This window comes from Apostichopus japonicus, chromosome 14 (genome assembly GCF_037975245.1).
Source record: "Apostichopus japonicus isolate 1M-3 chromosome 14, ASM3797524v1, whole genome shotgun sequence".
In the NCBI taxonomy this organism is placed as follows: domain Eukaryota; kingdom Metazoa; phylum Echinodermata; class Holothuroidea; order Aspidochirotida; family Stichopodidae; genus Apostichopus; species Apostichopus japonicus.
The window spans coordinates 16,681,446-16,801,554 of record NC_092574.1 but is presented as its reverse complement, the minus strand read 5'-3'; the positions used below and the strand labels follow the sequence as shown (position 1 = coordinate 16,801,554).

Sequence of the window (120,109 nt, the reverse complement as noted above, 5' to 3'; positions counted from 1 at the left end):
GGTGGGCTTAAAAGCGTCTGCTCTGTTGAACTAATACGGGCCGATTAAAAAATGTAATCTGGAATGATTCGTTCTTCTTGACCGAAATTTTGAACTGGGTCGTTCAATTAGGTTGCATATTCATATTTGGTTTCCATTGTAGGCCTTTCTGGTTTTTTTTTAATATATTGATTATCGTATTTTCCGAAAAAATGGCTATGGCTAAAATGGTCCCATATCTCCTCTTAGTAAGGCGACAACCGAGGGGAAGTGTTATTGGGTAAATCTACCCCACCACCCCCCCCCCCTCCCACATGCCTCCTCTTCCGATGGTTACGACATTTGGTTTATGCAGCCAGCTAGGACGGGCTTAGGATGCTTGTGTAGAATTATATTACATGCATAAGTTTTGACTTTGGGAATAGAACCCGGCAGGCGGTTGTTTTACAATACTACTGTAGGCCTGTGATAGCCATTTGTAACATACAAATTAGGGGATGGTGGAATAGCACGAACTCTCTAGTTGGAGGTATTTGATTCGTTGTCTAATCCCTGCTGTCTTTCATGAAATATTTCATGGGTCTCTTTGCTATTTGTATACGATTCCGCAACCTGCGTTAATAGGACATTGAAAACCTCTTTGAACGCAGATAATTTGTCCACGCGCTGCATGGGGCTGGTACTGGCCCTAGCTGTGACTTATCGCGTTAAAACTATTTTCTACGTGATTTTGAACACATACTCTCTCAGTTAGATAGATGTCATGATTTCCAAATAGGTGTTTCATATTACACAGTATGTTCACACAGTAAGTTAAGGTGGTTGAAACTGTTAGCTTGACTTGACAACTTGGAAAAAAAAAATCTTTCATAGTTACGAACCAAATTGTATATAGTAATCGGGATCAATTGACGGGACGAAGGGACTTAGTTAGGGTTTTTGATTGGGGTGGGAGTGTGGGGGGGGGGGGCGGTAGAATAATAATATTCGAAGTAAAATGATGGGTGGATTCGTAAGGACTAAGGAGAGGTGCCGTACCGCAAGTTCGAAATTTACAGCAGCATAAAACATGACAAAGGGTTGTTAATTCTTTGTACTTTAAATATGCCGGATACTCAGTAATATGCTAAGGTGCTAAAAAGAACGCCAATTGGACGTATTCAGACACTTTTAAGTTCGTGGAAGTTTCAACTTTATTATGGGTTGTACATGGAGTTAGAAACAAAACATCGGTTAATTGTTAGTTCGAATTACGTCAAATCATGTAACGATGTAAGCCTAACAATAGAAATGTTAGAATTAGCCTAATATTGGCTCATAAATCAGAATTATCCTGTCAAGAGTGCAATCATCTTTAATAATTTCAAGAAATGGTGCATACATAATTAACATTTTTTTTTTAAATTCCGAATGTTCAGTTATTAGGGTTTCAAGCCAAGTATTGGGGGCGGGAGGGGGCGAGACACCCGGTAGCTTACGTCCCAGAAGGTCTGGTTATCATCTGCAGTCATAGATTGTAGTTTGTCAACTTCCGCGGGACTAGACAAGACCCAGAGCCGAATATGGAGATAAATATACGGCTCCTACGTGACCGATATGACAGCGCCCTCTATTACTTTGGGTGTGCCCGGAGAGCTCATTTGAATGGCTTATACTATTTTATCTATACTGAGTCACTGACTGATGTCAGATAAAAGAAAAACTCAATAAAATATAAATGAAAGAAAAAGAAATAGTTTTTCGATTGTTTATTTCACATTTTAATCCTAGGATCTTTCATCTCATACACAACACATGTTTAATCAGTCATCTTTAATAAAAAAAAGTAATTATCATAAATACTATACGAAGTGATCAACATGTTTAATTTTAAAATGTTTTTGACGCAAAAGAAAATAACGAGAACAAAATGAAAAAAGGTGAAAATTTCGGTTACCTAGATTTCAGTTACCATCAAGGATATGAATATTCATAAATTATACCTTCAGGCAGGGTATCATGATTTCAAAGATGTTTCTTAAGAAAATGAGAACCATATCTCTGAATGAATATTGAGATAAAATTGGGTGATTCTTTGTAACCTGGTACAACTGTTTTACGAAACGGCCAGACCAGCTGTCTTAGATTAAAGCAAATTAAGACAAAGAGAAAAAGGAAAGGAACAAAGGAAAAAATGATCATCATTAATGGAATATAAAAGGTTATGTCAGATCTACCATAAAACATTAAAATTATGTGGTTAATTAACTTGAGAGCATAACTAATTGGCAGAGGTATTATTTTTTTTTTCTTCTTTACTTGTCTAGCTAGATACTTGTCCAAAACCACAACACAAAAGACTCTTTATCCGAAATGGTTTGCATTAAAATATTGTAAGTTGACTACCTCTTCCGAACGAATTATGTCAAGGCAATGCCAAAGTCACCCAAAATATGGAATTATTATAATTTCTCATTTTAACATGACATTAAAAAATGTGACATTTTCATCACGAAAATTGCAAACTAATTTTCTGGAAAACCGTAGGAATTTTGTTGTCTTCTCATCTGCTTAATATGCAGCGGTTACAATGTGACGGTGAAATATTGCACAATAAGGCAATATGTAAACCACTTCAACATTTTAATAGGTATTTACGGGATGTAATTTTCCATGACACAACCTTGCTGAGCGTGAGAGAGTGTTGCTGGTGAGACACCTGTAACAATACTCTCCCAACACCCCTTTCCTCCCCCCTTCCCCAACCAATTTTTATTTTTTATCTACCAAGATACATGTTGGTTAACTTGATGTATTATCATAATGCAGATACAAAGTATAAATACTTTGTCATAGAATTTGAATACCAAAATGAAAAAAACTGAAACATGACTATTTATTTAAGAGAATAACTTGTAATTTGTACTTCATTGAAATATTTACATGCATAACATTCCATAGATGTAATAAAATCGGTACAAAAATGCAATCAAGGATAGCATCTATACTTATTTTTATCGGTTAAGAACATTTTTCAAATAGTAGAGATGGATGGCAACATCCATATATATCTGAAATAATTGGGTAGGATATGGTCAGATGTCCAGTCAGGTCAGCATAAAATAAAAACATAGCAGAAATATGAATAAAGTTACAACAAAAACAGAAATGGGAGTTGCTTTAATATACAAAATTGAATGTCAAAATAATAATAATAATACAAAAAATTTGCAAATGACTTAGTTCCATTTCCATTCAAAAGCACAAATTTTTACTCCATTTTTTAATACTTTTTTTGGCAGATACCTTTTATTTTTTTCATTCATTAAAATAGCCAAATATAGCAATGGAAAATTCAACATTTCCTATCAAGGTCCAGATCTCAGGATGTACTGAAATATTTAAATTATGTCTGAAGTTAGGCTATAGGTTTTAGGTTCTACTAGAATACTTAATTCTTACGTGAGACTCGTTAATCCTTCCTAAACCAAAGGACCTGAAATGATACTGCTTATCATGGTTAAGCTTTTCTACTTTTAACTGAGGAGAAAAGGGTTACCAAACCTAAATTGTTTCTTATCAAGGTAAGGTTTAGGTTCTACTGGGTTTAATACTAAGTTGTTTATTTCCAAATGAAGCCTGAACATATCATAATAGTTACACCTTGGCTTCATATCTAGGCCAGGTCTTCCTGAAAGTGCTAAGTTATATGTACTTGAGTTATCGGTTCATAATTCTGGTCAAACGAAGACCTGAACTAACATTATTTATGAAGAACAGGTTTAGGTTCGGAATGTCTGACGACTTAATGAACGAAATGTTATCGAACCTAAAATGCATTCACTTATCAAGGTAAGGTTTAGGTTTTACTGACTTACTAAGTTCTTACTAACAAATGGAAAAAGTAAATAAGCTTTCTATTCATCTAGGTCAGGTTTAAGGTTCTTCTGAAAATATTTAAAAGTACATATTTGTGTTGTACTTTATAGGTCCTAATCTTTCTTAGACTAAACTTATTATAAACCTGAATGACTTGGTATTTAGGATCAACTGAAATACATAGCTGTTATGTCTGACCACTACTGTAACTATTAAAGGTATCAAACCTAAAATGCTTTCACTTATCAAGGTAAGGTTTAGTTCCTACTTTTATAGCAAAATACTCGATGGACTCTTTATGAACCTGTCACACTAACAGTGTATTCAATTAGCAAGCCCAGGTTTAAGGTAATAAGGGAGTTGGAAGTACATCGAACCTAATCATCTTAGGAAGAAAACATTTCTACACAAAAGAGAGAGAGATGTAAAATCTATCACTCCCTGAAAACTTTACCCCAAATTTTTTGCATCCTCAAAATATCAAAAATATGGTACTGCTTGAAAATAATTCTAAACATAAACAAAGAGATATTATTTAAAGGAACAACTTCATAAGTTTTTTTTGTTATGGAAAAAAAATAACATATATACAGCAGGAATTTTATTCCAAAGGGCAAAACATGGTGCAAAACAATAACAAAAAAACAAAAAACATAGGTAATGAGCGTCTCAAATGGAAGGACATCTATCGACTACAGAAAAGGCTTTAAGCGAAAAAAGGTAACAAAACAAAAAATAAAGATGAAACGACCTAACTTACAGAGAGTGGTATGAAATTCCCCAAAATGAAGTTTATAACGTTTAATTAAGTACCGATTTTAACTTATCCACAAACTTTGCTAACCTAAATAATGATACTGTTCAATTTGACTAAAATTAAGAGGGTGAAAATTACAGCTGGAGTTTATGCATAAGAGCCTGGTGATGGTCACTTGGGAGGGAGGGAGGGATGGATGAGGACCATGAAGTTTTAGTATGGGGTTTTTTGGGGGGTGACCAACATTGTAGTTACTAAAAATTCCACAAACAGAAGTATCCAAACTTTTCAAAGATTGTAGCATAAGAATGATCTTATTTTGCCACCAATATGTCTATCATATTTAGCATCTTCCCTAGCCCAGAGTTCTAACAAGTAACTCCATGAATTAGCCAGATTGGTATACCGGATGATACCCCCACCCCCCCCCCCCCCCCCCACCCCGTGTACTTGAATACAACCAGCTTGCCATCTTTGCATTAAAACAAAAAAGGGTCATAAAGAAAAAAAGAAAAAGAAAACAATAAGTGCCAAGCTTGATATCTTTGGTATGGCCTTAATAAATACTATTTTGTTTTGTTATTGTAAAAAATACCTTTTAATAATATCATTCCAACAACATGACCTCCAAGGGTTAGCCATCCAGCCTTGGCATTCCTTTGGAAGGCCAAACCAGCAATGAAAAATAAACTTTAACTCACATGCATATTATTAAATAGGAAGCTGAATCTCTCTCTCTGTCTGATAAATTAGAAATAGTATGATTAAACTATATACACTTTACAACACATTCCTTCAGAGTGTGGCATTGTTCCCTTGAATATAATTGAGTACAAATTAGGAGAGTACTTAAAATAAGAGTACCGAGGACTTTCATTAACCTTGTGGTGAAAGTGAGTACCATCATGGGAGTACTATCGTTCTTGTATGTTTCAATTACAAGTAGGATAGCAAAGACATCTTGTACACTGAGGATTTTTCCTGCATATACTAAGATGGTCCCTTCGCTACCAAGTACAGACAGGGAACCTCTAAACTGAGTACAGTCATGTGGGTACTTCATACCATTGGGTAATGTTTGTGCAGTAAGAAAGAAAGAAGGCTACTTTCATGACAGCACATACTCCTTGGTACTCTGTTTGTAGTACAATACAGTGTATTAACAATCAATGTTCTATTAGACTAAAAAGAGTCATGAGGTTGCTTCATACTGCTTGGTACTCTGTAGTACAAGACAGTGTATTAACAATCAATGTTCTATTCAATCAAATAGAGTCATGACGTTGTTTCATACTCCTGGGTACTCTGTTTGTAGTACAATACAGTGTATTAACAATCAATGTTCTATTAGACCAAATAGAGTCATGAGGTTGTTTCATAATCCTTGGTACTCTCTTTGTAGTACAATACAGTGTATTAACAATCAATGTTCTATTAGACTAAATAGAGTCATGAGGTTGTTTTATACTCCTGGGTACTCTCCTTGTAGTACAATGTAGAGTGGTACACTACTTGAGTACTGAACACCACAGTGTACTGTAATAATAACAACAGCTATTTACTTGTTGTAAAGAAGAAGTACAATAAGGATATTCCTCGCATCAACAGTCAAAATTCCTTACATTAGAAAAATCATTATTATACTACGAGTTAGAAAATACCACGAGTCAGAAAATGGCATTCCATCCAGAACAAGTAGTAACTGTATGTCACAAAGTCTTATTTTTTTCTGCATTATAAAAAAAAATGGAGAATAAACTAGTAATGTCATGATTTGTGGTTGTGAGTCACCCCCTCACAAGTCTGTTTGGTGGCTGTTGTCTTGAATCTGATCATCCATACTTCATCCATACTCCATCATCCACGGCTACGAGAGTATGGATCATAGCCATTTAACCCCTCCTCACAAGTCTGTTTGATGGCTGAGGTCTTTAAGCTGATCATCCATACTCTCATACCCGTTTAACCCCTCATCGCTTTCCTGATCGCACATCCCGGAAACGTCGGAACACGACGCGTTCGTGTCCGTGTAGGCCGACATGGATAAATTGTCCAGATTGGTGGAGGTGCGATCGGGGTAGTCCCCATATTCGGCGCTGGTGGTCCTGTCGTAGGACCGCCTCCTGGGCTGTCGGGACCTCTGGATGGGGTGGGGCCCTGCTGCGGCCACTGCTGCTGCCCCATCGTCGTATCCCGGCGGTACGACAGAGTTCTGGCTGATTTTATGAGGGGGCATGTATTTATTTGGATGTTGCTGATAATCCATCCTGGGGATGGGACTTTCTTCGGAGTCGTCTCTTGCGGACGATACCGGTTCGGGGGAATAGTTCTGACGGAGCATCGCTTGAAACTCTTCGGTTGCCCTGGTGATGGAGAAGTCCTCTGGGTCATCCTCCTCGTCGTACTGGTAGTCCGTCTCTTCCCCGACGTATTCGTCATCCTCCTCCACATCGTATTCTCCTTGGGTGTAATGGGTGCTGGTAGGGGAGGAGGAACCCCCCTGTGGAATGTTGAGATTGTACACACTCTCTGGTTTAGGAGTACAGTCACTGTAATCCCACTGCATGCCTGATGAAATTGAGAGAGAAAGTTGAAAATTTAGTCTAAATCATCCACGCTGCTGGGATTTAAGGACGGTCAAATGAAACTAAGCGTTTGGTACCCAACCCAAAGTCGCACCGCAGAGTGCAGCATAATAATAGTAATTGTTCAAACCTTTGGCTTTTGATTTCACAAACTTGTTCTTTGGATTAGATGTGCAAGAACATAAATAAGTGCAAAGTGACAAATAAGTTCATGCAAATGTTAAAAAAAATTGCAACACAGCTGTAATTGATTAAACCAAAAAAAAAACTCATTAAATAAACACAGGAAGCAAAAAGCAAAGTATGGTCTCTGCAAATAACGAGATCAAATGATCTCGGCCATTATTAAAATTTAACTTCCAATATTGACAAAATATCCAGATATGACTGAAATGGATTCATTAAGGTAAAAAAAAAAATTCAAACAGTTTTGTAATGGTTGTCATATTATCCAAACAGAGCGACTATTAAAAAAAAAAAAATAAAAAAAAAATAAAAAAAATAAAAAAAAAATCTGCAAATATTCAGAATGTTGCCTTTGGCACCAACAATTACATTATTGCGTAAACTAAGCTACGACGAAGTTTATTTTAAATAGCAAGTTTTCGACTAAATATATTCTACAAAAAACAAAGTGAATATACTTGATACTAAATGTGTCAAGATATCATAACTCAATGTGGCTACCTTTAAACATGCATTATAAATAATAAACATAACAGCAAATATGCACTTCACAATATACAGCTTGTGTCAAAGCCAGTGAATTAAATACAATGTTATGCATTTAAAATAGCTTTTATAGGTTCTTCAACAACCTTACGAAACCTACTGAAAACTATTCAAAGTAAAACCACCACTGATTTTAAGCTAGGACAATAATATAAATATATATATTAATTAGTAAGTAGTTAATGATTTTATCCATGTGGTCTGAAACATTTCCTGACCACAAAATTTCTCCTACTATCAGTGTTAGATCCCATGCAAAGATGCAAATCGGATATTTCAAAATTTTGGACTATTTACTTCGTTATTTTGAAAAACAAAATACGCTGAACCATGTCACTGATTAATTAAGTAATCATGCCAATGATTATTAATTCAGTTAATTTTCAGTATCAAAAAGTTCCATAAAACTATCCAAATTAATTTCAAAAATGTTGCTTTGTATGTCAGTGTATATTCCTGTTTTATCTCTCCTTTAAACATAGTTCAGAATCACTCTCCTAGCAATGACTTCACTTGTTATCGTAGGTTTTTGGTCGGTGGGGGAGGGGGTTAAGTCTCTTTATCTCTGCTTCCCTTCCCTCTCTCCTTCCCTCTCTCCTTCCCTCTCTCCTTCCCTCTCTCCCTCCCTCCCCCACCCCACACATCAGTGCTTAAAGTTCTATATGAAATGCTCCCAATTCTGTTGATGAAAGTGTTTAATAACATGCAGAGTAATGCTCTCATCTACTTTCAAGCGTTACTCTGTAATAAGAAAAAACATGTCTTTGTGTCCCAGACTAACAAGTTTTGCTTAAAGTATAAAAGTTAACAACCTACTGACTAAGGGCCTTCTGTGAAAATATCAAATCTTATAATCCTGAAATTATCACTTGACATCTTGTTACTGCCAATTACCCTTTTCCTTTCAATTTTCTACTCTGAGCTTATATTTCCATCAGTTATGATCTTAAAAAATGTTTCAATTGTCAGCCCTTTAGAAAAACAGTTTTGTCTCTTTCTTGTGTGTGTGTCTATCATAGACAAATATCTGTGAGTCCTACTGTCACTCTCATTAATTGTGAACAATAATTTTGAAACAAATTTTCATCTGTAGAGGAAAAAAATAATCAGTAGAGTGATCAAATCTTCTATAATTTTCAGCCTTAATTAAATCATTCCTTGCCATTTTCCTTTCTCTTCTGATATTCTCTTCATAGTCTTGTTTTCCACTGGCAATTTACTCATTTAAAAAAAATTAACCCTTTTTTTTAATTACAATATCCAAAACTGTTCTTAAACATGACATTAGTAAATTCTTTTGGAAGACATGTCCTATCTGGGTTTTCATGGCTTTAAGGTCACACACAAACTTACACACAAACCATCAGCTAAATATCAGGTTGTTTATATTGGACACTAAAAAAATAAATTTACAAAATCATTTCGTAGAAGAAAAAGTATCATAATTGACATCAGTTTAAACTGACTTTTTCCAGCAACTTGGAATATAGCAAATACATTTGGCTACAATGGGATTCAAACCACTGACCTCTGGATTAATACAAGTTTGTCAAGTTTTTCACATTCAATATAAAACTGTCGATAACTTAACAACAGATTTATCCTGTACCTATTGGTAATGTTGGAAGAAGAACTGAGAAACTTCACATGTCCAAAATTCACAATTTGGAAGGAATTTCAGTAAAGGAAAATTTACTATCATTTCGTCCATTTATGTTCATAGTTATTTACAAAGACGTCGATGGTGGAATATATACTAACTTTCAAGTTCATATGATTCTTTCCTTCAAACGTTGTAAAATAAACAGCACCTGTAATACCATACTATCATTATAATTTTTTAACTATATTTTTACATAGGTCAAAGCATGCAAAAATAATATGCTGAACGAGTAGATGAAGGTAAACACAACATTCCGTGTAGCAGCCACAGTTTTGAAGGGAATTTTTTGTTTATATTTTGGTTTCCATTGGAAAATAAAAGCAAAATGTAGTAAATATGAAACGAGCAATGTACCTTTCTTCCGAGGGTCCTTGTGATTCCGAGCTGGGGGAAAATGACGCACACAAAGAGAAAAAATGACTCATCAAAAGTAACGTCAAAAGTTTGGGGTTTTTTGGGGGGCGAGGGTGGGGGGGAGAGTTTCGTTGTTTAAAGGTGGATTGGGGAAGGGAGGGGGTTGAAGCATTTGCTTTTTTACGTCAGAGGCTTTAGGAGAAGAGTTTGGCAAATGGAATGGCATTTAGGATTATATCTTGGTTGTGTTTGTGGAAGATGCATGCAGTGGTGAGTAATAAAATCAAAGAGGATTATAGGTTATTTTTTATTGCTTGGGTATAACAGAATACCAGACATTCCACAAGGAATACTTATCTCTGATTATGAAGAATACATACTGTGAGTAATAACCGCGAAGCCAGGGGGGATTTTAAAGCTTTGGTTATTGATTCTCTTTCCATGTTATTATTCTCTTCAGGACTCAACAAGATGCTTATATAATCTCATTCAAGCTGATTTGAATATACAATATTGATTAGTCATGCAAGAAGATGCTCAAATTTAAAAGTATTAAACTAAACTTTGCTATCAACTAAATCAGCTTAGTCGCTTCTGTGTTGACTAGTGTTACCTATGTGTGTACAAATAATGTCCAGTTGTGATAGCTTCCATCTTTGGATTCACTATATCTGTAGTCTGAAGTGTTGCTATTCAATTTCAAAGCTTTCATAATTTCTATGTTTTAATTGAGTAAAATTCTAGGGAGAACCAAAACCAAAATATTCTGTTATGGCTAAAACCTGCTCCTAATGTAAGAGTTAATTTTAGGATATGATTTACAGGTTTACAGATGCCCATAGATAGACATGTGTTACGAGAGATATATGTGTAAATATGTAGATAAGTTAATATATTCATGATTGATGGCTGTTGCAGTTATTGATAGTCAACAGAGAGGATATTTCTTTATAATTTAGAAGTAGTTACATGGTTGAGTTACAGTACACAAGGAGTAGAAATTTATGAGATTTATGAGGTACCACCATAAAGAGTATTTTGAGATATAAACAAAAATTTATGCTGTGACAGAATCTGGATGTAAAAGTTTGAGACTTTCAGATGTTTCTGCATATTCATGAGAAAGTTTAGAGAGTAACAGAGTTTATGAAGGGTAATACCCAGTGACATATATATACAGTTATACCAAGGAAAAGATAACATGATTACAGTGAGTACAAGGCAATGAAAAAGTTATGTACCACCAATATGGTTTTTTTTTAAAGGTAATGTGGTTAAGGTCTGAGAAAATCAATGTTATAAACTGTACCACCAATATGTCTTTTGTTAAGGTAATGTGGTTAAGGTCTGGGAAAGTAAGTGAAATGAGGATGATCTCACCAAATGGGATTTTTTGTTTCTTTTTCTTCTTTTTCTTTTATCAATGCTTTATAGAACCATATTCTATGTTTTCCAATATATTAGAATCACACAATTCTGGATTTAAATTCCAATTTACAATGACAGAGCACTGTCCCTGCTACCTATTGTCTGTAATCTAGTATAACAATAAAGCAACACTTATGTTTCACCATTCTACAAATTACACAAAATTAGAATTCCGAAAATAACAATTCTTTTTCAGTAGCCCGGCCAGCATTAACGCTAGTAACGTGACTTTCTTCAAGTTTTGAAACATTTTGTAAAACTTTCTTTCAATTTGAAGTACAGAATCTGTTTTCTGTGTGACAATCCTCTCTCTCATCTTTGTTTTGCTTCTTAATATGAGTCCCGATTACTGATACTTTTCCCCGATTCCTGCTTCTTTATGTTTCATGGATAGAAAACATGATTTAAAGAGTTATGACAGTTACCTGGGTGAAGGATATACAATATTTTATCACAAATACACTGTGATTATGAGTCAAGAATACAGATCAGGTTAATCATGTTACTTTAAAGAAAAAAAAAAGTATATATGGTTTGAATGCACCCTTATCATGCAAATATACAAGGGGTTACTTGAAATGCACAAACTGGTTGACATAGTTTGAATTTTACAATATTGAAGTTAGTTTGAAGTTTACAATAATGATTAATGAAGATATAGTTGAATTGACCAAAACAGTTTACAGTTAATAATTATGAGGACAAAATATGCTAGAAACTATATAACTGTTTCAAAGTGGGTTCTCGAAAATTTTAGTAACTAAAAGCAAGCTGTACTTTATAAGGAATAAAAATTACACAAAATATATATATTTTTTTGGAGGTGGGGAGTGGGGGGGGGGGGATTTTTAGTTGATAAGGCTCAGATTATATCAGCTTTTAGCGTTTGTTATCAGGGATACCTTGTGTTCTTCCTGTTCCAGCAGGAACAATGTCTCAAAGAGTTATCCTATCAGACTAAGTTTGCTCCTAGTTTGCCTGATACAAATACAAGTCCTTCCATGGCACTACCTTGTAAAATTGAACAGGGCATTATTCTGATTGTAAGCTTTAACAATTTTTGGCCTTCCAAAAATATTGCATTTTGACGTAATAATTTTCAGAAAATAACAATCAAATGACATTATTAGTTATATCACTGTTGCGAATGGTTAACAACAGTTTATTCATTGACAGAAAAAGTTATTTCTCGATAGGAATTGCCAAGAAATATTTACATTGCAAAGGAAACATTTTGCCCCTTTAGTTTTTTTGCTTTGCTTTTACATCAAGCAAGCCAACAGCCTGCCACCATGAAGCAGAGCTCAGTTTAGCATAGAAATCACCAGCATATAGTTTAGAGAGGCACAAGCAAGATATATCTCTCTTACAGTACAGGACAGTAGTCACAACAAGAATCAATGATCATACGGTAGCTGTATAAAATACGGTTAGTACGCAACCACCAGATTTCCGATTAAAATAATGTTAATAAGCAAAATGCTACCTTTCCATATATGTGTGTATATTGCCACTTTTTGACTTTTCACCATATTACACATGCTCGATGATTTACAACACAGAGTAAATGATGACGAAAATAAGAAGGTAATGACAAATGGAACGGATGCTCTCCGTTATTCGTTAGATGTTCCCCTAATATCCAGGGACGAGTAAGAAAGAATAATCGGATGCACTTCTGAAAACGAAAATGAACTTAACATGCCACAGCACACAACTGATTCAGTCAGGAACATATAACAAAAATTTAACAAATGATCCTGGCAGCATGATTCAAACTGACCAATAATACAATTTTTACAGAACAGAGACTTAATAACACAGGGTGGGTCCTCAAGAAACAGGGATGGTAATTTAAAGTTTTATGTAAGTTCGGTTCAGAATTGCTTTTGTAAGTGCCTACTGTCCGTAATTCACCAATATGAGTACGATAATGGTGTGAAGGCAGGTAAGGGACTAGTGGTACTTTTCAGGCATAGATCAACTAAACAATTGAATCAATTTTATCAGTCAGATAGGCTTCCACATTTTCTGAGAAGGTTCGATTCAGCCAAAAATCATGTTCCCTTGGGGGGGGGGGGAATAACACAAACCAAGCGTATATACAAGACAGATACATAAACACACAAACGATCACCATGACAACTATCAAAAGGTAAAATTATAACGCTAGAGAAACAAACAGGTTGGTTTTAACTGTTCAAAAAAAATAAAGACCTTTCATTCATTGACATAAAAGCCAGCAAATATTGTAAGTAACTTCAGCCAATTTTTTTCTGAATGATTTTTGTTAATACAGAAAACTTTTGAATGTCTAAAACAGAAACCTGAAAAAACATGCACAGAGAGGTCGGTCCAGAGAATGCACTTCGGAATCGGCATCGAAAAGACTTCGAAACCATGAGCAGACTATACAAAATAAGGTACAAAAACAAACTCTGGGCAAAGCCAGGGAGGAATAAAATATGAAGGAAGAGCTTTTCTCATCAGTATTGAGAGTATGGAGGCGAGATGATTACTGATGCATGAAGATATACACCATACACCATGCAATGAGGTCACACTGATGGCATGTATCAATCTCAACACAAGAGGCACTGGCATGCACGGACCCTACGACACGACACCAAAATCACCTGAAGCGTCCATGGGGTCTGATCTACTATCTGTTGGGTACGAGGGGAGTACGTACATAGAGAGAGGGGCTTCCTCCTCTGGCTGCGACTGCTTCAGGGGTGAAGGACATCCCTCTCCTTTCGGCTTGGACAAGAACGGTTTTCTACATTCTTCTTTGCCGTCATCTTTATCATCATCACCGCTGGTGAACTCGGAGAGGTCCCCGTCACCTACCAGGTCTTCATCCTCCGTCAGGGAGATATCGGACATCTCGCTCTCCAGGCCGTCTCCCGATTCTCTCTTCTCCAACAGGGCGCCCTCAGTCTGAAAACTGCTTTCCTGAATCTGGTCGTCCTCGTCTACTTCCGACTGGTTCGATTCCAGTTCCTGGCTCTCTGCATCCGTCTGAAACTGGTTTACCTCTGGGATCATGTTAAAGCGGACACTCTTGGGGGTACCCGGCGTCACCACTTTGTCTACCAACGGTTCTTTCTCAGCCAACTTCTCGTTCACGTCGTCCGCATCCTCGGCGAGCGGCTCTTTTTCCTCTTCCTTCTCCTGACCTAACTCTACCCTGAGTTCCGCTTTCTCATCTACTACGGAGACATTTTCGTCGTCACTGACCTCCGTGTCACTAATGTTCTCTAAGGCTTTGCTAACGCTTTCCGAGGAGCTGATTAGTTCGTCCTGGGATTTTGACTTGCTAGAGCCGGTGTTAGTAAGTGTTAAAGAATCGGATGGAATACCTCCATCTGACATGCTGTTATTGGTGTTAGCTGAATCATATCCACAGAGATGAGTTAAGGAAAGCATGAGTGATGAATGGAAAAAATTCATCAAAAGATGTTGTGATGAAAATCAGAATGAAATAATATTTTAGAAATTTTTGGAAGATAATATATTTTTGAAGATAAATACATGACTGGATGTGTGCCTCTGACAATTAAAAGTTCAAATATTAAGAAGTTTGGTAGAAACATCTATAAAAATAAACGTTTGTCAAATTATTTCAGAAAAGTATGCAATTGAGCAGAAAATTTGCATAAAGGCCACCAAGTGTGGAAATCATCATGAAAAGAATTTTTTCATGCAAAAATTATGTATCTAAGAAATTATGAGAATTATGTCTGGACTAAAAGGTGGGGGGGGGGGGAGTTTGCAAATTGCACAAATGTTTGGTTCCTTTATAGAAATATCTAGGATGCAAACATTTTATATTATGCTGCTGTACAGTTGCAAACAGTCATGTGCATAGCTCGGGAGTCGGCTATACCTGATCACCAAACACTTGTGCAAAAGACAAACTGTCACAAAGTAACCTAATTAACATTTTGAGAAAATTTCATATTCTATTTAATAGCACTAGGTAGTAATTTATACCTTATCGACAAACCTCCAAGAATATAGACATAGCTCCAAAATGGCCTCACAACTGATAACCAATGTTAGTGGTGATGGCCGCCCCACAACTGATTACCATTATTAGTGATCGCAATGGGTATCTGAGAACCCGACAAATGACAGGGTTCTTATATCTTCCATCACTACTTGAAAACTATAGCAACCATAATCCTGCCTTACAGGCTACTGACCAAGTTGTTTCACGATGATATACCCTTTGAAGGGTTTTAATTTTCTTTAACAAGAAAAATGGGACCTCTTGGAAGCAATATCAATAGTGATATGAATCTAGGGCGGTGTGCCCGGACTACACTCTTACTACAAGACCAATTAATCCCCCACCCCAACTTTGACATGACTGAACGTATACATTATATGGCAGTAAGTTGTATTAACAACCGGAAACGTAACCATTCTTTCGGGGAAGGATTATTTGTGTCATATTTTTCTTTTTGCGATATTAAAGCTTCTTTGAGGCTGCGATTCACACATACTTTTGTAAAGCAAAATTCATTTACGGAGATGATGCAAATCACTTGATGACACCATGAATATTAAGAAGAGGAAAAAAGTTAGCTTATTAGGTCTCACAAAAAAAAGAGGAAGGAAGGGAAAACGAAGAGGCGAGATTACTTACCTCTCAATGTGTCGGTATCATTCTCGGTGTTGGCAGTGTTAATGGATGACATTGATATCGTGTCAGCACCGGCAGGCCTATGGCGAGGTGCTGTGTATGCTGGAGGGTCATCCTTGGGTATGATATGTTGGTGGTGACCAATGGTCAAGATGGAAGGCTGAGAATGTTGCAGTTTGGTGGGTGCAATTGGGAGGTTTTTGTTGCTGCCACGCACTGTAAATCAAAGAAGCAAAGATAAACCGGGACTGTAAGTTCACTCGGTATAAACGATAAGTACATTTTACGACCATCAAGGCAAAAATTCAATAAACATCCAAGGGAAAATGAATCTCCATGGACAGAAGAATCAATATCCTCCTTCACACATACATAAAAAATTTCTTATGGATAATTAATCACTATGACACTAATAAGTGAAAACAGTTTGTTTGTGGTATGACAGACCCTCCTCCTTCATGTAACCGACAGTTAAGAGCAGTTCTTGACAGGAATTTCATCCTTTCTTAATAACGGAGTGCCATTCTTATACAAATGACACCACTAACACCCATTCCAGAAATGAAAGATTTAATAATGCTACATATTCTGTCGGCATATATACCATCATCACTTACCTTCTATGTAGCTCCCCTGGTTACTGGTCGTATCAAAATCCCAGGCTGGTTTCGTGATGGATTCGTTATCCGAGGCAGAATGGGAAGGCAACGGGGGAAGAGAGGGAGCGTGGCTGATCTGCTGCCCTCTATATTGATCCGAGATGTCTGAGCCGAGGTCGTTCATCGACGTGTTGGTGCTACGGGTGTATCCGGTGGGATATTCCGGTATTTCTGGTGCTGCTCTAGGGAACGGTGCTACATGAATCGGGAATTCCAGTTTGTTGCTAGGTTGGTAACCGTCTGGATCGTTGGCGAAAACACTCTGGTACCTGTCTCCGTCCCGGCGTCTCGTCTCCAGAGCCCTCTGGCGGCGCTTCCTGCGTCTCCGAATTCCTAGGAGGAGTATCAACACGACGATGAGAACCACCACGATGATTCCGCCAATTATTCCAATCTCCAAGAAGGTGATGCCAGTCGCAGATCCTGACATGTTGGGATCGCTGGAACCGACATTGTTGCAAGTTCTGTCCGTGGCATCAGGTCCACAGCAGACGTAACTCCCCTTGGCGTCCATTCTACAGTGCTCCTCCTCTGAGGGGCAGGGATTGGCAGCACAGCTGGTAGCAGGCTGCTGGCAGTAGATACCTTCAAATCCAGTCCCAGAGCAATTGCAAGACAGACCATCCACCGATGAATCGATGCAGTCACCCTTGTTCTGACAAGGTCGATCCGCACAGCTCTCTGCCAGGCAGAGCTTGCCGAAGAAGGGCGTCGGACAGCTGCACCAGAACTCGTTCTCAAAGGTGTGGCAGGTGCCTCCGTTGGCACACGGTTTGGAGGTGCAATGACCCAGATGGTGCTCACAGTGGTGTCCAGTGAAGCCGGGTGGGCAAACACACTGGTAGCGATACCCATGGTCCAAACAACTACCGCCGTTCTGACAGGGGTTGTCCTGGCACGCTTGACGGAACACGGATGGGCACTCCATCAGTTCTGGTCCGTCTGTACCATCGCCTTTCAGATTCAGTGGTTTACCGTTGAGGTTTACGTCTCCCATGCATCCACTGAAGCCATCCACGACCGTGGGCGCTCTGCGTTTTCTTTGTCCCCCGGCCGGGACGTTGCCACCAAATACCAGCGTATTCAGATTCAGTTCCCTGTTAAAGCCCGGAGCAGTGCCGCTGGACGAATACTGACCATCCAGGGTGATGGTGGCAGAGTTGCCATGTCTTTTAATGGCGACTTGATGCCAATCGCCATCATCTACCTTCTGCTGTGTAAGTCTGATGTGCGCCTCTCCACTTCCGCATTCAAAGTGGAAGTAGACGTAACCTTCTTCAATCTGTAAGATAAAACAAAACAAATCCAGATAATGAATGTTTCTCAAAGATTACAAAAGAGTTTTGCCAATGTAAAAGTACTACAAATTATAACTCCTGTATTAAGTACATTACTGTTCTTGTTGTCTCGACTGCTTCGTACAACAGATTAAAGGTAATAATTCTGCCAAAGCTTGAAAACTAGTTAATTAATGTCACTGCTCATATTACTACGACGAGGTCATGAGCAGGGGGAGGTGGACTGCATCCAGTGCTTCTGGAAAGGGTTCTCAATGATGAAATTAGCCACAGAAATCATATTTTACCAATCCCTAAAAATATGTTAAATGACGAAATCCTTTCCATTTAATACTTGCAAATTGAAAGTGTCCAAAAAAAGTGACCATAATACAAAATATTTTTATAGTAAGTTTTTAAGTAATTTTTTAGGTCACGGATCATTGACCACTATTACGAATCGTACTGAACCACCTAATTGGACAACGGAATCACCTATTCGACAAATGTAACATTTTTTGTTGTCACATTATTGCCTCACCTCCAAAATGCTGAAGTCAAATTCTCCATCACCATACATGATGACCCCATTGGATGCCGTGGTGTGGATGGCGACCGACAACTGTGTCGAGGTGGTGGATAGTACTGGATCTTTGATCGCCACGTAGCTGTCACCGGTGAAGAAGAGAGGGGTGTAGGATGCTCCTGTTGCAGAAAAAAAAGAATCATTTATAATAGTATTCATCATTGGTTCCATCAAACCTCGCAACAAATTGCATTCTTTAAATCGAGTAACAAGTTTGGTTGATATTTTGAAATGTTACACACAAAAGATAGCATCGACTTAGTCGATGACTTTGAGGCCTTTTACAAATGAAACTGAACTGACGCATGAAGAACATGGAAAATTTTGCTTTCCTAACGTATTTGACCAAAATCACATATATGCCAAAATAAAACAAACTTACTCTCCACGGACACGAAACGTTGAATTTTGTATGCTAGAATCACCACATTGAAAGTGGTGTGGTATTTTGCATAATACATTGCTATTGTTGGGAGACAGAAATATGTCATCCTTTGACAAGTTTGATAACATTCAATGAAGAGGAGATTCTTGGCAGACATTCTCTGCCTGCATGATTGTATGAGTCTACACCAGGGTTGTCCAACCTACGGCCCGCGGGCCACAACCCGGCCCGCCGCAGGGTTGCGTCCGGCCCGCCAGAGATGCTCTACGGTGCGAAATTTTAGTGAGCAGATTTATTGATAACAATTTGAAGCTATATAATCAATCTTTCGAACCTTCTGGGTCCAAAAAACTGCATACAGGTCAGTTTGTGTGACACTCTCAGCGGAGGGGGGGGGGGCGGCTGGACTTTATTCATCTGTTTTATCAGGAAGGAAAATAAATCAGTGCGCTCCGCGCGCAGTGCTCACATTTTGTTGCCTTGGGCTTCGGGCAAAAAATCGAGCGTAGGGTTCATGCGGCCCCCTCCTTCATCATAATCATTCCATGTGGCCCTCCTTTGCAAAAGGTTGGACAACCCTGGTCTACACCAAATAACTGCCTTCTTCAATTTAATAAGGTTGTTATTCAGTAGTGAAGGTTTGGTGTAGCAGTTGTAATGTACCCTTCCCCCTCCCCCCACAAGCATTAGGCCCCCCACAAGCATACCATTTCAAAACCCACAAGGAAGCACATTCTCTTGACCTATTCAAATCCTGCTGTCTAGTGTCTTGGAGGATTTGACGTTAATTTTTGCTTATTTTGGAAAACTTTGGAGTTTGGTTGTGTTCTGTCTACATTTTTGAATAAAAGCTTTGGTCACCATGGTTTCCCTGCAGTGATGATGAATGGGTGGCCATCCCTGGAACAGGAATGGGGGGTGTGGGTGACATATTACTCTGATGCCTTTAATTCTCTGAACACTCATCAAAACAAACACAAAAGGCTTGATTCAAGCTGTTGTTGATCTACAGTAAATCACATGAATAGGGTTTAAAATGAGCTTCTTGTAGCTAAAATGTTTGTCTTACTTTAAAAAAATGAATCCTTAATCTATAATATTACCTTCACATAGAGGATCGTTCTCTTCCAGACAGGTACAGGTGTATCCTCCTTTGGCCGTTGGGACACAGAGCTCGTTGTTCTTGCAAGGAGAGCTGTCGCAGGGGTTTAGTGGGGTCGCAGAAGTAGTGGTGTGAATAATACCACAAGTAGCTGGGAGAGAAACAAATAAAAAACAAACTTCAAGTTTGTCTTCAGTGTACCTGTGCTTGTGACTAATGTTATGAGTTTGGTGGCTAAATTTACCAAAACTTTCCTGAGAGGCACTAATCAAAATACGAGATGGCAATTGACAAAAGCGAACGGACATGAATTAACCAGTTACCAAGGATTAGGAAAATTGCAGAGATTTGGACTTTGTCTCATTGTTTGAAATGAAACATTGATTTGACCTCCATGTTTGGAGATTGATAGTGGACTGAACAAAATCAACTCTACAAGCCAAGTCTATTAACATACACATAGACTGCAGATTACTTCTAGATACTTTAAAGCAGCTGGTTGGCCCTTGTTTTTATTTGGATATACTCAGGAGGCACTACATTGCAAACTGGACCATCTGATGCTAGTATTCACGAATGGAGTAAAGGTGATGGCAAATAGCATGCTTACTTTACAACCAGGGTCTGATTAAACTCACCATCATCACTGCAGATACATTCATGTTGGCCACGGTGCCTTGCTGACACGAAGCTAACAGCCTCTGTTGCTATGGTTACCACTTCTGAGTAATCCAAGACGAACGACCCTTCACATCGAAAACCAGCTTGGCAGGCATCTGTCAGACAGGGCTCGCCGAATACCGACTTGACAGCGACCAGCATGCGCTCCTCCAGGTTGGACGTGCTCCCGTTTATCAGTTCGACTATAGTCTTGGATTTCAAGTAGCTGTGGTTGTGATCCGATTGGACGGCAAACAATACGTCCGTGTCGGCTGGGTTGACCTCCGACCTCTGAATACTGATAATGTGAATGTTCTCAGACTCTGAATCCTGTATGATGTTGGCCACGGTGTGTTTGAAGATCTCTGCGAATGTGATGAACCTTTCGGAGGCCAGTTCAGTAAATCGTATCACGGCTGAATTCTCCAGCATGTCTAGAGTGACCTCCTGTACCTCGACATCTACTCTGGCGTACGAGGTGAATTCTCCGTCACTCACGCTGACATTGAGGGGGTACGAACCAACGTCCAGGTCGGGATCCGCGATGATCTTACCACTCTCTCGTTCGATCTGGAAAGCTTGGCTTGTGTCCATGGCGACCGAGTATTCAAGGACGTCATATGGGTCGGAGTCACTGGCAGTAACTCTAGCGATGAATCCACCGGGGAAGGCATTCTGGTACGAAATGATGTTGACCACAAGGGGTGAAGACACGACGGGTGCATTCTTGGTCTCCACGACGATAATGGTAACGGACACCTCCGAAGATAAAGCTGGCTTTCCGCTATCGGTAGCCATGACTGTGAGGGAGTAAGTCTCTTTGACTTTGCGGTTGAAGGCGATGGTGTTTGTCAGGGCGCCATCGTAGGTGATGTGGAACCCTGACCTATCACCTGACACCATTGAGAAGGTAAAAGGTGGTCCATTTCCTGGACTATCTGCATCGGTGACGTTGAACTGTATCAGCAGAGTGTGAAGCGGTGTATCCTCCTGACATTAAAAGGAAAGGAAAATATTATATTTTTTCCCTTTTCCGACGAAATTCCTACAAATACATGGATCTAAAAGTTTCAGAATCAGTGAAGGATTTTGGGATTTTTACCCAGATGAAATTCAATTGACAGGATCAATAAATCATGAATAAAATATGTGCTTTTCATTAAGATCATGATAATGCTGAAACCTCAGGTCCTCGTTACCAGAAACTACACGATATGTGCATAATTAATTCCACAATCAGGCTCTACAACAGATGGAATTACTTCTCAACACTGTCTACTGATGAGAGCTTACCTTCCTGATGATGGTGTAATTGTGGCTGGAGAATCTCGGTGCATTGTCGTTGATATCTACAACAGATATCTTTACGGTGACTTCCTGAGAGCGGGCCACTTCCCCACTGTCGCTGGCTCTGACCACCAGGGAGTACGAGGAACTCTGTTCTCGGTCAAGCTCAGCAGCCAAGCTGATCAGCCCATTTTTCGAACCAATCGTGAAGAGATTGAACAGGTCGCCGCGAACGATGGTATAGGAAACATCACCGAGGGGACCACTGTCAATGTCTGAGGCCATCACCTAGAAAGCAGAGAAAGTGAGTGTTTGTTAATACCAAGTGATAAAGTCTAGTTTGTTTTGATCTTGGTGGTCTTGTCATGCCAAATAACACAAATGAAAGTTCCCAGATTAATCAAGGTACAACAAAATATAAAGAGTGCTTTTCCTTAAGTAATAAATGACTTCAGTTTTAGTTTCAATTCTGATGCATTCCCATTCCTCACACCAAACCCCCCCCCCCATCCCCTCACCATCTCTTGATACCCTCAAGGTATGAACCCACTACACACCTGAACAACACTATCTCCAACTCTGGCTGCCTCGATGACCTCACTGTTGTAGATGTCTTGGCTAAAGACTGGAGAGTTGTCGTTCACATCTGTTACTTGGATGTTCACCATCGTCGTGTCAGACAGAGGGCGCACTCCAGCATCCGAAGCCTTCACCGTCAGGTAGTAGGCGTGCTCCTTCTCAAAGTCAAGAGCATCTCGGACCCTTATTCCTCCTGGTTCAAGAACAAGATGTGAAGAAACCAAATATATTATATTGATACCTTCCAGCATTTTGCAAGTAGTTATGAACCATGTAGTTATGTCTTAAGATGCTTCACTTTGATGACTTTTAATTTCATTAACATTATACCAGGGCTGCACTTCAAAATTCCAAGCAGATGTCCAATTAATCCTTCACATTAGGGATAGACAGCAGGCAAAATGATAGTGATTCGACCCTTCACGCACAACATCTCCTGCAAGCCCTCCTCACTACCTCCACTCCCCCCCTCCCCCTCCTCCTGACTGGGACCTACCTACTTTACCCTTTTGATTTGGTACTCTAATGGAAGAGACCACAATGCATAATGATAGTGTTGTGTAGGTTTTTGAAATGAAAATTGGCTAGAAAGGCTATCACTATTTGACAAAAAAGACTAATCGATATAAACTGAACAGATCCTGAGGCCCTTACCTGTAGTACCATCGATTTCAAATTTGCCATGTTCATTTCCGCTATCAATTGCGTAAGTCACTAATGCGTTAAGGCCTTCATCGGCAGAGAGCGCCCTCACTGTCAAGATCACAGTTCCAACCTCCACATTCTCTGCGATGGTGGCGTTGTACAAGTCGTGTTCAAACATGGGTTCGTTGTCGTTCTCGTCGAGGACATCTATGATCAGGTTCCCGAGGGTGAAGTGACCGCCCGTCTGAGAGACGTCGCTGACCTTCACCGTCAAGTTGTACTCGCTGCGTATTTCCCGATCGAGGACTCCGTTTAGCGTGACGATGCCGGACTGGCGATCTATCAGGAAGCTGTCTTCCTCGGTGTCGACGAACGAAAACGTGAACTGTCTGTAGGCGCCTGTGACGAAAGAAAACCTGATGTTATAAAACTTAGAGAAAACAAGAAGATTGTAGTAGCGGGTTGTGTGTTTGCCACAAAAAATATAAACTTGACCACAACATGATATTGTTACTCGTTGCACAAGTGATCTTCAGAGCCTTCGAAGAGTATGTTACTTTGCAAACATGTCAACATTTAGAGACCCACAAAACTTTGGTACATTAATTTGCATATCAAGGTGGAAGGTGTTTTCATAAATTGAATAAAGGGAGTGAGTAAAATGAACGACAGACTGTGATACTCCACAATCTTTTAAGGTTCATGTAAGGTCCATGTAAGGTTCATGTAAGGTTTGTGTCGGCTTTCCATACCTGAATCTCTATCCACGGCTTGAAGTCTCGTCAACAGGGAACCGGTGGTGGTATTCTCACTGACACTGACATTGTAGGTGGACTGAGTGAACATGGGAGGGTTGTCGTTCTCGTCCATCACATTGATCGACAGCAGAGCTGCGTCTCTGAGACCACCTCCGTCACTCGCGATCACCTCGAAATGATAAAACCGTTGCAACTCGTAGTCAAGAGGGACAGAAGTTTGAAGCATTCCTGAAAGGGAGAAACAGTAATGTAGTTAGGACATTTTAGGTGACAAAAAGAGAGAGAGAGAGCGAGATAGCAGTGGATGAATGGGATGCCTTGAATATTAATTAGTTGATAATCAAGCATGTCATTTTATTAGCTTTCAAATATATGTCTGCTGACCAGTTTATCCATGTTTTTTTACTATGATGTATGTGCGCTGATCAAAAGAAGACGATCTTTTACGATCCGGTTCTTGGAATGGAAGAACTCGTTCGGAGATGTTCACGAAGACAGCATAACAATTAAATGTCAGTGTGAACACTGTTACCACCTACCCGACTGAGGGTCGATACGGAACATTTCCGACCCATCCCCCTGCAACGAATATGTGATGAGACCATTCTCGCCCACATCGATGTCAGTTGCTTCGACCTGCAGGATATCAAGACCCTCTTCCTGGTTCTCCATGACCTCATTCTTATAACTGACCTGCAGAAGTCCCCAAAAATATGAAGATCAAAGAGGTATGAATTTGAAGAAGATAATATAATCTATTTTAGTGACTTTTAGAATAACATGTTAAAAATTATGAAATGTTACAGATAAGCAAAACAATAAATTAGCTGTTTGCACATATGTCATATCTAAATGTTGGTAAGCCTAGACTTATGGTCATATCAGTAGTAGCAATGGGTCTACTGACTGAAGTAGCAACAGATCTTATGAGGATTAATACCAGCTTATGCACATCTCTGGATGATCAGCTGATCTTTGTAACAGGGGAGTGAGACAGAATTTACACAACGTATCATGCGGTTGAAGCTTGTATCACAGGGGAGTAAAAGTAAGAGAGTGCCTCCAGTTGCCCAGGCGGTATAGCATGACCCTTGACCATTTCTGGCAATGGGAGTACAGGGATTCATTGTTACCGGTAGAAGTAGTTGCTGTCTTACCTGGAGGAATGAGGGTGCGTGAGTGTTGACATCCTCCACCTCTATGATGACTTTGGTATTGTGAGTAAAGACACCGTCAGAGGCTGTGACATTCAACACAAATCTATCTCGACTCTCCCTGTCTAAGAACTTGGTGACTGCTATATCACCGGTCAGACTGTCCATGAGGAAGTGACCGCAGGGGTCTCCGCTGATGATGTAATAGGTCAGATTGGCATTATGGTCGACGTCACCGTCGTGGGCCTCCACCGTGGTGACTACGGTACCCGTCTCCGCATCCTCTCGGACGGCTGCATTGTATACCGCCCTCATAAAATGCGGAGGGGAGTCGTTGATGTCTACAATGCCGACCTCCACGTGGGTCACGGTGGTATGCCTAATGTCGTCCCCTACGGCACCGTCCGTGGCCCGTACTCGTATGGTGTAGCTGACAATGGTTTCCCTATCCAGCTGTCCAACGGTGGTAATCACTCCCGTGTTAGGATGAATCTGGAAGGCCTCCTTCACTCGTCCACCATCGTCATCCACAATCTCGTACATGATCGTCTCGTCCGTATCGGCGTCGGATGCCTGCACCTGGATGACCTGTGACCCGATCACGCAATTCTCCTCGATTTTGACCCGATAGTGCTGTTCCTCGAATACAGGGGGGTTGTCGTTGACGTCGGAGATGGTGACCGCTACCTGGTGGAAAGCGACCACAGGTGGGTCATCCCACATGGGTACCGCCTTGACAGTCAGACTGAGCCACGATGTGATTTCATGATCCAAGGAACTGGTCAAGGACAATTCCCCTTCCCGGCTGATGCTAAACTTGACCGGATTGTTTGTGTGAGCAGTATTACCTGGTACCAGGGTATACAAGAAACTAGTAGCGTTTCCATTGATGTGGAATCTGGTCAAAACAGTTCCGACCTCAGTGTCTTCGGAGATGGTCAGACTCTGCAAGTTTGTGGTCGAATCGAAAGACGGCACCGTCTGCTGCGAGTGAAGAATTGTGACCTCGACAGGGACAAACTCGTACATTTCGGGTGAGCCATGGTCAGTAGCTTTCAGGAAGAACTGGCCGAAGAAAGCTGCTGAGAGAAATATGCACAAAAAGTGAATTACAATGAAAATTTCAGGAGCTATTTGGCAGCAAGGATGAGGGGGCTGTCAACTAAACCTTGCAACTTTCCTGAATGAAGTTATTTCCATGTCTTGTCAAAAGGTCAGCGTTATCCCACGACTTAATATCTACAAGTAACTACGTTGTCCCGGCTCTGCATGATCAATATATATATATATATATATATATATATGTTGATACTAGATGAGACTAGTGGAACACTAGTAGTTGTAACTCGGAGTTTCACGCTTTGTAGCGATCTTCAGACAACAGAGTTGTCTGAAGATCGCTACAAAGCGTGAAACTCCGAGTTACAACTACTAGTGTTCCACTAGTCTCATCTAGTATCAACATATATTCCGCTCTGTCCAATGGACATAGAGCACTCTGCGCCAAGATAGACGCCAACCTACTCTATATATATATATATATATATGAATATTCATAGAAACATTCAAACACTTGAATGAACCAGCAAATATTATAAACTAGTTTAGTTGAAGCCAAACACTCATGCAAAAAATAGCCAATAACTTCTAGAACACATAGTGTAATGAACAACTTGGTGAAGGTTAGAGCACAAGTTGACAGTTTTGTGCAAATGTGTGTTAATGCCAGGGTGATCCACAAGAATCCTTTCATCCAAACACCACCCCCACCTCACACCTCCCCTCTCACCCTCACCTCCATCCCCCTCACTTCATCACAATCATTTATACAGGTAAATGATATACAGTACCAGAACAAAAATTCAACTACAAAGTCCTCAGGAAAATGAGGTATAACAAGGCATGGAAACAAGGTATGGACATTTTTAACCTACCTTGTTCAGTCAAGTCTCTTTTAGTGAACACCTCTCCTGTTTGACGGTTGATGTCAAATAATTCCTTTACTTCTGGACCGGTGCCTTCAGAGAAGGTGTAACTGACGAGGGCGTTTCTTCCGTAATCCTTGTCGATTGCATGCACCTGTAGGCGGCCACCAGCATCAAAACAGTACAAAAAATAGAAAAATAAGACAATTCACCAGCAAGAAGCTAAAACCTACCAAGTAAAAAAAAGTGTAGCTAATTCACCCACCCCCCTTCTCCCATCTCCCACACAAGGTGTAGTCAGTTCTCCTGACTTCCCCCCCCCTCCACCCATCTTTTTTTTCATTTGCCACACTCACTATTGAACAATAAAAGCAACTAGTTAAATTGTCATCAATCAAATAGTTACAAAGGCTTTGTGTTCCTCCCCACTGCACATTTATGTACCAACAAGTGCAAAAACAAAGAGTGCAACCATATGTAGAGCTCCCTCGTAACACATCATGCACTTGCCAGCCCTTCAGCCGTGCTTCGGCCCTGTCCATTTTGCAACCATGTACTATTTAATACCCATGTTACTAACCGTCAATATAGTGGTTCCAGCCAGGGCCCCGGTCTGGATGAATCCTTGGTATTTAGAGAGCTCAAACTGAGGTTTGTAGCTGTTCCTGTCCCTGAGGTTGAGGTTGACGTTGGTGTAACCGGTCCTTCCTCCTCCGTCTGTGGCCAGGATGGGTATCGTGAACGCCCTACTCCCAAGAACATCTTGGTCTATCACCAACCTACTTTTAATTTCACCTGAAGGTCAGAAATGAAGAGGAACGGAAATGAGAATGTCCCAAGAAGAAAGACCAACCAGATAAAAGTCACTTAAATGGTAAGGAAAGGGTTCATTACTCATCTCTTCTGAGGGAGATGAAATACTTCAAAGGGTTCATACTCAACACTGCACTAAACTCTTTTTGTCAGGAAAATTTGTACCGTTATTTTCAGCTTTTTGTTTGTATTAAACCTTAATAGAGCTGAGCTGAATCCTTAATGAAACAGTTGACCTATCTATACAAGTAAAACATATACCAGTACTCTTGACAAACACCATACCTGTATCGCTGACAATCTCAAACAAGCTACGAGCGAGATCGCTGCGAATCGAATAGTCGATCTCTCCAAAGATGCCCTCGTCCTCGTCGACAGCCTCCACTTGATAAACGCTCGATCCGTTTGTTTCGTTCTCGGCAAAGAAGATGTTGTAGTTTGGAAACATGAACGAAGGTGCGTGCTTGTTGATCGGGGTCACTCTCACAGTCACCATGGTTGAGCTGGTAAAGACTTGGTCTGTGGCTGCCACGGTGAGGTCATAGAAGCTGCTGAGTTCCGGTTCGCGAGTTGATGAAAGAGATATCACTCCTATACCAGAAGGGCAAAACAATCACACCAATGAATGTCGGAACGTGGTAAAATAAGTTTTCACATCACAACGAAAATATCATCAATGTTAGAGATCAGTGATTTCCAGATTAAAGTAAAGGAATATTCATGTTTTTGGGTTTTTCATGGACTCAATGCACTTTTTTATTTTTGTGTAAGGTATGTATTCCATGCAAAAACCTTGCAATCTAAAGAAAAGACTGTTCATACAATAAACTTGTTTTTCTTATCCAAGATATTCAGAACGAAGAGACATATCAATGACTTTGGGTTACTTGGATTCTTTTTACTGGATATAACTCACCTGAACCACTGTTTATAGAGAACGCCATGTCATCATTGCCAGAAACAATAGAATACACCAAGATGCCCTCATCGACCTTGTCGGGGTCCACTGCCGATACCTTGCCCACGAAGCTACCTCTCCTGGCGCCCTCACTAACGGTACATTGATAGACCGTTGGCAGGAAGGACGGCGGGTTGTCGTTCATGTCCGTCACTCTCAGGCTGACCAGGGTGACTCCCTTCAGGGGCGGCACGCCATTATCCGATGCTACCACGGTGAAGTTGAAGGAGTCTGCGGTCTCGTGATCTAACTGTTTGAGGGTAAAGAGGATCCCGCTGCTGGCATCCACTCTGAACAATGAGGAGACTTCGTCGGAATCAGTCTCCAAGCTGTAACGGATCTTGTTGAAGGCGTCCGAATCCTGATCCGTGGCGGAGAGTTGGAGGACGGTGGAGCTGACGGGGAACCCCTCCGAGAGAACCTTGTGGTAGACCTGCATGGGGAAGCGAGGTGCCATGTCGTTGACATCGTCGACGGCGATGTCCACCATGACGGACGAGGACACGCCCGTGAGGGTATCGCTGGCCTGGACTGTCAGGGTGTATCTGTTCTGTGTCTCATAGTCCAGCGACCCTGTGACCGTGATCACACCTGTAAAATCATGAAGAGTCAACAAAAATGAAGGTGTTTTCTACCGGCTATGTAAATCTCCGAAAATAACCATAACGAGTCAAAGTTTAATGTTTAAAGGTAATTCAAAGCAGTCAACAAATGGCATTTGAAGACACAATAAACAGTGAATGCACTTTATGACAGAGCTATGGACAGGCTGAAAGGTTTCTTCAATAGTTTGTATTGAACGTTTAAAGAAAATTCCACCAAATATTTTTAAAAACATGAAAATTAGTTAAACAAATCCAATAATTTGAAAAAATTAAATCCACCCCAATTAGTGACAATTGTATTTGTTTTCTCTTTCAACAAAGCTGACCCACGTATCAATGATATGGTGATTTTTCTGCATGATTGATATTTCACTTTGAAAATCATTTCGGTGAGAAAACAGCCAACTCCCTCGATTTTGGTAAGTCAACAAAAATGAACAGTACAGTAACACTGCAATATCTTGTCAGAATTTTTTATTTTTAAACTTTTTAAAATACAAAATTTAGTGGAAAATGTTATCAATCTCACCAGTAAGAGGAGTGATGTCAAAATGTTTGTACGGATTGCCGTTGCTGACACTGTAGATGAGTTTACGGCCGCTGGGACTGATGGCTTCGATCTGGACCACGGACGAAAAGAGCTGAATATCCTCTGGGATGGAGGCACTGTAGTACTGCTCCCTGAAGACAGGCATAGCTTTATTCCGGACGATGATCGGGACCTCCACGATTGAACTTCTTCTTTCTTTCCCTGAAGAGGCAAAATGAAACCCTAATTGTCAGAAATGTTTGGAATTATTTATACTCATCATACCCACACATACATATATATGTACATATGCATATATATATACATATGTAGACACACAGATATGTAATTGTGTAACTTTTGGCAAAGACAGCTTGTTTGCCATAAGGCAGAAACTGCAGCCCTACCGAGTTACCTTTTGACAAGATGAGCACCTCTCTTCCCCGACAGAAAAGCTTTTGTGTCTTTGGATAAAGACCTAGTGACTCACCTTTATCGCTGGCTTGGACCAAGAGTGTGAAGTTGCGATTTTCTACGTCAAGTCCCATCACATTTTGAACTGTTATATCTCCAGAGACAGGGTCTATATCAAAGTACCCCTCTGCTCCACCCATGAGGGTATACTCCACCTCACCGTTGCTACCATCATCTGCATCCAGAGCAAGAACCTTCAAAAGAGAAATAAATTAAATGATATCCCATGTGAACAGACATCGGTGAGTATTCAAAACTTATAGAGAAAGAGGAACTGTGTATGAAATACAATACAAGTATTGAAAATTACATAAATTGTAAACTTACGGCTAGCAGGGATGTTACAACTAACAGGTATGGGCAGAGATATGAGTGACTGTATTGTCTCCAGTTGGCAAAGTTTCTGAAAATGCTGGACAGAACGTTTTCTTCCTCCTATGTGTGAGGTTGGGAGATGGGAGAGGTTGGGCAGGTATAAGGGGTGGGACAGGGATTGTGAGCTTCACAATGAGCCATAGATATTTACAAGTGAGGGGAAGTAAAAAAAAATACACAATTTCAGTAAAATAATACAAAGAAATTTACTTGATAAGTGAAGGAAATAGATATAAAGGATAGCGCTTACAGTTCTAACAATTTCTCCAACTCGAGCATCGACTTGAACGATTGCGTTGTATTCGTGGTGCACAAAGACAGGACTGTTGTCATTGATGTCGGTGACCTCCACAAAGACCACGGTGCGGGCTATTCTCGGCGGCCGGCGGTCGTCTCGAGCTTCCACCACCAGCATGTACTGATCCTTCGTCTCTCGATCCAGGGGGATCCCGGTCGTTCTGAGAGAGCCCGACCGTGCATTGATACTAAAGCAGTCTGTTGGATTGAGAATGGTGTACGCCACCGGTTCATTCAATCCGGTGCCGACCACCGCAACCTGTGCAATGTAGGTGATTCCTGTGCTGTTCTCGACCACGGTGGCGTCCGTCTGATTGGAGCGGAACTGGAGGTCCGACGAGGCCGTCTGCTTGGTGATGATGCGAACTTGCGTCTGGCTGGTGTGAAGTCCATCGGACACTTCCACTTGTAGATGATACCGTCCTTCTATCCTCTGTGGCTCCGCAACGAGGATCTCTCCGGTAGTCGGCTTGATCTTGAAGTGACTCCCGGCATTGCCTGCCCGGATGGAGTAGTAGAGGTTTGAGAGACTGACCGAGTCGGGATCGGTGGCGACCATCTGACTGACCAAAACATCCTCGAAAGTCGGCAGCAGCAGGGAGGCCTCGTAATCCTCTTCGACAAAGACAGGAGGGGAGTCGTTGATATCTTGGACGGTCACTTTGACAAGGGCGGGGTTGCGAGCGCTGAGAATCTGGGATCCAGAATCGTGGACGGTCACATGGAATTCAAAAGTAGGGTGCGTCTCGTGGTCAAGGCTCATGAGGGACCTTATGGCGCCGGTGTTCTCATCGATGACAAAGTACTGCGCTGCGTCTTCCTCCACGATGGAATAGACCAGACGAGCGTTCTGGTCAAAGTCCAGATCTATCGCACCTACCACAAGATGATGATTGTCCTCATCCGACACGACCGTGTTCATGGGTGAGGACTCTGTTATGGTGCCCTCGTACACCTCCTGGATGAAAAGCGGGGCGTTGTCATTCACGTCCAGGACATGGATGATCAGGTGGGCAAAGGCGCTGCCCCCTACCATGTTGACTGCTTCGATGGTGAGGTTGTACACCTCGACCATCTCAAAATCCAAAGGCAACTTAGACAGTACCACCCCTGAGCTGCTGTCAATCTCGAAATGGTCCCGCTCGTTGCCGCCGGCGATATCGAAGAAAACCGAGGATTTGCTGATGACGTCCGGATGGAGAACAAACTGACCTGGAGACAGATTCTCCTCCAATTCGGTGATGAACTCGTCTTGGACGAATCTGGGTGGAGCAGAGTTTGAGAGCACCACCGTGATGTTCACTGTAGCGGTGTTACTCAGTGAAGGAGTACCGTGATCCATGACTTGTACCCTGAGCGAGTACTTTGCTTGATCCTCGATATTTAACTCTCTTGTGGTCATGATGTTTCCTAGCACAGGATCCATGTAGAAAGCATCCTCTTTATTACCTGTAAATGATAAAATATTGAGAAACGTTACGAAACGTTCGTTACTGACAAAATGTAAAGCACCATTTTGAAATGATTGATATAGCCATTGACTTTTTCCCCATTTGATTAATGAGATAGTTTGGCTAGCTTGGCAAGAGGCAATTTCCTCACAGATGTTAAAAAGGCATCATTTTAATTCATGATTGATGGAAGAATGATTTTCTTTGAAATTCAAAAGTGATGTGAAATCTCATCATCAGAAGCAATGTTGTTACTGTCAGCGTGAACTGAATTTGTATGAGCAAAACTGACCACACGTTTGTAACAGGTTAAAACTTCTCTTCTGACAAGTGATTTGTCAAATTCAGCCTCTGGAGTAGATCCTGCTAGGATCAAACCATCAGGCCCACTCACATTTATATTACTATTTGAGTATTGCACACATTGTTAAACCTAAACACCTCGTTACAACAGACAAATATTTCATCCACTTTTCCAAGAAAAAAAGATTACTACAAATGTTCACAGTCATAAATTCACAGCAGATGCTAAATACCTACAGCCACACTTCAAAACATTTATTTCAAACAGAATTTCTAAATCCCTTAGATTTCAACTGTTGGACCAACCAGAGGAAGAGGTGGTTAACTTTGACCAAAAAATACCATCTTCTGTAGATGAAAACAAGAAAATAAGGGAATCTACTAATTTCCCTTTGGGTTAAATAATAGTTACAAAGAACAACATTTATCCCACTTCTTGATTCAGCTTTGACCATAACTTACAACTATAAAGGATTGTTTATTTTTGGCAGGATAATTAAAAGAGTTAATGTTGTTTTGTTCATGCACATTAAATTTTTCCATTCCTCACAATCACATAGAAAAGCGTACTGACGGGAAAAAAAATAATCAAGGTTTTTAATTCGAAATAAAACATGACAAACGGTAAACAATGATTCTAATCATGTTTCTCGACTGAAAAGAGTTTTCTTTTCTTTTCTTGTTCAAGCTTGCTATTTTTTGCAAGATGTCTTCAAATTGCAGTATATATCCCAGAAAGCACAATGTTGACAACATTCTCTCGTGGGTTCACTTTAGCTGACGATTGTTAGTAATAAATATTCAAAGATAACAAACAAGCAAATTTTTATGACAAAAAGACAAATTGTGAGAAACAAGAAGCCACAATTTTGTTAGAAACTAACAGAGATTCTACTGTACGTAGCGGTTCATAGTCGCAATGGTCGAATCGTTCATTTTAAATACTATTTCTACGACCGAAAGGTCACAGACGGGAACACTTCCTCGAAACGAAAACAAAAGCAAATGAAAAGAACAAAGACAAACGTGGAGGACAGACTCTGTATCCTCATCTGAAGTTTTTCGCAGAGATGGTGATAATGATGCTGGACTGAAGTAAACAATAATTCAATAATTTACTCTAAATGTTTCTACTACAGAATAATTCTGTTTCTGGTGCACTGCAAAATTGTCAATCCTTTTCAAGAAGCAGTCAAATGTTTCTATTACAGAATAATTCTGTTTTCTGGTGCAATGCAAATTTGTCAATTCTTTGAAGAAGCATCCATGAGGTGCAATGATATTTCTCTGTTATAAACTAATATAACAACCTGCATGTATTGTATGTGTGGGATGAATGTGGCGGACTTCCTGAGATGAGTACCCTCTGTAATTTTCACATTCAAATACCAAATGCCAACATGAGATAAGACGTACAGCTGTTTACCTGCCAGTATGAAGGTCAAGGTCAGAAGCATTCGCTCTTTTTTTGTAAGGAACCCATCACATTTAAATTATGTCATTTTTGATAGCAAATGTTATACTGATGGATTTGAATCTATTCAAACTTGTGGTGGACCACTATCGCACACACCCACTGTCACCCCCACCACCCCCCCACCACAATCACCACTCCAACACACATATACACTTTTCCTTCCTCAATTCAGCCTGGAAATTTCTATCAACCGGGTAAGCCTTCAGCAGCAACCTAATACACCCAGAAAATGTCATATTATCTTTCAACTCTCTGAGCAGTGAGATAACGAGGTAAGCCTAAAATAGTTCCTCTAATCTTGTCCGAGGACGCTTCTTAATGTTTTCGGAGAAGGGGGAACAAAACACCAAGGTGAGTTCACGTAATGAGTTTGTTTTAGTGAGAAGCAAATGATGTATCTAATAGAAGCAAAAAAACACAAGGCCACACAAATGAAGAACAAACTGTCTGTCCCAAACCTGATAATCTGCCTGGAGATGACACTGTCAAAAGAAAGTTGGATTGAATATCATGGATAATGACTCCTTGCCATAAATATAAATTAAAAATCTTCATCTTCTGTGACCAAAAAGATTGTTATGCATATTGCCATATTGCATATTGGGAGGGGAGGAGGAATTCTCTCTCAGAACCCTGCAATGTACCTCCTCCTCCATTGGATAATAAACTCTAGTTATCACTTCAGACGGCCAGCGTCAACCACCAAAAGAAAGAGTATCTCATCTCACCTCATGGCCGAGAATCGATCATCGATTTAATAGCTACTCAGATTCTCTCCTTTGGCCTAACTTTTCTTTATATTATTTCTCCACACCCCCCCAATAGACTAATCAAATCCTCTGGTCGTGGCGATTAAAGGCAGATAAAAATCGGGTTAACTACATCATCATGTCTTCGAAAGGTATCAGGGAACTTAAATTACTTAAATGTACTTAAATCAATTACCTTCTCAGAGGAAAATTCACAGATCGAGGCCAATCGATAGGGGTTTCACTTATAAACAGCTCTTAAACTTGAACTGTTTACGCTTAAAAACTTTACACCCCGAAGTATGACCCCTGGTGTCATAATCATGCGTGGCGTTTCGATTCTCTTACCTGAAAGGATGGAATATTCCAACTCTGCATTCACGTCCTTGTCGTTGTCGTAGCCTTGAACGTGTACCACGACTGTCCCCGTCTCTGCGGTCTCGAACACCTGGCCCTCGTAATGGTCAGCTCCAAAGTACGGCATGTGATCGTTGAAATCCAGGACGGTCACCACCACTGTTGTGAAGCTGTGGAAACTAATGTGGCCCACGTCTCTGACCTTGACCGTCAAGATGTGTTGTCTGATGCCCTCGTGGTCCAGCGGGTTACGGACGTAAATTTCACCCGTGTCGGAGTTGATCTTGAACCTTGATTTACTGTCGGGGTGCGCGGTGGAACTGATGGAGTAGAAGAGTCGGCTGGTCACGTCCCTGTCTGTCACGTCTAACTGGAGGATTTTCTTGCCAGACGCGATGTTCTCTGGCACCGAGACTTCGTACTGATCGTGGCCAAAGACAGGAGCAAACTCGTTGGCATCCAGGACGTCTAGATGCAACTGAAGATTAAGATTTGAACAAAATGCCAAAAAAAAAACTGTAAAAAAACACTTTTATTGTTTTGAATGCGTTCCTCTATTTTCTTCCATCTTGTTAAGGGGGTAGGAAACGAAAACATCAACCGAATGTATTATTGAAGATCATTTGAACTTGAGTAAAAAATGTAAATGATTATCATGCTATAATGCAACTTGACCTTTGACCAGTATGTCCCAGATATTTTCAATGAATGCAAACATTGTACAAGTCATTATAATCATTCCCTATATCAATTATGAATACACATAAAATGAAACCAACATTCTACTAATGCAAACCCATTGCTGAGGAAGATAACCAATTGATGCTGTGTTGTTATTCAAAGAAGGTAGCCTTGAGGCGTGTAAAATATGAAAAATTATGCACCTGCTTCCATAAAATGACACTTTGATTGTGGTGTAATGAATTAAACATGGCTTCATTATTTCCCCTTTATGTTTTATGCTATGTGAAGAAGGACTCAAGAAAAATTTGAAAAAATAATCTGAAAATTGTCCAACAACAGTCCAAATAAATAACCCTGATTTAGAAGAGCAAACTGCAGAACAATGAACACAAATTGAATGTAAACAATTGTCTTCCTAAAAATAACAAGATTTTTGGCACTCTCATTGCAAAGCAGTGGCATAACCAAGATGAAGGAAGGGACCCAATTCACTGTGTAACCAGAAGACCCTCCCTGCTCCCCTCTCCCCCTCCGGCCATGTCCTCTTAGGTTATTTTACAATAACAGCTTCTGAGAATAAACCACATGGACTAGGTTTGATTTAGTATTCAAATGTAACTTCCAAATGTTACACAATGAAAATAATGTGCACAATGAAAATAATGTGCATTCATTCAATTAATTAATTCTGTAATTAATTAATTAATTCTATAAATTAATCCTATATAATCCGACCACATTCCTTGAGGAACCGCTCTCGGCGGGATACACTTACGATGGAAGTAGCGGTATTGAATCCATCTGACGCTGTGATTTCAAGGTCGTAAGACGTCCGGGTCTCAGCGTCTAACGGTTTGGCCACAAATATGGCTGACTGTTGGTTGGTGAAAGCAGCATCATGATTGCCACCTGAACACAAAAATAATGGAGGGAGAGAAGTATATTAAACTTGATTTAATATCAGCTAGAAATCTGTTTGGAATACGACAAATATTTTGTAGTTCACTGTACACTAAAAGAAAAAAGCACAAATCAGACAGAATTACATTACAAAATAGGAGATTTAAACATTTATACATTGAATAAAAAGAAAAATTATAACGTTATTTTTTTTTATACAAAGTTGTAAAAAGAAGTGTAAAACACAAAATGGGGGCACTTGGACAAATTTGCATCCTTTCTCTTCCACCCATGGTGGCCCCACCCTTCTTTTTGTGCTTACCCCTCCCTATCTGTACCAAAGCCTATCAGCATTCAACTGTCTTCTGTACTGATATACCTAATAAGCCACACTTCAGTGAATAGCTGCCCAATACACCATGACTACATATGCAGAGACTGAGACCCACAGATTATACAAAAGAGCTTCTCTCCGGAAAAGATATAGATAAAGGACTTGATTCCATTCTAATTTTACTCCTTCATCCTCTAACCCAATAAAGTCATTACAGAGCGCTTACTGGCAACTGTTCCCCCGACTCGTATTACCCACCTAGGGCTAAAAATTCAAATCTGATCTTTCCATTTTATGATAAAAACTGGGGTGCTTTTGGATGCTCAGAAATGCACGGCTTATATATTTTTCTGAGGAAGTATTTCTTGAGGGAAGTAATCTAATAAAGAGAGGAATGTGATTAGCTAGATAGTGATCAGATAACTTTGGAGAAGATATCTATCCCTTAGAAGGTTAAGTCCAGTCACTCTAAAGGTCTTTAATCTTCTCTGTATAATTAACTTAAACAGAGTATGTCAATAAGAAGATTCATATCAAAAGATCAGACTGTTCAAAATTTAAAAATGTTACCAGTGTGGGGGGGGGGGGATAGGTTGGGATGTGAACGATAAGCATCAAATTCAGTTACTGCCAGACTATTTTGATCAACTCTGCAGAGTATATATGTCAATGCTAATCCTATCAGGTGTCTGATACTCATACTTATCTTCTGGAGGTCATTTTTTTCCTTTACAAAGTTATCAACACCTAAAGGATTTCTACGAAAGAGGCATTACTTATGTTTCATACCAATACGCACTGTAAATACTTCCTATGTCATACTTATGTCACTATAACAACATTTGCTATAAAATGTCTTCCCAAAAGTGTTGCAAATCATTGTAATATTTGTTTATGTATATCATATAAATATGTTTTTTCCTGGAAACATGCAGCACTATTTAAGTTGAAATTGCCTCCCCAAACTTTCTCAAATCTGCACAATGCATTTTTCTCCCCATAATTTGTAGATTAAAGGGGCAACTATGAGGGTAAAGCTACCCCATTTTTTGAGAGTATTGAGTGTAATTAAAAAAATCCTTGTTTCCCATGCTTGTGCTGTACTTCCAGATTGACCAGGAACTTTAAAGCAGGAATCAGGGTACGACTCAGCTTCAAGAATCCGTTTAAGCTAAACAGACATACACAGCAAACACAGCATAAAATAGTCACATATTCTTCATCCCATTGCAACAATTTTTTTTAAAAATCAACAGTAAAAAAAAACAACTAGAATCAGTAGAACCGTACATTGCAACTGTTAATGTTTGTTGGCCACTGGCAATTCAAAACATCACATTAAAGTTCTGAAGTAAATTGAAGGACACCCCCACCCACTGATGTTTTGCTATATTAGATTTTTGGAGGAAAAAAAATGCAGAAAATAGCCATGTCATTGCAAATTGGCCATCAAACCCAGCTTTCTGCTTATGCATGTTTGTCTGTTAAATTTTTGCCCATCAAAAGGAGGAAAAATGAGAAAATGGCTACATTGAGGTCTTGGCTCTTACCTGTGATGGTGTAGATGACATCGTTCGAGTTACTGTCATAATCAGACGCAAAGACTGTGGTGACAAACGTCCCCGGGGCGACGTTCTCGTATAGCGGATCGGAGAAGAACTCATCAAATACTGGTGCCAGGCTGGATGGCTCGATCGGGTCGATCACAGTCAACAGGAGGGTTAGTCTGGATTTTTCTTGGATGGGGCCGTTGTCAAATGCATCAATCTGGGAGACGAGAGGAGAGCGGAAAAAAATATGGAAGGATTGTTACCAGAGAAATTGACAAAAGGAAACTAGCTGTGAGGATTGCAAAATCACATTTGAGAATAACTATGAATAGTAAATTCTTTCTGCATTGTAAGAGTTAAAGGACATGCATGTGGGAGAGGGGGGGGGGGTTGGAGGGGGAAGCATAGGTACCACTTGTTGTCATGACAATCAGCAAGTTGTACTGTAAACAGCTGTCTATGGATATCCTCACAGATTTCTTCAGGCTGGGGAATTTATATTGATGATTGGAAGAAACCAAGCTGTTTTAGTCAGTTTCTGACACTATGGATGGCCATTAGAACTAGGTCAACATTGTCAAACGAATGTCACATTGAATGATGCTAAGACCATGATTTACAAGGCCAAAAAGTACATGTTAATCTTGAGACAAGATTGCTTAAATCTAGGCAAAAGAATGGTCTATATTTGCATTTGCTGTTTTTGCTTTCATTCTTGACAGCGTTGGTAGATTACGACACAATACTAAAGAACAGTCCAAATGGTGAAAGGTATAACAGAATCCCTTATGAGATACAGTGCATAGCATCAAGTGTAATAAACACTGTTGGAATCAACACAAAGAAGTGGTAGTAACTCGTGCAGTATTCTCTCACAAGATAAAACAAATTTGTGAGTTTGATGTAACCAAAAGTGATCGCTTCACATCTTGATATGTAAAAGTGGCTGGGCAGTAGTAGCTGATGCAGTACATATGAAACAGTGAGAGGTTCCCCCATCTTCATCGTGCTGTAAGTAGGGTGGGTCAAACGAAAAATACAGGCCTATCCCTCCGATCGTAACAATAACTTTGAGGTAATCATTTTCACTTGTTTATGTTTTAGGTTAAACGTAGTGTTTGCTGTGAAAGGCGAGCAGGTGGGGGGGGGGGAACAAATCTGCACAAACAAAGTCATTAGGGTTGTTTTTCCGATCATTCGATACTTGTACACAGGAAGGGAAATCATTTGCAAATAAAGTTCTGGTTTTTTCTTGCTCTACAGCCACAAAAGTTTGGCATCCCACCGATAAGAATTGATCTGAAAGGTAATAAACACATACTAAACCAACCCTAACACCTGTCCGGCAGAAAATAAACATAAATTGTAGGTCAGTTTTATGCTACTTTTGGTGAATTTGGCATATAAACTATTCCAGAATTAAAATGAAGGTAACAAACAAAATACTTACAATTTCTACCACCGTTTGTAGCAATGCTCCCTGGCTTTAAATCTATCAAAACGACATTTATACAGGACACTATTTAAATTTAACGGGACAGTCTGATAAAACTACCGACAGAAGGGTGCTTCCATTTCTTTATCCGTAAAGAAGGTAGGTCAAAGTAAGAGTGGTCAGAAATGTTGGGGTATTTGGCTCTTTTGAGACAAAACCATGAATCAGAAGATCTCTAAAATCATTAAACAAAGGAAAGTACAAAATTTTGTAGAGCATTAGATAAACTAGAAGTGAAATGACATTAGGCTGTGAAGTCTAGCCAAATTAAATTAGTAAAAATTATCCCCCCCCCCCTTTTTGCACTCTCCATTTATCCCATACTTTCCCAAATCGATCCCTGTCTCAGTGGATGTAACCACCCCTGATTGCAATAGTACAAGGAAGACAGGTAAAAGAGACGGGATTATTAGAAGCAAATTAATTCCTTCTCCGTTTAACATCTTACCATTAGAGTGAAGGACTCCCCCTCCACCAGTGACCTGCTGCATTTCACTTCTCCAGTCTGGGCATCCACTCCGAACCTGGTCTGCCTGTCCTGTCCCGTAGGGATCACATAGCTGACGGTGGCATTCTCTCCCTCGTCATCGTCGTAGGCAAACACCCGGAGGATGGTGTGTTGCTCGTCTCCGACTAGTTCTACCGGACGCACCGGCACCTTCCCATAGTTCATCTGGTGGAAGACGGGAGCGTTGTCATTTACGTCCAGTATTTCGATGATGACGTTAGCGGTCGACGTGTGAGCAGGATCGCCATTGTCAGAGACATCCACCTGGATAAGAAGCGGCAAAAACGAAGCTTTTTTACGAGATGAAACATGAACATGATGACAATTCCACATGTTATTCCAGATCTGTACTGGTGCTGAACTTGTACACTTTTGCTGCGAGTTTCTCTGCTTTCGTCTCGTCAGACGATGAACAATGTTATATCTGTGTATAACTTAGAGGAGAGTTTTGTCTTCAGAAATGGTTTCCCAAACCAAATCTGACTCTCCCACTTAATTAAACAGAGGTTTTCAATCATAGCACATCACAAGATGACTTTTCCAAGGCAGATCCTACTATAACTGGTACAACTTTGTACCATAGTTACTCGACGCTATAAAGTTGTTGAATCTAGCCACAATTTATGGACGCTGAATCGTTTAATTCGTCCTTATGAAACTTGACAAGTGACTCATTTGTCTCATTATACCCTATAGAATTGACAATCAATGCTACCATAACTGCTGAAATTATCCCTCAAAATAAATCAATAGTAAAAACTGATAAAATGTATATAATTAATATTATGTATATATAAAGTTAATAAATAGTTAAAAACGTCATGCTATTTGTATCTGTTATATTTATCTCAGTATTAAACTAGATGTGCTATCAATTTTTTGAATTTCAATTAATGATATTTTTTTATCTTCACATCCTTAACCCATACATGTCTGTTGTATTTACACTTTTGTCACTAGTCCCTGTCGGCTACAATATTGTCATACCCTTTAACCTAATTTATCCCTGATAAACTACACAAACTACTACAAATTATAAGATCACCATTGATGATAGGTCAAATCCCTCCTTCTGGTGTCCTTTGGTCCATCCCTGTCCCACTCCACCCTCAGGCACCATTTTAGGTACCATCCCACAATGCAATAGCTTTCAACGCATTTAAACATGTTCCATTAAGAGAGTTCCTTTGGGCTACATCCATTGAGTAATATATTTGTATCAAACACCATGGTAACACTTGTGTTAGGGATTACATCTAAAAATTCAAAGATCCTGGAGATAACATTTTTAGGGAGAGGTTGGGGGGTGGGGTGGAGGATGGAACCAGAGGATGGATGTGTTACTCTATCAAACAATCACAGAAATCAGGATTTTTATGTACCTTTGTAAATTTACGAAAAAGAAAAACCTTGGAATATTATGTTATCTTGAGGAGTGGTTGCGGCAAATTATTATTAATTTCTTTTGTACATAGGACAGGGAGAAGGGAAAGAGCCCCCCACCCCCGTCTCCATTTTATTGTTATTGGGAAGAGGCTGTATGGCCTGCACAAAATATGCAAAAATTGCTTGAATTCTAGAACTTTAGCCTCTTTTTTGTATTTCACTTTCAAGACCTAGAACATTGTTACTGGATCTGAAGATGCTGCGACTTTATTTTGTTTCTTGTAGGGGGGAGGGGACTTTTCCTTTGGGGGGGAGGGGGGAAGCAGAGGGACAGAGGGTAAACCGCATTAAACATAAAAAGATTAAAGGTCTTCTAGACCCTATTATCAATCTCATTACACCTCAAAGACAGTCGGTGTCTACGATCAGTTCTTGCTTTTAATTCCCATACATATCCCTTAATACTGGATTAACCAGTTATGAATGAATCGGTACTTGCACTATCATCAAATCTTGTAACGGAAAAAGCCGGCCAGCAAGTACATAGGACCTTAAAATAATTTTTCATTGATGAAAGTCTAGCTGAATGTCTGAATTAGCGCATAAATAATACGGCTTGATATTTTCATCGACCCAGAGAAACCATTTCTGTATTTAAACTGTCAGTTTATGGTAGATTAAATCAATCTGGAATAAAAATAGGATTACATTCACTCAGCAAGCACAGACAATAATTAGCACTACCACAAAAGTATGAATCCTGATGCTGTACCACAGTATTAAGGAGTACAGCTACCACAAAATCATACCCAATCTCCTCTCTTAAATTTCTCAAGTATTAAACCACAAGCCTATTTATATATTTCCAATTCACATTGTCATCCCCCCCCCCCCCAACACTATTGTGGTTGGCCAGACAGATTTATCCTGACACCTTTCGGGCAAGTATTTGACTTTCTTATTTTCTGAGGGGGGGGGGGGTATATTCCTCTCTTTCCTCTACATTTCCTTCTTTTCCAGCGTGAAAAGGTTATATCAACATGATCAAGTTCTCCATCCCTTGAATGTCCTTTTCATCTGAATTTCTGAGGTCTACCTTTTTAATCTCTCCTTCTTTTGACATGTTTCAATAAGTGAGGTTAATCCTGCCACTTTAAAAAGACAGAGGGCAAACAGCTAGTCACTTGCTTTGAAAGAGCTGAGATTAGAAGCTAATGGCCTTCCAGGCACTCCCTACAGAAGAGGTAGACACAGCTAAGGGTCTCTGACCTCTTAGATTAAGTGTTGTTGGTCAACACCTGTTTTATCAGCACCTCACATCGATCGCAATTAATATCCCTGGTGTACCTAAAAATATCGCGCTGACATAGAGAGACAAAGAGAGCAGAGTTAAGATGCCAATTATGATTTCATATTGATCCTTTCATAACAGTTTTTGCTCCGTCTTTCTACAAAAATCAGTGATGAAAATTGGCATTATGATAATGACATTTTTGTGTTAATATTAAGTCTACATGGCCTTAGGGGCTAAACATTCCAGTGTCTTCTAATGGCCCAGACCTCTCATATCTCATCAAGCCGAGTTTGATAACCCAGCGAACTGACACTTCTTCTCCCTTATATAACATTCCATGTTGACCTAGTTCTCTGTATATTTGCCCTTATTGTAAGGGACGGTAAATTAAAATTTGTAACACAAGGTAACTGCACCGAGTCTCAATTCCTCAATTCATACTAAACCTAAAGTAAGCTAACCATTTACAAACTTTTACTTCATGTTATGAGTAACATTTTTGTTTTGCTGGAAACGTCACCCCAAGACAGACCACGTGCAGAGAAACCAAACCTTAATGTAAAAACAACCTGATCCACTGTGACCCTCTAACCCCCCCCCCCCCTTACCCAGCCCTTTCAATGGGACTGTTACAATGATGGTGGTGATTTACCTATTAATTAAGGCAGTATACTGTATCACAAATCTATTGAAAACGACAGATACATGGTTTGAGCCAAAAAGGCTGGTATATTCCATACCCACTCTCCTGGGTTAACTGGCACAAATAGTTTTAGTGTTTGTCAATGGCTTTCAAAAATTGGGCCAAGTATAACCATTTGACGAGGCTGTTATTGACTTACCCTCCTTACATATGGAACTTTGCTGGTACTTGACACATTGAACGGGGACATTCCTGTCTTTTTTTATATCTTTTTTGTTATATTTCTGGTTTCACTTTATACTTCTCGCAAGAAAAGAGAAAATCTTATGTGATATACTAACATCAAAAGAAATTTCTACAAAGTAGAATATATTTACAAGCAGTTTAGTGCTGTTTACTTTAGAAGAAAAAAAGAATAGAAGAAAAGAAAAGAAATAAGGAAATTCTTTCCGAGTTTAGATAAGGAATTGAAGGGAGTGGATTGTGTTTAATCAAAACCTTGATGTTAAAATGTTGAAACTGTGTTTTTTGCCTTCCACTCCTAATCGATGGTACAACCAACCCAAACCAGGAAGGAAAAATAAATTTCAGTGACAAAATCTTTGGGTCCATAAATGAGTAAAGATATCCGTAGTGTTTTGCATTAAGTTATTAGTGTACAACAATCTATGATGTTTCTGGAATATTTCCTCTGAATACAGAACTAACAATGTTCTTCACATCTTCCTGTTTTTAATAAAGTGACTGAAAACATAGACAAATACGGTCTATCAGTTTGTTTTGATACTCCAGATTATAACCATGGTATACAAACAGGCTGGCCAGACGTTTGGTTCTAGATGAGGTTATTATGCTGCTCCAATGTTTCCCTGCCTTCCAAAAACAACTCACCCAACCCGCCCCTCCTCTCAGATCATGTGTTTTAGGTACATATCTTTTGATGGTACCATCATTACATCTATATATGTATATTATTCTTCATATAATATACCTATACTCCTTTTAATGAAACATTTCTCAAGTTACGTGTACACATTTTGCTTGTAGTTTTATCTTTCTTTGGCTCCTTAGTATTGCCTCATTCTGCTATGCAGTCTGCGATATCAAATGCTGGGGATGCATGCTAAGAATGGCCGGTAGGAGATGTAGGAGATGTTCAACTTGCATCTCAGATGAAATCAATGTACAGAAATAGTCGGACAGGTGCACAAATTGAACGAGTCTACCTGATATCGTAGAGAGGCATTCAATTTATAGATTCCTCCCCTGTTAAGTTATTTGTGATCCTTCTCTGCCGCAATGTATGTATCAGATTAAAGCAATACAAAGATCTTTACAGCTAAAGACGGCTAATATTCACCTTTTCTGCCTTTCTGACCAGAGAGACGATTCAAAAGTTTTTCAAATTAGTGTTGGCAGGCAGGCAGTACAATACCACCACACAGCTCATGCCTAACTAAGCAGGCTCAAGTTTGTTATGTAAGATTTTAACTAGATTTGGATTATGAAAAGAACTCTGACATAATAGTTTGGTTACATAATCAAAACTGAGGTGCTTAAACTTTCTGGAAAACTTTTGAGAGCAAGTGGGAACAAAACCACTAAAAAAACCTCTGACATCACTTATCATCCACTAAATCCCAAATTAATGCCCTCCAGGAGAGAATGATGCAATACATTGTCCGGTCAATGCCCTCTTCATCCTCTGGAAAGCTGATGAAGACTTATTGGACAGTTTTTTTCGAGGGAGCTATAGTCTTTTAACAGCCAGACATCCCCCTCCCTAATGACATTCAGACTTAAAAACATGGAAGGAAAATAGGAAACTAGGGGTCATCTGTGAAAGCTCAGTCAATTCTACTTATAATTTTAAGCGATTTGATGCTAGGGGCTGCAGGGACTGAGTGAGAATTAAATAACAAAGAGAATAGAATGCATTATTACTGACAGATGGACTCACAGAATGACTGACAAACTGAATGACTAACCTAAGAGAGAGAGGGAAGTGCCAGTATGGAAAATAGCTGAAAGATTTTATCGCTCAAAGATAAGGCTATGGCTGACTGCATGACCTGAAATATGCTAGACATTATTAATGGTCATCAAGAGATTAACTCCAGTCTAAGTCTGTATGTTCCATTTTGTGTCCAATTATGCTTTTGGTCTTGTTGGAACTTAAGTATTTACTTGCACAGAATTTGTTTTTAGAACATTTGACACAGCACACTGAAGGTAAATGTCTGTAAACAGAATTAGAAGAACATAAACCCTATTAACATACACTAACATCTAACATTTAGTTTCAATAGTGATGAAAACTAGTTGTTTTGAGTCTGCTTTCATTGTTCTCAGGCAGAGAAAATGCAAATCACAACACACAGATTTACACAGTGACAAGTAAACTTAGACAGATAGTTGTTGATTTTGGTGGAAACTAATTGATTGAACTATTACCTGCCAGTCAGCCCTCTCCCTTTCCCCTTCTTACACTATCTATACACACCACCCCCCTCACATTCTTTCACTTCCCTACCAATCACAGATTTTAATGGGTGTTAAAGAAAAGAGCTGGTATTTTCTTCTTTGAACTCTGGAAAACTTGAGCACTCCGTTCATACAAATAGCCTTATACTGCATAATTTACAATACAGCACATAAAATTGGTTAGTCTACATAGAGACTGTATTCTTTGATCAAGAAACTGAATCACCGATCATGTTATACACTTTCATATCCTGCTACGAGTGATTTACGCGCCCCTCACGTCGCTTCCGTCGCCCCTTTTCTTATCAACAGACTGGACGGAAATCTTCACCTCTCTGGAACTGTTTCCATTTTATAACCCTTTCAATTTTTGACAAAATCTATCATTTTACTTCTCATCAAATCTATAATCAAAATAGGAAATAACCTACCAACACACTGTCAAACCAAAAAAAAGGAAAACTTCTTTGATTGAGACCGGTCTTAATGAAAGACAGAGCCTGCTTTTCTGATGCCTTGGGAGAAAGTAGAAAATATCGGTTCCATCCACTCATGCTTAAAGGACTCTGTGGTAGACCTAATTAAATATTACCGGGACTTCCGTAATTCAAGGGAAAGAAATCATGCAGTACAATTCCTTTGGGCAAGAATGCCCTTCATCCCATTTGTTGAGAGCAAAATGCTTGAGACTTTCAACCTCCCTTGACCCTCGAGCGATTTAACTTTGATTTCAAGTTCTTCTTCACATCCTAGAATATGAATTTGTGGTCTCAAAACCACATCCATTCCTCTGTTACACCGCTATTCAAAAACTCTTGTCAAAGAAATATTGTGTTTATACCAAATACAAGCACCAAAACGTTGTCATTTTTTATTTGCAATTCTTTTTAAAACTTCCCAGAAAATGTTCGATGATTTAAATACTTGAAATCTTATATGTGAGAATGACATTGTTAACCAGCACTGAACTGCTTCTCAAGGGATAAAACATGAAATAAGGATAAATTGTGAAAAACCTGTCACCAAATGTCTTGATCTTTTTGGGAAAGTCTCCAAACTTTTAAGCTCTGCTTTTTTTTCAAACACTGACAAAATTCTGACATGAAATATAATGGGATGGAATATTCATAGGCAGCATAGATGGTTTAATATAACTGCTAGGGTTATTTTCCATATATATATCTTATTGGTCCGTGTACTTATTTATCTACAGGTAAATTTTAATCTTTACAACCATCTTGTATCTGGTCACACGCTACAGCTTTCATCTTCTAACGCCTTATTCCTTTCAAGATGAATACTCCACGACATCATCAATTAAATCCTAACGCACCGAATAGTGCATAAAAACCAAACCAAGGACCAAATTGATAAAATCACAGAGGCCAGCATAAGTGCAACGACCTATACATGACCAGACACCCTTCATCAACACACATGGTCATATCTTGGGAGCGCAGTTTTTTCATTCTGCAACTAACAGACTTTTAGTGGGAGAACAACTTCATAAAACAGGACCACAATGACAGCTTACGAGGTGCAGCTAAAAGACAAACACATCACATGATAGGTACAACAGTAACAGCAGCCAGCGAGAGATTTGTCCCGCCTCAGAGTATGAAGGTTATTCCAGTACCAACCGAAGCATCAACTAATGCAAGATCCTCCAGCCTGACTTAAAATGGATATCTAAGTGTTCCCATGACGATCATCAAATATAACAACAACCACAGGGGGAGTTCTGGATTCAGATTAAAATACTAAGACACATTTTGGAAGCTATACTGGTGACTGTTGGCTTACTTTAACTATATACAAAACAAGACCATATCAGATATTACTTTGACAAATGTCAGGAGTTTAAACAGGGCATTTTTATTAACTGATTACAAATGTTACTCAAGTTTAAAGTATGAGATCAGATTCCCATGACAACAGATCACAACACCTGGGTATGAATCACCAAACTAACCTAAACTTTTCCATTTTTGATCATTTCAATCATTTTAGTCTTAGCATTCTACTTCAACAATAATTTTCCAAATACTTACCATTGAAATAGTTACAAAAATTTTTTTAAAAATGTTCATTTACATATTTTCATAACATTTTGGCAAGATTTACTATGGGGACATCCCTGGGAATTAAAAGATAAAACCTCCATTCTATACCTGAATGGTTATTCTAAATGAAATAAAATGACTTCCCAAATGCCTTACTCTTTTTGCCTCCTTTTGTTTGTTTTTATTTAAGTAGACCCACCTTAATTGCGACCTTCAACTGTCAACGGTAATCACTGGTTAATCATATATGACGAATGTAATTTACCATAATCAATAGCAGAAAATCCACAGCAATTCAAAGCTAGGTCACAACTAAAGGCATGAAGGAAATCTTTTCCCTATTTCATTCTGTGAAATCAAGCTTGAATTTTTTTTTTTTTTTTTTGGCTCTCTCTCTCATTTCTTTACCAAGCGCCTTCTGAATGTCAAAGGAACTTCAACTCAGACTCAGACTACGGGAGCGTGAGGAAATTTGAAAATAAAATTTGCAAAATTCCTTGGGCAAAATTCGCTTCGTTCACCAGAGTCTGGCAAAACGGTACAATAGGATGCATACAATCCTTGGGCAGAGATAATTTAATTTGTCGTAAGAGATTGATTTGATCAAAGAGGATTTTGATCAAATTTTGCGGAGTGAATCGTAAAGAGAGATGTAAGGAAGAGAACGGTATTCAGAAATTTTGAGTCTCACATTTCCTTGCAATTATTGATAATGTTACATCAAAAATATCACTGCAGTTTTGTGATTCATTTGTATATGATTCATTTGTATATGATTCTACTGCATATTTGCATCATGTGAACTGATAATGTTTGAAGGCTTTCACAAACAAAGTCGGAAAGCTAAAAGGGAATGGTGAATGCAGAAACAACTTAATAGTTTGTGGTTTAAAATAATGTTGGACCACGATAAGTTCATTTGTTTGAACAAACACTTTACTTCAGCAGCGCCCTCATTACTAGGAGGTTAGGTTGGCTTTTAGCCAAGACGAAATATACAAGATACAGAGGGACCTTTACTACAACCTAGCTGGTATTAATGTTTGACAGAAAACTACAAGATAGCTAGTATTTATGTTTGACTGAAAACTTAGGCAAAGAAAACATTTTGAAACTTCCCCTGGATAAGTTTGTGATGATTATGAACATGAGGACTGTTCAGACCTAGGTGAGATAACCACACATGGGCCACTCACAACTACACCCACACACAGATAAGAGAATGAATCAATGCAGAAATTGCCAATCAGAGACATTAAAAAATATGTTTAGTCCAGAAATCTCATGTGGTTTTCTTTTCTCTGTCTATATCACATTTGAAGCTTCCTTGTAAGTTCTTCATCACTTGGGATAACAGTCTGCTGATCCATACAGTACAGGTTTCAAATAGTGGATGCACAACAACTTACAAAGTTTGGACAGTTCAGTTTAATTTGTACTATACAGTATACTCTGCAGAGCATACATGCATGTAACATTTGTCACATTAAATTGATATAAACGGTGGAACTGAGTCCCTCTCCCCCCCTCAGAGATTTCAACCTGTGACATACATTGCTCTCTCCCACCCCCCCCCCCCAAATACTCTTCACTTTCATACTACCTTAACTTTAATTGGAAAATTGATCTCCAGAGGGGATAACTGGCTAGCATGTTAAATCGTAAAATGCTTAGTGCACGGCTATCTTCTCCTTGCGGTTAGCTTGTTTTGGGTTCTTCAATGCTCAGCTGGTAGTAAGTTGAAGGTAGAGTAAGGACGACTATTGCATTGCAAGTGATAAACTCTAATGGCATGGACTATGGTAGACCATAGTACAGTAGTAGGCACTCAGGTGATGGGGATCATGGCAAAACCGTCTCAAAGAATTTTAATCCTTTACATCATCTTTAATACTCTGATGAATGACCTAACAAAGACCCTCCTCACCCTATATTGTCTAGTTTGCACTAACAATGTAAATTAAATGCAACTCATCATCAAACTTTTATATCTCTCTCAGAGCACAATATTCTCACTAGAATAGTTAATAAATTACTTTCACCCTACCAGAGGGCACCCTCCCCCCCCCCAATCCCATACCATCCCTTCCTTCAAGTACATATGGATAATCTGAAGAAATGAAAAATTCACTTGATTATTTTCAGGTCATTTTCAAGAAATGTTAGCATATTTTTGTTAGCATTCTAATGTTTGGAGGCAATATGGCTGACCTTTTATGCAACAAATGGAACAATTTTCTCCCTGAACCTGATTCTTCAAACTCTCCATCCTCTTGTGTCTCTTATAACTTTAGGCTGCACCTGCCACTTTCAATCCATAATGCCTTTTTATCCTGATTCATTCTTGAAGAGACACCTTCCCTCTCAATAAATGTTAATATTAGTGACAAAATTGACAGCATATGGGACCACACCCCTCTCAATCCCTATTGTCTACCTTCGCCACAATCTGGTTTCAGAAAGGAGGGGGTGTCAATCTTACCCTTCAACATCCATATTTTACCCCCAAGGCTATCCCAGTTAAGAGATCCCAAGGTACTTGTAAAAAAGTGTAAAATATGTTTAGTTTTTGTTGTTACCAGGGAACAACATTGAGGAACAATACCAAAGTCATAAACGATGACCCTTTGACCTTACAATACAGTAAATCAGTCCACATAAAAGGAGACTTGTCAGTGTGTCTGAATGAGTCACACCTTGCAAGCAATTCACAAAATTGTCCCCCAAAATATATCAACATCTGAGGGAAAGTCACAAATTTTGGTTCATCTTTGAAACTGATGATGGGGTATATGTCATGGCACATGGAACTATGAATAATAAGTAGATTCTGAGTTCTGTCTTGCAAAATTTTTAAGTTACCAATATAAATTCTTGAAACATAAATCTGCCAATTTCTCCGACCTCTCCTTGCACTACCCTGGTGGTGTCTTCTTTGAAAGATTCTTTAACATACCCCCCTTCCAAACAAGACTTTTGTTGTCAAAGTTTGATTTATCTTTTTCAGAACAGATATGACAAATATTTCATTGAAGCTAGTCCAGGTAAGAAGTTTAATTTAATTTTAAAAAAAAACTTCAAAAGTAATAATAATAGCCTTCTGTCTGAAACACAGAACACACATTGCTTGTTATTGTCACTATCACTATCTTTAACCTCATTCCCTATAGTTCTGGCACTCTCCTTCACCCCCCCTGTAACCCCTTCCCCAGGGTTACCCATGAGAAAGGAGCCTAGAAAAGAAGACTCCTATGTGGCCCAGCAAAGCCAAAATTCATATATCATAGAGACTTGATGCACATTTCTAATGGTAACAACTGTCTGTCTCTCTGATTTATCGGTTGTTACATATTACCATCGAGCTTTAGACCTCCTCCAGTGATTAAGCTGATTAAAAAGTATTTATCAATTGTAGTCGTTTATCTAATTATGCACAATTCCCAACCTCAGATATATGATCCACCCTAAATTCGGGGAGCTGCCCACTCCCTGATATCGTTAATTGAGTGATAAATGTTTACACAACCGTTAACAGCTTGCTCGGATTCCTTTGGAATACCAGGAAAACTTGAACAATGTAGTTAATAGTTTATTGATTGACCTTTGACACAGTCACCAGGCTGAGTGACAGTGATAAACAGTAACCTTCTGGGAATAATTAATCTGCCATCTAATAGCAAGCTGCACTGTGTGCAAAATTGCTTAAATTTGTATGCAATGTACTATAATAATTTGCATACAAAAAATGCTTTCAGAGTTTTCGTAGATTTTTGCGCGCAAATCCTTAAAGTATTTTAATGAGACCTAAAAACGAATAAACCTGAAAATTACTATGCAAAATGGGAGCGGTAAAGGTCTTTTACTGTCGTTAAAACATGTAATATATTCTTCATTACTCAATACACAGACATTTATATTTTACAGAGCAGGTTGCTTTTATCAGAGATGTTAAGTTTTTAACCAACAAGAAAACTCCTGTCAACCTAAATTTGCCTCTTTCTTTTGTATCTTTGGTGCTCCTTTTCCTCTCTCTCTCTCTCTCTCTCTTTTCAACTTCACCATCCTCAATCCTCCTCCCACAAGTATCAATCTCATCCAATCAATACACACATAGTTCACATCTTCAAAAGCTAATTTACATTTACGATTTTCACCGGAACCCCTCTTCAGAATGTCGCAAATAATCACAGCTAAATGGTTTACCCTAATGATGACTGAGAGAGTCAAAGGGTGCCGGTGTTTTTTGGGCCGTCCTTGTTTATCCTGCAAGCAAAAGACTTGTTTGTAACTCACTTCATACTTTATTCACAAGATCGAGTGACTTCATTCAGAATAGTAACGATAAAACTGAACACAAGAGTAAGACAGGTTCAGAACATGTCAAATATTAAGATAGCGATGAAATATCTTCACAGAGGAACATTCAAGTTCATTCAAATGGTCACTGAGAGAAAATTTTCTTGAAAATCTTTCACATTTGGATTTTTCGCAAAAGCCATCACAGAAAGAAAACAAAAAATCTAGCAAATGTTTCGGCAAAGAGGAACTGTAGGTTCTCTTTAAAGGTCTCGAGACTGTATCTCTCTCAAATGCTGTCACCACCCATTAAAATCTGGCACCAGAGGGTGCTAGAGGAATGTGAGAGGCGGTCCTTAGGGTCCAGCTGCCATCGGTACTTTTGTCATCATCCTCTTGAATGATGCAAAAAGAGGCAGCCGAGGGCTCCAAACCCATCTTCTCTTAGGTAAGCAATATTCATCCTCTTATCCTTCTGTTTCAAATTTCCATCCCTTTTTAGTCGTAGGGTAGTATTTATAATTCTTGCCTCCGGATGATTCAAACTTTGGACTTTTTGAGTAATACCAAGATCTGTAATTATTACAGAAATATTTAGGGGAAGCGGGGTAGTGATGATCTCTCACTTTTCCATATTTTGTTTGTTTGATAATGTGTGTGTATCTGGGTCATCTAAAATCTGTCATAATAGTTGAACCCAGTATCAACAGTGCCAAAAACAATCTTACTCCAAAGAGAGTCGTAAAGATCAGTGTTACCAGAGTTAGCGTTTTTACACTAGATCTAGCGTTTTTAGTCATTTGTGGGGTTCTAGCGCACGTTTTTTCTAAATTTGGTAATTCTACCGTTTTTTGCCTAAAACTAGTTAAATTTACCAAAAATTGACCACTTTTCAGATTTTTTAGACAAAATTCTTACTTGGAGACCCATCCAAATTTATTTTGAGTATTTTTGCCGAATCTTCGGAATTTCCTACCGAAAATTTCCATATTTTTTCAAATTTTCTGGGTCAGACTATCACTCAAATCAACTATTCAAAATCTATTTTGTGATCGGTGACCATTCATCCTACGAATCTGTGCTAAATGACTCCAAACAACACGAATGTTAGGGAAACTACCATTTAGCGTTTTCTAGGGTTTTATTTTCGCAAATCTAGCGTTTTTTCGTCAACTGTCGCTGGTAACGCTGGTAAAGATGTGTTTAAGATGACTACACCTTACAGTAGAACACAAAGAATACAGAGAGAAGCGAGTCCACGGTACTTACGTCGAAAAGGTAGGATGACTTAACTTCCCGATCCAATCTGGAATTGGCAGTTGAGATCATTCCTGTGAGAGAAAAGAAAAGCAGAAAAAGAAAGTCATTATTTTGGTGAAATAACAATTGACTGACTTGCAGAGTCTATAATAATGAGATCAGTTCAAATTAAAAAAATGCTAATGAAGCAGCTTTTAATTAGTCACCAACTTGAATGAAATAACAACCTATTATTCAAAACCAGATGCAATTTGCCCAAATTAAGAATAGACTTTTCATCAATATAATAATAAGACAAGAAAATTCTTGATTCCATTTGAGGCCCAGACACTATTCTTACTCATAATTAACACTTTTTATCACATGTTCTCTTCAATCCTAACATTCAAAACTTTTAGGGGACCCAGGGTGAACCCTTTTGAACTGTTGTAAACAGGATATAACGTAATTCACTACTAAAACAAATGAGAAGGTGAATGATTGATTAAAAACCAAATTAGTCACTGTTTGACAATCCATCCCCAGCTGTTTATATCTATACTATCATTAGTGCCAACTGGTGCAAAGTTCTCATTACCATACAAAGGAGAATAAACAATATTGAACAACTGTGGGAGAAAAATGTAATCCGGACGTTTATTTCGAGCAAATAGCATCATGATATTCTTTTTCCCTGAAAGACCGCATTTACAGCATGTGTGTATTATTCGGGAAGAGGCAAAAATGAAAGCATGTTGGCGAGACCAATAAACTGAAAACCAAAACTGTTTCCTGATATTTTTCTACCTGTGACAAATATTGAATACAATCGCTATTGTTTTACTCCTTGTTTCCTGCCCCACCCCCCTCCCCTCCTGAATTGTTTTGTTTACTTCCTTTCTATCTCAACAGTGGCCAGGCATTGTTCTACAGCTGTTTTTTATTTTTTATTCCTCTTTTTTTTTCCGTTTCTCTTTTTAAGTAGTTACTAAAACGTTGCTGAATATGCACTGAATTTCCCATCCGTTTTACCAACAACAGTTTGTCGATTTTATACAAGAAATTCAAATTTGAAAATGAATCTGCTCAGATCATATATAACAGAAAGCAAGCTAGCAAGAGAGAGGGAGGGGGGGGGACTATGGGTGGTGGTGGGGCCAATTCTGGAGACATCTCCTACCAATTGTTGGGGTGGTAGAGATCTTTAGATTCAAAAGATTCAAATGATTTTGATACTTATATAATCAGCCTTGAAGCAGCCACATATGCAATTCACATATTTTGTGAAACCAAAGACAATCGGATTTTTTAATTGAATTCTAGCGCCAAGGTGCTGCTTATTCAGCTCACTCAGTTAGTACTTGTTAGAATTTCGTTCCAAGCTTGATTACAAACTCTTATAATTCATATCCCTAAGCAAATGTTAATTAACTCTAGTAAAAGATTGATCACAAATGAAAAATGTCCGTGATGATTCAATGTATTATGATATTTAGCATACAGTATGTAAATCCAAAGGAACACTTCTCTCTGTGAATAAAATCCATATTTTCATTGTATTTTCAGAGACTTCTTTCTTTTTCTTATATTTTCCATGATTATATCAAGTGGGTAATTCAATCAGCTTTGTAATAGTGAAGTATTCACACACTGGAATAATTAATTCTAATCACATATGTACACATACCATGAACAGTACACTGTATACAGCAACACTGCTTTGACGTTATTAACCGACTCTTGAGGGGCTCTGAAATTACCGGGTGCACTTGACTTTCAGAAGTTGTGTTTTCTTGCGTTTCAGGTTAAATTGGAACGGTTTTGCATTTGACGAACAATTTTTCCACCTCCAAACTTGCCGAGTTATATTTCTCACAATGCGATTCCAGTTGATACTCCAAATCTTACTGGGTTGGATATTTACAAGGGACGAGCTTTGCTGTCTCCTCACAACCTCAGCACTATCGTTCTACTGTGCCTAGAATGAACTGGTAACCTTTCAACACTGCGCCCACCCTATATTGACGAGAGTGCTAAGGTTGTGGGGAGACAGGTAAGTGAGGCACGCAGTAAATAAATCTAAGGCACCTTCCCATATTGTCCATTAAGTGAATGATCATAGATGCAAGATTAACAAATATATGTATTGGAACCCAGACACTTTTCGCCTTTTTTATTATCAGTTACATGCAATAAAAGTAGAGTCAACGGTTTTTTAATTTTTTTATCCAAGTTTTGAAATAGAGAACTTGCCTTAATTAATTTTATGACCAATATATTGTATGGTATTTTAGTATCTCCAAAGCATCAAGAAATTTATCAAAATAATTAGTGAATAATATCAAAATCTTCAACCACAGAAAAGGTTTGCAAATACTTAAAAATACTTTCTAGGGAAACCAGTTGATGAAATTGTCACAGACAGACAGACAGACACATCTTCTTTCATAAGGTATATACTGTTACTGGTTTATGTGAAACTAACAATGACAACTGTCACAGAAAACTGAAATTTCACCTAAAAAGCTGTCTCCATCCCTGATGTATTGTAATTCTTTTTAGAATCTTCCTAACCTCACATCAATAGCACTGACCCCTAAGACAAACTTTACAAACCAACAATTTAGATTGGCTGGGGAGCTCCTAATCTCTAGGACTGTGAAGTTGAACTTGGGCAAATCCACAAAAAAAGTGGGTGGGTGGTGTTAAAAGGTCAAAAGGGTGAGGACACATAGGCTGTAGGAGGGGATAGTCTAATAAAAATATTTTTAAACCAGTCTCAGGAATGTAGGTGACTCTGTTGATTAATAGATAATAAACAAAAGATTGACCTTGGGCAGAGAGGAGGGAAATAACTACTATCAGCTTTTAGATTTTTTTCTTCTCTGATGTGAGAGAAAGATTGAATTTGAAGTCCTGAACAATAATTGTAAAGCTATGAAGCAAATTGTAGATAGTTGCAACTGTATATTACAGATTCCCAGAGGAATGGGGGGTAAATAGGTTGGGGAGGGGAACATACCACTAAAAGTAGGTAAGGTTGATTACAATTACTCATGGAAACAGGAAGAAAGGGAAACAGGTTAACTTGATTCCACTGGGTACAGATTGAAAATTGAATTATGTTAGTTAGTACAAGTCATTTTCGCAATAGAAAGAGCAGTGTGGATTCAAAATCCTGCTTTTACACTTCATCAATTATAGAAATATGCCACATAAATGATAAAATGAAAGTGTAAAGAGGTGAACATTTACGATCTTGAATAAACAGAAAAAACCTGGATTTGTTATTTATTAGTATCATAAATCCATACTTCTTTTTTCCATGACAATATTGATATTGGCATCCCTTATTTGGTAATCTTTTAACAGGTACTGTACCCCATCTATAATCTTAATGTGGGACCTATGACCCCTACTGTACACACCCTCTTCCATTTACAATATGACAGGTTCCTCTCCTAAAGATACCCGGGTACCCACCTGAAATGTCTCAGCTTGTTTAATGTAATGTTAACACAGATCTGTAGCTATCGCAAGCACTTGTGCAACTGTGGTAGTTAAAGGTTACTATCAAATGCAAGATTTCAGTACATGGAGTAAGATAGTATAGGACCGGTAGGTGAGCAAACATTCAGAAATATACACAGCTCCGTACTGCCTACACCGAATGAACTGTAGCTCACAAAGGGTATAATAACCCCTTCATTCCTCAAGCCAATGAACTCGACTACCTCAAACAGAAACACAGTGCAACGACATCCAACAACAAACACTCCATCTATTGACCGAAGCACTCGCAAATTCAATATTCTGCAACAGTATTTTATTCCTTCACCGGTAAATTTTTATGAGAAATAAGATTGTAAAGAGAAATTGATTAATTCTTCAGGTTTCATCTTCAATTTCCTCCCTGAGCACTTAAATCTTACCACCGCTCACAGTTCACAGGTTTGTGCCAATGCTCTGCTTAGGTAAAATCAAACACTCCCAGTCTTGAGTATTAACCTGTTTCAGAAGGTTGCAACTACACTGGAAGAAATGCGATCATGTTCCTGTTTTTTTCCCCTTCCTCCCACCCTGTATTTGTTACTTTTTGCCAGTTTGTGTCAGAATCCTGACCTACTTACTATTGTGTCCAGGTGCGCAGAATTTGCTTCATTTTGCTATATTATCGTTAATATTGCTTTTTTCTGCACATGCGTTGCAAAAAAGGTTCCATTTCACCTTCTCAAATTGACAGTCCCTTATTATGTTAAACTTAAATGAATTTATGGAGGATGGTTAATGGGGAGGGGGGGGGGGAGGGGTTGGTGCTGAGTGCTAAAATGTTACCAGATAATAGGCTAGGCTGGTAGGTGGGAAATAGGAATACTGCAGTAGAGTTTAGACATGTAAAAGATGAACATGGTAAATTTAAAAGTTCAATTCCTTCCAATTTAGAAACCTTCCAAACTGTGAAAGTTAAATAGTACTGTGTGTAACAAACCTGTACTATCTTTAGCAAAATTAGTGCAAAACATACATTCCCATCATCACTGGTGGCATGCATTCCTGGAAAAATGCCAACTCTGGTTTATACTGAGTTCAGGTCGAAATTTATTAGCTTCTTCAAATTTGTTTCTAATTTTCTAGTATTTCGGTGCATGATACATTAGATTGTATGTTTCTTTTGGTTCAGAGGTTCAAACAATACTGCCACCCTCAGCGGAGACTTGTATCTCTTCCAACCTCTCCTGCACTAGCTCCAACCCCTTAATACCTCCTACTGATTATGTTGCCGAGTAACATGTTTATTGAGCAAATCTTTTATAACAAACTGGTCATATCTGCCATGCTATTACATTATCTATCCATTACTTTATTTTTTAACACTGCTGAAGACATTCCATATTTTGAACTGTTACCAAACCTCACTCCTTATCAGCATGCTTTGAAATCTATTTTGACTGTTTCCATGGCATAACTATGACAACAGGAATAATACAAATTAATAATTTTAAATAAAGAATGGTCATTAACAAGTAAGTTGTGACAAGTTTACATCCTATTCTTATCACATTAAACATATCACACACTTATCATATTATCACCCATAGAAGCTTATCTAATCATACCATGTTATCTAGACCCATACTAAATCATAAACCCTTTTATTTATTTTTATATATTTTTTATCAACGAATCATCTACGTAATCACGCTCTAATTGTTTTTGCAATCTGTATACGTTTGATGATCATAAACAAATAGTTTTCAGGCCACTGCAAAAATCAAAACTTCCTGATCTCAAAAAACATTTAGCCAATCACACACTTCAGTACAGATTTGTTTCTTTCCATAAACGACTGTATATTACTATTGACATACAAGTCAAAGAAACTTCACATGAATGTGAATAAACATTTTTGTTACTGAAATGAGTACTTTTTCCTTTAAGATCCCTAACATCCCTAATTCCCTATCAGTTATTTTGTTTTGATTTCTACTTTTTTTAAATTTCAAATCTTTCCTACTCACAACTGTTTTTGGCTGGCTCTACTGCCTATTATACACGGTATACTGTATACACATCTTCTCGGTATATAACACTTTACAAAACAGAAGAAGAAAACAAGTGTCCTTTTAAAATATTTTGATGAATATGGAGATATGGAGATATATATGGATGATTACAGAGATTGTTCTGTGTAGATGCCGGTCTACGACCGCTGAAAAATGAAAAACTGCCGACTTATTATTCTCCATAGCTTATATCCAAATGAAATCTAAAGGTAAAACAATAAAGTAATTAACACCTGCAAAAAGAGATAACAGCTGTTCTAACGATACAGCTCGTAAAAAGCTTGCTACGATAAAGCTGGAAATGGTCTGCTGGTAATCATTCCTCTAGCAGCTTATCTTTCTTTTTGCTGCAGAGGACAGATGATGAAATGAAAATACAACAAAAACAAAACCTTTTTTTCGACGTCATTATCAACCGCTCTTGGTGATCACGATCAGCCGCTAGTTGTTGAGGAAGAATGCACATTTTTTATGACATTATGATCCAAGACAAAATGCAAGCCCAGAAACCATAGAGCAAATATTTATAAAGGATTACTTGCTATGCAATATATAGTAGTGTTTGATGGCATAGTTAGATGACATTTCACTTGTCTTCAAAGAGAAGATGGTCTGCCAGAACAGTTCATAAACTGCAAGACTAACTATTAAACCTTCAAGCTTCTAAAAACAAACTCTTTAAATGACATTTTTTTTAGAATAACGGATGTCACATCATTTCATGTCGTTTGGGCAATTGGGAGGATGAATATTTTGATCTCCTTATTTTTATAGTTCATTTGACTGTAAGCATTTTCCATGTGACAATTTTGTCAACAAACTGTATTATTGATCAATGTTGTTATCTTCAGCCATTACAATCCTTCCAAAGACAGAAATGTGGCTATTTCTTCTTCAATTTTTTCTTTTTTGGAGTTAAAGAAATCTGAGTATGGATGAAGGAGGGATATTCAGAATTGGAGTTAAAATTACCTCAACATCACACCAAAAATCTTTGTCATTAGATTTCACAGTGGTGATTTACATAGTAAGGGGAATTACTACTATGCTCCCCTTACATCAGGCACCCATGTAACCAACACTGATTAACACATTAACTACGGCACGAGGAGCGATAGTATATTAATGCCCCGAGGAAGCTGTCTACCCGACGCAGTTCTTAACCTCGTCGTCGTCGACAAACTTCCAATAGTCTCTTGAAAATTAATCTACCGGCATCAAGTCGGGGGAGTAGAAAAACTCCCGTGCATTACTTTAGCTGAGCACATTGTCGACACCCAGGGGAGGTTAAAGAAAAAAACTCACATTTTAGCACTCAAAGAAGACTAGATTTACAATTCAATTAAGTTGCAAAAGCCCTGTGGAGTTGCTTAGTTCTTGGCTTTACCGATCTTGGAGAAACAAGCGAGAGAAAACAGTAGTAGAAGGAGAAATGAAGGTGGGTGAGTGTGTGTAAATATTCAGTCATAATGTAAAATCATTAATTATTGTGGAAAAATGCACAGGTTGTACAGTACTTGGAGAAAAAAGACTCACACAACATTTAAACATTTTGCCCCCCCCCCCCAACCCCAAAAACAAAAGAAAGAAAAAAAATATATCGTTCTATATAGTGTCCAATCATATTTTGCCACTTTTTCATCCTTCGCACATGTTTGTGTAAAATGTGATTTAACACGAACAACCCCGTACAAACATTACTGCACCGTTGAAAGTAACATTAAAGAGGACCGAGTCATATCAGCTACATATTTTTAACCCTGTCCAAGAATCGATCCAGGTGAAACCTATCACATTGCAAATAGTTCCCTGTTTATTCATTATGTCCGCAATTAAATTCCGCCGAGTTTCAATTATGTAACGATCACGTTACGCCAGCCTTCACAGATGAAGATTTTAATTTGCTCAGAGAAGGTGCCACATGGGTGGGTGAGTGAGGTCTCTATCATTTTTGTCTTCACATGTACCTGATTGCACACAAATCAATGTATTTTAAGACAGGATTGCTCCCTGTGTGGGCAGCCTGAGATAAAAGGGTATTAGTCATTACAAGAACAATCTAATACTTGAAAAATTCTGAATGTTTTGGGGGAAAAAACAAAACCTTAAAAAGTCACAAGAATATTATCATCCCTTCATGACGATACCATAACAACTGGTTATTGAATCTCTGAATCTCTTCTATCTACGGACCCTTGACACTTTTGCTCGAGCATTGGTGCTGTTGGAAATTTACCACATAATCCGGAATGGATAGGAACATTTTCGACATTAATATTTACTGCTTTGAAAACATGGCTGTACTTCTCTGCCTTTTTGGAATCTGGGGAATGCTAGCTCTATTGTTAAAGCCATGTGTCCTTCTATCACCAAGCAAAACATTCATGTGAAAACTGGGAAGTTTTCAGTGACAGAACAGTTGTTATTTTGTATTTATTTTCAGCTTATATGTTTGAGTAAAAGATCAGTGTCATGTCTGATTCTCCATACTGCAATATTGCAGGGTGGATTTCTCTCTTGAAAATGGAATGTTTGAAGTAAAAATCTTGAACCACCCTATTAGCAGGTCATCTGTGGGGCCATCTGAGGTTCCACACCTGCCCTTCCTGGACACACACAAAAGGGCCTCCTCTATGGTCCAGAGGAAGTTCTCTTAACTGCTCATAAATTGCAAAAGTACAAGAGATTCCCAGGGTGTACAAATATCAAACACCCTAGGGATGGTAAAATTTCAGGTTCACTGTTACACAATCTGACATTACCAAATTCCAATATTTGGTATTTATTTTGACTTGTCATTGACAATTGTTGGGGGGACCCCATTTACAATTTATTGATTGGGTCAACTGCATGGCTGTTCTGGGGAAAAGTTGAGGCCATCTCAGACCCCAAGCAGTGATTTCCAACAGCAAAGTTCAGAGGTTTTGTTAAACTAAGTGCAACTTTATACCTAAACCACCTTTCAGTTGCTTTTCAACCTCCTTGCATGCAATCCAAGATTTTGTTAAAGGTCATACAGAATTTTTGAGAGAGGCCAAAACTATGATGGCATGATCTGTGCACACTAAGAGAGTCTAAAGCAGTTTTTTATAAAGTTAAAGTTGCAAGGTTTACAGTCTTGTTCTGAGGCCAAGGCCCACTCACACTACTTTACTACAACTAAAGCCCTGGTCACTGGTAACTTGTTACAACCACACACCAAATTGTGCACAATTCAAACAATCCCTGCTGGGCCGCTACAATGCACCACATCTATGTGTCCCCTGGGGAACTTCCCACAGGGTGAAGCCACAAACCAGCGTACACAACCATATTTACAAGTTACCTCTTTAAGTCCCCATTCATACACCTGGCTGTATGGGTATGTCTCCATCGAACCTAAATCATATTTTGCTGCTAACCAGGACAGATTGCAATGATAGAAAGTTTACTATACCACATCACTGTAAAAATGGATTTTACGTAAATTCTTAACATTCTTATATTCTGAATATTTTCAAATTATGAAGAAAGAGAGGATAAAAACCATATTACTAAATACAATGCCATTTGCTATGTTTAGATTACGATTATAGCATTTTAGACATCTTTACCTCTCTCGTCTACAATTGGGGGACAAAACTATATAGACAAACCAGATCTGCTACTGACCTTGGGGTCAAACAATTAACCAAAAGTACCCTTCCAGCCTCCATATACTGTCTCCACATCATTGTTTATATCAACTATCCACTTTGAAAGTGTGGGTAAATTTATTCAATTTTATCCAATAACAACCTCTACCACTAGAATGCCCTTTGTATGCAATAACTGAACAACAACTCATAACTGCGAAGCAATCACCTAGTTTATTATACTTCGTTTCCTGTATCTAAGTTTAACCAAGATCTTATCGAAGATTGTCTATTATTGATCAGCATTGACTGTGCTAGTTTACTTATTCCTTGTTTATACTGAATCCTATCTTCAAAAGAAAGATCTCCTTACCCCTGGGAAGGTCCTATCAACCCTCCAGTGATCAAACACAATTTACTATTTACAGCAGACTTACACAAAGTGAGGTTTCAGGGGAGACAGCAACCTTTAGGTCCAATATTCATAATGCCAATGTAGGTAAGCTCTGTCCTATTAGAGACTTTCATGAAGCATATGTGGGGACTCTGTACAGCAGCATACATCCGTGTGTATGGTATGTCACTGATCAGTGCTACCTAAGTATAGGCCTACTTCTTGAAATTTCACCAGATGAATATTCAGGCAACACAATTAGTACTTACACTTTGCATAAATTTCTCTGATAAATAGACTGCCTTGACAGTGGTTTCAAATCAATATTATAATCTGATTATGGGTGACCATTATTGGACTTCCTAGCATATTTGAGAACAATACATATGACGGTAAAAAGCAAATGCAATATATATAGCTCTTATGAAGAAGATCTGATTGTGTTTGTTACTCTGTGTCCTCTTGGTAAATCCTGTCTCTGTATCGCTATCTCTTTCTCTCGTTAAGCCCCCCCCCCCCCCCCCTACCTACCAAACCAACTAGGAATGTTTCAAGTTTCTATTTCCTGTTTCCACAGGGTTCCACATGCTGTGAGAGTTGGATACAACACCTACTTACTTTCCAAACCATCCTCCACAGACTGGCAAGATGTTTTTACAGCTTTACTTAAAGAGAACTAATGGTGCCTCCAGACAACCAAACCATTTTGAACATTTCATCTGAAGTGACAGACCCATTGCCAAAGATATTAAAGATCAAAGTACCTCACATTGCCAAACAAGCTGAAAGAAGAGCTGGTGTCAGCAAGAGCAATCTGAGATGAGGCTACAATCAGCAATATCAATCTGAAGATGTGGGTCGGGGGGGGGGGGGGAAACTGGGGTAAGGAAAAGGAACCAAGACACCTTACTCACTACAAATCACACAAACTGTGTTGTTGCCTATCGGTTTAAGCATTTTTATTGTTTTGCAAATGTTTTGTAGCGGGATCTTCTTTCAACGGTGGAATGAAGTTGGGGGCATTTGTGTAAGGCCAGAGAGTTTTTTTGAAAGGAAATACCTCCCATCCCCCCCCCCCATACACAATTGCAAGAACGGGGGATGGGTACAAAAAATGTAAAAACTAGAGAGCAGTTAGAGAGGTCATAGATCTGAAAATTGCTCTACAAACTTTGAATCCCAATCTGTTCTTGGTGATGTGAATAGCAGGCTGTATGCATCATCAAGAGGGGAAGAAGAGTCCTTTAACTATAATACCCGCCAGCAACCCACCTGGTAGCCCCCTGTCATACAACAAAAGCACATTAATGTTTATATTGGAGCGCCAGAGGCAAATAAAGCACCTGGTTCTTGGAACAGTTTCAAAGTCCTGTCTACAATTGTTATGGTGTGTGGAAAGACGAGACTTATTGGTTCTCTGAATTTATCCCACACAGAGGTTAGAAACCGCCTTCAAAGACACCCATGACAAAGGTACAACAGTTACCTGGATCTAACAAGCTTGATTTACTGTGATGTACAAAAGATCACAACGGTCTTCTCTTCTCATAAATCAACATTTACAGATCAGTATTTATAGAGCAAGCATTGGAAGCTACAGCTTGGTTAGGACTTAACTCCATCATATGTCATCACATATTTGGTTTCCCTGAAAGGGAAAACTATGGAGTAACTCTCACCGACCTTGCAAAATTGTGAGGGGGGGGGGGGGAGGCGCTGTGGATTGATAAGTCGCCAATGACTATAATGCAGATCACAAAGTGGGTAATTGCCATATACGGTTAGATTTGTCTAAAAGGGCAACATACAGAGACATTGTATTCAAAGCCAAAGTGAATTGATCAGATCACACATTCGGAGTCTGTGCATACCGAGTTCTTCGATGATACCGTCCTTGTTACCTTTCGGGAAACATTTCATAAAGCAGTTATGATTTTGTGTTCAGGGTCAGAATCTATAAAGAAGATATGTATCCTGACCCGAAAAGCTGTTCTAGTATTTCTTACTTTTCTGTGGTCTGTTTTATGATAGAGGGAAATTTTAAGAATAAATCCTACACTGCTTTACTGGTAAATCTCCCAATTATTTCATTGTAGAACACCTAACTCATTAACATGAACATAACAGGGAACAATCAATCGGTGTCCTATAGCAGAATGCTATCCAAGATGGAGGTAAATTGCTATACAAGTACAAAGATGCATACTATTGTGTGTGTGTTGAGACAATATGCATGCAGAGCCTTAAAAACAACTATAAGAAAAATTGAACTTAAAATTGTTTCCTGCATATTTACCCAGTTTTAGGTTACTAGTACCATGGGCCTCCACTGCCCATTCCTACCAGGTTACTTAAAAAGTACAAAGAATAATTTTTTACCCACAGTAGAGCCCAGTAACACTTTCTTTCCTCTAAATATCTGAAATAGCGAGATTTACAAAACTGAATAACGACAGCAGCTAGATTAGACAAAACTTTAAAAACTTCCAAGATTACTTTAAGATCACTCTTAGCCTCTTCCTTTCTACTTCTGCAACATGTCACAGTAACAATTTACTCCTGAGCAGGGGCAAAGAGCCAAGGAGGATTGAGGATTCCCTACGGAAATGAAAAAATCCTCCATTTGGTAGAAATGTAAGCAGATTATAATCCTAATAACATCCATTTGGTGAAATTAAATTTGGGAATGGGAATAAAAAACTGGTTCAACCATCAATTTCAGCTCACTGCCATGCAATTGGGAATTGAGTTGAACTTTAAGACTGTAAACATCACAAAATTTTCACTCCCTATTTTTTTCAGGAATGAGAAGTAGAAAGTATATCTATAAATTCCTTTGTTGGTTTGGGATGCAAATAATATCACTTTTACAAACCTCCAGAATGCAAAGGAATGTGCTTAATTTCAAGCATTTTCTAACATTTTTTTTACAAGAGTGTCTAATTGTGAAAATTACTACCTTAAAATGTTGAAATGGTCTGTTCAAACTTATCAATTTTAAGCAACTATCAACATTAACATTTACACCCATCAAAATTGTAAAGCGGATGTACTAAGCCTCTCAAGCCTACTTCGGACAACACTATCGGCTTTGAGTTGTTATTGACTTTAAAGGATGTCTTTAGGCAGTGTTTTATCATAGTCCGCGAAAATGGACAATTGAGAGCTGGTAAATGTGTAGTCCAAGAAAATGGACAAATCTAAGGGCTGATAATAATTCTATATATAGCTGTTGTTTTATCAAAGTCCACGAAAATGGACAATTGAGAGCTGGTAAATGTGTAGTCCGAGAAATGGACAAATCTCAGAGCTGGTAATAATTCTATATATAGCTGTTCAATGTTAAAGGTATTCACTGTTGAAAATATACTAGATCTCTGAAATGCTCCTTTTAAGGCTAAAATTGATGATGTCAGCATCTCGGTGTGGACTGAAATGTTTAATATTTTGATACGAGAATGTAAACTTCAGCGAAACTGATGTGATGTAAAATTTGGTTACGAAAATGCCACCAGCTAACGTCCACTCTTGTCCAGAAAAAAACTGTTTTAGTCTACTCATATCCAAACTGGGAGAAAACACAGTCAGTAAGATACAAGCTCTTTAACAGTCACCAGAGTCTATGTCATCTCGGCAACCTCTCATCGATAAGAAAGATGAGAAGCCCGATCAAGGATGAGGCTGTATGCTGCCTCTTAAATTCCTGGATAAAAGCGACATTGCTATTGAGAGCATCATTCTATCCCACTCTTGAGCAGTTCATTGACACTTCATTTTGATTCACACGCACACATCTATCCTCGAAGGAACACTGGATATTTTTTCTCCATTTATCGACATCCCCTCGGTAATGAAGCAGTAAAGATGTAGAATCATGGAGTGAGAGAGATAGTTAATATATAGGTTACGTACCCCGTCTAACCAGACTGGGGAAGCCTAACAGTAGAGTAAGACCCTTTTACCGTTACAAAGCATCCCCAAAGAACGGCTTATGTTTGTGCCTTCTTATGCTGCTTATCTGTTAGCTCCTTATCTGTTTTTTTTTCACTTCTTAACATTTTACTTTATGATTTAATTTAAGCTTTCTTCTTCACAAGAATCTGATAAATTCTCGACTTGAATTTTCAACAAAATATATTCTCGTCTCTCATACTGATCTATCCGATCTATCATCGATGTAATAATACAAAAGCGTTCAAAGTTTATAATAGACAGGTCTCAAAATTGATTCTGTTTAACCCATGGGGCATAAAGGCCATTCAACTATTTTCTGTTCTGCGCATACGGCAGCTTCTCGCATTTAGTCATTGAGTCCAAATACCAAACTTACCGATTTGATGAAGTATCTCACTAAAAATAAGACTGCAACTGATGCAAAGTAAGATACCCTTCTTCTGTCTTTTCTCCAAATGTGAAGGTTAACGAGTGATCATTAATGAATTTGATTGGAGTCTGAATCCTCAAATTGCATCACCTGGTTTTTATGTGTGTTTACAAGTGTGTGTGTGTATAGGTGTCTGTGTGTGTAATATTATAAACTCACATGCAAATTGCTGAGAACATTGGAAGTGGGGGGGAGGAATGGGGGAGGATTGAGAGAGGGACATGAAGAGGAGGATAGAAGGTTGACAACAGAGTTATTGTTCTCTTACTTTTCCTCTAAATTTACTCTTTTAATGTGAAATATGACATACAGGCTTGGGGAGCCATTCATCTCCCATTAAAATCTGTAACTGGAGGAAGTTGTTTTGACTGTGTCCTAAACTACCACCTTAAGAAAACACTTCATGAGACCCCGATTTTCCTTCCACCCACACACAGTTGTACCATAGTGGTAAATATATTTACACCCCTCAGTCAGTCATTTCACATATTTTCAATTGACATCGTACATGACTTTGAAATATACACAGAAAATAATGATTTTCAACAATTATTGGACTCTATGGGATACCTCCCACTTGCTGCCACTGAGCTTGCTCAAAGACATAGTTACAGCTGAAGAAAATGCTTGTAATTCAAAGGCATGCCTACATGTGCCCTCAAGTAGTGGAACCTAATTAAGCCATAATTGGGATAAAATGATTGTTATACATACACCTGGGTTCTACACAGGTTTAGGGCAATATACATCCACCAAGTCAGATTTAGATGCAGGTCTACTAAAGAGAACAGAACCTGAGGGTGCAAGTTCTGCTGAATAACAAACATCGGGTGGGTGTGTTTAAGCATTCCCTAGATAATAACCCCAGGAAGAAAATTATACAATTTGTGAAATTTTGTAGAATGTTAACACCCTAACTGGCTCAGCTAGTTGTCAAAAATGCTGCCTTTTTACAGCTCTAAGATTCAGAACAAAGACACTGTTATTTACATTAATGTAAATTACCATCCCATTTCACACAAACATTAAGTTTACAAAGCAAACGATATAAACGACCTTGCAATTCTGATTTCTTTTCTTTTTTACTTCATATTTCTCAAAATGGATTCTAAAAAGTCAATTTTAATTGTTTTTGAAAGATTCGAGAAAGTTTTGGCTCAACTGATGTTTGAACCACTAGCTAGTAGGATATCTCCTTTTAAGTAAAACAATACATTACTCATAAAAAATCTATTTATAATCCTCCACACAACTTTACATTGTTGATTGTTTACCTTCTCTGAAAAATTTGAGTAAATGGTCATATAAATGTATTGGATGGGAGTTGGGAAGTGAGGAGAGGGGGAATGGGGGGGTGGGGAGTGAAGAGGCTTGAGAGACTGCTTGGAGCACAGTATCAAACCCTTCACACTGTGACCCTTCTGACACCATCCATTACAAGCTGTTTACAACACACCTCACAAAACATCTCTTGATTACTCAAAAAGCCTTTCTACTGCAAATGCTTCAAGGAAATGATCGGTGACAATGACATAAAACCAAGCCAGTGCAAACAAGGAGAGAATATAGTTCTCCTAAGAGCATTAAAGATTAAGGAAGGCATGTCTTAATAAGTTTGTAGGATTCTAGAGAATAGCCTAGAGTTTAACTGTCCACCAAGCCACTTATATCATGGCTTTCTCTTTCAATACCGCTGGGTACAGGCAATCAATTTTGGACATGTGTTACCACCAAACTGTTATTGTGCTAAAGCACGGATTTATAGCACATAAATAGAAGGAGAAGATAGAATTGATGGATTATTCCTGAGGTCTTAGACTCTAAGAGGATGAATGAACCTTGTGAGAGATAGCAATAGAAGAGATGAAAAGATTGCCAAGAGTGAACAACCACCAAAATATGAGACATGTGTCTTTTGAACAGAGACTACATCATGAGTTTTGCCTATTGCAAACATAAGACATACTTTGCAAACAATATCATTCATTGTTAATAAGGTTTTAGTCATACTGACTATTAGGCTGGTCTATTTTTCCCCTTTGTTTAGTTTTGGGTTTGTTTTTTCTTATCATCCTCCCCCAACTCCCCCATCTCTCCCCGAACTCCCCCAACTCCCATTTTCTTTGTCACAATTTTTTCTGGACATCAGGGAGTGCATCAACAAGCTATAAATAATGATGCACTGTGCTTTGGCTATCTTCACAAAATAAGCGCATTTTTTAATTTTCTTTTTATTCATAATAGAAACTTATCGATACATTAGGAATCATAAAATGATACTTTATGAGGACGTTGTTGGGTGCTATGAACTATTTCATGATACCAACAACCCACATTTGCACTGTACGTCAATACACTCAGTAAGGCCAAACAGTACACACACAAATAAACACACCATAACTTGTACGTATCATGGTGGCTGCAACTCCCCTATAACATTTTGAAAACAAAATATTGCTCTGAAGTTTCTCATTTTTGTCCCCATTTTTTTCTAGCTAATTATTAGACTTCAATATCTGACTCAATATCATCAAGGATGACATGTGACTATCAGATGATTTACTTCCATCTTTGTTGACTTTGGGACACGACTAGCTGATTTAGCTAATATTTTACTACTGAGGGTGAAACATATTTCTGCTTCCGGCAAACTGGTAAAGCTAACTGACACCAGGATGCATTTTTTTTAAGTTTGTATTATTAATCTTTTTATCATCACAAATCTTAATTAACAAAGTCCAAATAAATCTTTGTCTTTGATATTCATCTTAGTTCGTCAAGCGATTGAGTAATCGTACCAATCGGCAATCGTTATCGCTATTTTTATCCAAGTCCTTAATCAGTTCATACCACCAGGGATTCCTACCTGAGATATATAGTGTTTCAAGTCTTGCAAGATACTGTTACAAGCACAGTAGAACAGAGTGCACTTAGCATATATATATGCAAAGACATGTAAGCAAGTAGTGTAATATTGATCTACTGAGTACCATTTTTCATTGTCTACTTTCAACAACTCTTTGTTTTTAGTAAACAGGAAAGAAATCCAGCTCAGAAAAGTTGTAATGACCAGTGTTGAAATTCTCTTTTCCATTAGAATAAAGGAACCAAGAAAACCAAGACTTACTAATCCTTCTAACTGTCTGTGCCACTTAATAAACCTTTAAAACATGTGTTGTTCTGTTTCTGTGTTGGTTGCCTTCCTAAGAAGATAGCCCTGTAACTTCCTTAACATTTATCTGCACAGGCAGTTTTAACAGATAATTATCTAAACATGCCTACTAATAAACTGTTAACAGATCTGTTATTAAGATAAATTAATTTTTTCCTCTCTTCAATTGTAAAAGCTAAGGGTGCCATTCAGCAACATAGCAATGGCAATCCCCCACCCCCCGCCTACCCCCTTCCCCCATCCTATTGTTTATCAAAGATACCAAACAAGCCATGAATATCAAATGTAAACTGTTTGATAAAAGAGTACTGCTATGCCATTGAAACAAACCATGGAGCCTATTTCCTTTCAATTTTATCAGACAAATTCAAAGGTTAATAATGTGATGTAGACAATGAGTCATTGTTCAAATATTACAATAGAAACTGGAAATTGGGATTGTATCCAAATCAAACATCCACCCCATGTAGATGACAAACATTAAGTTAGCGGTGTGATCTGAGCGTGCTCAGACGCCCTGGATATGCATCCCTTCTAAGTATGTTTGTTTGTCGGCAGTCCCTGTGTAACAGAGTGGGGCACACTCGTGCGATTCCCTATTCAAGGGCAAGAAAGCATTAAATGATTGCAACCTTGGATATTGATTCTAGACTGATCAACAACAATAGGCCAATATTTCTGTCTGAGGGATTCCTTTCTTCAAAGTCTCTTCTCCAAAAGAGTCTTCACAATACTTGTTATTATAGTTGGTTATATTTGGTGAAAGTAAACAAATTCTCACTATTCATTCTAGGCTATAAGACAGGGCTTATACTATTTAGTGTGTCTTGAAGTTTGCTTTTGGGACGACCAAAATTATCCTTCAGATTGGACAACCAGTTTTATTTACAGTAATACCCCTTCAGGTCCTATCCTCCATTACACATTAATCCTATATGAAACAGCCAGCATTGCTGTTGCACTACCATCAGTATAGTGCCCAATTTTTAGTAAGCAGATAATTGCTAAACATTTTCAGAACCACTTTCCAGGATGTTGAGATCCTCTAGTATTTTCCCAGACAACGATGGGTTTTAAAGTAGACAATGATATCTCAGATCTTAGGGACATTACTTTACTGATAGATGAAGCCACGTTTATCGAATGTGAAACATGAAATGAACATTATTTGACTTTCTATTCACCTTCAAACAACACTATTCGCCTTTAAAAACCAGTGTGAAAACACTACCGGTGGTAATAGTATAAATGCTGAAGGCATTGATTGAGTTTGGCAACTTTCTAACAGTTGTTGTTCACTAATATTTATGCCATCTTGAGATATATATAGATACATATTACGGCTCTTGTTAAAAGCCATCATTGCCAAACTTATGCCACAAAATACTCTTTTAACGTACATATTTTAAATTTAATATGGATACAACTCTGAAAACTGTTTAGAGTTCTTTTGCTTCAGACTATTGGCAAAGATTGAAAGTTTCTTATATATAAATGAAGTTCTAGTAATTTCTTTATTCTTGGCTGGATCACGTTAAGCACAGGAAACTATTCGAAGAGTGAAGAAAATTTCTTCCGTGCGTCTTCCATGATTCTTCAATGATACATTACTGCTGCCAATTAATCATTAAATAATTTATTAATTTATTCTACCCATGTTCAATCTTGTGGCTACTTTATTTTTTATTTAATGTTGTCGACATACAGTACTTTTGGTAGAAACGAGAACTGTTCATTGTTTTCTTTCAAGATTCAATTAAGATTATAATTAGTTTCTCATTGTAAAATATTTAAATGTGTGAATTTTTAAATTTGTCAATTTCATATCATTATAAGGAAAGTGCGTCTTTGATAATTCAGCAGAAACATCACTGCTGCCATTTAATCATTAAATAATTAATTAATTTATTCTACCCATGTTCAATCTTGTGGCTACTTTATTTTTTATTTATTATTTAATGTTGTCAACATACAGTACTTTTGGTAGAAACAAGAATTGTTGATTGTTTTCTTTCAAGATTCAATTAAGATTCTAATTAGTTTCTCAGTGTAAAATATTTAAATGTGTGAATCTTTAATTTTGTCAATTTAATATCATTATAAGGAAAGTGTACCCCACCGCGACAGACATGTGTCTGCCAAATAGGACAGAACATCAATCATGGTGCCATTTTATCACGCGTACCATCTCACATATGTTGGCGACCATATTGTATCACTTTAACACTTCAAAAAATCTTGCAGAATCTTGTTTTCCTTAAGGTTCAAATTTCTTTTTTAATTAGTGTTTTATCGATCTAGTGCAGATACATGAGCTACTAAACATTGTCAGTGGGTGAATATAGCTTTAACTCTGTATATGTTGTCGTAAACATGTTGTTTGTGCCGTAGGTGCATCTACGTCAGTTCAGACAATGTCTTTCTCTCTACAGTAACTTGCATTATAATTTATAGCCTCAAGAATAAACTGAATAATGTAATGATCAATTAGGGAGTTTTGACAGTAAATTTTATGGTTTTGTGTAAACTACACGACGTCGATGACTGTGTAACTGTTTTTACAGATTTTGCTCCTTTCTGTTTCGATAAATTTCCGAATTACGGGGGAAAAGAATCTTGAAATGCTTGACGAAAGCAACACAATAATACTATTAAATTAACTTCAAGAAGAAATGTATACAAAAAGATAGAAGAAGAATGAACGGAAGATGATCATATGTTTAAGCCCACATCCCAATCCCTTGCCACCCCCCCCATGAATTGCAACTCTGGGCAGATATTTTTGCAGACCATCTTCTTGACTGCAGTCCAAGAAATAGCAGAAAAAACTACCACTTTTTTTCATCACCAGGTGTGACAATGTGTCAGTCACACAATCACAGTCAGAATGTTAAGAAACCTGCTGGACTGTTGAACACTTTTAATGATTGGTGTCATAGTGAAATAGGTTGTTCTCCCTTCCACACAAAGAAACATATCCTAGTTTCGTACAGGATTTAGATCCAGTTTCCTTTGAACTCGGAGCAGAATCAATGTGATGTTCCAAAAATACAAGGACGAGGTAAATCTTCCGATCACTAACAACAAAACTAGGTCACATTATTATTTCAACCCCTGATTGCCTTCTCACAAATCTTCCAGGAAGAATGTAATAATTCTGTTACAAATGTCTACATCATATGCATACTGCTATGTGACGATACATAACTCAAATAACAGACCCCTCCCTCCCCATTTTCTAAAGCAAACTCACTTTAAAGGGGCACTGAAGATGGTGTGTCTTGTTTAATCAGACATGAAGAGGGGAAAGAGGATGGCAAAGTGAATAAAGAGGAGGAGCCATCAGAAGGGTGGCCTGATTTCTCTCGTGGAAGAAAAGAGAACTAATCCGAGGTAAATCAGAGCAAACAACGACAGGCAATCAAGTGACATCAAAACTATGCTCAAGTGACATCAAAAATGTAGGTTTTCAAACTAGAGGGGCTTCTGAGAGCTTGACCGGGGATTGTTGATGAGAAAGAGAGAAGATGAGGAGGGAGAATTGACTCAGCTGAAAAACAGTAATCTTGAGATGGTTAAGTTTCAACTGGTGAAAACCACCTCAGGGACAGAGGATCATCCTTACTGACAGAGAAAAATGTTCTAGCAGTTTCAAGAGGAGTTGAGGAAGAAGCAGAGAATGCGTCTGATTGGAACGGCGAGAAAAACTTATTCAAAAGAGGGGGAAAAAGTAACGGAGAAGAAAATATGTGACATAGATACTGCAAACTTCACTGGTTTTTGTGGTGTTCCATGAACATAGAAGTCTAAGTGGAAATTCAGCAATTTACCATTTTACACATGTGAAGGATGGATGAGGATGTCCCACATTCATATAATTTTCTCAACATCCAAAATAAACACACATTTTTTACATCTTCACCGCTCTCGGTACGAAACTTACCTGTAGTCCGATCGATTTGAAACATCCTCCTGATTTTCTTAGATGGAATCTCAAAAGTGATATTCTGACTCTCTGTTTCATCCAAGTCCTCCACCTCAACTCTGATGATATCCGTCCCGGCTGCTGAGTTTTCCGGGATGTAGCCCCTGAAGACCGGAAGAGTCGGGAAGGGGGCATTATCGTTGACGTCAGAGACCTGGATGTAGACCTCTACGATGGAATGCAGGGGGACGGCAGCGTTGTCCTGAGCATAGACTGTCAGCCAGTAGTGTGATTGGCTCTCACGATCCAAGACAGCTTTGGTACGAATAATGCCTAGGATTGAAAGAGATATGAAATCAAATATCTATGCGAATTCTTTCTTTCTGTGTTGCAGAATACCATATACAGTAAAATTGTGTGTTTTACGAACGGATGCAATGACAAGAGTAATTCCCGCCGGCCTTCAAAAGTCAATTAAACCTAATTTAATAAAGTTTCTAATGTGCATTAATAGTATTAACAGAAAATAATGATCTTCAACATTGTTCCAAAAATTTATGGAAGACAATTGGTATTCTTTTGAGGTAAAGTTTGGCTCTACAAACGTCAAAGGAAAAAGTAGATCATGAAGGTGACAGGTGGGAATTGGACCTGAAGAGAAAGTAAGAGGTCCTAAAGGAGCAAGTCCCAACAGGGCAAAACTTATCCACTTGAATGGGCACAGAAAACATGGCCACTGAGAAGACCAGTAGGTTAGACTGGAATTTACAACTTCATCAACTATTTTTAAAGTTTCATTCTTCCGGCCCCCCGCCCCACCTCTAATTGGGTAAGAGGAAAAGGTGAGAGGAGGGAGGAAAGCAGATGTGATAGGAAGGATGATATGTTACAGAAGTTGAGGTTTACTGAACTGAAACAATCTCTCTTTGCTGATGTTGGTTATTCCGAACCCAACGAGCAGATGGATTGTATTACACTACATAGATATATACACTGCACAGCAGCCAAAGACTGTCCAAATCCCGAATTTATGCCAAACTTTTTCATTTGTCTGATTAAAGTGATCAAACTTAAATCAAAACATTATAAATCAAAGACATTTTACCGTACTTATATATGTTGGTATAAACATAATCATTCATAGATTTGCTACAGTTGACATATGATAATTAACACTGTATGAGCCATGTGTGCACAAATATTTGCAATTTCTTGATTAGTACACACACGAAGGCAGAAATTGTCAGAAAATTTATGGCTCTACACAAAAGACACATCTGCCTCTGCAGGGCTAAGAATGCTACTACCAGGAGCATTTTCACCTTTCATAATCTTTATTTGCGTCCTCTAACTTCCAAAGATATCTTATACCCATAAGTCAGTCCCGTCTCCCATTAACAATGTGCTTTGATAAACATGTTTTTGACTTAGCAGACAGGTGATGTAAATGCATGGCTCTTTGTCGTGACATATCCTGAATAACTGAAATATTGAATTTATAACCAAGCCTGCTGACATTTGGGTATAATATGGCAAAATATGGGCTTCCTTATGATGATATAGGAGGGTAGAGTCTAGAACATAACAAAAGATACTGAATCACTGAAATAAGAATATTTAAAGAGAGGGCAATATCATTGCCGGTGACCAGATTTGGGTAGGTTGTACTGGTTATTAATGTTTCTAGATTGTGCTAGACTTTGTAGTTTAAAGAGCACTTGGTCTGTCACCACTATCTACCATGCCCAGGAATTCCCAAATCTTAATGGTTTGGAAATTTTGGAAAAACCGGTAACTGCTACAGTGTATTCCATTATCTTGCCATCCTCCCACTCAACTTCCCTCTCCCCCCCCCCCCCAACAAAAAAAGGGCATATCAAACTTTCACAGTTAGCAGTTGGACTGTTCTTGTTGAGATTTCCACACAGTAGCAGCTAGGACCTTCAGAATGTTATATTTGAACATTTCTGTAGCAAACTTGGCTGGCAGAGATGTTGCAAACTTAGAAGGCTACATAGTGTTCAAAATATCACTACATGTACGATCCTAGCAGTTTATTGATATCGGAGACAGTGGGTACAGGACGACAACCCAGAGCACCACTCCCGGCACCTCTGATGTACAATAATTCGATAATTTTCATCTCATATTCCTGTATATTTCTGTATATGGTATATGTATTTACTGTTTTATGTATTTACTGCTTTTTGTCATTGTATATTCTAGATTGTTTGTAAAGCGCACAGATGTATCGCACGTAGTGCACTATATAAGATTTTATTTACATTACATTACATTACATAATAAAATTACATACAGATTCAAGTACAGATCTTTAACTTCCTACAAATATGAAATCCAAACCATATCTGACAGCTCTGTACACATAAAACCATAGCACTCCTTCACTGATTAGAGAGGCTGGATTTCAGTCCCAACTTATTTGGGATTTAAGTGACACACAGGATTCAGGATTTGTAACAAACACACTTTTCCTCTTAAAGCGGCATTTTGCGTTGGGTGGCTTTTTTCCACTTTTTTAACATGTGCATCGATTTTTTTACATGTATCAATCATAAAACAGCAATCTAAGATACCATCCAAGTTTCACCCTGCCAAGAGCGTTAATTAGCGAGTAATTAACGATTTATGTCGATAAATGAGAAGAGTGTCCTCGACAAATTTCACAGTTAAAATTAATCGCATACAATTCCGCCAAACCCACTAGTTTGAATTCAACCAATCAGAGATGCAGGTTTAGTTATGAGCCGTTGCTAAAAATAGATTCAAGACTTCGCGTTGGTTGTACCAGGGAGTTGTTATGCAACTCCCTGGTACAACTGCCATATAGACTGTACACAAATCAAGCGTGGTGTTATATTACGTATCTGTCAATGACGTTCGTAGAGTTTAAATATTCATATTATGGGCGAGGTTTATTAGGTTCCCAACGGAAAATATCTTGGAGAACAACAAAGTTGAAAGTTGCAAATTTTTCGACTTTTATGCCACCATTTGAAGTAAAATATAAATAGATTAGCTAGTTATGTATGTCGTTATGGCAAAGTGGAATCAGTGAGGTTGAGAAAAATCGTAGAAAAGGACGCAAAATGCTGCTTTAAGCACCTAGCAAAACACACATACAGATAGCTAATTGTCAAACATGCCGAGGTCAATACACTCTTTTTATAGACCACACTTTCCTTGATCACCTTCTGTCTCCTCCTCCTCCTCATCCTCCTACTACTACTACTACACGCCCATTTTCAAATTAATTTATTAGAGGGAAAAAAACACATCAAGATCTCCATGGTAATGATAACATCATTTACCTCTTCTGCATCCTCAAGGCTAATTGGACTCGCCTAATCGGAACAAAAGGCAAATACGGTCTCCAGTGATTGGAGTCTTTCAAGAGAAGACTATCAGAAACTACTGCTAGAAGGCTGTAGATCTCTTTGTTCAGTTTTATACTGGACATTTTCTCTAAACTGTTTATGAAATCTTAAACTAAAGAGGAAAGGGCCTTGACGGATTGTTTTCTTTAATTAATATTATATTTACATTAGTTTAGTCATGAAAAGTTCATGGGCAGGACAAATGGTTGCAATGACTCAATGTTACAAGCAAAATACTAGATAGGTTGACACAAAAATTAATTTGGAAAGTTTCTCCTTCAGAGATTATACAGCTCCTTCTTGCCAATATACATGATAACCTGTTCATTTTTCACACATCCTCGGGGAATAATTTAGTGTTTATATTTTGTATATCATTTTTTTTCTTTTTTCCTGTTATTTTTATGGGTTTTCTCCTTTATTTTTTCCTCACATAACACTGAAAGCACCACCAACTATTCTGTATACAAACCACACTGCTACACATAGTACACATATTTGCATTTTTGTGTAGCAATATGTCCATGTCACATAGCATGTTGTTTGAGAAAAATAGATTCTTGAATCGACACCTACTTTTTCCCCCTACCCTACACTACCCCCTTCCCTCTACCTATACCACCAAAACCCCTCCCTCCACCAACAGCAACTATAGTAATTCCAAGTTTTCCCTTAAAATTGTAAATATTCCCAGCAGCTCCTACCAGTTTAGTAATAATCCCCATAATTAAATACTCAAGTGAATGTTTGCTTTGTTAAAAATCTGTACTAGCAAGGACTTATTTTCTATAACTGTGCTTGCATGTTCGACTATAACGTTTATTTTTAAAAAACTGTCGTCGGTTAAGATTGCTATCCTTTTACTACAGTGGTGTTATTACAAGCTCGTTCCGTGTAGTTTATTAGACAGTTTATTAGAGATACATCTTTCAACCGATTTTGATGATGATAAACACAAATCGTGTGCTTCACTCAGTCTGTCGAGTACAACTCACATTGCTTATTAACTGGCTGGTTACACATCAAGGCTGGCAATATACCGAAAAGCAAACATGGGCACGGAAATTACAAAACCAACAGAAAGCAAACTTGTCCAGCAAAGTTGCTATCAATTGCTGTTAACCTTTCAGATTCGATACTAAGTGCGTTTTTGGTCGAGATGACAACATTGGTTGCCACTCAACCTTTGCAGCTTGCCTGTTCACTTGAAAAATCCTTCTTCGATCATTTGTAATGTTGTATGGGCAGACAAAATTAGAAACTGTTTGGAATTTATGGCTATAGGTTCAGTTCCTTTTCTATTAGCCTTCTTCAATTTTGCTCATCCCTCATGTTGTCTCCCCTACCCCACCCCCCCCCCGTCCTCTGCTCCAAGCCTCCAATCGTCGTCCCATATCCATACCTGTTAAAAACGCTTACAAATGAGACTGCGTATTCCTTCCAAAGTTTTAATAGCTAACTAATAATAAATAAGAATTTACGAGACTGCAGCATGCCGATATGAAGATACGAAGGAGATGAGACGAACATAGTATTTATTATCCTGCGCCCATGAATCAAACTTGAAAACAAGTCTGCAAGATAGCCAAAGCACTTACTTCATGTTCTGATCTTGTTTCACATTACATAACATTCTACTGCGCACATTATTCCATCATACCCAATACAAAGTAATTGAACTGTTACACAATTTTGCAATCTGCAAATAATTAATTAGCCCACTCACTTGATGACTGTAACCTCTTCAACCTTTCCCTCTATCACAAAATGGGATTAGCCTTGGTTACAGTTGCCAAGAGCCATCCTTGTCAGTCTATTGTAAGTCAGCCCTTAGAGGGATTGATATTTTTTGTCAAAAGCAATTATATACTTTCTTTGGGTTATTAATTCATTTCGTGACTCTAAACATCCACCAAACAGGAAATGTACTTTACTACATTTTGGTTGGTAGCAAGGGAGGGAGACAAGTCCATCTGCTAATCAAGATCCTACTTCCTCCAACTTCACCTGATCATTATTCTTTCTCTTTTGCAAGAAAAAAAAACCTAAATTTCAATATTTTTCTTGATTGACATTCATCAAACAAGGTATGAACAGCAGATGTATGTATAGTAGCTCTTCCTCTAACTACGGCCAGATGTCTAAAGTACCCTCGACATCGACCTACCAAAGTCTCTCTATCCTCCTGATCAAATTGAGGTCTCCGTAAACAATGATGAGATCTGTTTTAATCAATGTAGACACAATTCATCCCATCTAGGTATGCCCCCTGCTGCCCCTTCACCTCATTTACAATGTCAAGATGCCTTTCTACCTGATTAGATGCCCCCCACTGATCACATGCTCCACGCAATATCACGCAATTTTGTTCCCTTCTTTCTTTGCCTTTTGACCAGAAACAGAGATAGTATGCTGTCTGCCAGATGATCCCTGGCATCAGGTATGGATTTCACGATATTCATGACTCGGAGAAATATGAAATCTGGGTATTCTTGCATGTCAATCAAGACATTATTAACCACAGCGCTAGAGGAAGTTTCTGTTGAGTTTCAACAACAACAAAAAGTGTGTCTTTAGTTTAAAAAATGTGTCCCTTCCATGGGGGATCTATTATGTTCTGTAGGAATTAACATATATAGAAGAAAACAAAACCAGTGGGATTTATTTTTTGTCATAAAATATTTCCTTTTAAAACTTTTGAAGGCAAGAAGGTATCAAGAATCCCACATGTACTGGTAAATGAAATCTGGTAACTAAAACCGGACATCACACAAACTGCAATGACTGCTTTTTTTTGGGATACACATGGTAGACTGATGGATGATAATAGTTAAAAGTTGCACAAAATATTCTAATTCTCATTCACAGGCTGGTGGTCCCGACACCCAGGAAACCTTTCAAGTTTATTTCCATTTTAATAGCTTGCTTTTAAGGTATTAATCCACACTTAGACCCGGACATATATACTGTACGCTCAGCTGGAAGGACAAAGGACCGTTTATCCCCGGCCGAAAGTTATGTCTCCAAATAGAATGTAAAACAATTAAGATTAATGTTTTACAAGTTATCTAATACTCAGTAACCCCCTCCCTCCTCCCCAAAAATTCTTTTTAATTCATCATTTTTCAACAATGCTGGGTCTTGGTAGGTAGATTGGTTTTCAGCATATGTAGCATAATCCCTTGACCATACATACATCATCGTCATGTTTACTAGTAAATATTTCAACTCTGTTACAATTTCCAGGATTTAAAAAAAATTGATTAATGTTTGATCTTTTCAGTTTCTCCCTGGGCTAATATCCAAAACTAGGCCACAGAGGTCATTAATGCAAGTTGAGGGAATCTCAGTAACAGTACTCAGTAACAGTTGCAAGTAACACAGGGTGGGAATTTCAGAACCCAGTTTAACCTGTCCCACTTTCTGACTCATATCCTGTTGTTACTAAACTAGATATAAACTATTACATGATATTAAACTAGGTAAGAGTTAAAACATATTGTCTTTTTTTATTTGCCAAACATGACATAACTTTTAAGTACTCTTATTTTCAAAGTAAAGGGTTCCCGGAATGGTGGTGGGAAATGCAAATACATTTATCCAGACATGCTTTCAATACCAGCTCAACAATAGATTTAAGACAAACTTTCAAAAGGCCTTGTTTTCTTTGGTGTATAAAAGGTGGAAAGTGGTCTCATAATAGATTCAAGCAGGTACCCCTAAAACTTGCTGGTTGTTGCTCTATTAAATGTTGCATTCTTCACTAAGGTACAACTGCCTCCACAAACATACCACAGGGTACATATCCACTTTATTTTTTCTAAAGGGGGATAAATTCTAGAACAATTTTACATCACTAAGATTACTTAAAATTAAAGTGGGTAGGTAGTCAGGATTTTCACACTTCTGAACTATGGAATTTTAACTCCAAACACCGCTGTACCATGCATGAGTCTGTGCACAGCTGTACAGCTCTCTAATTTCAACAAAACATCTACTCACTTTGGGCAGCATTTGTGTGATCTCATTAACCATCATTTTCTTGTTTTCAATTATAAAGAATGCTAAAAATAAAACCACTATATGATCACAGCAGCATAGGAAGTTATTACGTGAAAACCCCTCCATGATTGACTATTTTACTACTTCAAAACTGGTCACAGTTGACAATCAGGATTAACTGTCCACAGACTACATACCTACTGGTCTGCGATAGCCACAACAATGTCAAAACTGCCACCATAACAGACACCAGGTCTACACGTCCAACCAAATTTTCCAGTGCAGATCAGAAAGACTTTTGATTATTTGGAGAGGGGGTGCTACTAATGAAGACAACTCCCCCAGCATGTTCCCCGACCTTTTTGACCCGGCAGTTTAGCCATCTTGGTTTTAGTCACTGTAAAACCCTGTTCTCAGTGTGTCAGTGGAGACTTGGCCAACTGTGATGTATATATATTCATCTGGCTGTCATTCTACAGCCAATGTCACATATTTGGAGGTTTTATGACAGAGGGAGGAGGAAGTTTAACAGTTCTTAAACCAGCTTGATATGACCTAAATCTGGACGGCAGATGAAATCTTCCCAACGAAATTTAGTTCTGTTTTTGACTGTTTTTCTCCGATACATGCTATGGTACACTTTGATCAAATATTTTCTGGTTATGATTAGGTATTTGCAGCAATTTCATCATCTTAAAGAAGTTAACGAGGTCACCAAAATTTCACTGTTTCAGAGTAGAGAGATCTTTCATCATCAGCGAAATAATAATCGAAAAATGGTTTCGATAGACTACAGCATTAACAGTGGAAGAAGAGATGAAACATAAGATTGACAATTACAACTGAAGTAACCAAATCAGTCTATGGAGTTTAGATGTCTATTACATATCTACAAGGTTACACATGGAAATGAAAAAGGATCCTTGCGATCAAACCCCCCCCCCCTCCCGATCACCACCTCGATCACCACCCACCTCCCTCCCTTGAATTCTCCTTTAATTTGTAGCAATTTCAGAACTAAGGATGGATTTACAGAAATTTAAGGATAACTGAACGATGAGTAGAATAAAATGTTGTACCTTTAGGCATGGAAGACAAACCATTCAAATTTGAAGACAGGTTTTTGTTTTGTCTGGTTGCTGTAGTCAGACAGCTGGGGGAGGGCGAACTAGTCTATCCATTTGTGTGTACGAACCTTTCAATAAGTGATTTAACAATCTGAACTTTTTGAGAAATTGTTAATGCTGACTAAAATATAAATTATGTTTCAGTATAAGATTGTTTCAGGCAAAATTCCCTCTCCCCCTTCCCCCCCCTTCATCTTTCCCCTCCCCTTGAACTCTGCCACGAAATATGAAACTTTGCTTCTTCTCTATGTCTGGTGCCTGAGGTTTGTATTGAGTTTTGCCATATTATAGTTCATTAGTGCACCCAGACCTTGAAATTTTGACGACCAAAATGACACCGTTCGATATCGGCTATCGATGAATGCTCTAGTTTATCGCATTGATCTTTCTCACTTTTTGTGCAAAAATGCCCAGATCAGCCTGTTTTCAAAAACACAAAAATAGAGATGAAAGGAGTTAATTCCTGTTGATGAACAAAAACAAGAGTGCATTGACAGGTATTTTGGAGGAAGTTGGTTGTTTGTCTGCCTTACGATTGAAAAGTTTGGAATGGAATTAAAGAACAAACATTTCAGCATAACTCCAGTGAAATGACACCAAGAAAAGACAATAATCGCTATGGTAACGATAATTGAACCATATTTGCACACCGACACGCTGGATTATCTTCAAACTAAGAGCTCTTTACTTTTAATTAAGGAGACCTTAATGAGTCCAATGTTTACCTCCATTCCAGTTTCAATAAAGCATAGTTTATAACCAAATTGACATGCCCTCGGGCAACGTTTTAAACTGGCTGAAAAATTCCTTTGGACAAAAATACCTTGAACTGACCAGCGAGCTGAAACTGACAGGCTCTCTCAGACCTGAAACAATACACAGGGCCTTGACAAGTTCCTCCAACGCTCTCTGAATTTCAAAATACCCCAAGAGTGTGTGCCAAACAGAATTGCCCTTAGGTCAATACGTAGTTCAAAGCAAGTCCACTGAAGTCAGCTACAATTATTCAGGGTAAGACTTTAGCATTCCAGATAAAATATTAAAATGATAAAAAATTTATACCAGAGTATTCAATACTATTATGTTACATTTTAAGCCTTTAATGAAGCAGCGCCAGAGAAAAAAATTTGTGTATTGCATCATGAGTAGTTGCCTGCCCCTTCCTTTCCCCTAATCACCCATCTAACTTCCCTCCTCACCCTCCTACCCAACTCCCAGCAAATTTTCCATAATCCTTCCTTCCTCCTCCCCCTTCCCCTTGGCTCCCAACTTCCCCCAAGTTCTTCAAACCCTTAGTTGCAAAGTTAAAATGACTGTGGTCCAGAGTGTGATCAGTACGATTTAAATTTATATGAATATTCAGATTTCTAAAAGCAACAAGGAATAAACAAGTCCCAAAGTCCCAAATGGAATTCAAGTAATTTCCTACCAATTTTCAGCCCATAATAAGTTCTGTAGCTAATTTAATGTTCTGGCGACTGCCCCTACAAATCGCCACTTGCTCCGACGGGGAATAAAATATTTCCGCAGATCCGTAGCAACACCTCCCCCGAGTGGTCTAATAATAAAGGCCTTTAATAAAAGCAATGTTACTTCATCATCCAAACGGCGCCTGTATTATTCACCAATCTGAACTGCCACTCTAAGTGCCACTTACATATCAGCAAGGTGAACTCTTAGAAAAGAGGAAACGTAAGACCAAAATCCTTTCAAAGCTTCTTCAGTTAACCTTTAAATAAAATCTTAAAAAAGGCTTCTTCTATTGGCCAGCGATCCTGCCCCAGAGGCTTGATTTCCACAAATTGAGGTCTGTCAGTTTGCATCAAGACCAGCTCCAACAAACTTGATCACTTGCAGGCAACTTAAAATGAAATTACCTAACAAAATGTTAGAAAAATATCTTGAATGAATCTCTTGTCATAGGCTAGAGAGAGATAAAGGACAAACATATTAGGCAATGTAGTGTTATTGCTACAGTATAAAGCACAAACTAAAACTTAGGCTTAAAATTACTTCTACTATTTTCTTCATAATTCCTGGGCTCCAGTCAAAGTCAAACTTGAATTTAATAGTTAGTAGTCATGTGACCTGTCAGGTTGCATCCTTGCCAAAATATATATTAATGCTGAAACTGTGATAAGAACCATTATTTCTGAATTAAGCATACATTTCTAATAAAAACATGTGACATACAGAGCTGCCCCATTTATGCCCAATTTTCTGCCTTGACCCCTGATGTATTAAAAAAAAATTATTGCTTTCTTTTCAAATTTAAAACCTGTTACTGATATCATTTAGCCATCAGCTTTAATAAATCACATTAAAATGTCTTTAACTTCCACTGAAAAGAGAATGTTTGTCTTGACACAAAGAATGAACTTTGAAGAATTATAAAAGACCTAATTGTTATTTTCAAGGTACTGGTATACAATGAATTTACAATTATAAAGTATATAAAATGGCATGTAAAATAATCACAAAAAAAATTCTTATTAACTATTATTTTAACATATATGTAGTTAACTTTCTCTCAAAATAAATCGAATCCTAGTAGATTTGATAAATTCTCAGTATTGAAGAAAGCAAACCCCCAACAATTATCCTCTGACATAGATTACTTGAGAGAATGACAAAAACACGAGAAATCCTATTTAAGAAGATTGCTGAGGACTGAGCTCTATGACATGAGAGGTTCACACCAAAGGTATGTCTTGCATACTAAGTTAATGCAGATGTATTCTGCGTATGTAACAAATACAGAAAAATAATTTCAAATGTAAAACGTACTATAATAGCAGATAAATAAATAGCAGATAAATCGATCCCAAGTTGGTTGCTATTGACTCATTTTCAAGCTTGCCCTAATTTTTGTCCGGAATACATTTAATTATGGTAAATTATATAATTTGCAAATTTTGAAGAAGCAAAAATTCCCAAAAACTATTTTCAAAAGAGCAAGAGTACTTGAGACAATGATATTAACGAGAAATCCCAATTAAGAAGATTGATGAGGACTCGATTGGTAGCTCTATGACATATGAGCTTAACACCCCCCAAAGCTCCCTTGCATGATAAGTATTATGCAGATCTATAAATAATGTGTGTGTGTCACAAAATAGTTCCAGAATCCTTATTACATTAACCAGCAGCAGCTACCAGTAGAGCTCTTCTTGCTATGTGGGTAGTCAGTAGTAACAACAGCTCCATGAACAGTAGGTAATTAGTGACTGCGTATGCGTAACCTTGACGCTAATAAACGAGCGGCATCTACATTGACTATATCACTGGTACGCATGTATGTATACACTGTAAGTAATATACCAACCTCCTAGATAAAATCAATTACTTAACAAGCAACCGAAGAATCATCTTAACTAGGACTGACTGTTTCCATATTAAACTTGAGTCACAATATGTAGACCTTTATTACGACATGCAATCTACCATAAAGCTCAATGGAAGGGGAGTGGGGGGGAGGGATGTTTACTAATCAACAAAGGAACGTTAAAGACAGATTCTTCTGGAGTTATTTTACTATTTAAACTGACTGAAGAATTCAGAAATAACAAATATAAAATGTAGTTCTTGATAGTTTTCCACTTAGGGTTATGTTTTAATGTTTTTCAATTAATCTAAGACCTTCATTACAATTGAAAGCTGTAGGCAAACAAGTTAATCAGTTAACAGTCTCCTCTATACTTCTGAGGTATTCTATTAATACCACGTCAACCAAATACAAGTCAATACCACTGTTCTCCCATTACCACGTCTCTCCCCCCCCCCCACCCTCCCATCCCATTTCTGTGAAACACTAACCCCTTTCCCCTGCCCTACACACATGAAGTCCAGTCAGGAAACTAGCTCTATATCAAGTATATCCTCTCTAGTTAACTTCCAAAAAATACAACCCTGGTGACAATCCTGACATTTAGAGCATTTTTTTCCCTATTACCAAATACAAAAATTAAAATGAAAAGAAAAAAAAGAAAAATATTGAGTCCATCGTCAATGAGAATGTCAGAATTTAATGACACAAATTTCAATTTTGCAAAACAAATAGAACTCCCAGAAGGATTTCACAGCTCTCATTTAAACTTTCATTAAACAATTTCTTTCTAATCCAACATTTCACTTTTTTATATCTGATAGACCGTGTTAGATAACAATCTCTACCAAGCTAGCACTGTTGTAAGGGATACTAACAAAATCATGAAGAAAAACAATCAAAATAAATTCAATTTGTACAAAATGTCAATCTTCATTCAAAATTCCATGTGAAGATTATTTGCACAAATTTCTTCTCCAAACAACCACATTCCATTCCAACATGATTGGCTTTCTCCCTTTTTTTTCTCTCTTTCTTCTTTGCATACTGCTTGACAAATAATAACGATAACACGATCATCCAAATTTTCAAGAATTTTGACGCTCTCCGAGATGAAACTTTAGCTCTTGTGGCTATCAGGGTGGATGATGGTAAACTAAGTCCTTTGACATTCAAACATACTGTCATAAAGTTCGATGCCTCTATCTAATCCTCAGACAGGTTTACGAACTGTTCCGGGCTCTACGTACTTCTTTCTGTCTCTGTCTACCTTCGACAACGCATGTACGGCATCCGGGATAATTGAACCTGATCGGTTTGTTTCTTTTCTGGGACCATGTTTGCATGGGTACTGTATCCATGTAAACCCGACCCCCCCCCGGTGAAACATTGTTGTCAACGTACCCCAAATACAAGCGAGGTGGTACATTCGTGTGTCTTGGGAATATATACCTATCAATACATTACATACATCATCTGTTACCAAATTAGACACAAGCTTCCAGTCCACAATCTCTTGTAATACAGTAATAACCAGGAAGGATACAACTTTCCTTGGCTCAGAAGAGATTGAAGTCATATTTTGGGTACACCAACAGTAAAAAAAAAAATTGAACAAATAGTAAACGGCTTTCTGACCAAAAAAATTCACTCAAGAACCTTGAAATTATTTAGGCAAATAATTCAGTTACAACAGGGAGCAGCTTGCCGCTCTGACAAATCAGCACTTTGGTTTAAATGTGACGACACATCACTTTGTGCATATGTATACAGTAGGTAATGCTTCTCCAATATAGTCTATTTATCCAAACTACAATCAATGGTCCCTTTGAAGTTTTTGGGGGCCTTCCCATAAAAGCAACAACATCATCACTGACCTCAATATATCATTTCATTAATCCAACGGTTGATGTTAGACAAAAGAAAGAGGCAACCAGTCATTGGAATGATTGGATCACATCTAGTAAATGGAATGATATTGCTCCGACTTTGAAATCCAACATTCTACAGATAGAATTGGGTCTTTTGTTGCTATAAGTCACAAATCTATAACAAACTATGCCAAAAATTCCCCAAAATGTAAAACTGAAGTACAAATATCAAATTATGAAAAATTCAGAACTTTTATGCAATCCAGGTACCACCTCCACAGGTTTTCATTCAAGTCCACCCAACCGTGGACCAAGCAAAGAAAGACCCTATAACAAGGTGTTTGCCACCTCCCAGCAGCTGTCACAAACAACACAAGCCCTGGTACTATGAGATGCTCATCATATTTATCTGTGAGGTTAATGCCACACATTCAATGCCCAAAATTAACACAAAAACAAGATTTGCTGAATAAACAGATCAAGCAGCTCCTCGGATGCCGTCAAGCTGTTTCTGACAAAACGATGTTTTAACTGTCATCATCGTGGGTTGAGAATGATAGCCCATGGTGACAAAGTAGGTGGGCCTGTTAGACAGAGGGGGAGGGGAAAGAAGACAGTAAAGGGTCAAAGGTCGTCTCAGATCCTCCTATCAAGACATGTGGAGCCATCTAATACTGGGGAGGGTTCACTAATGTCACATCTCCCCCCTGGTTCTTTAGTACTTCAGGAAACAAACTGTCACGGATGGATAAAAATTCCTTCAGTTTGAAATGTCAAGCTTGTCACAGGATAGTACATGGACCTGTATACAACAGCTAAACAAGCAAGTTCAGCAGGCTTAAGAATCATGAAACGGCTCTGTCAAAATGTCAATTAGTTTAACTGAATGTTTGATCAAAATCTGGGGAGACTTTTTTTTTTTTGGTTGACTGACTGCAAGAAAAGGAACATCAGCACCTTGACACCTGATCATAACCTGGAAACATAGCTAAGACAAATTCCTCCACAGATTATACACTATGTAACAAATCGTCGGTAATGGCTGTCTTTTCTGATCAAGGCTAAAATTGTAACTCAATCCTAGCATCTGGCATGTTTATAGTTCCTATCATCATGATATATGTTTGTAATCTTTCCTCAGCCAATCTTGGAAACATAACTAACAGAAAATCTTGTACATGTGTTCTACAAATAGAAAACCATAATGACTATCATGAATAACATAGATTGCATGCCCTTCCCCCTCCCACCCCCCCCCTTCTTATTGCTGATTAGTTGCTAGGCAACATACCTGATAGCCACCAACCAACTGCATGTGACTGTAAATTCAGCCTGAATAAATTTAAGTTGGCAATATGAAACTAAACTCAGTCTTCAATTTTCCATATTGAGTTCATATAATCATCATGTTTATAAAATTGTAAATATTTCTTTGTTTAGTCACAGTCAACTATGTGTGGGAGTGAACAAACCTGTCTTGATGTAACATCTCTGAATGGTTTCAATTTTAATACAACAGAAGGAATTCCTACAGGTTATAAAAATATTACTTTATAAATTGCAAACATAATATTCCAGATATATCATTTCATTAGCACTCCTGTACAGAAACACATTTTGGAAATGGGTACAAAAATTGCAGTGATGTAAACTTGTCTGTGTGACTTTAGTTTTGGACAACTTTCAACAATTTTCGTGCCAAGAGTCAAATGGTCCAGCGATCAGACCTTCAGAATATAATACTAACTCTGAAGGTCACTCTGTTCAACTTGAGATATCATGAGTCTATAGCTTAGGCACCCATCACACTGTATGGACCTTTAATGACTAGTATATTCAAGGCTTGCAAACACATTACAAGAGCTCAGCAATTCAGTGATTGAGTTAACTATATGGATAAACCTTTTGTGTGCAAAGCAAACAAACAGTAATCTGTGATTCTGGCCAGAGTTCAAAAGACACTCATTTCTCTAAGTCCACTAATTGTACTGAACACAAAAACCATACTATTGTTAAAGGGGCCTGGTCAGCACAGGGTCAAGTCCTGACATGTTACTGACCAAACAACATCAGGGCTTTCACAGTATAGAGCCATCAGAAACAATCTATTGTTTGCTTTTTGTCCAAGCAGGACAGTCCTCCTTTGGTGATGGTCAATGGTATTTCTTCAAAAACTTGAACTTCTTTGAAAAGGGCAGTCCAAGGGCTTTGATCTCTTTTGACCATGTTTTGTTGTCCAAAATGGCCTTTCACAATGGTCAGGTCTGGGGGATTATCTCTGTTTGCATTGCATGGTCATTTAAATTAATAAGCCTCTTGAAGAATGATCCCTAACACAGTGAGTAAAACCAACACTATGGCTTATAATACAAGTATAGATGTGTCTGGACTGTGTGAGGGAGTGTAGAGCTATATCCTGTTGTATCTGTAGACTGACTAATGGAAGGTGTATTAAAAGAAGTTTGCTCTAGGAGTTTACCATCCATATTCCCAGTGTCCCCTTCCCATTCCCCTCTTCTAATCCCCCACCTCATCCTAGCCTTCATCGAAATCTTACAATTAAGTAAAGGCTACAATGTATCTTATATGCAGTACAGCAAATGAAGTATATTACATGCAATAAATTTTAACATTTAAGATCACCCAAAGGAAATTTGATTCGATATCCCAAGAAAATTGACTTCAAACCATTTATATATGAAACCACTAGCCACTTCCACATTAAACAAATTTATCACACCATTTCCGAAATTCTAAACACTGTTGATTGAAATATAACGAATATGGAAAATAGCCCAACTTAGCCAGCCTACTCACAAATAGCTAGAAAGACAAACAATTTTGAGTGTGACCTACATTTGCATTACAAACCAAAATCTGAATGTGGTATTTTGACACTTATTTTTAAGAAAGAAGGCTTCCAAATTGTCCCACTTCCGACCAGCCACAATCCCATAGTCTTTTTACAAGACGTTTCCCGGCATATAAAGTCAGCTCCAAAAATTTCTCTTTGTCATAATAGAGGAAAACCCCGGTCAAGGCGAAGTTGGTAGAACAACAAATTAGTGGCCTTTAGAAGAAGAGACAAACTTTGCCCAAGGTGTGAAAAGTTACAATCAAATGGGTGTTTGCTATTGTACCCAGAGAGCAATAAATGTAAGAATGCTGTAGGCATTTAGGAACCGCAAAAGTGGCTAGTAGGGTCGGCCGATGTAAACACAGTCGATCGTAGGGTGGTGCAAGGCGCCAAAATTCAAGTGATCGTAGAAATGATGACTAATCAGATTTAAAGAACTTAAATAAAGAACTGAAATAAAGATTAACAGGAAGTGACAATGGTTGGCGATGGCATTTTTTAAACTTAAAATGATTTTTTTATGGATTAAAATTGGATTTTGCCAATATTATCATAAGTTGCTAAAACAAGTATCTTACCTTTAGTAGTTTCATTTCAAAATGAATGTTATACGTCAATTACTGATGGTTTAAAGCAGTCTGTTGCATTTAATTGTCGATTTTACCAAACTTATACCCAATAGTTATTCAAACATTGATGCAATTGACATACCTAAACTATCCTACTACACTTCTTCACTCAATGAAGGTTAAAGAGAGCTCTAGTCTTAAACAAATTTGATGCAATTTGCAACATTTTGTCTCCCAGTCATTTTATCATTAACAAAGAATCATATCTTAAAAGCAACTTATAATGTAATATACTAATATTCCAAAATTTTCAAAGTTGGCTCTCCAATATTTCAAATGAAAACTTGGCTAGTCAACTTAAAAATAAAATGAATTATTAAGGAATTTTACATAAACTATCAAAATGACATCAGGAAAAACTAACCATTTCCCACCCCAACCCCCCCGAACCCCTCCCCCAAAAGACACAAAACTAAACTAAGACTGTTAACAATGAAAATATTGGAAGTTATTACATTTTCAATAGTTCTATGCCCTTTAATTCCCCGTTCTTTGATATACTACTGCAAACTACTCCCACTACTTTCTAATCCTACTCCTTCAAAATTTTCTTTCAGCAAAAGAAATCTCAGGAATGTAAACATGCTGAGAATTTCCATTTACATTGATAAACTTTAATTAGAATCCATAGGACATTTAGTTGCTGACTTGACCTCAATGATATAATTCTGGACATGACAAAGAAAGAAATGAAAAATTCTTCTAACCCTGAGGAGACAACAAAAAGTTCACTCGCTAGCTGTTACCCACCGGTCACGACAACAGACTAAAATAAAACTTTTTCAAAATCTCCAGTTATATGGATTAATTTCTCCTTTACAATTGAAGTTTGTCTTACAACTGCTAGAGCCACTAAGATGTTTTCAGTTTATTTTATGACGCAATATATGAAAAGAAAGATAAGTTCATTTTATGATGAACTATACGAAAAGATGAACGCATCACTAAAAGGCACCTCACCCAATCCAGGCCACCATCCCACCGACCCCCTCCTCCCTCACATAGAAACATAAGTATGCCACTGCCTTGCAGCAACAACAAAAAACCTGCTCAAACAGAGGAAAGGTTATTTACGAACAGACAAATTAACACAAGAGAATAAATGAAGAAACAGTCATTTTGTCGCAGATTGCAAGCTATAACCCGACGACCTCTTCTTGGCTCCACCAAACCTGAGCCGACCTTTGACAATCCAAATCAGACAAGAGAATTCTTGACATACCACCTAGGGATAATTAGACGGCAGTCACTTTGGACATTCCATGGTTGTTAATACCTGATTTTATCATCGTTAAGCTTTAACGAAGCCTACAGCGGAGGTTTTGTTTATTTTTTTAGTTTGAAGAATATGACGGGCTTGGTGGCAGGCAAAGAATTAAGAAGGAAACAAACACATTTGCCATCAATTATATCAATGTTTTGCCTCCCAAATTCTGTTGTTGTTGTTGTTCAAGACAAAAGACTGACACAATTCGATAATTTGAAAATCGTTAGAGATTTGTGATATCGTACGGTCTGAATTGCCCTTGTTTAAGATTTTTATGTTTTTTTCCTAATTTCTCAAAAAGCTTGTATCCAAATAACTACAAAACCTTGAAACTGTTGTAACATGTGTATCACCAGTAATTTGTGGATTATCATATTTATAGCTTTAAATTTGTTTCATGACTTTAGAAACCTGATGCCCATTCTTGGTTCATGGTAAATCTAGGCTTATTAGGCCCTATGTATTACAAGCGGGGAAACTGTAACACCTTAGGATTACACCTACAGTAGGTAAAAGTTCTCTGCACAAGGACAGGGAAAAATGTTTTCAAATGGACAATTGGGAGTCAAAGGATTATCATCCTCCCCTGAGGTATCTTGTCAGGGACATGTAGACAATTGCACATTCCTAAGGGCTGTGTGAATTATGATTCAGGACGGGAATGTCCAATAAAAAATTATTATCCTAAAGAAGAGCTCAGGAGTCCGCAAGGTAGCTCAGAGTTCACAGGTGACCTACAATTTCTTTAGTGGCAATCAAATTTCAGTCAAAAGCTCTTTTCATGAATGGGTAAAACATTAATACCGTTCTTGAAAATAATTCGTCCGTTTCCTTGAAATTTATCAATGAGGTGCAATTTTGGTAAATTAACTCTGAATACCGACCACAAATTGCCAATGCGAACAGTACACTCGACAGAATTAACAATCAGACAATACGTCGGGGGGGGGTTAAAGATATCCACATCCATGCATCTAATCCATGTTCTTTCATTTCAACTTTGGTATTATTACCCAAGGGTAAGGTGAACACCGTCAGTCTAGAGCGGCACTAGTCAGATTTCCCTGGGTTTTTGTATTCGGCCTGCATGAATGATTAGGTTTCCTTTCATTTCTAACCAACAGCCGCCTGGATGAATATATTAATCTCGACCTGACCGCACGCAGTCGTCGCCGGGTTGCGAAACCTGGATGTTTATATAGACAGCTGCTGTAACAATTGCTTTTCTACACACATGAACAATAGCAAGAAAACAGGGAGCCAGACAATCACACAAAAGGTGATTCTTTTTTTTCTTTCAATAAACCCCTTTTTTTCTCTCTTTTTTTGGATTTTTTATTTCTACTGTCTTCCTCTACTCTTAATATGAATCATTGCTTGATCGGACAAAGAAAGTGTCAATTTTAGATTCTAAAAAACTGGGTCTCCTTCTTTGTCGGATTTAAAAGAATAGATTCGACAACCACAAAACAAAGAATACGATGATCTATATATACTTCTTAACAAACAGATATATAGTAATGGATGTAATTGTTACAGACTAGCCATCCATTTCTGTGCAAAGGTAGTAAAGTAAACAATTCCTAACAGTATTGCTTTCAAAACTGGTCCTTTTCGTACATCTATATTATATTTCATGAACAACTATATGGTTTGAACTCTTCCATGGTTAAGTATATATCATACCCAGACAGCAGACTGTACACTTGAAAGACTTATGGGTGTGCCCACGATGCAAAATTCGCCACAAACCATAACAGATTTGGGCATCCATAACCAATTACATCAATCATTTTTCTTTTATGTTAACAATCTGAATAACCACGATTATTATTTCTTCTTCCTATTGATTTTCCCCTTTGTCACTATTTCATATTTTGATTTTTTTTTTTTTTTTTAAAGTACTTTGTATCTGTGCCAGTGCTACCGGTCAACTACTGTACAATATATTCTACAATGTTAAGGTGTTCTGCCTGAAGAAAACCATTGGGAAAGCACTTTTAAAGACAAGTTCCAAATTTTGGAAGAATATTCAATCGGCATTCATACAGTCATAAGCCACATATTGACTGTATCCACAGGTATACATGTAGTAATTGGATAGGGAATAGGACTACATGGGAAAAGTGTATGTACATATATTCCCTAAAAAAATACTTGAGTTAAGCCTATACAGTACCTCACACAGATTACACACCACAGCAATATATATATATAGGTACTTGCATTCTTCCATCATACACCTAGCACTTGTCACGGCATGGTCTCAGGCCTGTTGCATCATATCAGTCAAACAGGCTATTTACCACATCCAGAACAAGGGTCACATAGTCCCACCTCTCTCTCTCTTTCGCTCTCTACCTTTTGAAATATTGTATTGGATTATAATTATTAGTTTGCATTGGTATGCAATGAATCGGATATCTGTGTTTGTCTTCGGTTTTTGTGACGTCAGTACTTCCCAAATCCGAGTAAGTGTTTACAACAGTTTGTGAGGGTTACGCAAATATCTCACAGCAGTGTGGAACGGGCAAGCCTTCAGCACTATGCGCAAGCTACATATGACGACTGTTAGGGCCTGCGGGGGTAAACTACTGTATCTGTTAATCTCCTTTACAAATGTTATTCACCTCCCTCATTCAACCACATCTTAAAATAGATTGATATTTGAAGCCCCACACTACATACATTATAATGTACACTGTATAATGTCATCGAGACCAAATGAATGATAAACACTTCATGAGCCAGCCATTACAAAAACTTGTTATCATGAGACACTTTTGAAATCTTGGTGGACAAAGACTAAGCTGTAGTCCGACTTCCAGTTCTACAATGTCTAACATTTGATGCCAATCAAGAAGACTGTACACGATATGCTAAGTGCTTACAATATAATTGACAGAATCAGCGATGACAAAACAGTACTTAGTCAGCAGGGTATCGCCTTCTTCACCACTTCGATGTAGATAACTTTAACATTTATAAGAAATGACTTTAATGTCAAGGCATCAGAAACTTTCAATTCTAATAAAAAACAATAAACATCATTTTTCCTCCACATCTACATCTCTCACCCTTTCCCCTAAATTGTCATTTGTAACATATCACAATTTTTTTTAATGAAAATCAACAAGTTTTATAAAATCTTAAAACAGCTGCTCAAATGATTCCAACCGCTAAATTATTCCATGGTGCTGACATATTTTGCAGCAAAGTCAACATTACGACGCTGTGTTTACATGAATCCAGACGGCTGGGGATTTTTGTGTCACTCATACTTTTCCCATACCGTTTATATAAGATCATTATTCCACGTAAAAAGCGTGCAAATATTTATACGGACGTCAGATATCTTTAAAACTGTAGAGCGACTAAAATTTGGGGAGATGCAGATTGTAGGGCAACAAGCCTCAAAGTTCAAGCTTTTTCCTGTTGCACTTTTGAACACAATATTTGCAAATGCACTTGAATCAAAATATATTAACACAAGATGACATGAATTATCAGTTAGCTTGTTAAATAACTGTATATATCTGTACTCTGTCATGCAATGAAACAACACACACACAGTCATTTCCATAATCACTTCAATAAAAGCTTTTTTGCCTTATTTTATTCCCTTGATGGCATTTATGTAAGTTTTAACTCATTTAAACACCAGAGAGCCAACTGTTGTATATATGCTGTAATCTGAATTGCTTTAGGTTACAATATTCATTATACTTTCACAATGTACTTTAATAGAAGACAATCGGCGCTCTGTTGGCAGTTACAGATACCTCATGAGTTCCTCAATTTAAATTTACGAGAGAACTGATTTAATACGTGTCTCCACTCAACACATGCACTTTCCCATCCAACTCCCAACAAAAATAGGTAACATTTCAAAGCTGCCCCCCTCTTTCCCCTTCCCCTCCTCTTTCCTCTGGCCCACTTCTTGGTCACTACATCTTTGAAAGACAGTTAAAAGTTGGGGAGTTTATCAAAGTAAGCAAAAAACTTCTTCCAAACATGAAAACCTTACGGACACTAAGATGGATATCTATGGTCTAATTCAAAACAAACCATTTTTTTCTGAAAATCTGAGAATATCCAATAACCAAATGGCCTGTGAAAACATATTTAAATTTGAGAAAGATATACGCAAGAAAGAATATCATCTTACTGTAAACCTTTTGCTTAATCCACAGTTTGATTGAAAAGAACACCTAAGTTGCCATCGTTTACGAGTGACATTCCAAAACGAAAAATAAATCATACTCTAGGCTTTCAGACAGCACATAATGACAAATCAGACCATAAAATATCCTGTTCAGCTTCAATTAAGAAGTACATTCTTGTTTGGATGTTATAAATTGGTTTCTACTTGATAAGTTAAGAGTGATTCAAAGGAATAGAAATTTTGTCCACGTCAGATGACATTTTGCCTAGGATGAAGGCCCGGTGCTAGGGCTCTCGTATCCACAGCTTCTAAACATATGGTGTCAATTGATGGTGCTTAAAGGTGTCAGATCATATTGTCTTTAAATAATTACTTTCTCTGTGAAAAGGTTCAAACAACCATTAAATGTAAAACCTATACCAAAATTATGCAATCGGGGTAGGGATGATTTCTCCAAATTGCCTTCAGCAACAAACCATAATTACTGCAAATTAAATTCCGAATCGCAAACCCTCTGTTGAGCGGAACCAAAATCTTTGTGGTGATGAGAAAATGAGCTTATTAAAGTTTAAAAATTCAATTAGCGATTTGCTGCAACAGTTCACACTTTGCCCTGCGGTAGAAAATTGATTACAGAACAGACGTAAGCACCCGGGAAAAAAAAAAAGAAAAAAAAAAAGAAGAAGAAATATCACATTTTTCACTTGCCTGAAAATAAGAGCAACAGTTTCTTAAGTCTGTCAGATAATGTCGACTAAGTTTAATATAGGAATGGAATAATGACCTACAGCAAAAACAAGAATACGTGGCAATCTCTCTCCACGAGACTCGGGAGATACAATTAATTCTCCCTCAGCTACGACTGTCCTCTCATTTTACAGACACTTTAGAGGAGACTGTGAACGGCATTAATGCATGTCAGCATTAGTTCATTCTCTGCACAGAATGGAAATTAATATCTTCTATTGATTTGTTTTCCCCAACCATCCAGGGAAAAATTCCGAATTGATCCACGAGGCATCAGAACAGAGACAATACAGCCGAAGTCTTCGAAAAGAGCTGGCTGGCACCAGAATGGAATAATCCCCAGCATTTAATACCGTGCATAATTCCAGGAATCACAGATAAAACAGCTGACGTGTTGACGACTCTATTCGGCAGACAGTGTGCGTGCGTAATGAACGTTTAATTACTCTTTGCAAAGCATTCTTATGTAAATTTGTTAGTTATGAAGGTTGGCTAATGCCTGCTATAAAGCAATCAAATTAAAACAGCTGGCTGCATGTAATTTTTATCAGAAAAATTACATACCCATGTTTCACATTCCATTTGAATCATGCAAGTAACTAACAAGGTTTCATAGGAATGTACTTGAAAGCATGTCTTCTCGGCCAAACAGGTATTTGTAAATTGATACCCTCATTAACAACAAATTCTGACCCTTATTCTTTGGTGGTAAAGTAGGCTAAGTCCTTGGTAAATCTGGTGTATAGTGCAAGACTACAGGGCAAAGCATGGAGTTTCGGTTAAATGTGAAGTTACAGAGTTTTGCGAAGCATAAAACATATTACTGTAGTTTTGACACTTTCTCAAACAAAAACAACTGTTTAGCTCATTTGCCTGATGGAAGCTTTTGCCTTATACACACAACCAGTTGCTTTAAGGATATGCGAGACTGAAATAATAACTTCATATTACTGGATTTCTCTCTTGCAACTCAAGCAGGGAAAGAGCATACTACTCTCTTTTTGTTTAAGTTCATTCACTATGGGCAGACAAGTTTTCAATTTATATTATAATAGCTTCGTGAGGGGAATAGCTATACATGTATGTCAGACATTCCAATGCTTATCTTGAATTTTTTGTTAGATATGTCCTTGAACCAGCCAATTAAGATTGAGAGAATAATGAAGCAACTTACCAAATTTGTCCACCATGAACATGCCTAAGCCGCTTCCTCCTCTGATGAAATAAGAGATTTCTCCGTCTCGTCCCTCATCCATGTCAGTGGCTGTCACGGCGATGACCTCCCTGCCAACTTCCGCATTTTCCTCAACCGAAGCCGTAATCACAAAGTCTGGAAACACTGGAGGATGGAGATTCTCGTTCACATCGATGACCTCCACGACCAGGTCACACGTAGATGACAGATGAGGGACTCCACCGTCTTGAAGTTCAACAGTCATATTATAGACGGGCGTGTCCTCAAAGTCTAGGGCCGCAACCAGCCGAACGATACCATAGTCGGGGTCAATTTCAAATTTTCCTTCATCACCGGATGTGAAGCTATAATGAATGGAACTATTTCTTCCAGCATCGGGGTCCACAGCCTTCACCTGGAACAAGGAGGCTCTGAGTGGGAGATCTTCCCGGACTTTGAACTTTTGCAATGGAAGAATGCAACTGGGGGCGTTGTCATTGACATCCATTAAGTGAATGGTGAGAGAAGTCTTAGTAGAAAGAGGCTCCTCGGCTGACATATCCTGAGCAACAAGAGTCAACTCGATGATTTCGTTCTCTTCTCTGTCCAAGTTTGTTGCCACTCTCACATCACCAGACGAGATACCAACTTGAAAAGCTTCTGGGTTGCCTTCCAAATAATACTGAACCTCCCCATTTTCTCCAATGTCGTCATCGCTGGCGCTAACGTGAAGGAAAGTCATACCGGTTTCGATATTCTCGGGGATTTCTACGTCGTATCGTTCGTTCTCAAAGATGGGTGGGTTGTCGTTGGAATCCGCCACTATGACGGTAAGACGTGCTCGTGTGGACTTCCTCTCTTCACCAAGATCACTCAAGGTTATGGTCAGGTCATACCTGTCCAAGTGTTCTCGGTCTAGGGGTCTTAATATAACCACATCTCCACTCTCGGGCATCAGTTTAAAGGGATAACCAACATTTCCATCGAGTATCGAAAATAGGACCATGCCATTGTAACCTTGGTCAGGATCCCTGGCGAGTATCGTAAAGACAGAACTGCCCACTGGCGAATTTTCAGGGATAGTGATCGACTCGGGGAAGTCCACATGGAACTGAGGTGCATTTGGATTGCTATTGAAAATATTCTGGTAGTCTCCAGGAAACTGATCGTCCTCCGAGTCGCTCTTTTCTCTTTGGACTGCCATAGCAGCGAACTGTTGCACGACGTTCGTAGATCCGCACACAATGTCGCCGTTGGAAGGGTTGCGACGGTTTCCGACAATGGTTATGTTGGTCGTCATGAAGTTGAAAGATCCCGGACCGTCGGTGACCATGATCTTCAGCTGATAGAATCTTGGATCATCGTCCGCAATGCGCCGCTTCAGGGTCAGATTGCCGGTGGATGGGTCGACGTAAAACAGATCGTTTACGTTGCCGTCCGAGAACACAATCTCTCGGGTGGACGAATCAAAATCCACAGCTGGTAAAAGAGCGATACTTAGACCGGCTGGATGGGACTTGGAGATGGTTCCTGAACAATTGACCTTCTCGAACTGTGGCGGGTTGTCGTTGACAGGTGCCAAGTTGATGGAGACTGTCACCTGCGATTCCCGTTGATACGGGGCCCCCCAATCGGATGCTCTCACCAGGAGGGTGTACCTGCTCCTCATGGTTTCAAAGTCCAGGAGCTCTGTGCTAGTTATCACACCGGTCATGTAATCGATTTTGAACGGCACTTGGTTCAGATTCGCAATGCTGTAAAACACGTACCCATTTTCACCTTCGTCCTCATCCGATGCCATAACTACCGTAACGACGGTTCCGGCATCTTGGTTTTCATCAAAATCGACCTGGTAACTCTCCTGATCGAAGACTGGACTGTGATTATTCTCATCGATCAGAAAGATGGAGACATGGCACATACCCAAGTACATATCTTGCTGGTCAAACGATTTCACAGAAATATTATACGAATGTTTCAATCCTCTATCCAGGTCATCAGCAACGATGAGAACGCCATCAACGACTGCAAAGGGTACCTCGGCCTCCATCACAGAGTACTCTAGGGCATCCGTGGGTGCATCGTGGGGAGCTATGTTTATTATGGGGGTATTGATGGGTGTTAACTCCGAGATGGAGACGTTGACAGATGATGAAACAAACAGAGATGAATAGCTCATTGTCTTGTCTAAGTTGGTAGTGAGAACGTGATAGCTCATTTTCATTGGAGAGCCGTTGTCTCTGGCGATCAAAGTGAGATTGAACATGGTTGGCAAAAGTGGATTGTTCTGTAGGACCATTACTTGATACCTTCCCTCACTATTTAAAGATTGTACCTGGAAGAAGGAACTAAAGTCATCCTCTTCTAGCTCCAAGGACTGAATTTCCCCGTTCTGTCCTTCGTCTGCATCTGTAACAGACACCTCTGCAAAAACTTTGTCTTTTCTTGTGAGTTTTGGCAATGTTGTGACGACTATTTTTGGCTCATATTTATTGACGGGTATGACTGTGATCCTAAGGCTCGCGGTGGGGCTTTCCGAGATGGGCGAATCTCCGTAGACCATTTGACCTCGGTCCTTGGCGACCACCTCCAGTGTGAACGTTGACTGCTCTATCTCTGTGAGTGGTCTCGTTAGAGTGACCTCCCCGCTAGAGGGGTGAATGGCAAAGTCGTTTGTGTCTCTCTTTAGGCTGTAATAAATCTCACCGTTGGAGCCGACGTCAGCGTCGACTGCTTGAATGTGAGCTATGCTGGATCCGACAGGAAGATCCTCTGGAATGGTAACTTGGTGGCGCAGTGAATGGAATACCGGTAGAGCGTCATTGATATCTAGGACAAACACGGTCACCACTGCCAATGCCCTCGCAACGACCACCTCACCCTGAATTCCCTCGGCGGATATGGCGACGGTGTACCGCGCCTTGCTCTCCCTGTTCAGCTTGCGACATCTCCTGTCTGAACTTTGACATGGCTTCACACGGACCCTCAGAAATGCAAAGTCTCCGACTTGATGAGAATGCACCGAGAAGATTTCTTCGCCGTCTGTTATGGAATACTCTACGCGTAGGGAGGCGTCACTTACGTAGATACCCATCTTTTGTTCGGAGGATACGTTAGTCCTCGGTGGTGCATTTTCCTTTATTGTTGCATTGTAAACGGAGTGTGTAAAGTGGAAGTTTGAAGAAGCTACTACTACTGAGTTGATCGTCAGCACCGAGGCTAATAATGTTAACATCACACACATGGTTTTAGACGATAGCCTCAGCGGCCCCTCCCAGTGTCTACTGGTCCTCATCGTCCCGATGGCGGCTCTTCCACCAGCCTAGATGAAAAGAAGAAAAGAAAATGAAAGAATATTGTACCAGTTTATGTAGTTGCATAATTTAAGAACATAATATTTGAAGAAATGTTCATGACAATTTAGAAGAGAACACTCCGATATTACCTTTGACATACAGGAAATAAATTAAGCTAGTTATCAGATGGCAAAATGCTTTATGTTAGTACATTCCTGACAGGACACATCGCAATGTTTGCAAAGTGTTTGTGCATAGCATAGATGTGTTTTTTAGGAACACATTAACATCATTAACTTCAAAACCGCTATTCCTACTATCATACAATGTAGTTACTCATTGACGACAAGCTTTGATATCCATCATCCATCACCTGGAATGGACGAGTCTTGGAAGCCAGGAATGAAAGAACTTTGACATATATATAACAAAACAGTCTGATAAGAGAGTAGACTTCTTAACATCAGAAGGGAACACAGAAGGGATATCACCTGGTGACCTTTGGCATTGTGTGTTAATTAATTACAAGATTTAATTACAAGGTTTATACTACTGTACTTGTGCGTACCACAGTATAGTATTCGACACAAATCTCTTTAAAACAATAATTAATCCAACATCATTCATAACAATGTGAATAATGTGAACAGAAGAGCAGTACTTTGAATTAATTACCAGGAACACCCGTTCCCCCCCCCCCCCCTCCAAATATTCAGGTTTGTGTGCTCCCTCCTTCCTCAATTTATCCACATCTTCACTCATAACTTTACATGCATAGGAAATGTTCTTGCTTGTCGAGAAAATATGTCAAGTAAATGTTTTCTTTCCTTCATAGAAATGTCTTTTCTGTCATCCCCCTCCCTCCCCCCCCCCCCCAATTATTTTGTCCCTAACTCTCCAACTGTGACAATAAGGTGTCCTCATGATCCAGAGAATGGTTTAAAAACCAGCTTCCTCACATTAATCTGCAAGAATAGGAGGGAATGATTGAGCTATGATCCCTGATACTACATCATAACTACCAAGTTTTAGTCGTAAATTTAACACCAGTAATTGATTTCGTCTATATAAAACCGAAACGCTTCCTGTACAACTTCCAAGGGGAAGTAATCTCAGCCTCGATGAATGACTTTTATATTTGAAATGCTTCATTAAGTGACAGAAGTTATCAATTAAAGTGACATGCTACCATAAAACCACAGCTCTATCTGAGAGCAATGACAGCATAGAGGGGTGCCCAGACACCGTGACGACACTCCCCTAGACTGCGGCAACGATCTCCTCCAGTCCTCCGACCATTTTATGTGCCATGAATGGTAAAGAAGCAATAAATTGCATTGCAATTTTAAATCAGAAACAAGCTCACTGTATTTTTCAAAGATGCAAGTTTTTGGTTCTAGAATCAATCAAGTGACACTAAAGCATTAGAGTTGGACTTGATCATACAGTATGCTAAATGTTTCATACACTGCTAAAACAAAATTACAATCAGTTTATTGATAAACAGTTTCGTTAACTTTTCCCTTTTTTTTATTTTTATTTTTGCATGTACTTTAAATTGTATTTCAATAGAATGATTAAAAAAGCTACTACATACAAAATTTCTTTGCAGTGATATTAAAATCTTACCTTCGAAGGTACTGCACCAGTCTACATGAAACCCCTAGTATATATGCTTGTTGCACGTTTTGTTTTATTTTTGTTTGTTTTATTTTTGTTTGTTTCTCCCTTATAACTGGAATAATCTTAAACTTTGTAACATTTTAAAGGAATATGTCTATTTACACTCCTTTCATACAATCAGAAACAGTTGACTGTTTGGACAAATATTATGTGAACTTATACAGTTAATATAATATGCTACTTGCATGGTTACTTCCAGTGGAAACTTAACGCAAATATATTACTGCTACCAGGGAGTTAAATATTAGACATTCTATGAATTAACTCACATGGGTGCTTTAAAATAGAAAATTTGAAGCTTTTCATATATATATATATATATATATATATATACAGGTTGTTTAACAGTTCTACCGTTATTCCTATATACAGTATATAATTGAAATCGTAGTGAGTTGGAAAATCCAGTTGGAAACTTTCATTGACTATACGTTATAATATTTCAGTTATTTTTATCTTACTGTCACTCCTGTTACTGTTACTCCTTAGTAACCCGTAACGGACTTAACCTTCATTTTGCACAATCCAGAAAACTGTTCTCTATTGGTTTGTGCAATAGCAGTTCTTGTTTATATTCATTTATGATCTCTGTTTAATTAAACCTGAAGATTGATGGCCGTGGCTTTTGTCTAGAGTGCACATCAATTACAGATCAACAGGAACGCCTTGATTAACGTTTCTGCAGTGAATAGAGCGTAACAATCTCATTTCACCTGTTTTTCTGTAAATTGAACTTAAAAGGCCTGCTATGCTTTTCTTCCTGTAAAATAAATTCTTAAAGATGATAATTGCACCCAAAAGTTCAGGGTTTGAAAAATACTTGCCCTGTTTAAAGAAAAATTAAAACTCTGGCAAGGCAAATTCAGCAAAATAATTCATGAAAGGAATGACAAACAAATTTTGAGTTCTCATGGATGAGTTAAACTATCTTAAAAGTAGTAGTACATGCGACTAAGTACTGGACATCTTTGGGGTGGTGTAGTAGTGGGGTTTTTTTACCACATGTTTTTTTATATTTTTAACATCAATGCACTCAGTTTCCAAGTAATTAAGGATCAGGGACTACTCCCTCAAAATGTTCAGTCTTTGTCACCAGTTAAATTGTATTGAGATTCCCGTGCAAATGGTTATGAATTAAAGAAATCATACATTGAAGCAATGGGTAGTATCACTTGATGGTGCCAAGCTAAAATTTCAAATGAATGAGTGTCTGGCTCAACCAGTCACTACGGCAACAGTGAAAACCACACATTCTTTTCACAAATGAAATTAGAATTCAATTTCAAATTTTCCAAGCATGTTCTACGGTAAATTTTACAACTAATGTGAGTTGTGGCCATTTTAGCATTATCTAGCAGTTTTCAATAATTTACATAGTCCATCGAAAGGTCCCAATCATTGAAGTGCTGAAAGTCGCCTTACAATGTTCAACAGTACTTTTTGTACGTTGTCCTTGCCCTCTTAATTGATTCCAGTGATACATTATTTAGACAATACAATCATGTCTAAACAAGAGGGAAACCAGAGAGAAACATTTTGAGAGGTGGGTATACTAAAGTTTGAATCTGATGGATGATCAGTAAGTGACTTTATAAGTTTTTAGCATATTTGGGACCGATTAATCGTACTCCATTTGTAGACCAGGTATATAGGAGAGTGCAACAGTAAGAGGAAAGTGCATGAACTACTGAAAAACAACCTTTCTGACATACAGATCATTCACTTCTTACTCGATTTTGAAGACAGCTGCTGTGGAAACAATTAGTCACTCTGTTCTTTATTACCGTTTTATCTTACAAAAGTGTAATAAAAAGGTTCCAGTGCCACATACGGTATGTTTTTAACAGAACTTGCTGGTACCTGCAACGCTTGAATCTTCACTTATATTCCATATATTCTATATATGTGCACCATACTGTATGTAATAATATTCCACAATGCATTCTTGGTATAGCGTGCCATAGTCTAATCAGTGTTCAATGTTTAATCATCGGTAATACCAAAACCAAGAGAGAATTCCAAGAACCTTTTAATTTTCTTCCACGGGGCAAATATGTCTAAAGTTTAAAAAGTACGATGACTCAGAGTTGGAATGCAAGCATCAAGTGCTCTCCGCATCCTGTCATGGAACCACACACAATTTATACCTACCATGTAGAAAATTAAATATTAAACCAATGTAAGCATTATATGCCACAGTGTAATTTCATGGAGGTGTGGGTTTGTTGTTTGACTCTGAGCCAACAGAAGCCAAAATGATATTTACTTGCGCATTGGTTTGTAACCTTGAGAACCATGGGACAGAGAAGACCGAGGGTCAAACTATTTGACCGGTGCTCTAGTTTCAAGAGCCAATTGAGTGGGGTTTGGGGTTTGTTACTTCCTGCAATGACCAGACTTAGAACTGAGTTACACTGATCAGCTAGGCCTTTCAAAAATCCAGGTTGAAAATGGTTTTATTTCATAGAAAATGTAGTTCTACGAAAAATGCTGCTGTCAAGGTTTACGATATATGACTAGTTGTTAATTGTACATCAAATTCAAATTGCATTATTTATAACTGAATAGGGTCCTACCAGCCAATAAGGTAAAATTACTATCACCTCCAAAGCTGGTGTTCTCTTCACCAACCTACACATCTATCCTACTATAGTACATATTACAGTGACATATCGGTCATTTTCAGTTTGTTACATATTTCCGGCAACCTGCTGCGTACATGCTACAGTGATATACCTGTCACATTCATTTTGCTACTGTATATTATTTTTGGACAAACAAATTTGCTGTTGGAACACCCAAAGTGTAAAGCCTGGTTGTTTGAGAGACAACATGTTTGAGAGACAACATGTAAGAGACTGACTTCGGTCAGCTTGCAGCTTTGAAAAGCCAATGAGGCTTCTTCACGAGTTCTTGCTTGCAGGAGGATCTAAAATACATACTGTACATACATACAAGGCATCATCCCCCTCTGACCTCACTGCTTTTTTTGGTTCTCCAAACAAAATTATCAACTGTCAGACCCACCTGACATTTGAAAATTGGCCCTGCTTATACATTAAATGAGGCACAATGCTTTTTTATCATTTTTACATCCATGATTTATTCATACCACAGACATTTAATTCTACACCCAGTCGAATAAAATGGAGTGTTTGGCATTCGGATGTTCGTTTGTGGAAACTTTCAGAATTCAGCTCAATTCTTACATTTTAATGGAAACCCCAAGAATATAGAACAGAAATATCATCTCTCCCAGATAAACATTCCTCGCCTCATAATATCCCAAGTGATGTCTCTTTAATATTTTGCAGCGCTACCCATAGACACTCCTCATCGCTTGCTCCGAAATAAGACACTTCAAACTTAAAACTGATGACTGAAGTTCCCTGATTTAATGTGATTGATAGATTAAGCACACACAGACAACCAAATATTGTTACTTCTTCCACTTCATATCAGATGAGCAGGACAGAATTTGAAAGTCTCGGATTACGTCTTGAGAATGAGCAAAATCGGGTATTTAAACATTAAACAGAAACAGTTTCTTTTACCGGTGCTGAATCAAACAACTTACAAAACTTGACAACAAGGGATATAGTCAGAGCTCTTGTAAATTGTGTAAAGTTATATGCACAGAGTAGTGAAGTGCTCAAAATTGACAGCTGGGCTGCAAACTATGGTAAAAATCGGCCGTTTCTCGTTTCTTTTTTTTAGTGCTTGTTTTTGTTTCCTTTTCATTTAGTTTTCCTTTATAATACGTGTGTTGAACGTGTATAAGAACACATGTATGCATGTGTGTGTATGTGTGTATGTATAGTATTTATATGTGTATGCATATATGTATGTATGTATGTATGTATGGGTGTATGTATACATATGTGTGTATGTATGTATGACAATTCATTAGAAAAAAATTCTAAGCCTAATGCTGTTTACAGTTGGCAGAGGTCGTTAACCAAACCCGTGCACGATGTGAATAACCGAGTTTGCTAAACACAAGTTCTAGCATATATTAGCCACTGAATATACACAGTATCTAGTATAGTGCAATGGAGACAATAGAAGGGAATTATAACACACATTAAAGAGATTTACAGTAGGCCAGCCTAGTCAACATTTCCCAAATGTTGTTATTCCTCAAATTAGCTTCACAGGGTTTAAAATGCATTGTACAATACATCACAATATGAACCAATATTTGCCAAATGACAGAAGTTTCCCATGACAGACTTTTCTACATCACTGCTTAAATTTTCCTAATGAAATGTCACATTCAGCAATCTATAATCACTGTTTACACCCCTGGAAAAAAAAAAACGGTAACCTAAAAAAAAAAAAATTGTTTTTATCATACTACTTCGAGTTTCAATATTAGCTTGATTCAATTTACATTTACATTCTTTTTGTACATGACAAAATTACAAACAACTCTCATACCTTACATAATTCCAAAAACCTTCCTTGTCACTGTGTCGAAACCACAGCGATCTTTCTTTCCAACTGTATCATCTTTCAAGGATAAAATCAGAACCAATTTCTCTCTAACAGGCCTGGTCACTGTGTAATTCTTTTAGACAAACAACAAGATGAATCTTTGTAAATCATTTTTCCACACACCAGAGACTGTCCAATTCCAAAACTAGGTCTCTTTGTCCACTCCTCTGACTCAGACTATAACCATGACCTCACCAACATTCAACCATGAGGTCATCTGGGTGTCCATTTCACACTGTATCCCACCATACCAGAAAAGATCTTCCACTGCAAAATGTTCAAATCCAGTTACAGTGTTCACGGTATCATCTTACTTTCGCATTTTTAAACAAAAGGATATGAGAATGAATGGGGAACTTCAGACAACGGCAGCCTTGACCTGCAGTTGGCGCTGCAAATATGATATTATATTATGTGAACTTTGTAAAGGCAACAGAATGCACTTTTCAGGTTACAAGAGAATCAATAATTTAATAAAGAACATGGCGGCTTCTTTGGGCGCCAGCCATTGTTGTGCCACAGTGAATACATAGCTCTATGTATATATGTAAGAAACTCTCTCTCTCTCTCTATGGCGCTCAGACTCTACATACAACAATCGCTAATAATAGCTGCAACTAAACTGATGGAATTCAATAAACAAATCAAATCATTAGTTATTAACTCAAAATATGGCACACATATACTTCTGTTGCTGCCTGGGGGGATTTGGACATATATACTGTATGTGTACAGCATGACTACTGTACACGTATAGTGCAAAAGTGTGGCTGATTGCAAATGATAGTACACTGAGATAATTAGTGAAACAGGCAAACAAAAAAAGCTAACAAAATAGGGTGAAAAATTTATACCAGTAGAATTTTGCTTTAGACTTTCAATGAATTAAAAGCAATTGAAACCAACCCTGTAAATAACTAACCTGAAGTGGACTGAAATTTAAATATAGTTCCGAAGCACACATTATTTACTAAATAAAAGTTGGTTTTATTATGCATAAAATCACTGTAGGAATTCTTTTTTTTTTAATATTTTGACGTCTATGTCATCTTTTGGAAAGACGAATTATAAGATCACTGTCGATCTAATTTGCATTTTCATGGCATCGAAGTATATTTATCGAAATCGACATTAAATGCAGCTCTTGACGTTGAGACTTTAAAACCAAACTGCTAAATCTCTTTTGAGTCTTGTATCGAACAAATAACCATCACTAATGCTTTGAATGGTTGAACAGAGTAAACCTTCACAAATATTGTACGGAGCCTGGCAACGACTCAACTCCAATACCAAATCTACCATAACCAGATGGTTCAGAACAAACATACATATACCAAGCCCTAAACTCACTCTCCGGACAAATTTCATCAGCAGGGAAGGACAAAGGTCTGTGCAATGTCCAAGGAATTTTTGCTCTGCCTTTTATAGAGAGGGAAATGTAAACATCACTGGGTAAACATTTCCTTTCCAGTAATGACCACAAACAATGTTGTTAGGTATACTTTTCGAGAGGGTGTAGCCAAAGTTGATTTATCAGACAACTGAGATTGGTCATATACCCCCAGCTACAGAACAGTGATTAAACAAACTGAGAGAAAATACTACAAACTGAGGTTCACTTTGTCAAAAGATGACCACACTGTGTTAAAACTGTTTTAATCCACTGTACACTTAAATTCTGTTGATTGCTTATATAACTGCTACATGGTAGAGTTTACCAGTGTGAGTTATGAGACCAGGGGATTGTGAGAAAACCCAGGATTATGAGAAAACCTGGGATTGTGAGAAGAGACCAACAGGGAGTATTGAGTTTTAGTTCTATGAATCATCCTGCCCTAAAAGAAAATAAGAAATATAAAACATTCTTACTGTAAACTAATAAATGGGCATCTTGTTCTTTCATGTGGACACAGTATATAGTGTACAAGGTATCATGGTCTGCGTACAATACCCGAGGACTGTTTTACAATAAAGAGTGTGATAAATTTATGTGTGTTTTTATGGCATTTTACTGTTGGTCATTTGTGTGTAGCTTTAAAGTTACAGGTGATCACTTTCCTTTAAATGTGTCAAAATAGTGTGTAGTTCTACTGAGTGAAATACTATTTAAAATAACACATGAACATAACATGAAGGTGTGTGTATTATACTGTCTGTATCCACTGAAGAAATACAGTTAAAGACAGATATATATATATCACAAACTACTAATCATTGTGCTTACAGTGTACAACCTAAACCAGCACTGAAGCAAAGAGTGTGAAATACAGTAATGTAGACAGTGAGTACAGAACATTACAAGCATGTCACCATGACAAGGTATGTAGGCCTACATGATCATATAAGCTCTCTTTGAAGTGTTTGTCAATGTACTGTACATCAGTGGAAACAGGACAGACCTGTGGTGTCTATGCAGTACTTAGCTAAGTCTGTACATGCAACCAGCAATAAAGCTCTATTATATTAAACGTAGCTATTTAAACTAGAGTGAAATTCTAAATATTATTCTTCCATATAATTGTTTTAAAAACAAATTTCCAGACATCTTTCAAATTTCCATAGTGTAATTTTAGCCAAAATACCAGGCTTTCATTTTCTCATTTTCTTGTTATGTCTGTTGGCTAAGATTTTCAACAAAATGAGCTTTTGTAAGTTTAACAACTTGTACATGTTATGGATATATTCTCCTCTGTATTTAATAGTTAATACTGTACTGGTTATGACTACCGTTTGGAGAATTCATCTCATTTATATTTTAATTGCTCTGAGAACTCAGTTATCAATGTCAATAATGCCAGTTTAAGAACAAACTATTCATAGCTTTATTTTCTTCCGGGAGGTAGAGGAGATAAATTTTAGAAGTGTAAAAAATAAAATACATATGTGAAATTGTGAAAAAATACTTAATAATACAGTACTACTCCGACTGTATGAGAGTATAATGAGACACACCTCAATAACTTAGTAGATAACTGAAAGTACAGAATACAGTTTAACCCCAGCCAGTGGCCAAAAAACCACTCCTGACAAAAGTGACACCTTGAAACATGGTAACCTCCGAGGGACACTATTGAATCTGGGTATATGGGAAAAGGAGACTGTTCCATATCATTTAGTGAGGTGTCATTGTAGACAATTAAACATCTAGACAATATCACACGGTTAAACCGCAAGATGAGACCCCCAAACAAACAAAAGCTTTATATGCCAGTCTATAGTTTTTCACACTGACCTGGAATACAAGAGGCACTTGATATAAGATTCAAAATTCTTCACACCCTGAGGTGTTACATACAGTGACATACTTATGAACCTTTAACATAAAATACTTCTTTTTGAAGGGAAAGTTATCGTAAGTAATCGACATCCATGGTGTAGAGACAAGCAATCTCCCTCTTACTCTCTCTTCTCCTACTTCCAACTGATTTGCAGAAGATGCCCTTTCATTATCTCTCGTTTCATTAACTACTGCACATTCACACTTAAAGCAAGTACTATAAATTTAGTCACCATAGAACACTTTATTTGTTTTTCTTATTTAACAGAATTTATTATTAAATAAATAAATAATAAATAAAATTTAACAGTATTCCCTTAGTCTGCTTCTATAGTGCAATTTATGATCACTGGTCTCAACTGTACAGACATCTAACACTGCCAACCCAAGCATCACATATTCCCATTGAAAGAGCAAAACAGATCGAACCTCCACCAGCTTCTCTGACAAGCCAGAGTAGTACCTCAGATTCTGTTCTTATCTTCAGACTTCAAGATTTTATTAAAGCTACTCATGGACATGAGCCTGACAATTGGCAAATTGTCAAATGTTGCTGCAATTGATTTTCTATATATATTTATAGAGACTGAGGCCCTTGAAATGGGGTAATCTATTCACAGTCTGTTAAGACCAAACAAGTGGGGTTGAATATATTTTTTGTTTAGCAACTGGCAGAGCTTAAAACCCTACTTTGTTTACATTTAATGATTTACTAAGACTTCCTCTCTCTGCCCTGCCCCCCCCCCCCCTTACAGAAATATGTATATTCTCAAGAGACAAATCCACTTTTTCCAGAACAAACTTGCCCATCAAATGCCAACTCTATACAAAATCAACCAGAGCTCTGGTTAGCTTCAAAACTGGAGGTACTGCCTTTCAGCGCTGAGATCAATAATCATTTTCCCTCACTTTCAAGAAACGAATTTGAACATTTCTCTAAAAGGCAGAACAAGAGTAACAGAAACCTCACAAGTAGAAAATATCTGGCAGAAGAGAGGAAGCAGGACGACTATTAATACTTCACCAGGGAAAATATAATGGATCTCAAGGGGTTACCATTGCATCTATGGCATATAACCTGCTGGGTTACATGTACACAGTAAAAGTACTCTCAGTACTGTTCCAAACTAGCTTAAACAACAAAATAAGGTAAATGGTAACAGAGATGACACCTCCTAAGTAAGAAGACGTTTTAAGGCTGAAATAACAAGCAGCCATTTCCTCAGAGATTTTAAGTTTATTGTTTTGGCTTAGATGCAAAATATGTAAGTGAAATAATTCAGCAATTTTTGGCAAGTTTGTATGTCATAGAGCATGAGAAGTATAACAAAATAAAACAAATGCTGAAAACTAATACAGTAGCTTAATGAACCAGTATGGGGTAATGTCTGTGTTTGGTTGTATAAATGTGTGCTCCCAGTTTGGCTCAAACTTATGTGGATCATTCTAATTTCTTCGCTCTTTCCATTTGAAATACTTGCAATTGCAATATTACCATTCGAAATTTAGACCTTTTACTCTTAACTACTATCATAATATATAGATGAGTTTGCAACGGCATGAAAATTATATTTTGTATGAAACGGTAAATGTATGGTATGTAATTTTTCTTCTCTATTTCTTTTTTTTTCTGTTTCCATTTGAAAGGTACAGCAGATCTGATCCCACACATACATGCCTTCTTGTGCAAATAAAGGGTACAAGGGTTTATTGTACAGTCTAAAGGCAATGTATAATCAAATTCAACAACAAATATCTAGGCTTAATTACTGTTACTCAAGGGCATGAACTTTACCAGTGCTTTCTAAATTGTGTACCAGAGGTTGTGAACTGGCCTTTGTCGGAAATAATGTCAACTATTGAAAGTCAGCCCCCTCATCTTGTGTTTGGAAGCTTTGCCTTAAAGGGTAAGCCACAATACCTCCATTGTAGCGAGAGCACAGGGTAAAGAAAAGACTAGGGCCAACCCTTTGAGCAAGACACAAAAGCCAAGTATAGGAAGACTGATTTAGAGGGATAAATGGTGGATTTTCTCACTCTATTCAAGAAACAGCAGCATGTTAGCTGTAGTTGATGAGTTGAATGCTCACTACTGTACAACTACTGTATAGAAAGGTCATACAGAATAAATGTATTGGGAGTCACATTTCTACATGACCCTATCGATGAGAAGGCAAAAAAAAGGTTCAAACTTGTTTTGTTTTTTGAGAATATCCCTGCTAGTATGCTCAAAAACCCCTGTAGCATTTAAATAGTTTACAAATTTGTGTATATATTTGTTGGGAATATAACAAACATTAAGAATGAGTCAAGCTGTACTTTATCCATGCCATCCACATTTTTAACGACTTCGCACGCAACTACACATGTCTATACAGTACCAGCAAAATTACAAACATCAGCTAGAATGCAAAACAACAACCCCCCCATAAAAAAAAAGTTGTCTGCAAATTAGGAGAGCCATATAACAGAAAATGTTCATACAATGTACTGTTCACTATAAACCATTGCTACCATCACATAATGAATGACGGTGAGAGTGATTCATAGATAAGATTGTTACAATTGGTTTATTACTAGAGGTTTATAATATTATGTGTCTCAATATCATATTTTTTGCTCATGGCTCATGCTGTGTCTTTCTGTGGTTTACTACCATCAATAACATGAAAAAGACATTGTGTCTCACAAGAACAAAATTTCACATTTTTACCCAACTGTAAATGCCTTTACATATATATCTTAGGATAAAAAGTCAGAACCATTCTACAGTATCTGCTTCCACGCTGTACCTTTGGGTTTTAAAGTTTCTTCATTGCCATCGCTAAGCCACCTCATAAAAACACATCAATTAAAAAATAGAATCATTCTAGAATCAATTGTTGAATCATTCTGCAATTAACTGTTTTATCCAATGTCACAGATAACTTGTGTCACCAAATATGTTTCAGATTTTTTGCAAACCTTTTCTGCAACTTTTCTGCCTTAAGTAAACATCATCCCAGAATGGTGGAGGAAGCAATATCTTTCCTTTAAATAACACACATATATCTCTGCAAAATTTTAAATTGTTTAACAGTACTGCAAAAAAACACAATCTTTGGCAAAATGCAGATTCAACAAAGTCAATGGTATATAATTTTCATCTCTTCAAGTATATTGTTGTCTCTACAGAAGATCAAGCAGAAATTACATGTAAGCAGAAATTACATGAAGTTTCAACTAACGGGCTTGGGTTCAAGTTTTGACCCAAATTTGTTTTCAGCACTGCTGCATATTCAGGTGGTAATTTTTTATAACAGCAATATTGTTTAACCACATATTTCATATACTGTGGGTGAATTTACAGTACATTTTAGGAGCTTAAACCCAAAGTCATTTATATGCTACTGTACTTTTAGTAACTTAGGGTAACCTTTATCACTGATTAAAATAACATGAAAGCAATATATAAATCTAACCTGTACCACCAGACAACAGATACTCACAATTTACAAATACAGAGATTTTGTTAAGACATGGATGAACTGAAGGCTGTTGGTAACCAAACACTGTTGCAGGGGGAGAGGAGGGGGAGAGGAGAGGGAGGGGAAGAAACATACTGTAAACTGTTTCTACCTTGTCTTGACAAATTTGAAAATTGTTACTACATAGGAAAGCATATAGATACATCTTGGGCAATTTGAGGACAGTGAAATTTCTAGGCCATGTAAAGTGACTTTTGATGTCAGGAATTTGACTTTCTTGCGAAAAGTATGATCCTTAGACGAGCCCAAGGTTGGCCATCCATGAGCTATTGACCACCAAGTTACAAGGTCTCAACTGATGAATCATTTCTTTATATTGCTTGGACCTATCTTTTTGCAAACAACCTTCTTGTAATTGAACTGATCTGATAAGGAAGCCACAGTGTGACTTATAAACCTTCTCCTTTATCACATCTTTGAAAGAAAATAATTATTTTCATTGCCAGAGACTCAAATTCTTTTTGCAATGTACCACACCTGGTTTTATGAAATTTCCATCAGCCGCAACTCTTAATACTCCCCAGGAAGAACCACACAGAGGTCTGTATAAACCCTCTGGGTAGGAAGTGGGTGGCTTGAAATTTTTTATCACAGTTTAACAATGATACAGTGTAATAGCAGAGTAACTTTTTCTCCATTATTTCAGTCAGTATAAACTATGTTTGCCACAGAATATTTTTGGTTGGAAACCACTGTTTATCACCATGACTTGAAGGACAGCAAAGGAATATCAGATGTAAGAGACAAAGGGATCAACACACTTCCAACATAAACAGTAATGCAAGATGTTCACAACACAATTAAAGAATTTCAAAATTTAGTAAGCGTAGTTTGTGCATGGTTGTATAGAATTAACTTTCAAATTTATTCTAAGTACTTACTATTTCAAGATTACTTTCACAAATTTTGGTAATGTTTTTTGGTCATTCTGAAGTTGTAATTTCCTGACTAACAGCTCCATTATTCAGCAAATCTAACCATTTTTCAATCTCCACATATGACATGACTATCAGAATGTCTTCAGCATGAAAAACATAAATGCAATGCCCAAACATTCTGTACACTGATTGGTTCTTTTAACCAAATTTTCCATATGCCTAACTGATAGTTACAGCAACCTGACAAGCTAATTATCAAACTCCTCGGAAATTCCACTGATATATATTGTCACACTCATAAGGTAATGGTCTCTATTAACACATTTTCTGACATTTTTAATGACCATGACAAAACAGTGCTGAGGTTGGTACAAAAATATTTCTGAAACATATAAATATCGTATAAATGAGATGTTGCATAATTAAATAAGAAGACTAACCTTACAGACAAAAGACTGAGAGTGAATTCCAAATTTAGGGAAGTCTCCATCACACTATCACCGTCAACCCTCTACACAAAGTATTATTGTAATTGCCTTAAACTTAACAACATAAGTTAGCCTGGTAATAGTAGGCCAAGTAAGACATAACTTTCAGAAGTGCACATGGCAATATCTTTTCAGTTTTAGCTTTAGTGATAGTATTTAGGCCTAGGGGTTCTAACTTAGATTTTGCAAACTGCCATTGCAAAGTTAAGCCTAACCGTGCTAGGCAACATTAAGTAACTTTTTAACGCAGTGACTCATGGTAGAACCTATAACGAAAATAAAGAACAAAACTTCACTTGATTGCGTTTCCAGACCCATACGAGCTCAGAACTAGAACTTAGATTTATAAGCTACTAGCTGCCTTGTACAAGTAGTAGACTAGTAATAGTACGGTAGCCTGTGTGCCTATGGTAGCGATACTGCTGGTCCACAACTAAATCCAACGTAAACCTTACGTTATGGTTTAGTTAGGGCCTGTATTTACGTACCACAATTTCGATCTATGATCTAACTCAAGTTAACAGAAACTGAAACCAATTCTCACCTGAAATTAAAAGAAGGTTTTATTCCAATATTATCAATATCATATGGCTTCCAAGGTATATTCCATTCGTATAAATCCGAAAAATACCCTTCGAAAGTTTACCACAGTGTTTGGTTTCAAGCGTGGCTAACTACCGGTTGTTCGCTCGATGAGTAACAGAGTGTAAATGTTGAGCGATCAATAAATTTTACCAACGGAGCTCGCGATATCGAGCAGCTCAGCTAGCTCCATCGGTGAGATTTTTCACTTGGTGTACTGGAGCGAAAATATGTAGTGCTTACCATGTATCGTTAGTAGCAATGAACGAAATCATCCTTTTGTTTAAATTCCTCTGAAGATTTTAAATTTACCTCAATTTTCCACACAAGGATAATAAAATAATTCCAATGATTGTAAAATATATGCAATATCACATCACCAATTTGATGTGAACAAGTTTTTACCAGTTACATTGCGGATAAATATATGTTTGGTATCCTGCAGAAAAGTTCGACTTTCCAAAAACAGATCGGAACTTTTGGAGGGAATTTTGATTTATCACAGTGTGTTTGCAAAACTGAGGAGACAAACCACGGTGATTGATATCAATATTGAATTGGAAGTTTCGCAGGGTGACTAGCTAATGTGGCCCAATCATTTAGAGGGGTAACTGGTGGGATGGAAAAGTAGAGGGTGGTGGGAGGGAAAGGGTAGGGAGCTAGGAGGTTCGGCGAAGAGAAGAAAATAAGTATGGGTAAAAGAGAACAAAAAAAATGTACACTAAATTTGAAAAATAAGAAAATTCACTCTCCCCTGCCCTAACCCCACCGACCGCAAAACTTAAAAAAAAAAAAATAGCACAGTCGAAATGCCTTAGTCCTACATATTGCATGAAAAGGTTTTACTCCCAAACTGTTGAACCCAAATTTAATTTCCCATTTACATCTCTCCCATTCATTTAACCAATGAAATATGAAACAGTTGACCTCAGTGATGATGAATGTTTTCGAACTTTGCTTACACTTTCAAAATGTCAGGTTAATCTCTCACTCTGATTTGCCAAATACGAAGACCCAGATTCCAAAAAGCACCCCCCCCCCCCCATCCCCGTCTAAACCCTGGTATAATTTACTAACTGAATAGCTTCCAGATTTATAGCAATTCACAACACTCTTACACAATTTTTTCCACGCACTCAGCGAATTCCCGGATACCTCATTAAACTAATAAATGCATGTATTGTAATACTCACACAAGCAACTCAGATATAACCAATGTATATAGAATTTGCCTGAAATGGTAATGATTGTAACCCCCTCCCCTCCCTCCCACCCCATCCCCATGCCTTCGATCCCCTCTAGTTTGGGTCATGTAACTGGTGCGCTCAACTCACATTAATATTTTGCATAGAGAAGGCAGTGATGAATGTCAAGTAAAAGTTATTTGGGAGGGCGGGTGAGGGGGGGGGGGGTTAACTCCTCGAATCTAATGTATAGATGTAACTCAGATTCACCAGATTTTGTGATCACATTCTCCATCATCAAATTACCTGTAAACCAATTATATAAACAAGCCCGCATAAGACCATTACCGTGTTTACAACTTCAACCACTCTTTCTTTGCGAATGAGACATGCGGTTTCTTTTATATGGGACTTATACACGAGAAAGCTTATAGGTAACTGCATGCTTCGATTTTATGTTTCCGGTTAAAGTTAATCCCTATCGATTGGTGGGGGGGGGGGGGTTCTCAAAGGAACATCACCTTTCTACAAGTTTTGACTTGCCAATTCTGCATCAATGTTTTTTACTTTATACAGAGCCAATTGATGACGTGTCGCGATGGGATGAATGAAATCATATACACGTGATTATTACCTTTTCAATATCTTAGGTCAAGCTTGACTTCTGAGCGTTACCTTCGGACCTTTTCATGGGTAGCCTTTGTTAAGGCGTATATCGGCCAATTTTTCTTTGCCAAATGCGCTGGGTCGATCCTTACTATTCATCACGTAATGAGCGATTCTTTCCTGTGATC

General features: G+C 38.1%; 1 protein-coding gene across 5 annotated transcripts; it reads right to left on the bottom strand.

Annotated features, from left to right (window-relative positions):
• Window positions 1–1,712: 1,712 nt before the first annotated feature.
• Window positions 1,713–118,277, bottom strand: LOC139979885 (protocadherin Fat 1-like). 5 transcript variants are annotated; one of them, XM_071991072.1, is made up of 30 exons: window positions 118,094–118,277; window positions 99,904–103,225; window positions 75,360–75,674; window positions 54,319–54,380; window positions 40,824–41,147; window positions 38,881–39,097; window positions 36,872–37,005; window positions 35,404–35,890; window positions 34,765–34,788; window positions 31,029–32,524; window positions 30,420–30,597; window positions 29,930–30,151; window positions 28,754–29,386; window positions 28,123–28,428; window positions 27,605–27,819; window positions 27,034–27,178; window positions 25,103–26,181; window positions 24,485–24,638; window positions 23,940–24,173; window positions 23,197–23,586; window positions 22,521–22,735; window positions 21,970–22,251; window positions 20,655–21,666; window positions 20,018–20,167; window positions 18,485–18,648; window positions 16,625–17,948; window positions 16,011–16,223; window positions 14,049–14,748; window positions 9,929–9,958; window positions 7,000–7,162 (listed from the first exon to the last, which is right to left on the bottom strand). In XM_071991072.1, exons 2-30 carry the CDS (start codon window positions 103,196–103,198, stop codon window positions 7,141–7,143), a joined length of 14,022 nt encoding a protein of 4,673 aa, XP_071847173.1. In that variant the 5' UTR covers window positions 103,199–103,225; window positions 118,094–118,277; the 3' UTR covers window positions 7,000–7,140. The 5 variants fall into 5 exon arrangements, with proteins under 5 accessions (XP_071847176.1, XP_071847177.1, XP_071847173.1 ...); XM_071991073.1 differs by having other exon boundaries at window positions 25,103–26,178; XM_071991075.1 differs by lacking the exon at window positions 14,049–14,748 and having other exon boundaries at window positions 1,713–7,162.
• Window positions 118,278–120,109: the final 1,832 nt, after the last annotated feature.

Bases quoted from the DNA above. Each gene is read 5' to 3' on its own strand.
- LOC139979885 (XM_071991072.1), bottom strand. From the start codon at position 103,198: ATGAGGACCAGTAGACACTGGGAGGGGCCGCTGAGGCTATCGTCTAAA. The intron at 54,381-75,359 runs GTAAGTTTCGTA...TTTCTCTCACAG, and splicing joins TCAAATCGATCGGACTACAG to GAATGATCTCAACTGCCAAT. The intron at 24,639-25,102 runs GTAAGACAGCAA...GGACTTCTGCAG, and splicing joins ACGCACCCTCATTCCTCCAG to GTCAGTTATAAGAATGAGGT.